This window comes from Cricetulus griseus, chromosome X, assembly GCF_003668045.3.
Source record: "Cricetulus griseus strain 17A/GY chromosome X, alternate assembly CriGri-PICRH-1.0, whole genome shotgun sequence".
Classification (NCBI taxonomy): domain Eukaryota; kingdom Metazoa; phylum Chordata; class Mammalia; order Rodentia; family Cricetidae; genus Cricetulus; species Cricetulus griseus.
The window spans coordinates 30,229,348-30,335,521 of NC_048604.1; the positions used below are offsets into that span (position 1 = coordinate 30,229,348).

General features: G+C 41.8%; 2 protein-coding genes across 2 annotated transcripts; both read right to left on the bottom strand.

The window, feature by feature from the left end:
• Positions 1-12,092: 12,092 nt before the first annotated feature.
• On the bottom strand, positions 12,093-13,298 carry Zcchc12 (zinc finger CCHC-type containing 12). Its single transcript, XM_035449838.1, has one exon. It carries the CDS (start codon positions 13,296-13,298, stop codon positions 12,093-12,095), a length of 1,206 nt encoding a protein of 401 aa, XP_035305729.1.
• Positions 13,299-37,100: 23,802 nt separating this feature from the next.
• Positions 37,101-103,800, bottom strand: Il13ra1 (interleukin 13 receptor subunit alpha 1). The gene is made up of 11 exons (XM_027431966.2): positions 103,463-103,800; positions 87,944-88,083; positions 83,958-84,096; positions 81,369-81,489; positions 71,760-71,944; positions 69,086-69,237; positions 62,875-62,922; positions 62,445-62,577; positions 59,073-59,169; positions 55,644-55,728; positions 37,101-39,614 (listed from the first exon to the last, which is right to left on the bottom strand). Exons 1-11 carry the CDS (start codon positions 103,539-103,541, stop codon positions 39,522-39,524), a joined length of 1,272 nt encoding a protein of 423 aa, XP_027287767.1. The 5' UTR covers positions 103,542-103,800; the 3' UTR covers positions 37,101-39,521.
• Positions 103,801-106,174: the final 2,374 nt, after the last annotated feature.

Consider the following 106,174-nt stretch of genomic DNA (forward strand, 5'->3'; position numbering starts at 1 on the left):
TTCCAGGGGATCCTCTGACATTCAAGGACACATTCACAAATTTTAAAATGCGTTGGCACACTCCTTTAATTCCAGCAATTGGGAAGCAGAGTTGGGTAGATCTCTGTGAGTTTGAAGCCAGCCTGGTCTACAGAGTAAGTTCCAGGCCAGCTAGGGCTACACAGAAATACTCTGCCTAAAAACAAACAAACAAACAAACAAATAAATAGAAAAATCACCCAGGGTATTATGGGTTCATCCTAGAATTTATTGTGTTGACCCATCATCTCTTACATCTCTTATCTCCATGTTACAAGTAATAAAAGTAATATATAGCAGTGCTTTCCATTGTTCCTTTCATTCTATTAAGTAAAAGTCTGTAAATCTTCCTGTGAAGGCCAGACAGTGTTTTAGCACTTAGAGACCAAAGGCAGAAGTACTGACATATGGGGATACTGACATACTGACATAATATGGGGATCCAGACATTGGGAAAAAAAACATTTCCATAGATTTTAAATCAAAATCCAAACATATTTTGGGTGTATTGCATAATATAAAGCAGTATGGGAAAGCTACATAGAATTTCAAATAATTTCTCGAAGGTTTCACAATTTAGAAGGTCTACTATAGAAACCAATGCAATCAGTTCAATATACTGTTACACTGCAATTGAAAGCTGCTGTTCCCTATAAGCAAAATGGCAGTAAAACAAGCCTTTGGGAAAAAAAGAAAAACACTCTTTGCTCATACTTTACAGCATGTTAATTTCTGTACTATACCATACTGCTTTTGTGACCCTGTTTCCGCTCTAGAAGTTTGGCTGAAAATAACATTCTTCTTAGTGAACATTTGCATTTTGGTATGCTGATTTCCTGAAGCTACGTGGCATCACAGTACCTGTGAAAAAATAGTCCCTCAGCACATCCGTTCAAATACACCCTGCATTATTTCAGGTACTTGCTACATAGCTGCTGTGTAGGGCTCATTTCAGCTGCCAGAAGGTAAACTGCATTGTGACAAGGAATTTTTATCAGTAATTATGATTATATTCAATGGAGCCAACCAATCTAAAAATCAGTGCATGTGAAAGTGGAGATTAGCAGCTGGAGAGCTGGCTCAGAGGTAAAGCTCACTGTCTGCTCTTACAGAGCACCAGGGTTCAGTTCCTAGTACCTACATGGTCTTTAACTCCAGTTCCAGAAAATCTTCTGCCCTCCTGTGGCCCCTTCAGGCACTGCATGCGCATAGTGCCCAGACACATGCAGGCAAAACAACCAGACACGAAAAATAAAAAAAGAAAATGGAAATTAGCCCATGCCAGGGTTCAGTTTTTCACGTCCCAAATAAAAATTTGAAATTTAAATATCGAAGGGTAAACATTCAAAGAGTTAAGAGTAGAAAGTGGCACAGATAACAGGTAGAGAATCATTCTCAAAAAAACAAAAAACAAAAAACAAAAAATCCTGAATGGTTTAATTAAACCTACCATCAAGTAATTTTACACATGTGTGTCATTACATGTTGCTTTATTTGTCTCTCTCCTTCACTACCCTACTCCAACCACCTTTTCACCCCCATTCCTTGGTGCAAATAGTCCTCCTATCTTTCTGTCGCTCATACTCTATTACTCTCTTTTTCCTTCTCCTTCATCCCTTGAGATTTTCCCCCTCCTATTTCATCCCCTTTCTAGTTTCAACATACACACACACACACATCGTCTTCATCCACCTGCTGATTGGCATCTAGGCAGGTTTTGTCTCCTGGCTTCCTGGCTACTGTGACTAGTACAACAATAAATGTAGACATGCGTGTGCACATTCCTGTTGAGAATGTAGTTACTATGAAGGTCACTGTAGATGTTCAAGAGAATAAAATTTAAAAGTACCATAAGAGATTCTTGCAAATTAACAAAAGGCAAATGTCATAGAACTATTGAACTTAGTATGTATGGCTGTACCTCATATCGTGCTCTGGAGGCTGGGTCAGAAAGATCACAAGTTTAGGTAGTACTAGCCTGGGGTACATAGTAAGACCCTGTCTCAAAAGAGGTAGTTTGAATATTTGAATACTTTTGATTAAAATAAATTTTAAAAATCAGAGTCAGATTAAGACCCTTTCTGGAAAAGGTTTGCTCTTCCCTATGGCCTTTCCAAGCTGGATTGTGTGTCTGCTCCCCACAGTATCTCTGCTTAGCTCTATCGGAGCACTTACCAAAATACTGTCCTTGTCTCTGTCTCCCTGGTGCAACCATGTATTCCTTGCAACCCGGGCAATTTCAGCTCCTAATTTATATAACATTGAAAAGGGCATTCATGAAAATGGAGTGCAACTAGACAAACCAAATGACCAAAAATATTTAGTCTAGGCAAATAAATATCCCAATGAAATATCAAACAAAGAACAGGCAAAATGTGTTGGTGAGGATGAAGAGAAATTGGAATGCATATCCATTTACTCATGAGAACAGAAAACAGTGGAGTCACATGGGTAAATAGTCTAGAAGTTCTCTAAGAGCTTAACATATAGCTCCTGTGTGAGACAGCAATCCCATTCCTAGGTGCATGCCCACGAGAGCTAAAACATATTATATTCAAACAAAAACTTCTACATCAATGTTCACATATTCCATAATAACCAAAAAGTGGCAAAATTCAGATGTTTTTCAACTGATGAATGGAAAAAAAATTTCATTATGTTCCACATAGTGGAATATAAGTCTGCCAGAAAAAGGAACAGACAATTGATGATGCTATAATATCAATGAAACTTGATAATACCATGGTAGGTGACAGAATCCCATCACAAAAGACTACATATTTGATCAGTTTGCTCATATGAAATATCAGAAAAATCACCTATATAGAAACAGGAGGCTGGCCAGGTGATGGGGAGATTAACTGCAAATAATCTTAAGAAAACTTCAGAGTCGATGTGACATTAATGTCTTAAAAACTAGACAGTGTTGATAAATGCATTTACTTAAAATAACTATAATATTCATATACATATATATGTATATATGCAAGTTTATAATATGTTGTGATGTGAAGACTAGGGAAGCATGTCTCAATTCAGTTCACTACTTGGTTTATCTCTAACGTTTCTCCCCATGAAGACTTCCCCCATGATGGGGTGTGGTGAACTCAGTCTCTGCAGCATTTTTTGTTGGAAGGGACTTGGAAGTTGTACTTAGAAAATGGCAAAGTCACCATTTTTCTCTATGAAATTGTCTGATGTCTTCAGGTATACAATTTAGGTGTTTCCATTTGGTGTGCCCCAGTGTGTGTGGTCAGTATTATTTCCTGGTCTCCCTGCCAGTGCTTGTCTGCAGCGGCCAAAGCCCCCATCCAGGCAATTAGTTTTGGAAACCCTCAAGCTCTGTTCAGAACTAGGTATCTCGTTCTATTGTGGCATGTCCTTGGAAATGTTGAGATGCTCACACTGCCAGATCAGCCAACAGATAAAAACCCACACCTTAACACCTATTCCCTTCGAGTCTTCCATAGAGGAAAGCCCTGCACTTTGAGAGCTATTGGGGGAGGGGGCGCTGAAAAAAGCAAGCACAGCTCTCTGACCTAGGGGAGAGAGAGAGAGAGAGAGAGAGAGAGAGAGAGAGGAGGGAGGGAAGGGAGGGAGGGAGGGGGGGAGGGAGGGAGGGAGGGAGGGAGGGAGGGAGGGAAGGAGGGAGGGGGGAGGAGGGAGGGAGAGGGAGGAGGGAGGGAGGGAGGACTTTGTCTTACAGGAAGGATAAAAGTTGCCACAACCTCTAGGGTGGGTGTCTCCTTCCCGGTGCCCGGAAACTCACGCAGTCACTCTTAGGATTTTTGTCGCTTTTCCTATGGCAATGTTACACTCCAGCCATCACATAGTTTTACAACGACCTACAATGGAGGACAAAAAGCCGCCTGAGTCAGCTGGACGGTACCTGGCCACTCTCTCATCACAGCTCTCGATGCTCGCAAATCTTATTCCATGATCCTCAGCGTGATACACTGGTCACGTGTCATTACCACAGCCAAGCAGATGGGGCTGAGCTGAGCACACCGATCCTAGCCTAGACTAGCCCATAATGGCCGAGTCCAATCCAGTACAACAGAGCCTTTCCGAACGCAGCCGAACCAAGATAAGGCAAACCGCGTCAAGCCCCACCGTGCTTTGCCCGGCATAACTTAACCTATCCATCCCAGCCTTGTCGAATGCAGCAGCCTAGGCAACACAATCCAGCCGAGCAAAGCCAAACCCAACCGAGTCGCTCAGCCGAACCAAGTGGAACTTTGCTGAGCATGACCGAACCTAACCTAGTCTAGCTGAACGCAGCCCAGCCAAGCCAAATCCAGCTGAGTCCAAAGTAGGCTAGCTGAGCTTTGCCGAGACCAGCCAAACATGTCCCAGACAAGCTGAGTCAAGGCCAGCCGAATTTTGCCAAGCCTAGCTGAGCCAAGCCGAATCTAGCCAAACAGAAGAGCTTTCCTTCAAAACAAGCTGAGTCATAAAGGAGCCCAGCCAAATCCTACCAAATCTAACCTAGTCCTACTGATTCCTGGTGAGCTCAGCCCAGCCCAGGGAAGCCTTCCTGAGTCTAGCCTGAGCTTAGCAGAACTAGGGGAGCAGCTGAACCCCACAGAGTCCAGCCAATCACAGTAGAGCCATTTTGAACCTGGATCCCAGCTCCTTTCTGGGGAGAAAAAAGAATTCGGTTGGATTTGTTGTTGTTGTTGTTGTTGTTGTTGTTGTTGTTGTTGTTGTTGTTGTTGTTGTTAGTAGTGACGTTCCTGAAAACATGTGCGCTCTGAACCTCGGTCTCCTGTCAGGCCTGTTGCCCTTCCTACTTGGGGATCTCTCCCACAGAGGCAGTATGTGTGTTTCGTTGTGGTTTGAGCTCAGATCTCTTTCTTGCAACTCCCAGTTGCTAAGGACAGTAGCAACTATGCTATAGCCCACATATGGAAATTGAGACTCCCTAGTTTCCAGACCTCTGTGTTCCACTTGTCCCAGTGGCTCACCTGCTCCAGGGCTCCAAGCATGCTTGCTTCATTCCCTTAGCTACTGCATACAATGGCAAGCCTAATGAGGTAAAGGATTCCCAAACTGTCATTGTGAGATGGCTAGTGCCCTGGAGATTCCATAGTGATGTTATCCTCTCTCTTCTGGCTGGCTACCACACACACAGCTTCCAATTAAGCTGTTTTTTTTTTCTACCCGTAGCAATCATCTGTGTACATTTCAAAAGGTTTTTTTTTTCATTTTCTTTTCCCGAGTCATTCAGATTTGGTCTTAATGTCCCTTATTCTTGTACTTTTAGATGTGTTTCTACCAGTTGTCTTGCTTTTTCTAAGAAAACAAAAATATAATTTGTGAACAGTGTGTGCCTACAAATAAGTTTATTTCTTGCAGTTTTTGTTGATATGCTTCAATATTTCCCCGAATGTTAACCTTGTCCTTCTTTTTGACAAATTATCTTTTCATTTTGTTCTAAAAATCATTACAACATAAGTTGGTCACCTGCTGTCCCCCATCCTCACCAGGGTGACACCAAGGTGAGCTCTCCTGCACTGCTCTGGCTAGTTCACCCCTTGCAACACTGAGCAAGGGGCAAGTCCCACCCCTTCGGATGACATGCAAGGTACAGTTCATTTGTTCTGTAACCAAAGTTTTCAATAAAACAGAAAATGAGAACACTGGCCTACTATAAACACCTAGCATGCTGTAACCCACAAGGACACCATCATTCCCAGGTGGCTGTTTATAAATTCAAACAGTACCATAACTCTCACAGTGTGCAGATGCCTGCTTTCCTACTCTCCTCTACTCTGTGATGTTTCCTTAGTTAAGGCCTAAAGGAGAAGTACTCTTTGCATTTCTTCAAGCCATACATGCCTGCAAAATATTTTAGCCCTAGCTAGCTAGGATTCTGCACCTTCTTATCCTATCACTGTGATCCCTGGTTGTGACAGCACATACTTAAATGGATAGGAAGGACTCCTCAGACATCAATCATGCCTCCTTCTGTCACGCGCTGGGGAAGGAAGTTCTGTGTCCCTCTAAGATCATTATCCCCATCACACATTGCTGAGGATAATGGCTTCCATGGCTCAGAGTAGTCTTTAGACTTTTTAAAGTCATGGGAAGCCTTTAACATGTAAGAAAAGGAGAAATCCCCTCACCCCCACCTGGGATGCCAAAGCCACACCCCCTGCCATGCATGGAGTAGGGGAGGGAGTGTTGGTCTGGCCCTGGAAATCTGCTGTAGCATCAAATAAATGCTATCTTAGACTCCTATCACTGTCGACAAACCTGAGGCACTCCTGAACAGACTATTATGACTGCCAGGGGTCAAGCTCAGTGTAGCCCAAGAAGCCTGACTGTTACATCCTTGGATGAACACTAAGTAAGCACAGAGTGCAGAGTAGGGACATTTCATTTCTTCTATCCTTCCTTTCATTGTGGATTAAGCAATACATTTTAACCCAGCAGTTGTCATTTCTCAAGAGCCTACAATGGGTTAGACTAGCCCCATATTAATTTCATATCCAAAGCACATCTAACAGCAGGCCTTAAGGACTTAAAGCCTTCATTTCCTTGTTGGTGAAAAGGCACACCACATGCCAGGGTGCTATGAACCCATGAGTCAGGGAAGTTGTTCAGGCTTTGGAGTCAGTCATTCTAGAGCAGTGGTTCATGTCTTGGTTAGGGTTTCTATTGCTGTGACGAAACACTATGTCTAAAAGGCAAGTTGGGGAGGAAAGGGTTTATTAGGTTTACACTTCAGCACTGCTGTTCATCACTGAAGGAAGTCAGGACAGGAACTCAAACAGGGCAGGAACTGGAGGCAGGAGCTGATGCAGTGGCTGTGGAGGGGTGCTGCTTACTGGCTTGCTTCCCATGGATTGCTCAACCTGGTTTCTTATAGAACCCAGGGCAAGCATCCCAGGGATGGCACCACCAATCATGGGCTGGGCCCTCCCCCATTGATAACTAATTGAGAAAATGCCTTTCAACTGGATCTCATGGAGGTAGTTCCTCAACTGAGACTCCTTCCTCTGATGACTCTAGCTTGTATCAAGTTGACATGAAAACTAGCCAGTGCAGTTCTCAACCTTCCTAATGCTACAACTGTTTCAGTTCCTCATATTGTGGTGACCTCCACCAATAAAATAATTTTCATTGCAGCCAGGCATTGGTGGCACACGCCTTTAATCCCAGCACTCAGGCGGCAGAGGCAGGTGGATCTCTGTGAGTTCGTGACCAGCCTAGTCTACAAGAGTTAGTTCCAGGACAGCCCCCAAAGCCACAGAGAAACCCTGTCTCAAAAAAACCAAAAAAATCATTTTCATTGCTACTTCATAACTGTAATTTTGCTACTATTATGAATTGTAATGTAAATATCTATGTTTTCCAATGGTCTTAGATGATCCATGTGAAAGGGTCACTTGACCCCCAAGTTGCCCAGCTTCCAGGCTCACAATTCCAGATGAGTTTCAAAGATATTCAGTCTGTTTCTTCATTAGAGAAATGAGATCATGGTCTTGCCTATTTTAAAAGATTGTTGAGCTTAAAACTGCTTTGCCTTGGCAAACAACTCTTAAAAATCTCAGTGGTAATATTTATTCAATTTTATTATGATTATACAAAGGCCAGGAAGAGGAAAAATGTGCAAAAGAAACAGAGAAGAGAATATCAAAAAGACCAGAGAGGAGGGAGACATAATGAGAAAGGTGTCATGGAAACCAAGGGCCACTTAGAGGCCAAGTACTTCCGACAAAACAAAACGCCATTTTCAGCCCATAGTAAGCAGAGAAGGTGGAGGCAGAAGAGAGACAATAAGCCCATAGCTTGAAAGGAAGAGTATTATAGCTCAAACACCCTCCCTGGTCAGCTTTGTTTAGCAGTCTCAGAGGTCTCATCTGAACACCCAAGTACCCAATCTGAGAAAAATGGATTTATTTTGCATAATGACAAGGATACTGTCTCATAAAATGAAGTAAAGGAGAGAGAAAAGAAGGGAGGAAGAAAAGAGGAAAGAAAGGAAGGAAGGGAGAAAGGAAGAAAGAAAGGAAGGAAGGAAGGAAGGAAGGAAGGAAGGATTTCAGACTAGCAAAATAAAAAAATACAGTTTTGAATGTGCACAACAGAGGCTGGGGAGGGGCATGAGAAAGGCCAAAGGATCCTAGAATGGATTTTCTAAGCATTGCTCTAGCTCCAGTGAGGTGGGTCATGAACAGCCAGCACTTGTTTCTTTTCATTTCTGTTTCTACCCTTCCTGGGGCCAGAAAACAATGCTGACAACATAATCTGTGTCTTTGGACCAATCATTCGACAAGTATTTGAAGGGTGGAGTTGAACAAACTTGATCTGGAACATGGAGCTTTTTCTTTTTTAACTGTGCCAGATAGACATTGGGGTCAGGTATTCAGCAAGGGATGACATGATGCTTTGTCTTCATTGTCAACCAGACTGGATTTAGAATCACCAATGGAAACACATTTCTAGGGATGTCTCAGATTGGGTTTCCAGAAAAGTTCATCTGCAGAGGGGAGACCCATCCTGCACCATCCCTCCCACTGGCTAAAAAGTCCCACCTTAAAAAGGAGAAAACAGGAGCATCAACATGGCCTCTCTCTGCTTCCTGACTGAAAGCGCAGTGTGACCAACTGCCTCGCGCTCCTGCTGCAATGCATTCTGTTCTCCACCATGAGGGACTGCACTGCCAAACTGTGAGGCAAAACAAGCCCTTCCTTTGGTCAAGCACCTTGTCACAGCATTGAGGAAAGTAACTAATACAGCAAGTGTCCAAAGGGGCAGGTGGGAAAAAAAAGTTGCAACTTGTGCAGACTGGATGATATTGGAAGCTGCAGTGGCTTAAGGAGCATGAGAAGCCACAGGGGAGTGGCTTCCTCCTAAGAGCACAGGAAGTCACCTCGCTGCCTCTGGAGAGTGCAGTGACTGCCAGGGGCTCATGGATACTTTGGAGGGATGCCAAGGCTGGCCCTTCTCTGTCTTTGTTCAGGAATGAACAAAGTCAAGGATCAGAAGCAGCAGGGATCCCATCCAGTTTCTCTCTGGCCATGAGTGTCTGGAGGCTGAATTTTATATTTATTTATTTATTTATTTATTTATTTATTTATTTATTGGTTTTTCTTCTTTTCTTTTTTTATGGTGATGCCTCCAGAAGTTCCTTTATTGTACAAGGTTATCCTGGGTCTTTTGTTTTTCCATATAAAGTTGAGAATTGTTCTTTTAAGGTCTGTGAAGAACTGTGTTGGGATTTTGATGGGGATTGCATTGACTCTGTAGATTGCTTTTGGCAAGATTGCCATTTTTACTATGTTGATCCTGCCTATCCTAGAGAATGGGAGATCTTTCCATTTTCTGGTATCTTCTTTAATTTCTTTCTTTAAAGTCTCAAAGTTCTTGCTCTATAGGTCTTTTACTTGTTTGCTTAGTGTTACCCCAAGATATTTTTTTCATTTATTGATTTTTCCAGACAGGGTTTCTCTGTGACTTTTGGAGGCTTTCCTGGAACTCGCTCTTGTAGACCAGGCTGGTCTAGAACTCACAGAGATCCACCTGCCTCTGCCTCCCGAGTGCTGGGATTAAAGGCCTGCACCTTTAAAAAAGGAATGCTGGGGAATGTGGCCCCAGGGGACAGAGGTGGAGGCGTTATAAAGACAGATAGTGGGGTCATGGAATGGAGCAAGAATAAGAAACTAGAAGGAGCTGAGGTGGCTGTTCTAGAAAAAGGAACTACTTGAGATCAGGTTCTGGACAAAACCTCTTGTAGGTAGCCTTGGTGCCTGCTGCCTCCTCCAGGTCTCAGCCTGGGGTCTCTTGCCACTTCTACGTGGATCATCAAATGCTAGCAAAATGACACTTCTAATACTACCTCAGAGGCAAATCTGGGTCACTCAGCAAAGGCCAGGTTTCTGTGTGGAACCCTATGTCTGCTATTCCTACCAGGATTTCTGTCCCTGCCAGTCACCATGTGAGTCTTCCTAGCCCTCCTTCCCTCATCCCTGTCCCCTGACCTATAAGGCACTGTGCTCCCACTTGCCACACACTCTTACTCTCTCAGTTCTGTGGGGTCCTATTTCCTACATGATGAACTTCTCAGGGTCTCACCTGTGTGAACCCATTTCACTCTTTCCACACTGCCTTGCCCTGACAAGCAGATTGCTGTCCTTTGCCTCTGTATGAATGGATTGAATTGGAAAGGATCTTATGCTGAACTGGGGTTTGGGGTCCTTGGGCTCCTATGTCCTGTAGTTTACAGGATGAGGATTGGGCCAGTTTCAGAAGCAGAGCCTACTGATGCTAAGCTAACAGCAAATGCTCTCTTCTTGCCTTAATCAGGGAGGCAGCAGAGGGTAGCATCAGCCCAGAGAAGAGAGCAGGATGCCTGGCAGCAGCCGCCGCCACCACTCCAGCAGCAGAAATATAAAGATGCTACCCAAAGGAGGAAACGTGCTTCCCAGCATGAGCAGGAATTGAATCACTGCAATTCCCATGTTAGGCTCCTACCTCAACACTGGACTTCTCCTCCAGCAGAGAAGACAGCAATGGAGATCTGTCAGTCATTCTAGGCCATAATTTGGCTCTACAGGGCAGAGGAGCAGTCAGCTTCGGCAAAGGGATCCTTTGCTTTGGGAGATTTATTCAGCCTATTTCTTTTTCTTTGTCTGCATGTGTGTGTGTGGGGGGGGGGTGAGAGAGAGCTAGACGGGGATTAAGTCTAGAGCCTTATGTGTGCTAAACAAGTGCTCTCTGTATTTATTTATTTTTCTATCCGTGTGTGTGTGTGTGTGTGTGTGTGTGTGTGTGTGTGTGTGTGTGAGAGAGAGAGAGACAGAGAGAGACAGAGAGACAGAGAGACAGACAGAGACAGAGAGAGACAGAGAGAGAGGTGAGAGAGATAGACGGGGATTAAGTCTAGAGCTTTATGTGTGCTAAACAAGTGCTGTCTGTATTATTTTTCTTTCTGTGTGTGTGTGTGTGTGTGTGTGTGTGTGTGTGTGTGTGTGTGTGTGAGAGAGAGAGAGAGAGAGAGAGAGAGAGAGAGAGGTGATTAAGTCTAGAGCGTTATGTGTGCTAAACAATTGTTTTCTCTATTTTTCCTGTCTGTGTGTGAGTGTGTGTGTCTGTGTGCATGTGTGTGACTATATTGTGTGTATGTGTGTGGGCGTGTGTGGGGGCGTGCGCCCGGCGCGCGCATGCGCTTGCATGCCGCGAGCGTGCACGTTTGGGGATTGAGCCTGCAGCTTTATGCACGTTCAACAAGTGCTCTGTCATTGAGCTACAGCCCCAATTCCTTTCTTTTAATTGTAAGCTGGATCTAAGTAACTTTCCCAGTCTGGCTTTGAGCTCACTCTGTTGCTCAAGCAGACCTTAAACCGAAGATCCTCCTGCTTCCGTCTCCCAGGTATGTGGGATTATAGAACTAGCCCACCAGGTCTGACTTTTTTTTCCTCACCTGCAATTTAAAAGTTTATTAAAAACAAAACACTTCAGAATGTAATCCCACCCCTTTATACCTCCTCACCATATTTTTCTTTTCCTTTTGCTTCCTCAAATAATAGCCCAGAGACATTAAAGTAGATGCTGACACATATGTATTTATTTATTGACAAAGAAGGCCACAACATACACTTTGGTGAAAAAATACAGCATATAGAACACCACTTATAGTTCATCACTTTTGTCTATACACATATCTATTTAGGAACACAGGCTACAGAGAAATATTTAGAGGGAGGGTCACCAAAGGGCTGACAATTATTACACGGGGTAGAGAGTTCTGGGTAAGTTTTACTTTTTAAAATCATTTTCTTCCCGACTTGAAGATTGAACAATGAACAATACCACTTTCACGAAGAGAATACAGACACCAAGGAGATAGGTGCACACGGAAAGTAGAATCAGGCAGTGGGGAAGGGGCGCAAGGCCATAGGTCAGGCCATTTCTCTCTGCTGTACTGGTGTTCAAGACCCTTTCTCCACCCCAAAGAGAGTCACTTTGTGGATTCGTTCATGCAATTAGAAGTCTGTCCCCCCAACTTTTCCACCATTGAACTCTGAATACAGGGAAGGGTTAATTCGGGGCTGGAGGATAGCATCTTACTGGAGCTCAGAGAAGTCAAGGGGTTCTCCAAAGAACTCTCTTGCCCTCTCCTCCTCTGTGTGTGTCAGCTCCTGCAGGGTGATGATCAGATTCTCAAAAACCTGAGATTTGTCATTCTCATTGTCACAGGTTTCCTTGGAATGCCCTTCCTCACCACAATGGACACAGTGGACTGCGTGCCTTCGCTTCCTGGGTCTACGCACCTCCACAACAGGATTGCTCTTACGCCGAGTGCCACTGCTGGTGGAAGGAACCTGAATGTCAGGAATGTTCGGGGACTCGATGACCAGCACTTGGTCCTCAGATATAGCCCTGCCTAGGAAGGGAGGGGCACTTGAGGACGGCAGTGGTGGGTCCTCAGCCTCCACCAAGATCACGTCCTCGTCTGAATCATCATCTGGAGAGTCATCTATCTCTATCACGTTGCAGTCAGCACTGCTGATCAAAATTGGTGGGGAGCCCTGAAATGCCATAGGACTGAGTGCCCGCTCCATCACTGACTCAGATCGGGGCCGCTTCCGCCTAATAAAAGTGTCATCCCAGTCCTCCTCCTCCCTTATCATCCTGATTAGCTCCAGGAAATCGGGAAGGTGCTCTGGCTCATTTGCATACACCCTGAGAAGCCCCTTAAGCCTGAATCGAAGGTCTCTGCTGAGCTCAGCCCCCACAAGGAGCTGGTGCAGGCGAGCCTTGTTTGCCTCTCTCTCAGCAAACACCCCTGCCTGGATAGCATTCTGCAGCTGCACCTCTAAACGGATCACATACAGGGATGGTTTCTCTCCATGTGTCTGCACAGTGTTAAAAAATTTGCTATGGGCTGTCACACTGCTTTCAGTCTCCCCAAAGACCAGTTTCATTGCCCGCAAAAAATCTGCCACATTTAGGCTGGGATTGGCAGCATGGAGCAAACGCATGACCTCCCGGGCAGGGCCCCTAAGGGTTTTCATTAGGCGTCTGACCTTTTCCTCCTCAGGCATATGCCATTCAGGCAGGACCCCAGTGACTTGGCTCAGCCAGTTTTCAAAGGTTTCTTCCCCGGGGGCTGGCTCTGCCCTCCCAGAGAACAACCTCATGTTTCTATCTGCCATGTTGGCCATTAAAGGACCGAGACTCCTCCCCAGGGACCTCAGCATGGAATGAGCCCAAGGTGGCAAGGGGTTCTGCCCCCGGCTGTTACCCATGCGTGCAAGGATGCTAGCCATGCCTAACAATGGCGATAGGATATATTAATACAAGATGGTCAGGGCGTTTCAGAAGAAAACGCTTTATCTTCAGTCACGCAGCAGTCTCCAATCTCAGTAGGGGCTGCAAAAAATAAAACAGGAGGGGGGATTAATAAAGGAACCGCCACGGTTGTAATTATCTTAGCTCAATAGCCCATATATCTGTCCACTGTCCTAAAAGAACTGGGAAGGAGACCAATTGCAGCCTCCTGGAGCTAGCTGATGTCTCTGCTAACAGTGCTTTTTACAACCACGTCATCCATGTCCTCCCTCCAGAGCTGTGAGGGGGGAGGGGCAACTGTTGCTTCGTGGAACTGAGGTCGGGCTCTCAAAATAAAGCAGGGGTTAAAAAGAGATCTCACGATCTCTGGTCTCAACCTCACTGGCCCTCTCAAAGCTCCCAGACCACCACCCTTGCCCTCCACCCTGTGATTTCTCAGATTCTTACACTAGCGAGGAAACTGGAGTGGTTCTTTATTTCCAGCCTCTGCAACCTGTATCCTCCGGTGAGAAAGCTCGCCTCCAGGGTATAGTAGATCTCGGCGATCCACAGGGGGTCACAGATCCTGGTGTTCAGGATTTCAAGACTGCGCCACATCAGAGGGAAGGGAAGGGTCAGAAACAGACTCCATCGTCATCGTCATTCCGACACTCCCTCCCCCACTCCCTCTCTTCTCCCGCCCCCTTCTGCTGTCACCAGGCAGAAAATTCCCTCTCCCACCTTCTGAATACAATCCAAACGATACCCCCCCCCAGTCATGCACTGCACCCCGAGACCATCAGCCTACCCAGCTCTAACAATCAGCTGCACCGAATTCAAGTTCAGATTTCTGCTTTGATGGGCTGCTACTGAGAAAGGGAATATGAATTGGACACACCCACCCCCACAGTGCCCAGGGAAATTAGAGGAGATGCATAGGGGGTTCGAGGTAAACATAATTCCTTCTCCCTTGTCCTCCGGGTAGCCTCTTCCCCAACCCCTTCCCTGGACAGGCAAATCCTACCAAACGTCATCTTCCAGGTGAATTCCAATGCAGTCAGGCCATGCAAAAGCTTCTTCCCCAGCTTCGTAATTGCTGATTCTCCCAGGCAGGAGCTGCCTAGTACCTGCGGGCTTCCCCCTCCCCCCACTTTTCCCCTCTCTCTGCACCAAGGAATCGCCTCCCCTCCCCCCTCCGTTTTTTTAACCTGCGATCCTCTGATAGCCAGGAGCTGTTGAGACGTCTTCAGCTACAGATTCCGCCTTTCAGTCCAGTGGCCCTGCAGGAGAAAAGGGCTGGCGCCTCCGGGGCCGCTAGGCGACCCGAAGCTGCCAGAAAAGGCTGCTTCACCCAGCCACCTACCCAGAGGTAACTGGATTGAAGTAGCGCAGTTCCCAGAGCAGCCGCAGTGCTTTTATAAGCTGCCCTGCCCACACAAAAGAGTGTGACAGGCACACCAGCAGAGCCAATCAGTGGAGTGCGGGGGCGGCTCCAAGCCCAAACTGGGAGGGCGGGGCGGAGCAGGGAGGGAAGAAGGGGGAAAGACGCAACAGGCCCCTGTAGCCAATGCTGCTGGACTTCTTCAGAGAGCTAATTTGCATTATGCCCCCAGGGTCTGTGACTTCCTCCACTATTCCCTTCTGCCTCTCCTTTTGTCCCTTTTGTGTTTTAAGGCTAGATGCGTTTTATCACAAAGTGGAGCCCAAATCAGGTAAAACAGAAAAAGAGGATCGCCATTAGGCTCCTTAGATGGCTGCCTCAGAATTGATTGGGGAATTGGGCAGGGTGAGGCACATCTGTAGTCCAGCTCTCTTTCTTCTCCCGCCCCCTTCTGCTGTCACCAGGCAGAAAATTCCCTCTCCCACCTTCTGAATACAATCCAAACGATGCCCTCCCCAGTCACGCACTGCACCCCGAGACCATCAGCCTATCCAGCTCTAACAATCAGCTGCAGCGAATTCAAGTTCAGATTTCTGCTTTGATGGGCGGCTACCGAGAAAGGGAATATGACAGCAGAAGGGGGCGGGAGGTAGAGGCAAGCGGCTCAGAAATTCCAGCCCAATCTGAGTTATATAAGACCCTGGTCAAAAGAGCTATTTTGAAGCTACCTGTGGTGGCCTGTGCCTGTAATCACTTGGGAGGGGTGGCTACGAGGATAGGGAACTTAGAATCAGCTTTAGCTACATAGGGAATTCTAGACCAACCTGGAATGTGCATGAGACTCTGGTTGAATATATGTGAAAATAACAAAACAAAACATTTTGGGGATCTTGTTAGGAATGCAGGCAAGCAGATTCTTGAATCCTATCTCTGGGGGATTCTGGCTTACTTAGGAGCGTAGGGCATGAATTTGTGTTTTATAATTTTAACTGAGGATGTAGTTGATTCTAAGGTGTAAATAATCAGAAAGGCCCAACTCTTCCTAAGGGCACATGGTTAGGGGTTAGTTATTGTTTAATTTTTATGTTGTTTGTTTGCTTTGTTGTTATTGTTGTTTTGAGACACAGTCTCACACTATATCCCAGGCTGACCTGGAGCTAGTGACAATCCTCCTGTCTCAGCCTCCCAACTCTTGTTATTACAGGCATGAATCACCAAGTCCAGTTTAAACATTATTGAACATTACTATGGAGAATGTTAATTTGTTTGATCTTTATTATAAGCATCCTTTAAAGTTTGCTTTTTGTTGTTTTCTGGGGATGAGCAAACTGCTGGGGGGGGGCACCATCAGTCCCCTGGGATGGACAGTTGTCAGATCCTTCCCTTATACCTGTCTGCCTTGAAGTGGTCCCTTTGACAACAGCCAGACTACACTGAAGGCAGTCCATCTACTTTGAACAGCCATATCCCTCCAAGGAAACCCCACTCCAGCTGCAGAGGACCCTGCAAGCATAGGTACTTTGGGGAAAGTCACTACTCCTGGTTCAGGGGACTTTGCTCTCTGATGACAACTTCTCCAGGCACTTGATGGCATTTGGAAGACTCCTTGCCTCCTCAGTGCAAGAATACTTTACCCTGTGGTTGTTTAACTCAGTGCGAGGAATCCCCTGTGATTGGAATAACATGAAGTTTTCAATGGGTTCCTAAACAAATCATGACTGGTAGAACTGAGAACTTTACATATGCAAGACTGTGGTTGGTGGATTATAATTCCAGCATGATTGTGTCATGTGCCTTTTCCTCCGATATCACCAGGCATTTTCTCAGTTTTGTCAGCTTAACCCTGGAGGTTTCTCTGGTGTACTTTCCCTGGTTTTGCAGCATCAAGTGTAATAAATGTTTTCTCCAGATGGTCTTTTATTGCCTACTTGTGGCCTTTATCACATATGGCAGGCTGAGCTGGTAACACCAGGACTTCTAGGCCCAGACATCCAGCTGCTACTGCAGCTATAGCAGCCAGAGAGTGGTTGCTGATGCTATAAGCCAAGAAATCCTGGAGCTATGAGCCCTTGTCTCACTCAGAAGCCAAGAGGTGACTGGAGAGCTCTAGAGAATGGCCAAGAGCCAGAGGCCACAGAGACTATGAAGGACTATAAAAACATTACTATAGGCTGCATATTTTTTTCTTCTGAGACATAAATTTTTAATTGGTCTTGGTCACTAGTTCTTAGAAAACATTCCTGTACTGTATCTTCCTGCATCTCTTCCTCCTTCATGTGTGTGAAATAAACCCAGTCTAGGTCAGGCAGGACCAAACATGCCTGCAATCCCACTTGAGAGGTATAGTCAAGAATATCAGAAGTTCAAGATCATCTTCGTCTTCAGAGTCAGTTCAGGCTTCCCCTGTCTTAAAAATGGAACAGACCACAATGGGACTGGACTACCCAATGACAGACAGTGCTAGAACTCTGCCACTCACGGAACTCTTGGGTTTCAGTTCAGTTGCTGTGTTGTTCTTCTCTGACTCTAACATGACTTTTCTTCTGAAATTGACTTCACTGGCCCGAGAGAAGGAGCAGTTCCATGTTGGAGGCACAGAGAAGATGGTTGCATGGTGGTTTGAATGAGAATGGCCTCCATAGGCTTGTATATTTGAATGCTTGGTCCCTGCTAGAACACTTTTGGGAAGGATTAGGAGGTGTGGTCTTGCCAGAGGAGGTTTGTCACTGGGGTCAGGTTTTGAGGTTTCAAAAGTCCCCTCCATGCTCAGTGTTGCTTTCTCTGCCTGCTGCTTATGAATCAGATGTAAGCTCTCAGCTACTGCCCCAGCGCCATGCTTGCTAGCCTGCTGCCTCGCTCCCCTTCATGCTGGTGATGGATGCACTTTCTGAAGTGGTAAGTAAGCTCCCAATTAAATGGTTTCTTTTACAGTTTGCCTTGATCATTGTGGTGGTCTCAATAAGAATGCCCCCCACAGACTCATATATTTGAATGCTTGGCCATCAGCAGGCGGTGCTACTTGAGAAGGATTAGGAGATGTGACCTTCTTGGAGGAAGTGTGTCACTTGGAGTGGGCTTTGAGGTTTCAAAAGCCCATGCCAGACAAAGTCTCTGTCTCTGTCTCTGTCTCTGTCTCTGTCTCTGTCTCTCTCTCTCTCTCACCTCTACAACTCAGAATGTAGCTCTTAACTACTTCTCTACACCATGTCTGCCTTCATGCTGTCATGCTCTTCACCATGGTGATAATGAACTAAACCTATGAAACTGTAAGCAAGCCCCAATTAAATACTTTCTTTTTATAAGAGTTGCCTTAGGGGCTGGAGAGATGGTTCAGAGGTAAAGAGCACTGGCTGCTCTTCCAGAAGCCCTGAGTTCAATTCCCAGCAACCACATGGTGGCTCAGAACTGTCTGTAATGAGATCTGGTGCCCTCTTTTGGTGTGCAGGCCAAAATGGAGGCAGAATACTGTGTACATAATAAATAAATAAATCTATATTTTTTTAAAAGGGGGAAAAAGAGTCGTCTTGGTCAGGGTGTCTCTCAGAGCAATAAGAACAGTAATCAAGACAGCCATGGCACCTCTTCCCAGCAGTAGAACAGTAACTTAGACAAGTTGTTTACCTGACACAATTGGGGTGAGGCTTGCAGCAGCTTGTGGAATTTTGTCAGGCTTTTGTTTCTGTGTCCCAGGACTATGACTCCTGAATCTGGCCCCTAAGCAGAATCTTCTTCTGCCTTTGAAATAGCTTCCTTACCAGATGAGGTGCTCTGCAGTGCTCTGAGACACTGAGTTAAAAAAAATGCTGGTCATATACAGATTGCCAGGTTAGATCACAGGAAGAACACCAGGGCCTCTTCATGTGAGGCTGGGAGGAACAGTTGCTAAAGTGACTTAAAGTTTAGTGTAGATTGCCAACAAGGAGCTAAAGGAAGGAGGGCTTTCCAATTATAAGAGCTCCAAGGACTCTAAAAAAGGCCATATATTGTTTCCAACTGTAGAAATTAAGCCTTCATTGCCAGGCAGTAGTGGAGCATGCCTTTAATTTCAGCACTCATTGGGGAGGGGGCAGAGACAGGTGGATCTCTGTGAGTTCTAGGCCAGCCTGATCTACAAAGCAAGTTCCAGGATAGCCAGAACTGTTACACAGAGAAACCCTGTCTCAAAAAACCAAACAAACCAGCAAAAATCTTCTTGAAAGTTAAGAGAGGAAGTGTTCACTGGAGATAATAATTACCTTTGGCTACCTTTGCACTCCGAGTCTTGGTTTTTCCATCTGCTGTCTCTTTCTAAGGATTTCAGCAACTCTACTGAGATAGGCATCATGAGCACACGAAACAAACTGAATTCTGATGGGCACTTAGTATCTGATGTCAAAATCAGCATAGGGATACCTATAGGAGCCCCGCCCTTGGTAATCTGATGCCCTTAGGTCAATGTCGGTCACAGTAATACTCAGAAAAATCAATATATATTTAGAAAATAAAAGCAGAGAGGTTTTAGCCAGTATGTCACATTGGTGGAAATTCTGAAGATGTTCTCAAAAGGGAGGGTATGACCTCAAGATAATGAAATATGCAAAGGAATGAAAAGCAAGGAAAGTGATAGAATTAGGGCAACATGAGCAAGCACTGATAAAAGCCAATGTGGCATCCAAGTACATAGATAAAACCTCTATTGTGATTTATATGGAGATGTTAAAAGCATTATTGTGCATGCCCCATCTGTGTGGGCACATGGACACAGTGCAGGTGTCCGCAAAAGCTAGGCATGATGGACACCCCTGGAGCTGGAGGCACAGGCAGTTGTGGTTGCTAGAAATTGAACTCAGGTCCTCTGAGACAGCAGGAAAGCATTCCCTAACCACTGAGCTTTGACTCTCAGCCCTCTGTAATCTGATTTTTAAGAAGTAAACTATTATACAATGAGGAAGTCATCAGGAAGGACAGAAAGGGAATTCAAGTTTTCTAAGAACTGTGTATTGCCTCAGAAGTGACTTTGGTATTTATAGGCGCTACAGTCTGATAAGGTAACAATGAATGGAATATGACTGTTAATATAACAGCAAAAGGATGTAAATTTCCAAACAAGTAGAGAGGGGAAATTTTTGAAAAATTACCGACAAATTCTGCCAATCCTTAGGCCATTCCCTAAGGCTACTTATTTAGTTTATTTTAGTTTACTTTAGTGCTAGTGATTGAACCCAAAGCCTCACACACGCACAAGCTAAGCATGCAAGCGACTGCTTAACTACATCTACAGTTCAGTTTCCTTTCTGGTTGGGATAGAAAAGGTGAGAGGAATATGGATGGGATGAATAAAAGCAGGGATACTGATACTTTGAACTGTGTGACTCATAACTTAAGCTAGTAACTAATATACAGAACACTGCAACCAACTTGTATAGCACACACACAACATTTACAAAACTTGACCATTTATGAAGTCAAAAAGGAAGGCTCAACAAATGTTGAATACTTGAGTTGTAATCATAATGTAAATAAATTTCAAATTAATAACAGAAAGTTAGCTGGAAAACCTTGGTATTGTTGGAAACCAAGACACATTCAGAAATAAATGATGAGTCAAAGAATAACAGTAGAATTATAAATATTTTAACTGAACAATAATCAAAACTTGGGGAAGGCAGTTAAACTGCAGTTTAGATGAAGAAAATCTTTAACTATGATGCCAGGTCAGAAGTTGAAGTGTCAAGCATTCTTCTCAGTATGTAAAAAGAGGAAAGGGAAAGGAAGAAAAGAAAAGGGGAAACCTAACCTAATAGAAAGTGATAAAATACAAAGGAATGAAAACGAGAATGCCCTCCTGTTGGGCAATGAAGACGAGAGGAAAGAAGTATGCTGATTCATGCTATAACGAAGGTGAACCTCCTGGCAACAAGGAAACAAAAAGAGGGGGAGGAGCATGGTCCCAAAAGCCTAATTTCTGTCCACTAGGCCTCATCTACTAAATGTTCCACCACCTCCCAATAATGCCATAGGTAAAGGACCAGCTTTTCATTCCTGGGCTTTGGAGGGCATTCAAACCCAAAGTACAACATTTTGTGACTTAATGCGAAGAAGTACCTCCCCAAACGCATGCACTTGGTATCCAGGGAGATTTGGATAGTGAGAATGTGTCATTGAAAAGCAAACCTAAATCTCCTGTGTTCCTGGAACTTACTAAGGTTATGGTCTTCTAGCAGGTTTTAAAAATCTGGCCAAACTCTGGAAATGCAATGGTACAGTCTCCGGGTAGGGGTTAGAGAAATGTCTCAGTGGTTAAACGTGTGTACCGCATAGGACCTGAATTTGGATCCCAGGAGCCACATTGGCTGTCTTAGAGCTGCTTGTAATTCCAACTTCAGTGAATCGGATGCCCTCTTCTGGCCGACATGGGCACTGCACTCACACACAGTGCACAAACCCGTGCAGCAAAACAGAACATAAGAAAAATGTTTCTTAAAATTTACAAAGGAATTTCCAGGTCAGAGGAAGTGTATTCCTCAGCAGAGAATACAAACAACCATATCTCCTTAGGAGCATGCTTACCACAACTGTTTCTTCACCAGTTCCATGTGCCCTAGGTCTTTGAATACCAGAGTGCAGAGTAGAGGAGGACCAGGTAAAGTCCAACTAAATCTTCATGGTTAACACTTCAGAAAAGCAGACTAGGCCTCTTTCTTGGCTGACCTGGATAGACTGAGATGACAGAAGCCTAAGTAACCCTTTTAGATTTATCGTGAAATCACAGAGCCAGATACTTCAAAAATTGCCATTCATGGTGCCAGAGAGAGGTGTTCAGATAACTAGACCCCATCAGAAAGCCAGACAGTGGTGGCAGCAACATGTAATGCCAGCACTAAAAGACAGAGGTGGGCTCTCTGGGCAAACTGGCTAACTAAACTAGCAGAACCAGCAAAATCTGGGTTCCGCAAGAGACTGCCCCAAACAAAACATAGTGGGAAGTGATGCAAGAAGACACAGAATGTCAACTTTGACCCAACTTTGACCTCCATGTGCACATGTTCACACAACCTCTCAAATGTGAAATCACACACATGTGAACACATATCACTATAAACACAAAAAACTCCACCCATAGATCTGGATATACCAGTTCCCTCATCTATAAAACAGACATTAACAACAGCAGATATTTCATTGGACTATCGTTAGCGTCAAAAGAGATCGTAGAGATGAAAACACTTTGAAAAACTTCATAGTAATCAGAGCTATGAGGCTATGAACGAATAAGTAAAATGCATATACTACATTTTAGTATTGACTATTTAAAATACTAGGTGATTGAAATTAGCAAACCTCTGAGGTAGGCAAAAAACAACAACAAAAAACCCCAATACTTATAGCCTTCCATTTTGAGTCCTGTGCCTGACCATGATAATGCCCTGAAGAAAAATTATCCAATATCCTCACACATACTACATGTTTTCCTCACCTAGTGCACTTGTATATGATGACAAGAACAATAAGCAATATGTTGAAGGCTTATTGCATTTTAGGCACTAGGGCCCAGAAGTTCATGTTAGTGACTCGGCTCTTCAACTTTTATAATCTAGACTGTAAGGCAAATCCTCCTGTAGAAACTGGCACGATTGTTGTTGGAGTTTCTGCTCTCGGGACTGCAATAGCACGGGGTTGCCATGAATATGTCAGTGCATATAGCTAGGGCAGATGGAGGGTAAGTGTTGCAACAGGATAGGAACTGGGGCCTTGGCTCTGAGGCATTGGCTAGACTTCTGATGATTGATCCCAGCCTCCCCCTTGGCACCAAGTTTATTCATTCTTCTGTCACAATTATTTCTCTGGGACACAGCACCTGTCATCCAAATCCAGGCCATCTCTTTCCAGTGCTCTGTGACATTGAAGGGAGAAGAGAGAAACTTGTCAAATGCTTGCGCAGACTTCCATGTCCTTCGTCTCCGCTGACAGATTTTTCATAAGGGAGTGTTCACCTCTTTGGCTCCCTGCCTTCTGTGTGCTTATAACTGTAGATTGTGGGGCCATTTGTCAGGTCCGGAAATGTCAGCTATGCACTCTCAAGTCACATCCCCTCACTCCCATTCTTCCTCCAAAGTCATCCCATTCATTAGAATGAACCACCTTTGAATAGTTAGATTGTCCACAAGTACCTCCAAGTGACAAAGAATTGCCTTTCTTCTGGGCCCTATCCACTGTGCTCAGCTCTGGCTCTGGCACTGTCAGCCAATATTGGTTAGGAAATGAAAGAGTCAATGAGAGACATAGAACAGAGTAAATGTGACAAAGTATTCTCAACCTACGGCGCGCGCGGGGGGGGGGGTCTTTATAACTTTTGGTTTCAAATTAATTTCAAAATTACTGATGAGCTTCAAGATAAAAACAAGGAAACCTCCATGTGTCGGCCCAGACCTTACCAATTTTGTGTAAGCTGACAGATTTATAACTCCATCTCTCCACTTACATATCGAGATTTTATTCAGAGAGAGTTGCAGGCAAGTTTCATATATCATGCCACTTTAGTCCTCAGTGTATCTGTGTGTTTCCCAGGAAAAAGGGATAGGTTTATAGGTGACTCCAGTATGGTGATCAAATCCAGGAAATTTAGCAGTGATGAGATCTCGCAATCTCCAGTCCTTCCTCTAGTTTCAGCTGTCATGGGCAGGGGGTGTTCTGTTTGCTTCTCCAGGGCAGGAGGAAGATTAATGGGCAAATATATGAGGAATATGATAGATTGATCAAAAAAATTAAAGCTGTCTATTACTGCATACATTGGCTTTTATTTAAAAATAGGGGACACTTTTCTACTGAGGCAGAGACTGGATGATTTCCTGTTTGTGGTGGCACAAACCTGAAATCCCAGCACTGAGGAGGCTTGGGCAAAAGGATTGGGAATTTGAGTTCAGCCTTGTCTAGATAGCAAGGCCCTAGAGATGAGGGGATTTCTTATATGTATGGGTTATAGAGACGGTTACTTTCTGTGTGTGTGTGTGTGTGTGTGTGTGTGTGTGTGTGTGTGTGTGTGTGTGTGTACTCTACAAACCAGTTGCTTTGTAAGGTATCTGTGGAACATGATTCTTTTATTCCTTGTTTAGCTAACCATTTCTAATGCCAGTGTGGCTCTTGAGCATCTGAAGTACTACCTTAGAATGGCACTGTATTGAAACAACCTTGGTGTTCTATCAGCCTGACAATATTTTTCCCAGCTCCTTCTCTAAGAAGGTAAGAAGAGCGCCGTGTATTATATGCTTTGTGTACACTAGACTAAGTAAAGTGCTTTTCAAGTGGAAACTCAAAATACTCTGCAAAGATGGGCTACATCCCCAGCCTCTGTGTCTGATCTTCTCAGCTCAGTGAGGAATCAGAAATCTTGATTTTTATCTACACTTATGTGTTAGAATACTTAAGGCGCTGTTTAAATGAGTGTGTAGGACAACAATCAACTGGTCCACTTCAGAACAAACATAGTTGTACAAGCTTGTACAGACAGGGGGATCATGAGTTTGAGGCCAGGTTAGGCTATAAGGTGAAATTTCTTTTTGAAAAATAAAAAAAGTGAAAACGGTTTTTGATTCTTTAAAATAATAAATGAACTAAAACATAGTGTTTTGAGTATATCGGATTTTTTATTTGTATTTATTCCTTTTTAAACAGGAAGTCTAATTTGTAGATATGTCTTTTGATTTGTTTGTTTGTATTTATTCCTTTTTAAACGGGAAGTATAATTTATAGATATAAGGTATCTTTTTAGGAGGTGGATGTCTCTTATCTCTAGGTTTCCTAGTTTCCTGATTGCTGTGGTAGTTGTAATTGTTACCTTTATTTGATTTATTTTTGTGTTATCTTTATTTGAGAGGTGTGCTTTTTATTTTAGTTTACAGGACAATTCAGAAGTGAAGATCCTCCGAGGAACTGCCCTTTGTCAGGGAAGTCAATCTCTTCAGTGCCTTGTGTCTTAAAAAGCAGGAGACTCAGAAAGATGGGTCCTTCTTTTCCCTGACTTGTGGTCTTTGTATTTTGCAGAACAGTTGGTCTCTGCCTAATTCCCACCAGTACTTCCCATTTTAGTTTAAGAACTGCCTCTCAGAAACCTTTCTGCTCTCCTCCAAAGCCACCGAGGCTCCCCATTACCTATTCTCGCTGCATCATCTAATTTTCCCTAATGGCAGTTTCTGCACTAACATGACTGGAGGCTGGTGACATGCTCAGTGGTAGAGCATTTGTCTACCAGGTACAAGGCCCTACCTCCAGCACACACCTTTCCAGTTACCCTGAAATACAGTTTGTCAGAGGAATGCATCTGTTTTCTGCTCATTAATGGATCCCTGGAATTCAGCACACTATAGCTACTGAATGAATGTTTATTGAATGAATAAATGAATGAGTGAACAAAGACCCAGTTCTCCTTCACAACAGGATGTTAGCAAAGGAAGCATAACTGAGACACGAAATCCTTCTAGTGTTTGAAGAGCCAAAAGTAAGAGTCAAGAGTACCATAAAAGGCTCTTGAGAAGAGGGGTCATGGCCTCTCAAATAATGTCGTTTCCAAATGGTTTTTCATAAAACTGCCATTGCAGTTTATAGGCACAGCCCCCAGGTGGCAGCAGTGCGTTACTCCTGAGCACCAAGTGCCTGCTAAGCACCTCACTGTCCCATTTCCCACCCCAGATTCTACAGCAAGCTTGGGCTTAGGGTTTCCTAGCCCTGAGCTAGAAGACATGCAAAGTGAATTCTGGTAGTGACCTCCTTGGTCTTTCTCTGGGAAATAGCTCCCATGACCCTCTCTTTTTTTTTCAATGTTATATTTACTGATTAATCCTGGGAAGGGTCAGGTGCCATGGCGTGAGTTGGTTCTTTCCTTCCACCAAGGGGATCCTGGAGACTGAACTCAAGTTGTCCAGCTTGGCAACAAGTGTCTTTACTCAACAGCCACACACACACACACACACACACACACACACACACACTTTTATCTGCATGCAAAGGAATAGAGTACATTATGACATTTCACATATGTGTATATTTGAATCATATAAAATAGTTACATTTGTTCCCACACTTCTCTCCACCCCTTGCAATTAGTCCTGTTCCTCTCAAGCAGCCACTCCCCTTTCTGCTTTCATATCACATGCATGCTATCTCTCTCTTGTTCTCTTCTCCTTCCCTCTAGGCTTCTTCCTGACCTCTCTTGTTATAGTCTGCCTTCCACACATTCACAGTTAAATCTAGATTCCATATGCCAGAGAAAACTTGGGCTACTCGACCCTGGCTTTTGAATCTGCTCCTCTCACAGCTATCCTTGAGTGCGTGAACAGCACTGGGAATCATGGCCTGATGGTTCTCTCTAGGACCCCACAACCCACATGTCCAAAATAGAAGTCATAGTTCTCATCCACTCCCCAACTCAAGTCAATGTTTTTTATATCTGCACTTTTTTAGATAGAGTCTCAGTATGTAGCCCAGATTGACTTGTAACATTTATCCCTCCTGCCTCATCCTCCAGAAAGCTGGAATCCCAGGTGTGTGCCTCCAGATCCTGTTCCATCATTTTGAACACCTACCTCCTGTGAATTATGAAGAACCCTTCTTTTTTGTTTTTGTTTTAGTTTTTTTTGCAGATTTTTATTTGAATTAGAAACAAGATTGTTTTACATGACAATCCTAGTTCCCTCTCCCACCCCTCCTCCCCTACCACCCCCCCAACTAAAACCCTGCCTATCACATATCCTTTCTGCTCCCCCGGACGGTGAGGCCTTCCGTGGGGTGTCATCAGAGTCTATCATACCCTTTGGGAAGGGCCTAGGCCCACCCCCGTGTGTCTAGGCTCAGGGAGTATCCCTCTATGTGGAATGGGCTCCTAAAGTCCACACCTATGCTAGGAATAAGTACTGATTTACTACAGGAGGTCCCGTAGATTTCCGAGGTCTCCTCACTGAAACCCATGTTCCTGGGATCTGGATCAGTCCCATGCTGGCTTCCCAGCTATCAGTCTGGGGACCAAGAGTTCCCCGATGTTCAGGTCAGCTGTTTCTGTGGGTTTCACCAGCCTGGTCTGGACCCCTTTGTTCATCACTGCTCCTTCTCTGCAACTGGATTCCAGTTCAGTTCAGTGATTAGCTGAGGGTGTCTGCTTCTGCTTCCACCAGCTGCTGGACGAGGGCTATCGGGTGGCATATAAGTCAGTCATCAATCGCATTATCAGGGGAGGGCATTTAAGGTAGCCTCTCCCCTGTTGCTTAGATTGTGAAGAATCCTTCTTACTGAATAGTTTTAATGTCAACTTGACACAAGTTGAGAGTCATTTTGGAAGAGAGAACCTCAGCTGAGAAAATGGCCCCACCAGATTGGCCTATGGATAAGCCTGTGTTACAGCCTCTTAATTACGGATTGGTGTAGGAGGCCCAATGTGGGTGGTACGTACTGTGGGTGGTACCATCCTTGGGCTGGTGACCCTGGGTGCTATGAGGAAAGCAGGCTGATAATGAGGAGCAAGCGAATAAGGAGCACCCTCCATGGCCACTGCATCAGCTCTTGTATCCAGGTTCCTGCCCTGACCTCATTTCACGATGGACTGTGATGGGAATATGGAAGCTAAAATAAACCCCCTCCTCCCAAGTTGCTTTTTGTCAGAGTGTTCTATCACAGCCCTAGAAGTCAAAGATATCTCAGACCTGCGCCTCCTCCTCTATGCCAGGCTCACGGTAGATCTATACCACATCTTTTCTTTTTTTTTTTTTCTATTTTCTTTTTTCAGATTTTTTATTTGAATTAGAAACAAGATTGTTTACATGACAAACCCAGTTCCCTTCTCCCTCGCCTCCTCCTGTGACACCACAACTGAAACCCTACCTATCACATATCCTTTCTGCTACCCAGGGATCACACGACATCAGTTCTAGCGCCCTATTTTATCTGCATATTGTCTTCCCTTCACAGCATATACTGCTCACAGGGCTTTTGCACAAACTACTCCTTTCAAAAACAGCAATGTCCTCCTTTCATTTATCTGTTCAAATGATTCCAGTACATCATGGTGCATATTAACTAGCTCCTCCCTGAAGACCACTTTCTAGGTCTTTTTTTCTGGTCCCAACAGCCCAGCCACATCATTCTTTGTACTACAGCACTTACTTTGGCTCGCTTTTCATAGTTTTAACTCTTAACTCATAATATTATCTCTGTAGTTTTTCTCATATATATATATATATATATATATATATATATATATATCCATCCCTAGGTAGCAATGAAATGGCACAACACCTCAGTTCCCCGTGTTTCTAGTATCCACACAAAAACACATCATTTATACATCTTAGCTGGATTTCTACTGAGCCTATGCATGCTCTCAAAATCCTTCTCAAAAAAAAAATATTCCGGGAAGAACTAGTCCATTACTCAAAATAGATGTCATCCTACCTTGGACTTGAAATAACTATAGTACAGGAAATATGCCCTATAACTTGGGCTCTACCAGAATAATTTGTGTCCAGTCTATACTCAATTAAATGTTTCTCTAATGAATTGCTAAAAAGCAAAGTGGGTCAGAGCAGACTTTGGCGGCAAGGATGTGATTCCCAGACTCCAACATTCAACTAGACTGGATGCTTTCTCACTGGCATATCTGCATGCCTTGCTGATTATAGTCACGGGGTTTTGATTAGTATTTCTCAGTTGCATTCAAGGCAACAACTTACTGCAAACTTCACTATCAAGTGTAAATGCAGCAGATTTAAGATGCACTCATATAACTGTATGTCATTCTTGCCAACCTAATAGTCCATTTCAGAAATCTCTTTTTCCACTTTGTTTCAAGTTTGTCATGCACTTCAAAGTATTTGTGAAAAGGATGCAACTCTTTGGTCTTAATTAATTCATACAGAAGTGCTGTCCTCCACTGTCACATGTCCAACATACTTATGTTGATCCTTACCCTATGGTGGGTGGTGATAAAAAACAGATGTGTTCTCTGATTCCATTTGCCAAAACACTCCCTGGACATACTAAAGTTGGCATTTGTGTGTATGGGTGGACATTTGTGTGGATGAGTCATTTTGTCTTGGTTTTCGTTTTGATGCTGAGGGGTTAGAACCCAGGGTCTCACACACACTAAACACATGCTCCAGAGATATGCCCACAGCCAAGTTTGTTTGTTTTAAGACTGCATCTTTAGTGTGTGAAAATTTCAAAATTTCCAAGCCAGACTCATGGTTTTCACTTCTTTCCCATGTCCACAGATGTCTTACTGTGTTTGTGAAGAATTCCTGAAATTAAACAATTTGGAAAGGCAAAAGGGAGTGACTTCTTGGTGAGAGGGTCATATTCATTACTAGATGCTGACATAGTATGGTTTTTAAAGCCAAATAATTACTTTCCTCAAATTCTTGCCTTTGCAAACCATTAAGTATTAGTATTGTTTAAGCCAGAATCAGCTTTGTTGGATCGTGATTTAAGAAAATTGTAGGAAAAACATTCATGACCCAATTGGAGAAATGTGAACATTAACATGATATTTGTCAATGTTATGCCTTTTTATTTTAAAAACTGTTATAATGGTACTGAAGGTATACATATGGTTATTCACTTTAGTATATTTAAAAAAAACCCTATGTTGCCCAGGCTGGTCCCTAACTCCTGGGCTCAAACAATCCTCCCCCTTCAGCCTGCCAAGTATCTGAGGCTACAGGTGGAACAAACTGTTCCAAGTTTATATGTTTTTCTTTACTAGAAATACTACTTTGTAAAGACATGCATCATAGTATTTGCAAATGACAGCATATGGTGGCTGGGATTTGTCTCAAAGTATTGTCAAAGAATAGACAACAGATGAAGGTAAAGGTGATATAAGATAAAATGTATTGATAATTATTGGCACTGGGTGATGAGTACAGTTCATGTTTTATAATAAAGTCTCTACATATATTTTTCCATTTTCCCCAAAGAAAAGATGCTTAAACATCCCCCATGAAAGTGGTAGCAGAATTTGGGGGCGGCTGCTTACAAGATGAATCGTATTCCGAAATGGTAACCCACAATTTTCTTCTGTCTTTTTTTGATACAAGAATGAACTGAGCTTATACATTATGGGGAGGCAAATGCTGAAAGAACAGGAAACGAGGCAGTTAGGGAAAGTGTAGAATATAAACGCTAGCAAGAGTTACCAATCCATTATCAGCCAATCAACAAGAGGCTTTGGTGTGGCAGCAGCTGGAGAGAGGATGCTAAAAGGCAGTAGTGCACAACAAAGAGGGCAGGTGTGTGTATATGGACACTGGTGGAGGCATCACTGGAGTGCGGCTTGGATGTGTCCCTTATTCTACCTTATCTGTGTGTATGCTCACGTGTGACATGAAACATAGGAGTTGCACATGCACATGGGGTCCAAAGAATGACCCTGAATATCGATTCTTTGGCAGTTGCCTATGTTGTTATTAAGACAGTCTCTCACTGCACTAGGCCCTCGGCATGTGGGAGACAGTTGAGAAACTTGGTCTATCTGAGGGGCCCCTGGCAGTAGGACCAGGATCTATTCCTGGTGCATGAGCTGGCTTGTCAGAGCCCATTGCCTATGGTGGGATGCCTTGCTCAGCCTTAATGCAGAGAAGAGGAGAACGGTCTAGCCTCAACTTAATGTGCCAGGTTTTGTTGACTCCCCATGGGAATCCTTACCCTTTGGGAGGAGTGGATGGGGAATGGGCTGAGGGGGAAGGTGAGGTGGGGTGGGAGGAGGGGTGGGAAGGAGAACTGTGATTGGAATGTAAAATGAAATTAAAATAAATTTTAAACATTAAAGAAAACACAACAATATACATAGAAATTATGCCCAGCATCATGCAGCACCTAGCAGAGATTCGGCACCTAATAGGCAATAGGGATTGAACCTAAGAATGTATAAACACAAGGCAGGTGCTTGATCACTGGGATATATCCACACCCCAGCAAACAGCTGCTACATCCAAGACAGAAATATGCATTCCAATGAATTGGAATTGGAATTCAATCTGATTTGTTGGTGCCCACGTCATTCAACTGAATAATGTAGTAAGTAGCAAGACTAAATTTTGCACTTTCTTTTTCTCTGATTTTAATTCTTATCTTTATGGGCCCTTGTACAGGCAGGACCACGTTTGTACCAAACCTAGGTCTCCTCTGAGTCTTGAGGTTTGTGAGCTCCTTGTCAGCCTCTTTGGTACCCCAGGTACTGGCTATATGACAGAGTACATGTCAACTTTCACATATTAAAGTTTTCCACTGTCTTCTCATCCTGAGAAACTGGTTCATTTGCACTCCAAACTACTCATTTTTTTAAATCAAAGAGCATTTGTTTTCCAGTTTACATCTATACATCAGGGGTGAGAGAAAGTGGAAAGAAAGACAAGAAAAGAATAGACAAAATAAAAGCTTTTGATTTCAAGAGTTTTTAGAAACAGAGTTAATAATGGTAACTTGATTTATGCTATACAATTTTTCTAAAAGCAGTGCAATTGAAAACAGTCATTAGAAATTCAGTACCAAGCTAGGTGGTGGTGGTGCATGCCTTTAATCCCAGAAGAGGCAGGCGGATCTCTGTGAGTTCGAGGCCAGCCTGGTCTACAGAGGTATTTCCAGGACAGCTTCCAAAGCAATACAGAGAAACCCTGTCTCAAAAAAGAAAAGGAAGGAAAAGAAAAGAAGAGAAAAGAAAAAAGAAAAGAAATTCAGTACCATAAAGGAAGAAAATACTATAGTATGATGGTGTGAGAGCAAGATACGGTTTCCACTCAGATTGTCATGTTCATGTGCTGAGTGACAAGTGGTTAGGAGGACTTGGCTCCTAAGCACTGCAGATGGCAGTTCACCTACTAAGCACTCTCTCTGTGTCATTTCAAAGCCAACAAAAATCCTAGGATGTGGGTCATTCTGTCAAATTCTACCAATAAGAATTGAGACTCAAACCACAGTAAGGTAATTTCTCAGAAACTAAAATCAAAAGTCAAAAGTAAATGGAAAATGTGGGGGAAAATGTGGAAATTAGGAAATCAGTCCAGGACATGTGATAGTTAACTAATTGGAGTTCTCGAAACACAGACAATAGAAGCAGAGATACAGGTGAGAAATAACACGATGTACAGCAAATGAAGAGCTAGTTCTTACACTGAACGATGCTGACAAAAATCCCAGCTTACTAGATGTAAGATCTGCACTGAGCCCTATCATTAGATTATAAGACACTATGGACCAAGAGACAGTCTTGAAGAAAAAACAATTACATACCAGAAGTTGGAAATAAAGAGGACTGATTCTATTTTAGAAGCAAGAGCACATTGGAATATGCACAATTTGGAGAATTCTTTCCACATCCCCAGAGGAGATTGTTTCCAGTGGAGACTTACCTAGCAGAAACTTAATCACGTGTGAGGATATATTCAGAGACAGAAAGGTTTTATTAAAATCACCTCGGGAAGGGTACATGGTTAGAAAAATAACCAAATAAAAATCACCTCTGATAATGACACCTTTCTAAGGAAGTCAGCAAAGGGTGTGGTCTAGCAAGGCTTAGGGTAAACCAAAAAACCCTGGGGTATCCAGAATGGATGCTAATTCAGGAGAGTAGTTCCCAGGATGACAGCTTGGTGGCAAGCCTAGAAAATAATCATTCCAGAATGAATCAGAAGGGAGCAAACTCCAAGAGAGCATTCTCCAAGAAAAAAAAAAAGGAACTCATGAATTACTTAATATGTTTGACCATACTATGTAAAATTTTATGGGTTTTTTTTTTCAGAAAATTGATGGTAACAGAGAAAAATATTTTTTAAAAAAAAAACAAGTGGTTTGGCCGGGCAGTGGTGGCACACGCCTTTAATCCCAGCACTCGGGAGGTAGAGGCAGGCGGATCTCTGTGAGTTTGAGACCAGCCTGGTCTACAAGAGCTAGTTCCAGGACAGCCTCCAAAGCCACAGAGAAACCCTGTCTCAAAAAACCAAATAAATAAATAAATAAATAAATAAATAAATAAATAAATAAATAACAGGTGGTTTGGGAGGACCAAAATAGAAATATAATGAATTGCACTTTATGAGGCCAGCCTGGTCTACAGAGTTCCAGGACAGCCAGGGCTACAGAGAGAAACCCTGTCTTGAAACAACTTTAAAAAAAAATACATACATGATATAATGCAGATACTGAATGTTGTCATTAAAATTTTGAATTTGTGGAAGTGTGTTGTGCATGTGTGTGAGAAACACACACACACACACACACAGAGAGAGAGAGAGAGAGAGAGAGAGAGAGAGAGAGAGAGAGAGAGAGAGAGAACCAGTGAGTTAGCATTTAGCCATGGGTTCAATCTCTAGCATTCAAGAAAAAATGCAAATTTTATATAACAGAAATTTATAATAAATCTCTAAATTTAAAAATAAGAAATAGAATTAGTTCCTGGCTTATCCCATGGTATTTATACCATATACCGTAAGAAGGAACTAAAAATGTTTTTAAAGCTATTTAAAACAACATAAATTTATGAGCTCACACTCTTGTTAGTCAGAAATCCAGCATTGTGTGGATGAATTCTCTGTCTAGAGCCCTAAAAGATACAAACCATGGTATCCGCTAGGCTTTGTCTATTTATGTGGGTTCTTGGGGAGAAGCTGCTTCCCGGCTTACTCAAGTTATTGGCGGTAATCTGTTCCATTCCACCCTCTCTATATGATCCCTTACATACCCAAGCTGGCCACAGTATTTTGAACCTTTTTTACTTTGACTCGCTCTTGTGCTTCTGTTTCCAGGAAAGTGAATTCTCACTTTTGAGGGCTCAAGATTGGATCCCCATATTTTTTTTCTAGTACTGGGGATTAAACCAAACTCATGTATACAAGATAAGCACTTATATCAGCTGGCTAAACTCATTAATGTAGCCCAGGAAATCCTCTCTATTCTAAAGCCTGTGGCCTTAATGACATCCACAAATGTCTTTCATGTAAACTTACACATTCACCAGTTCCAGGAATTAGGGTATGGACATCTGCTCTGAAACAGGTGGGACAGAGGAATGGCTCTTTCTACATTGTGAGCCTGTGTTAGGCTTTGTGTTAGTCAGTTTTCTGTTATTATAAAAATGCCTAAGATAACTTATAAAGAGAAAAAGCTTATTTGGGCTCTTAGAAATTTCAGTTCATGAACAGCTGGCCCTATTACACAGCTGAGAAAAGGAGGAAGGGGCTGGGGTCCTATTTATTGATCCCTTTGTGATACCCTAAAGTAGCCCTCAATAACCCAATGGCTTCCAAGTAGGAAGGTCCCAGCTCTGAAAAGGTTTCCATCACATCCTGATGACACTATGGTGGGGATCAAGCCACATGTACCTTTGAGGCACACAAACAATACAGACCACAACAAGCCCTATTAACTCCTTGAGTTGAAAAGTTTTGTGCATGCATGCATTATTTTGTGCAAATAAAAGTTTTTTTTAAAGCTGGCTGGAGATGTAGCCTAGTGGTAGAGCCCTTGCCTCGCATGTATGAAGCCATCGCTTCAATTCCCGACATTGTCCAAAGAGATCAAAAACTTGAGCTCAACTACCAAATTTTCTATTACTGAATTCAAATGGACTCTATTTTAGATAATATGTCAAATAAAGTCATTATGCAAGCATTGTGCATTATACATAGTCCATTTTTGTGCTTTGAAGAAATATGCTAAATATTCTAAAATATGCTAAATATTCTACAATCTTCTGAATACTTTAAGAAATAGTTGTTCGTCACAACTTTGACTGGGCCCCAGTGAAAAATCTTGACTTGGGTGAACAACAGAGCTCCACCAAGGTATCAATTCCTTTGTTCTTTGCATTTCATTAAAGGGCCTGTTCCTCTTGTTACTTTTGGAATTTACACTTGCAGCAAGCTAGAGTAAATGATGATAAACATGTTTTCTTGATTTATTAAGGCAAACATTCTATTAGTCCCTATTGTGTGCCAGAGTTAATATAGTAAATGCAGTCCAACTCCGTAATTTAAAGATGAAAACATTGGCCCCTCAGTAAAGGAAGCAGATCCAGACAGGGAGGGGGACCTTCCCAGCATCCTTTGGAACTCCAAAATATTAATTCAGCTTATTTTATCTTATAAAATATAGCCTCCCCTTGACTAATCAACTATGGACTACAGAGCCAGAGCCAAACATTATTCACTTCCAAATTCCTCTTATTTAGCACACCCTACCTGGCACACTGATAAATGATTGCACAATGAATCTCAAGATGTTGCAAATTATCACTTTACAATGGAATGACTTCAATTCTCAAAGTCGTACAGTTAATAAGAAATTTGGCAATAAAGTATCTCTTCTTTTAGTGGCTGCTTTTTAGGGACAAATAAATGCACCATTGGCTGTGTCATACAAGCACAAAAGGCAGGTGGACTTGTTTTCTACTTCTGCCTCATTACTCCATAGCTGTATGGTTTTACAGAACTCCATCAGCCAGTATCTCAAATTTCTGCATTTGTAAAATGCATGTGATGCAGCATATCTCGAGAGAATGGTATAGGGAATCGGGGAACTAGCACATGTGTTAGTAACTTGGAACAAGTTACAAACTGTTGATTTTCCCTTTTCATTTACTAGTCTACCTACCAAATGGTGAAAACTGGCACTAAGATAGTTTTCCTGTTGCTGAAGATGCAACCATTGGGAAAGATGGTTAGAGGTAGGAAAAGCTTCAGGAAAAAAATCTTAAGGGTTGATATAAAAAAATAATCTAGCATATCAGCATCAATGAAATGTCTCCCTTAATGAAACCAAAAGCATTCCAAGATTTTAGTTGTTATATACACATCAACTATATATATATATATATATATTGTATATATATGCAGACATATATATATACACATGTGTGTGATATGTATATGGATATGCATACTACAACATGTGTTTGGCAGTCAGAGAGCAATTTTATGGAGTCAGTTTTCTCCTTCCACCTTTGACTGGGTTCTGAGGACAGAACTCAGATCTTCAGGTCCCTAAACACATTTATTTTGCATGCTGAGCTGTCTCTCCAAGCCAAATAAAAGTGTTCGTTTCCTTACTTTCTTCTCAAAGCGATAATACTTTGCTAGTGAGTCTGTTATGGTGGTGCATATCAGTAATCCCAGCACTTGGGTGGCTGAGACACTTGGGTGGTTGTGAGCTCTAGACAAGGCTGGTCTATACAGCAATTTTGAGCAACCCTGGGTTATATAACAGGACCCCATATCATAAAAACCAACCCAAACCATAAAAAATAAAAGCAGCACACAAAGCAAAATGAAACCCAAAGCATGACGCTGCACTTTTCAAAGAGCAGTTCATGGTAATGATGAAACGGCAAACAACCTGAAGAGCAAACATACACAGATCGTTCTGGCTTCTCGCTTCCCCAGATGTCGTGAGTATGTTTGTTGCCACAGGAATTTGTTTTCCACAGATCTCATAGAGATTAACAATCTCAACTTCAAATCACTAGCCCTCATGTTAAAAAGCTGGGAAGAGTGGTGTCACACACCTCTAAGCCCAGCAATGTGGAGGCAGAGACACGAGGATCTCTGCAGTTCATTGGCTACTTAGTCTTGCCCAATTGGTGAGTTCCACATTCAATGAGAGACCTTGTCTCAACAACTAAGGAGGAGATGAGTAGAGGAAGACCCCCCAATGCTGACCTTTTGCCTCCATATACATGTGCACACAAAGGCACCCCCAAGCATGCAGATATATGCGAGCATGTATACACACATGTACAACACACAAACAAAAGTTTAAAAAAGGAATTATGAAGCTCTAGGGAGCTAGATAGATCTTAAGGGGACAGCTATTGAAAAGAAGTTTTCTTAGTCTCAAATATAAGCTCATATTAGTAACATAATGAATGAGAGGTCTCCCATGACAAGGGCAATAATACCTGTGTATAATATCATGTGCACAGTACGTCTGTGACGACGTAAGTGCACTGTGTCTTATTTCTTGCTTGATATCACAAAACATCAGATCATTAACCTTTAAATAGCTTTTTATTTGTGTATGAGTGCATGTATGTAGCTGTATTGTGGTGCAGTGTATTACAGAGGTAAGAGCATAACTCAAGGGAATTGCTTCTGTCCTACCATGTGGGTCTTGGGGATAAAACTCAGGTCATCAGGCTTGGCAGCAAGCATCTCTACCTGGTGGGACAACTTGCTGGACCACCATTTATTTTAGTAATCACAGTTTATCAAATACTTCAATTTCTTTAGATGATGCCTGGAAAGGCTTCCCTAACAAGAAACTAATTTTATATGTACATCCTCTTCAGAAAACTGACACAACCTAACAACAGGGAAACGTGTAATAAATGTTTGTTAAGATAAAGTAGCTTCTTTGGAATTATTTTTATAACTTTTATTGTTTCAACTATAATTTTTCTCTACCATATGCTCCCCCCCAACACTTTCCAAAAAAGAAAGTCAAAAGAAAGCATTTAGGTGACATACAAAAAGACAATATTTATTTTACTTTCTTATAAGAAATTAAACAGAAAGACTCCTAGTTGAAGACATTACCAAAAACATTAACATTATTTCATGTATTCCTTCAGTGCCCAGATTCAGAAAAAGGTTATCTGAATGAAAGAAAAGGACTGGTCCTGCTTACACTGGGTTTACTTACATATGTAGGGGAAAACAATCCACATACCTCTGTCAATATATGAAGATACCAGTTTCTGAGAAAAAAAAAATGTGCTGATGTCTTTGAGAGTTCTTAAGTCCTAGAGATTCCCTTTGTCCATTAAAACAAAGGTATTCTTATAATTTGCTCCCTTTTCCCCTCTGCCACTGTATTGCTGAAAGAGGAGAATGGAAGCAAAATATGATGTCCTTGTTCCAATGCTGCATGACTATCAGCATGGGTGGTCTCCAGGACATTTCAAAGCATCCTCTTCATCACCATCCAAATAGACCAGCAGTAAAAGTGGTCCAGTGCAAGGGCATTTAGGTGCTTTCCTTCCCAGCACTAGGGATACCTGGCTAAGGAGTGACCTCACTCTTCTGCTAAAAGCCAAGTCTTTCTAGGGGATAGTAGGAGAAACTGGAACACCTACGATGCCTGTAGCCCAGCTGCAATCTGACACCCAAAATAAAGTACCTGGAGGACACACCCATGCATCAATCACACCATGCACCCCCATTTCCTGAAATGTCAGGGCACAGTGCTTCTCTACTACCATTTACTACCATGGAAGCAAAGTTCCCCTTTGTCCCAAACATGGGGAGTAGGGGGTCTCTTATCTTCCCTGCTTAAGAACAAGATATGCAAGTAGCCTCATTTTATTGGTATGAATTGGTAAATGCCTGAAGAATTTGTTATATAAAGCTCTTCAGTCCTTGCTAGTGATCAGTAGGTATGAGAAAGAGAAGTGGGCCACTTGTCACTGTTTTTGAATTTGCAGGAAGTAGTCAGAATAGGAGGAATACACATATGCATATATTGTGGAAATGGCACAGAATAGAAGACTGGGATATGCAAAATTTGAGTCCGTGCTGGAGGCCCACTTGGCTCCCTCTCAATAACGCACAAAATGGACAGAACCATTTACAATATGCTAAACAGCCATCCTAAGGGCTATCTTGCAAACAAAAAAACAGACACAAATCTTTTTTTTTTTTTTTCTCCTCAAGCAAATAGGGCTAAATTCTAAGCGAGGAAAAGACATCATCTCTATTTAGAAAACACACAAAGAAACACCAATCACTCAAAAACCTCAAATAATTGAAGGCTCATGGGAAAGTGGCAAAAACTGTATGAATTAGTCATTGTTGTTCAGAATACTCATCTTTTACCTGAGATGCAAATTATTCCCTGCTCCACTAGAGAGTCTAAGCAAATTTGTATCCTCAATTGCACTGTAAGTCAAAAGGCTATACTTAAGAGGATGGGGGGTAGGTGTAGCAGGGACTAAGCATTGGAGATGGGAAGTTCAGAAGTCTCGGAAATGGCTATCTGGAGATAAAGAAAGTGCTAAGAAATGAGGAGTCCCAAATTGATGCAAACCCAGGAGTGGGTCCTATCCCTCACAACTTGAGGGCTTAGCACAAGCTAGATACATAGTAAATACTTGATTTGAGCAGCAGAAATTAACGGGGGCACACATCTTTACATACTCCTTGATTCCAACTCTAATACCAGGTCATTCTGCCTCCATTATCCTAAAAAATACAAAATCCTGCCATGACATAAAAGAGCCTTGTTGGAGAAGTTGCCTCTGCTTTTTTTTTAACGTGTCATCACCAAGATGATTTTTGGGAATTTCAAAGCAGAGGAAATGCTATTGAAGTGGATAATGATAGCACATTTTAATAGCCACAAACATTACTCAGGGGCTTCCCAAACAATAGGCAGCAGATTGTATCGGTTTTGTTTGCTAGATGTTCTCTGGGAATCAAGTTCAGCATTAGTGTACACACCCCAAGTGAATTTCCTCATAAGTCTAATTTCTTGATGTTATTCCACACACAAAAAATACAGAACCAGCAGAGATTCTTTAGGAAGTCGTCACAACTCCTGATAAGATGAATCCACGGTCATTGTCCCCTTTCCTTTGTCCTCTAGTTTGGAGACTTGACAAAGAATGCCTGCTTTTAAGACTCAACAAGAACGAGAAGGACTCTGCTTTCTTCTTTAAGAGCTCCATTAGTTTGGATTTTTTCAGTGCAAGACTGACATCTTAGGAGCTGTCTGTTTTTCAAGGTCCAGTAGTTTCAGTTTCTATTTAACAAGTCCTCGGATAACAAATGGAGAATGCAATGAATCTTCACAGGGTCACATTGAAGGAAAAAAAAAGAAATCAATTATCCCATCACTGAGGCACTTTCTTCAGGTTTTCTATCAGCACTACAGAATCCGTTTCTTCTTTGGATTGCTTCTCATAGATGTCATACTTCTTCCAGTGCTGCAAGGAAAGACAAAGGCACACACAGTGACTTTTCTCAACAATATGCTTCCCCTGGGTACTTTGAGTCAGTGCTTATTTTTAAGTTTGCATGAACAAGACCCGTAAGTACAATGTTTGCCTGGTTTAGGTTTTTTTTTTTTTCTTTTTAATCCAAGAGTACTCCTCTAGTTGGACAATTAACAAAGCCAAACAATCAGGAATTAACATTAAAGACGGGAAATGCACATGATTGTTACATAATGGTTAATGGCCATCTGAAGAGATAAACAAATTCAGATATTTTCAAAACTAGAAAGAATCTTTTGGAGATCAACAAAACGGTGGCGCCTACTTTTCTGTTTTACTTGGGATTTGATTTTCTTACCACTCAAATGTGACCACTGTTCCAGAAACATCACAGGCTCACAAAAGCCAATTAACAACTAGTGAACAAGACACTGGATGATGTCCTACTCTTAAAACCTATGCTCTATACTAACACCTTTATTTAACATCATTTGCCAGATTGGCCTTATTTGCTAGACATTATGGATAATGCACTCATTATACAGAGCTTCACCTGAATGGGATTCAAACATGTCTTTCATAGTAAAAACCAACATTCTAGTCCTATGGCCATCTTTATTTGTCAGTCTGGGTAAAGGTGAAACCTAAACTCAGTACTGTCATCTGTAAAATTAAGCTGCTAGAGAAAACTAAAGGTGGGCAAACTATGTGGCATGGACCAATCCAGCTAACTGCCTGTTTCAGGAAGCCAAGCTTTATTGAAATGTAACCATTTGTTTCTGTATTGCCTATGACTGTTTTCATGCTGCAAGATTTAAATTGTTGCAGAGAGGGAATAATTTATAAAACAAGAAATCCCTGCACAGGAATATGTCTGGGCTGCCTTTCTCTTTTGGTGTTTCATAATTCATTAAGCTTATGGGAAGAAATGGAAGTCAGAGAAACAGAAACAAAGACAGATTTTTTTTAGCTGTGGCAGGCTGTGGCATGGAGGAAATTAGGACCACCCAGTATTAGTGTATGGAGCTAAAAGCTGGGAGATGCTGCTTAAAATAGTCATTTCTTCACATCCTCTCCAGCATAAACTGTCCTTGGTGTTTTTGATTTTAGCCATTCTGACAGAAGTAAGAAGATGGTATCTCAGAGATATTTTGATTTGCATTTTCCTGATGGCTAAGGAAGTTGAGCACTTTCTTAAGTGTCTATCAGCTATTTTAGACTCCTCTACTGAGCATTCTCTATTTAGTTATGTACCCTACTTCTTAACTGGATTATTTGTTGTTTTGGAGACTAGCTTCTTGAGTTCTTTCTATATTTTGGAAATCAGCCCTCTGTCAGATATGGTGTTGAATATCTTTTCCCATTCTGTGGGCTGCCGCTTTGTCTTGCTGACTGTGTCCTTTGCCTTACAGAAAGAGGAACACTTCTCCACTGCTGGTGGGAGTACCAACTCATACACCCACTTTGGAAATCAGTATGGAGATTCCTCAGGAAAAATGGGAATCAGTCTACCACAAGATCCAGCAATTACACTCTTAGGCATATACCCAAAAGCAGCACATTCATACAACAAGGACATATGTTCAGCTATGTGCATAGCAGCATTATTTGTAACATACAGAACCTGGAAGCAACCTAGATATCCCTCAACTGAAGAATGGATAAAGAAAATGTGGTACATTTACACAATGCAGTACTAATTGGAAGAAAAAAAACCAATGGAATATTGAAATTTGCAGGCAAATGGATGGAACTAGAAGAAACCATTCTGAGCGAGGTAACACAGTCACAAAAAGACAAACATGATATGTACTCACTCATATATGGATTTTAGACATAGAGCAAAGGATTACCAGTCTACAATCCACACTGCCAGAGAAGCTAGGAAACAAGTAGGACCCTAAGAGAGACATATGTGATCCCCTGGAGAAGGGGAAAGGGACAAGATCTCCTGAGCAAATTGGGAGCATGGGGGAGGGGAGAGGGCACTAGAAGGAAAGAGAAGGGGAGAAGAGTAGGGGAGAAGAGGACATGAGGGAGCAGGAAAGTTGAGTTGGGAGAAGAATTGAGGAGAGCAAGATAAGAGATACCATAATAGAGGGAGCCATTTTAGGTTTAAAGAGAAATCTGGCACTAGGGAAATGTCCAGAGATCCACAAGGATAACCCCAACTAAGAATCTAAGCAATAGTGGAGAGGCTACCTTAAATGCCCTCCCCTGATAATGAGATTGATGACTAACTTATATGCCATCCTAGAGCCTTCATCCAGTAGCTGATGGAAGCAGAAGCAGAGACCCACAAGTAAACACTGATTTGAATTCCTGGAATCCATTTGCAGAGAGGGAGGAGTGATGAGCAAAGGGATCAAGACCAGGCTGGTGAAACCCACAGAAACAGCTGACCTGAACAAGGGAGAGCTCATGGATCCCAGACTGATAGCTGGGAAACCAGCATAGGACTGATCCAGAACCCCTGAATGTGGGTGTCAGTGAGGAGGTCTCAGCAATCTATGGGGCCTCTGGTATAAATACTGGATCAGTATTTATCCCTAGTACACGAATGGACTTTGGGAGCACATTCCACACAGAGGGATAGTCTGTCAGCCTAGTCTGTCAGCCTAGACACACAGGGGAGGGCCTAGGCCCTGCTCCAAATGATGTGACAGACATTGAAGATCCCCCATGGAATGCCTCACCCTCCCTGGGAAGCAGAAAGGGGATGGGATAGGGGGTAGTCGGGGGCAGGGGAGGAGGGTAGGGAGCAGGAACTGTGATTGACATGTAAAACAAACTTGTTTCTAATTTAAATAAAAATAGAAAAACGTCATTTCTTTCTAAATAAGATATTTAACATATCAAACAGAGTTGCTAAGGTTAAAAATATTGACAAGTGCAAGTGCTGGTGAGGATGCATAGTAATTGGATCTTTCAAATATTTTCAGTAGGAATGTAAAATAGTAGTCACTACAAGAAACAACCTTGTAGTTTTGTATAAACCTAAACATACACTTAGCACATGACCCAGAAGTCCTGCCCCTTTGTATTATTCAGAAGAAGCAAAAATATGTCCATACAGAGACTTCGATGTATCTTAGGTTTCCATTTATATGACACTATGGATGGTCTAGACAGTGGTTCTCACCCTTCCTAATGCTGTGACCCTTTAATACAGTTCCTCATGTTGATGGTCTAGACAGTGGTTCTCACCCTTCCTAATGCTGTGACCCTTTAATACAGTTCCTCCTGTGGATGGTCTAGACAGTGATTCTCACCCTTCCTAATGCTGTGACCCTTTAATACAGTTCCTCGTGTTGATGGTCTAGACAGTGGTTCTCACCATTCCTAATGCTGTGACCCTTTCATACAGTTCCTCATGTTGATGGTCTAGACAGTGGTTCTCACCCTTCCTAATGCTGTGACCCTTTAATACAGTTCCTCATGTTGATGGTCTAGACAGTGGTTCTCACCCTTCCTAATGCTGTGACCCTTTAATACAGTTCCTCATGTTGATGGTCTAGACAGTGGTTCTCACCCTTCCTAATGCTGTGACCCTTTAATACAGTTCCTCATGTGGATGGTCTACACAGTGGTTCTCACCCTTCCTAATGCTGTGACCCTTTAATACAGTTCCTCATGTTGATGGTCTAGACAGTGGTTCTCACCCTTCCTAATGCTGTGACCCTTTAATACAGTTCCTCATGTGGATGGTCTAGACAGTGGTTCTCACCCTTCCTAATGCTGTGACCCTTTAATACAGTTCCTCATGTTGATGGTCTAGACAGTGGACAGTGGTTCCTCATGTTGATGGTCTAGACAGTGGTTCTCACCCTTCCTAATGCTGTGACCCTTTAATACAGTTCCTCATGTTGTGGTGAGCCCCAACCATAAAATTATTTCACTGCTACATTATAACTAATTCTGCTACTGTTATAAATTGTAATGTAAATATCTAATATATAGGCTATCTGATAATGTGAAACCTGTGAAAGGGTTGTTCCATTCCCAAAATGGCCAAGACCCACAGTTTGAGAACCACCAGTCTAGACTGAGGGATGTGCTGACTCCAAAGGGGCACATCAGGAAATGACAGGAATGTTCTATATTTCTACTGGAGTGGTGATTATAAAATTGCATCTATTTGCTAGAATTCTTCTATGTGAACACTTGAAAAGAATACACTTTGTTATTTGTAAGTTGTACTTCAAAAATTATATATTTTCAAAAATGTGAAATGTGCAGACTTCTAATAAAAACAATCTGAAAACCAGATAACCTTAAAATAATGGTTTACTCAATAAACGGAACTATGCCAACTGACTAAGCATTTGAAAAACAAAGTTAAACCCTCCCTCATAGACTCTACCAATAAAGCCTTGATGAATTAAAGGCCTAAATGTAAAACACAAAGTCAACTAAATACATAGGGGAACAACTATGTAAGTTGCCCATGAGATAGGCTTCCTGCACATAAAAGATGATTTTTTGAAAGGTGGTTTTACTGCAGAAAAGAGGAAAATCATTTGTATATAATTAATCACCATGACTACAAAAATGGCAACAACAGCTGACAAGTCAAAGGTGTGGTGATATATTATTTATGATTGAATAAAGATTGCCTGAAGTATCAGAAAGCAAAGCCAGCCACACTAGTTAGCTGTAGAAACTAGGCAGTGGTATCACACACCTGTAATTCCAGGACTCAGGAGACAGGCAGATGGATCTCTCTGAGTTCACAGCCACCCTGGCCTACACAAGAGTGAAGAGTAACAGAGCTCATACCTTTGATCTCAGCACTTGGGATCACATGCCTTTAATTCCAGCACTAGGATGGTGGAGACAGGAGTGATATGGCTGGGCGGAGAAAGTAATAGAAGGAGGAGGAGACAGGAATTCAGAGTCTTTTCCTCTGAGGATTTGTGGAGACAGGATTGCCATTTCATCTGGGTAGAGGTGTGAACTACTGGTGTGGCTGTATTCTGTGTGATGGAGAAGAAGCTTCAAACTGAGGTGATATCTTCACTGACAGGAGAGTATACACCACTCATTTCTGCTACTCTTTTAATACCCTCTTCCAAAACACTTAGTTCCTCTGGAACTGTTCCAATTTCTAGAAACTATGCTGGAACCATTATAGAAATCACTAACATATGGTCCAATGGACTCAACTGAGTTGTATCGTGTAAACTTGGACAGACTTCCTGAAATTCATTTGAGATAGGAGACATCCTTGCAGAACATAACACTGCTCTAAGTCTTCAAAGTGAGCAGTGAGTAACTGTCATCTTGATGCTAATGTGCTGATATATCAAGGTTGCTTCTTTGCCTGAGAAGGCCAACTGAAACCTGAAGCTTGTCGGTACAGCATGAGACTCTTAATTTCAGGGTCATGGTTTTGATCCCCATGTTTGGTGCCATTTGTAACATGAATAATAAAAACCCAGAGACAGATACTAGGCTTCAAGCTTCAAGCTGAAGCCCTGAGAAGCAAAGCAGCCACACCAGTAGATCTTGCCTCTTCCCAGCTGAAATGGCAATCCCGTCTCCACCAATCCTCAGAGGCAAAAGCTCTCAGGTCCTGTCTCCTCCTCCTTATATTCGTTTCTCCACCCAGCCATATCACTCCTGTCTCCACCCCCCTAGTGCTGGGATCAAAGGCATGAGCTCTGTTACTCTTCACTCTTGTGTTGGCCAGGGTGGCCTTGAACTCAGGCCTTGTCTCCTGAGTCCTGGAATTACAGGTGTGTGATACCACTGCCTAGCTTCTAAAGCTAACTAGTGTGGCTAGCTTTGCTTTCTGATACTTCAGGCAATCTTTATTATATCATAAATAATACATCACCATAGAAAGGAATAATACTTAATATGTGAGGCTAGAGAAATTGTTTAGTTTTTTAGAATGCTTGCCTTGCATGAATCAGGCCCGGGGTCCCATCCTCAACAATGAAAAAAAAAAACCAACCAAACAAACAAAAAACAACAACTTGTATATAAAGAACCTTGTAAATTACCAAGTAAAAGAGAAATACTGTAGAGGATAAAAGGGAAAGGAACAAGAACTTTACAGAATAACTGGCTCAAGCCAATACACTGACAAAACATACAAAATCTGTTGTATAAAATTTTCTCACCTATCAAAAACACACATTGATTTTTTATAACATTATTTAACAACACATTGGAAAAAGTGTGTCCAAACAGGTATTTAAACCCTGCTACTGGTAAATCTAGAAAGTTGTATACCTTAGTTTTAATATATACTTCTTGTGAATATAATTGATGAGTTCTCATGTTTTGCTTAAGAAATATGGATGTTTCATTTAGCAACATATGGTATAAATTCTCAGAAATTGGAAAAATATAGCTATTTCATTTTCTTTAACCTCTGAAAACAATTTTACTCATGAATGCACCAGGACTTTTATTCAAGCCATACAATCTCCCTGGATAATAATTTGTCATTTTAAATCTGCAAATTTACAAACTAAGAGCCACTGGGGGAGTAGTTCAGTAGTGGAGAACTTATCTAGCATGTGCAAGGTTCCATCCCGAGCACTGAGACAGACAGACAGACAGACAGACAGACAGACAGACAGACACACACACACACACACACACACACACACACACACACACACACACACACGCAGAGAGAGAGAGAGAGAGAGAGAGAGAAATCCAAAATATATATTTTAAATCAAAGACTATAAAAAAACAAGTGGTAGCTGGCAAGATTTGGCTCATAGTGATGTCAGGAAGGTGGTTTGTGGCAGCATGGCATGGCATTTGTCTCTCTCCAAATGCAATCATTTAAATAGGTAGGAAAAGCAAGCAGGGTGAATAGGAAAGAATAAATAAATGAATGAATGAATGAATAAATAAATAAATAATAAATAAAATCCACTAACAGATTTTACATCTAAACTAGATGAAAAAATGATTCCTCATGAACCCAAATAAGGGTTGATGGGGACAAACAAGTGATAATTATGACATAAAAATGATAAACACCTGTGGAAGAGTATACAGAAAGAATCAACATGGTATCCAAGAGATTTGAGAAGTTGGTGAGAACCCAAACATCAGTGAGCTTATTTCTGAACATATTCATAGAATGGAAAGGGTCTTCTAACTCACAAAAGTTCATGGACTAGACACAAGGTGTCAAAGCTGAGTCTGCGCAGTACAGGATGAAGCTGCACTCTGAGAAGAGACTATTGGAAAGTGACTGCAAGTGGTTGGCAGGGTAGGGAATCTCAGCCCTTGGGAAGCAGAGGGAGAAGGAGAACTGCATGCTCAAGGGAAGCCAGGGCTACAGAGTAAGTTGAAGGCCTGTCAGGGGTGCATAGTGTCTCAGTTCTGACTCTTACCACGAAAGAGAAATAAAAGGGAGGAGATGGAAAGGGGGCAAGACTTTTAAAAGTCATTCATAATAATTTTCAAAATTTCTCAAAGCAATAGAAGATGGGACTGTATTGTCAAGAAATTAGTAAAATGGACCTATGTGAAGCCTCTTTCTTAAAGTTTAGGAAACTGATTTCACATCAAAAATGAACAACAGAATATCTTCAGAATTAAAAGTTGCCAGAAATATGCCCATGAAAACTATACCCAACTACTTCAAAATTTTATGGGATGGGAAATTATAAATCCCATGAAGCAATGTATAAAAATTCAGAACAGGAGAGGATTTAGAAATTAGAACAGAAAATTCATCAAAGAATTACAAATAAAGGAAAATAATAATTTCATTTCAGAAATGAAGACTAACCTAGAAGGAACATGGGTAAGTAAACACAACAAATCATTAGATAATGTTTTCAGAGAAATAGAGGGTGAAATGGGAGCTTTCTAAAATTATCAAGGAGGGTGTGATGAATACAGAAGAAAGGCAAAGAAAACAAAAGAGTAGAATAGGTTAGAGATTCCTCACACAAAATGCTTGAGAGTAAAAGTGTTTGAGGTTTGGGGTTTGGGAAAGCTTTTCAAAATTGGGACACACACACACACACACACACACACACACACACACACACACACAATTTAAAAATGTTTCAATAAAGTGATACTGGATTAGAAACAATCTGTGAGGATAATCTTTTCAATTGACCTTTTTTCATTCAAAAAACCCTTGGATTGCTCGTTTTAAAATTGTTTAGATTCATTTTGTTTTTATGTTTATGTTTTGATTGCACATATGTTGCATGCACCATATGTGTCTGGTGCCTGTGGAAGCTCATCCAATCACCTGGGACTGGAGGCCATGTGGGTGCTGGGAACCAAATCCAGGTCCTCTGCAAGAGCAAACAGTGCTCTTAACCTTTGTGCCTTCTCTCTCGCCCCCGAACTCTTAAAATTTCTATTGACTAATTTTATTCTTCGACAATTTCAAATATGCATATATGAAGGACAGACTCAGGAGTTCTTATCCCCCACTGCTTCCTATTTCCTATTGACAGATTCAAGGAGAGGGGAGAGTCAGTGATTTTAAATGGACACTCACCCACTGACCCTATCATGCTCCAATGAACAGTTCCAATCCAGTGGTCACACAGATGGCCCTGTCACAAATGGGTCACAAAACAAACCTAAAACCCATGAATCCAGGAAAGGGAATGGTGGAGAAAGGAGGGAGTGGAGATGATTGAGATGGGAAGGAATATGACAGGTTGTAGGGGGCCAATCGTAATACAGAATACATGGGGTAACTATAAAACAGAATACATTATATACTCTCTCTTTTTAACCCTTTATCGGCCCCATGGCCTTTCTCTCAGCACAGCACAGAATATGCCCACATAAAGGAGAAAGAATGAATACAACGGATTTGATCAAGGATTCAATTTTATGAATTTTATGCCAACCTAATTTTAAAATCCATAAAATTACCAGTCCACAATTCAATCCCGAATCTGTCATTTAAAATAAAAGAAGCAGGTCATCAACAATAGACTAGTGGCCAAAAAGGAAAAAACATCACAGGTTTTTATATTGCAAAGCAATACATTCAAGAGCACTATGGAACATCACATCTCCATTTAACACTATTTTCAAGTTTGATTACATTATTTCCCACAGTGTCTACTGAAGTGAAGTGAGTTTCGTGCATCTAAGCACCATGCAAAAACACCGGTCTTTTGGACAGAAATGAACCTATTTCATGCCCAGTCTTCTTCAGAGCAATAGTAAAAAACAAAAGGCTGAACATTACCAATTGCAGATCCCCACATCTAAGAGCACTGTTGAATGTAACATGAAAGGGACTAATTTGAAACCATTGTGGTAGCTTTTAACCCAACTCCTCATTTTATAAACCAATAAACGAAAAACAAACAATAAGCATGCATTCCCCCCTTTTAGCAGGAATTGAATTTCAGAACAGCCAAAGAGCCTAGCTGACAAGCAAGAAGCAATGCTTTACAGAAAGGTGCAGATTTATACACGTAGCTGAAAGGACAAAACAAGAAAACTGTCCTTTAACAACACCTAAAGGCTGAATAAAGCAACAGTATCAACTGGTGTAAAAAATATAAGCTAAAGGTTTGGCAGGGTACCCAACAGAGGATCCCCAATGGCACCGGTCAGGGGTGGGAGGAGGATGCAGATAACCTGAGGAAATACGCTGCTGTCGGCTTAAATACAGTGCTCATTCTTAGCCTCACTAATGGTGGCACAAATGGATGGTATCTATCTCTAAACAACTGGAAAAACTCGAGCAGGGCCTGAGCCTTAGATCCTATTAGGGATTCTTAATCTTTAAAGCACGGTGATGGTGTCTTAGCTGCAGAGGAAAGCATCCTTTGGTTTTTAAAAGATATGTACTGAAGTCAAAACAATTAAATATTTGGAAGTTTAAAAGCTACTTTGTGATTGAGCATGTGAAACCGGCACATCACGGTTGCCTGCTGGCAAGTGTGGGAAGAAGAGTGTGATTTTTCTTTTTAATGGATGCAAGAAAAGCAGATACAGAAGACAAGCAATTCCCTCTGCAATCCCCTCCCCCACCCTGAATATGGCCAGCAGCCCAATTAGTCACATGGAAAAGGCAAATAGCAAAGCAACAGGAAGAAATGCTGTTGGCCAAATTGTTACTATGGTGATGAACAAAACAACATCAAAACACTAGAAACCTTAAGGAAAACTACACTGAAGATTTATTTGCGGCCACATTGAAATACGTTTTTAAAGCAGCATTATCCATGGCATTGGTGTGGAAGTAAAGGGTATTTAAAAATCATATGGCTTCTTTCTTCAGGTTAGGAGTTGAGATCTTTGGGGTACTTGGGTCTAGTGCAGGTTTTATAGTCACTTCTCTACCTTTGGAGACTTTTCAGTGGCCCCCAGAGTCGCCACCTCTAAAGAGAAGATGTTAGGACAGAATCTAAGATTTGTCAAATTTGTAACTGAAGGCAAGAATTAGGCACATAAACGTGTCTCATCAGACAGCAGCATCTAAGATCATGTTTGTTCTGTGACTAAATGATTCTAGAAGGAATAGCTGACTTTCTTTTGCATGTAAATCACTTTGTGAGGACTACTTCTGTATAAACAGAGCAAATTACTAGACCTATGACATGAGTTCACGGGATGCTGGCTCTTGCTACTCAAACCCAGAGACCTGAGTTCAACCCCCTAGAACCCATATAATACTAAAAGGAGAGAACTAACTCCCCAAAGTTGTCCAACTGCCACATACACATCCTCCCCCAACACACATAGAACATTTTTTAAAGAAAAGCAGGTTACTCATTTGCTTAAAAGCAGACAGAAAATTGTTCCCTGGCCCTTGCCCATGTGTGGCATTATTTTATTATACCTTTAGTTAGAAAGACCTGATTTTGTTTAATGGTCTGCAGCCATCATGGGCGAAAATGTTCCATGCTTTCAGTGGTCCATCTTGTCAATATATCCAGCTCACGAAATTATAGAATTATCTGACTCATAGGGACAAAAACAACATATTATCCTCTAGACAGCAAATTGAAAAATCTCCCGCAATTTTCCTGTCTCTGAGAAAGATAATTGATTTGATTTTTGCCGTCAGTGTTGCCATCATTCACTCTATCACCCAGAACTCAAAACTTACAATTATTTTCTATTTTCCCTACCTTTCATCACCCACACAGAGTCACCAAGTCAGAGTGCATTCCTCTAATAATGTGTCTTATTATCAGTCTCCTCTGCCACCATATAAGCCCAAGTCTCCATTATCTCCCAGGCCTAGATGACTACAATAGTCTTCCTCCTCGTTAATGATTTGTACATGGTTTCTTTCATTATAAAAGTAATACATGGTTATTATGGGCAATTTGGAAATTTCAGGGAGACAGACAGAGTATCAGCTACCCATAATCTCCTTGACCCACTTCTTTCTATTCATTGTTCTATGTGTATCTAATATAGTCCTCTAAAAATTGGGATAGTGATTTATTAGATATTTATAATTTGTTTTGTACTCTTATAAGTGGGGTTTTCTTTCTTCTTTTTTGAGATACTATTCTTTGAAACCTAACTTTTTAAAAAAATCAATTTAAGATGTTATTCCGTATCTAAGTGCTGTGGATAGAAAGTCTAACTGCAGCCATCCTATTTTATAAGGAAATTGTTTTCTGTCTGAAAGCTGTTAACTTTTCACTGTCCTTAGATATGATGCACCCCCAGTTCACTTTATATGTTTTACCAAACTTTTCTGGTACTTGGACAGCAATATATGAGATGCAAATATTTCATCTGCTCATAAAAAGTTCTATTATTCCATTCATTTTGGTTCTCATTTATCTGTTAATTTTTCTTTTTGTTTTTCGAAACAGGGTTTCTCTGTGTAGCTTTGGAGCCTATCCTGGCACTCACTCTGGAGACCAGGCTGGCCTCGAACTCACAGAGATCTGCCTGCCCCTGCCTCCTGAGTGCTGGGATTAAAGGCGTGTGCCACCAACACCCTGCCATCTGTTGATTTTTTAATGGCATTATTTATATGTTAAGTTCACTTGATTTATATGTTCATTCTCTTACTTTTTGCTCAGTATATTTTTGTTTTAGAAAACAAAATCAATTTTGAATTGTTGGTAACTCATTGGTTTGTAGGTTTTCATATTAGAACAATGATGCATGGGTCATTCATGTGTCACTGTTTGGTTATTCCCTAAACATGATTTTCCAAGAGTATAATTTACATGAGCAAAGATTTGCATTATATTGTTGTTCTCAAGAAAAGACATACAGGTTAAACACCCCTGATTCCAATAAAAAAAGTTCTGAAATGCACCAATATCTGAAACCATTTTCACAGTGGCATGATGCTTTAGAAGTTCTGGACTTTGTCTGGGTATGCTACTATATGCCTTTAATCCTAACACTAAGGAGGCAGGGCAGATGGAGCACCCCGAGTTCAAGGCCAGCCTGGTGTACCTAGTGAGTACCAAGCTAGGTAAGGCTACGTAGTGAGATCCTGTAAAATAAATTTCTGAAGTTTGGATTTCTAATTTTCAGATCAAACAGTAAAGTCTATATAATATTCCAAAGTCTGAAAAAAATCATTTTGTTCTCAAGCATTTTAGACAAGGGACACTCAACCTATATGTAGGGCCACTAGCACTGCTTGACAAGTGCCACTTTCTTGCCTACTTGTTAAGAACTAGATATTGTTTCTTTTTAGAAATGCATTAGGCTAGCAGTTTAGATCTTGTCTTAGTTGCTTTTCTATTGCCACAAAGAGACACCATGACCAAGGCAACTTACAGAAGAGTTTCAAGGAAGCTTCCAGTTCCAGAGGGTTAGGGTCATTGACCATCATGTGGGGAGCACAGACCCAGATATAGGCAGTCATGGCACTGGAGAAGTAACTAAGAGCTCATAGCTCATCCGAAAGCATGAGGCAGAGAGTTAACTGAGCCTGCTGTGGCTTAGGAAACCAAATACAACCTCCCCCAACATGGCCACACCTCCCAATCCTTCCCAAACACTTCCACCATCTGGGGACTGAGTATTCAAACATAGGAGCCTATAAGGGAGCATTTTCATTCAAACCACCACATGACTACTCATCAGTGCTTTGGTTGGCATGTGCTGTGCATTTGGTGTTTGTCCACAGACACTGCACATCTGCACTGTGCATAGTCTCCATCCTGCTGAGCAGAGGAGCAAAGTTAAATGTCTTCCCATGGCCTGCCATTGAAGCCACAGTGACAGCACAGTGGAGCTGGAAATGGCAGAGTGGGGGTGAATGGGAGAGTGTATGCTCTGTTACTATTCCAAACGGGAAGATTTTAAGTCCGTCACACTGGACAAACAAAAACATATACTGTTGCAAACTAGGTCTACTTCCAGTCTGAGGCCATGCATGAACCTCCTTCTCTAATCCATACCGCTAGAGTAAGAATGATATTCTTCATGCCTTCTCACTGCATGCAATCCATAATACAATCCCAAGTCTTTTTCTCCTAACTCGTATATCCTAACCCTCTCTTGTCAAGCCAGCCTTGTAGAAGACAACAAGGTACTTGAGGACAAGCATTCTATCGTCTAAGAAGTAACGAAGCACAGGGGACAAAGCAAGGGAACTCTAGAATCTCACAACCAGCTGTGTGACTATGGCCAGGTTTCTAGACCTCACTGAGTCTCTATTTCCTCATCTGGAAAAAATGACACTAACAGTACTGTCTCAATTGCTTTCTCACTGCCATGATAAAATGCTCCAGACAAAAGCAACTTAATGGAGAATTTTTTTTAACTCACAGCTCATAGCAGAGAAATCAAGGCATTAGAAGATTGAAGCAGCTGATCGCCTCACATCCACAAACAGAAAACAGATGAATGCATGCTAGCGCTCGCCTTGCTTTCTCTACCCAGGATCCATTCCCAGGAAATGGTCTCATCCACAATTAAAATGAGCCTTCTCGAATCAATTAACATAATCAAGATAATCCCCTGAGGCATGTGCCAAAACCTATCTCCCAGGCGATTATAGAGTCCATCAGGTTGATAGCACCAACCTTCACAACCACCTACACTGTTGGGTGGTTTTGAGGATTCAATAAGTTAACTTAGGCCAGGTACTCACTGCCCTCCCTGACACACACTAGATGCTCAATAACTGCTTCCAGCATCTATTAGAGTAGTTGTTGAAATAAGAACATGTTATACAGGTTGTTTTACCAGGACAAGAATCACCTATGGCCTCTTTTTAAATATGCAGATTTGTAGAATTCATTCCCAACTTGCTGCCAGAATTTCTGGAGACAGAGCCTAGGAACCTGTACTTCTTGTAAGAATTCTAGCAGACTATGACTCAAGTGGAGTTAAAGGACCACTAGTTATCACACTAACCTTACCTGTGTTATACAATCTCTCTTGTAGACAACTGGACCTACCTGCCCAGGGGTACCTTGTCCTGGGCATCACCACTCTCTACAAAAGCAATTTACTTTTAAAAATTAAAGTGCTCCATAAGAATCCTTCTCTGACAACCTGTCAGCCTCCCTGCTCCCTGTCCTTAGCCAAATAGCATCATTGCCAGTATGAGCAATCTGTTATTATGAGAGTCAACAATAAATGAATATTATTTTCAAAAGCACTACTCATTGCTAACATGCAGTAAGCAATGTCTAAACTGTGAGGCATGCTAACTAGTTTTTTATTGTTATTATGCTCTGTATGAATTTTAATCTATATGAGGCAGGTGCTACTCTTACTACCACTTTGGAAATGGGAACAGCAGTTACAGAAAGGCTAAGCAAGTGACCCAAGGTCAAAAAGACAGTAAATGACACAGTGGCTATCGGAATCCAGACATTGTGACTCCAGAACCCAGGCTATTATCTAGTACACTCCATTGCTTCGCTAAATGAACTGCCCTATGCCTATTACTACTAATTTAAGCAATCTACAGTGCTATTAATATTTATTTCTTACATCTTCTTCATTATCTCATTAGAGTGAATGTATTTATCACAGAAACCTCAAACTCTTGTGTTCCCATGTCTTAAATCTCCAGCCCCAGGGTCTAGCATGAGAGTCTGCAGGAAACTAAGAGTTGAAGTGGGTCTGTTCTCTTTCTGTGTGCTTAGGCCCAGCTTTCTAATGAAGCTGTATGAACAAAGTGCATCTTAACCGTGAATCCTATCTATATTTACCCCATCAACATTTAAAAAGTATCTAAAAGTTGAAACTGTCCATTAGTTTAGTTTCCCAAATGAGACTCTTCCTCCTATGTGTTTAGACAAAATATCTCATTCCTCAGAAAGAGGACGGGGTCCAGTGACCCGAGACAGGCAGGGTGTTTTGAGAATTTCTTAGCTAGCATGCCTGACTAGATATCCAACTTTTTAAATCAACTCTTTCATCTTTTAGATCAAGTGGAGTCTAAAATAACCAATTTTGGCCTGGGGAGGTGACTCATTTGCTGTGTAAACATGAGGATCTGAGTTTGAAATATCAGCATCCATTTAAAAAGTTGGGCATGGCTGTTGATATGTGTAACCCCACACATCAGCAGGGTTGCCTGTGGAGGGCAGGGACAGTGGCATCGCCTGCTTCCCACCAGCCTCCTTCAGGGAGGAAGCCTCCCACAACATCATCCTCTGGCCTCAACGTGTGTAACCCTCCCAACACATGCATACACACACACACTATAAGCAATCTGAAGAATGTTGATACATGGTACAATATGATAAACCCTGAAAACATGATGCTAAATAAAATCACCCAAACTCAATGAGACCAACATTGCATGATTCCATATATATGAAATAGCCTAGAGCAGAACATAGAATAGTGGATGGCAGGAGGAAGGGATAAGAGATCAAGAAGTTAGGGTTTGGTGAGGCACATTTTTCACTGAGGATGATGAATGAACAAGTTCTAGATGTAGATACTGACGGTGCTTGTAAAACATGAAAATGTATTGTAGGGTACTGAACTATATACTTAAAATAGCTGGAATAGTCAATTTCATGTTATGTGTATTTTGCCATAAGTTTTCTAAACTTCATACCCTATTTCAATCCCTATGGAGGCAGTGCTTACCAGGGTATCATCATTCTGGTCTCCAAACATTTCTTTAAAAATCTTGCCAGGATCAGGAATTGGAGGAAATATAATGATCTTGAGCCTTTAATAAAACAGAGATTTTTTTTTGGATCAAACCTTCCAGTGCAGAGGAGTCTCTCACATAAAGACAGCAATATTAAAAATAGGCATGCAAAAGTCACATTACACAAGTCACTTTTAGTAAGTCACCTTTAGTAATGAGGGAATTTTGAAAAACATGTTTAAATGGATAGAGGAAATAAGGTACCAAATTAAATTACTCATATCACTTAAAGAATAATGAGGGCTGGACATGGTGATACAGAGCTTTAATCCCAGCAGTCAGGAGGCAGAGGTGGGTGAATCCCTGTGAGCTCAAGGCCAGCCATGGTTACATTGTGAGTCCCTGTCTCAAAAATAAAATAATGGAGCATAATCTCAGCAGATAAGAAAGAAGCTTTTTTTTATAATTTTGAGAACACACACACACACAATCTTAGTCTAACGGCACATAAGTATAATCTCAGCTACTCAGGAGCTTAAGCCAGGAGGGTTGCAAGTTCAAAGCTGTCTGAGCTATAGAGTAAGTTTAAGACCAGCCTAAGTAACTTAGAGCCTGTCTTAAACAGTAAGAAATGGGTTGGGGATATGGCATAGTGGTTATAGTGCTTGCCTATAGCATGTGCAAGAGCTTAGGTTCAATGCTCAGCACTGTCACCCCCAAACCTTTTTATTCGTATTACTTTTATTTGTTAGGTTGGTTGGTTTTTGCGTCTAAACAGCATCACATGTTGCTCAAACTGTCCACAAACTCGATATACAGCTAAGGATAGCCTTGAACTCCTGGTTTTTTTTTTTTTTTTTTTTTTTTTTTTTTGCTTCTACCTCTCAAGTCCTAGGATTACATGCATGCACCACTTCACACAGCCAAAATCTGATCATTTATTCCTTTCTTATTACTGCTATCACATTTTTCAATCTGAATGATGCACATGCCAGACAAGTTAGCTGCTACCTAGCCACTCCTCAGCCCCCTCCTGTCCTCTCTTTCTTGTGGGCCTGCCACACCTTTCAGGGTATGTCTCCAGGTGTACCCCATGATTCAGTCTTATGTCCTCCTGTATCTCCATCTAAGTGCTTGCTTTAATCATTTTAAACCTATTCCACAACATGACTCTCCAAATGTTATCTCGATCTTAGAACACTTCCTTAAACTCAAGGTCCATGTATATACAGTTGTCTACTGTACAAATTTCCTTGGATACTTACTAGGCATCTTAACAATGGATTAACAACTGAAATCCTCCCCTTTCTCTCAAAGGGAGCTCTCCTTAGTTTTTTTTTTTTTTTTCCATCTCAGGAAATGCCACGGACACTCAGCTGTTTAAGGTCAAACTCTGGAATGTTCAGTTTCCCTCATGCCTTCCTAACTTATTAGCCATCATCAAGTCTTGTTAATGTGGGCTTTTAAAATATATCCCACATTTATCTAACTATTTCTTCCTTCCTCTGTGCCCAACCCTCTAGTACAGATTGTTTTCAATAGGTTTGGTATTAAATGTTGTTAATCCCAGAACACAGAGGCAGAGACAAATGGATCTCTGTGAGTTTGAGGCTGGCCTGGTCTACATAAAAAATTCCAGGTCTGCCAAGGCAACATAGTGAGATCCTGTCTCGAAATAAAAAAAAAAAGAACAAATTAAAAAAAACCGAACCAGCTGGGCGTTGGTGGCACACACCTTTAATCCCAGCACTCGGGAGGCAGAGGCAGGAGGATCTCTGTGAGTTCGAGGCCAGCCTGGTCTCCAGAGCGAGTGCTAGGATAGGCTCCAAAGCTACACAGAGAAACCCTGTCTCAAAAAACTAAAAAAAAAAAAACCCAACCAAAAAATACAGACTGCTCTTTCATGCTTCCTTCTAAAACTCAATGCCTTGTAACACACCTGCTTTCTATTCTTGCCCAAAAGTCTTTAATAGTGACATGATCGTACATGTAAGAGAACAACAGACCACACAAATCATCTGCTTAGGGTACTCCAAGGCATCTTACCATGCCCTACCTGATCCCATATGCCAGCTTCTCCAGCCTCATCTCTAGCCACTCTCACTCACCCCATCTCTTCCAGCCACACAAGACAGGCTCATTTCAGCCTCGAACCTTGCTCCTTGATTTTCTGTTGGTCTGGACAAGCATTTGAATGGCCCGTGCCTTTATTTTATGAGTTTCTCATTAAATGATCATCTTCTTGGAGAGGACTTCCCTGACCACCTTATGTGAAATCAGTCTCCTATCATTGTCTACCTCTACCTCTGCCAACCTGACTTCCTACTATATATGTGTACTATCCCCTCTACAAATATAGATAGGGCCTGTGTTCTATTCACTGCCATAAGCCTGGAACTTTGAATAGTAACTAGCATACAAATAGATATGTAACATATTAATGATGAACTAATGCTAAAGCATTGGTTCTAGGCCCAGATCAATACTTCCATTCCAATCATGAGTATTTAAGAGCAGCAACCATCTCTATACTGGTAAAGGGAAATAAAACATCCTTTCTCTTTTTTCACACACGGTCTCATGGAGCTGAAGGTGGCCTTGAGTTCAGTGTATAACTGAGAATAGTTAAACTCCTGCTTCTCTTTCCCCCCCACCTCCCATGTGTTGGGATTACAGGTGTGCACCACCATGCTCAGCAATGAAACCACTATTAAGGAATTAGTAGCATATATTAATGACAATCTGCCAGAGTTCTCTTTCCTGTGGCATCGAGTAGCAGCCTGCTTTGCATTAACATTAGGTAAGTCATTTTATTAGCAAGAGAATTCATTTATTTTCTTTTTCTTTGTTGGTGCTGGAAATTAAACTAGCCTCAAACATGCTAACCTGGTGTCCTAGCACAGAGCTCCACTCCCAGACCCAATTTCTTTTTTTTTTTAATTGTGTATGAGCTTTGGGGGGGGAGCACAAATGTTCACACATGGGTGAACATGCCACTGTGCACATACAAAGGTCAGAGGACAACACAACACTGTGGAAATGGTTCTTTCCTTAAACATTTACATAGGTTCTAGGGATTAAACTTACATCATCAAGATTATTTGGCAAATGCCTTTACCCAATGAGATGTGTTGCTAGCCCCCTTAATCCCCTATTCTAAAAGCTCTTTCCAAGAGTTGCCAACTAGCTGTAGATAAATCAGGCATGAAAAGTGTTAATGAACACAGCGCAGGGTCTATTTAGCAATGTTAAACATTTAGACAAGGAACCATGCCAGAGCAGTGCTGTGGGAAATTCACTTGATGCTTCTTTTACCACAAAACAGGCACAATGATTTTCCTGTAATCGTACCAACATGAGGGGTAATAAGCATAGCATCCAGGCTAACAGGAAGTATAAATCTGCCTAGACCGGTGGCTTACCTTTTCAGGTAAAGAAGAAGGACAATGATTGCACCTGCGACAATGACTGGAATGATGAGTAGCATGGTTATGTAGAATGTGGAATTCGGCTCCTTACCTATAGAATAGAAAGCAAGCATGAGGACATGAGAACTACCAATTCTTTTTTTGTAATGAACCAGGCCACAATTCTATTTGCTAGTGAGATCACAGATATTTCTTTCCTATGCCTCAATCCATTTTCCCCAAATTCTTCAATTACCTTATAATAGTTTGAAATATTATCCTGCTCTGGTGCCTGAGCTTTCTAAATGAGTAAATACCTTAAGGATTGTTTGTAATAAGGGAATCTTAACTTGTTTTAGACAGTATTAAAGACTCCATATCTATTAACAACTTTCCTGGAACTCACTCTGTAGACCAGGCTGGCCTCAAACTCATTGAGATCCACTGGCCTGTGCCTTCCAAGTGTTGGGATTAGAGGCATGCACCACCACCGGCCGGTGGTTCTCAACCTTTCTAATGCTGCAACTCTTTAGTAAAGTTCCTCATGTTGTGGTGACTCTCAACCATAATATTTTTTTGTTGTTTTTCCAGACAGAGTTTCTCTGTGTAACAGCTTTGGCTGTCCTGGCACTCACTCTGTAGACCAGGCTGGCCTCAAACTCACAGAGATCTGCCTGCCTCTGCCTCCCAGTACTGAGATTAAAGGTGTGCACCACCACCCACCAGCTTGACTATCCATCCTTTCTTACTGTTTACTGAAAGACTTACTATCATACTTTCTTAATGTCCACTATAAAATACTAAAATCCTAACAATGGCCACCATCATGATTCTTAGAGTGCCTCCCCTATAAGTCTGGTACCATATCAGGTGCTCTGACATGCTTGTCTCTGAGCTTTTCCATCTGGTAGACAATATTCTTTCAGATCTATGTAGGAGACAAGGCCCAGGCAGGCCTCAAATATAGATCTGTCCAATTGCAAACTCTGTTTTTCTACACCTAACACATGGAAGGCTATTTATCTATTTCTATGTTCATCTTTCACATGGGCAAGAAGATCCAGAAAGCATTACCAGGACCTAATGTCCTTCTTTTAGGGAATTTCTAAAATGACCCCCAAGGAATTCCTGCCTCCCAATGATCATACCTTTGTATAATCCCCCTTCTTGACACGGGCTGCACTAATTGACTTGCTTCTAAGTAACAGAACAGCACCAGTGCTGGCCTCTTATTTCCAAGAACAGTGATGGTGGACCACTGTTTTCACAGGGCTGTTCTCTTACATATCCTTTCTTGCTAGGATTGGTCACTTGGGAAGCTGATTTCTATGCCAGAATGTCAGAAGGGAGCCCAGTAGAGAGGCATAAGGGGACAGGGAACTTTAAAAAATGTATTTCTATTAGCTTCCCACTGTAGCAGATTATGGCAAGAAAAGCCACAACTTTTCTCTCACAGTCCTGGAGGTAAAACAGTTCAAAATCAAGATACTGGCAAGGCCATGCGCTTTCTGAAGGCTCTGGAAAAAAATCTCTCACTTTTTTTCCAGCTTCTGGCAGCTCCCACAATCTTTGGAGTTTCTTGGTTGTGGCTACCTTACTCCAGTATCTTCCTCCATCTTCTCATGATTTTCCCTCTAGAGTTTCTCTGTGCTAGCTCTACTTTCCTTTTCCCCTTCCGTGTGCCTAGAAGTGGACACCCCAGCCTCTGTCAAGCCTTTGGATGAGATCACAGTCCTGCTTGTAGTCCTAATGTAATATTGCCAAACCTCTAGCAAAACTACACTAATCTCCTGACCTATAGAAACCGGGATGTGGTAGGTGCCTACTATTATAAGCTATTAAATTTTGGTGTCATTTGTTTTGTTTTCCTGAATGTTTTATTCTTGAGATAGAGTGTCACACTGTAGCTCAGGCTGATTTATAATTCACCATGCAGCCATGGCTGGCCTCAAACTTATGCCAATCTTCTTGCCTCAACCTCCTGAGTACTGGAACTATAGGTATTAGCTACCATTCCTAATTAATATCAGTGTACTTTGTTTTGCAAAAACAGGTAACATGTCTGACACACAGCTGTTCAGTCTCTCGATGAACATAGAATGACATTCTTCAAAAACCCATTTCTCTAACTCTTAGGCGCTGTTTAAAAAGTCTAGGGAGGGGGAACTGGGGTTATTATGTAAAATAAAAATAAATAAATAGTCTCATGTTGGTTCTATATTGCCCCTAGTGGCCACCAAAAGAAAAGCCAATTGCCTCTTCTCATCAGTGCTTTAAATATTAAGGATTCAACAGTTATGCCTTCTCAAGGTTACTTCTTACACAGTTCCTCATCAACTTTTAACTTCTCCAGCATCCTCATTACCATTTGAATGATAGATTCCAGTCAGTCATTGCATCTCCTACAATGTGATGCTCTGCACACAGATTGGGAAACGTGCTGCCACATACTCTCTCTCTCTCTCTCTCTCTCTCTCTCTCTCTCTCTGTGTGTGTGTGTGTGTGTGTGTGTGTGTGTGTGTTTGCGTGTCAAGTGAAAATGTTTGAGTAAATAGGAACCAGAGTTAATGTCAGGTGTCTTCTTCTATTTCTTTCTATATTATTTTTAAATTCGGAGTCCCTCACTAAACCAGGAGCTCATCAATTCAGCTAGATTAGCTGACCAGTAAGCCCAAGAGATCCTCCTGTCCCTACTCCCTGAGTACTGGGATTACAAGTGTATACCGCCATGCTAAGCTTTTTGTAAGTGGGTGCTAGGGACTAAACTTAGGTCCTCATGCTTACACAGCAAGCACTTTACCAAATGAGCTGTGTCCTCAGCTCTGCTTTGCACTTCTGAAGGGGATGGACCACTGAGGCCTCACCCTGCAGCAGTATCTTGACCTGTGAGCTGCACCAGCCTGCTATCCAAGACAGTGCATGCATTTTCTCTGGCACCCAACTCCACAATTCAAAGAGGTCTTTCTCATCCTTTATCTGAGCATGGCCTGCTCAACGTAACCACTAACATGATTTGTCTCTATTAAATACCACCAAGCTCATTGTTACCTTCCCGAGTCCATCAACTAGCATACAGGACAGTCCTCTGGCATGGTAAAGCCTGAAGATTTGATGGTGCCTGCCTTCTGTGTTTTTGTTCAGGTTGCTCATAAAGATGGAGATGGGGCACAGGTGAGGATAATACCCCATGGATTGTGGTCTTCCAAAGAACTTATGTTGTCCATTAACCCTGGGTGATTTGATAGCCATTAAATGGAAAAGAAATGTGTATTTTAAGTGTTCTCTGACATCAAGAAAGAATGGCAGCCCCTTCCCAATCTATTTTGGGCTTCCCCTTAGTTTCTTGCCATCAGTGTTTTATACTGTAATGACATTGTGCCCTCTTACCTATACTCTGCGCTTCGCTCCAATGACTCCACAGGTGATTGTCGTCAAAGCATAACCTGTTTGTTTTGACTCTTACTCTGACTGTGTAGACAGTGTCAGAAAGAACACCAGGGAGCTCGAAACAAGTTGTACCCTTCAATGTAAAGTAGAAATGCACAAAAATATTATCAGTTTATTCCCTTTAGCTCTGCTGTTGGATTATAATATAAGGATTTGCCAAATTCTGTTTGTGGTTAAGACTTGGATTACAATTAAGATTATCTGACTTTGACTCCTGAAAAACACTGACCATAACCCACAGAACAAAACAGTTTGCTTTTCACTAAGTGTTTCAAATTTACATTCTGCCTGCCCTGCCCCACCCCCACCCCCACCCTCACCCCAGTTACTCCGTGTCTAAGCCCAAGTAACAAAAGCTGAATTTACTAACCTCCATGTTTCTATCAGATTCTGAAATCTGGCATTTGTCCTCTTCAACCTTGAAAAAATGAGTTTCAAAATTAAAAAAAATGTTTTGTGTCTTTTACCCACTTCTAACATACTTTCCTTGCATCCTATTAAAAGAACATGTGAGATGGAGAAATGTCTCAGCAGCTAAGAGCACTTGCTGCTCTTCCAGAGGACCAAAGTTTGACTCAGCAACCACATTAGGCAAGTCACAACAGCCTGTAAGTCCAGTTCTAGGAAATCTAACACCTCTGGCTTCCTCTGGCACCTTCATTTATACAGAGACACACATACCACACATAAATAAAAATGATACAAAAGTTAAAGAAAGTCAGGTGGTGGTGGCACATGCCTTTAATCCCTGAACTTGGGAGGCAGAGGCAGGCAGTTCTCTGTGAGTTCGAGGCCAGCCTGGTCTACAGAGTGAGTGCCAGGATAGGCTCCATATGCTGCTCTTTTTATTAAGTGGTACTGTGTATATTAAATATCCTTGGGAATAAAAAATTCTTTCCCTCTACCTCGCACTATTCATAAGACCAATTTCAAGTGTGCTGCACATATAAATATAGAAAGTAAAATAAATGAACAAAGGGACTGAGCAGATTGCTCAATGGTTAAGTGTTTGCCATGCAAACATAGGGCCTAGAGTTCAAATCAGTAGAGCACATGTAACACTGGGCGGGTGGGTCTGGCATCCACCTATAATTCCAGCTCTAAAAAGATGGAGACAAGAGGATTTCCCTTAGCAATCTGGAGACTAGCTTTATCAGTGAGCCAGAAGATTACCCATACAAACCTGGAGACTAGCTATATCAGTGAGCTCTGGGTTTGAGTGAGAGATCATATATTTTTCAATTAATAAAGTGGATGAATGATAAAAGATGATTTCCAATGTCAACCTCAGGCCTCCACACACGCAAACACACACCCACACCACACATAAGTGAATGGAAAAAGTGAACAGATATAAACATATAAATATAGCAAGCCATCAGATGAACCATCTACATAACTCTGAAAGAGGAAAAGATGTGTTAAGCAGCACCCATGAACCATAAATAAACATTTTCTAAAGTGTTAAAACTTAAAAGCACAACCTATTAAGGGGACAAACAGTCAATGTAGAGAAGAAAACATTATGTAATCTCCAACAAAGGCTGTGAATAAATTTATCTTCTACATATTTTTGAATGACAGCTCAATCATAGAATTGGAATATGATCTGAAGAGGCAATTCATAAGAAGATATGCACATGGACAATAAATATGAAAAAGTTCTTAACTTCACTGGTCATCACAGAAGTGTAAATGAAATAGAAATAACAATATACACACCTACCAGACAATATCAAGTTTTGATGGCTCATGAGGTGCCTAAAACTTTCAATTGCTGTTAAGTGTGTAAATTGGCACAAACATTTAGAAAAATTGTCATTTTCTAGTAGGGACAACCATATATAACTCGTTGGTATCTGCCCCCCCCTAAACAGAGGCTTGCCCACAAAGAGTTATGTGCTTATGCACCAGGAGACAGATGTGCAAATGTTTGTAAAAGTCTATTCATAATAGCTTAAACTGGAAACTTGCCAAGTCAGTGAGAAAATCCATTAGTTGAAAGTGATACAATCACACAATGGGATGCACATAATGAAAATTAACCATCTACAACTACTGAAAAAATCGTTTAAAATTTATGTTGAATGAAAGCAAACAAACACAAAAATATGTTCTGGTATTGGTGGTATAACGATGAGCATTGCTACTGTCCAAACATGTTCTCTATAATTCTATTTATAGAAAGAATTTATTGATCGAGAGAGACAAAGAAACATGCAGCGACAGAAACTTGCTCCATTGCCTAGGTTGATCTCAACTCCCTGGGCAAGCTAGTCTCCTCTTAGCCCTCTGAGTAGCTGGAGATATAGACATGGCTAGCATACCTGAGAAAGTTTAAATGGTAGCAACAAACAAATCTACAAGATTAGAAGTCTTGATAATAGTTTTCTTTTAGGAATATAGCACCTAGAAGAGATAATGAGGGGGCTTCTATGGTGCTGGCTATAGAGGTGAAAGGTGATTTGTAAAATTCATTTCTGAAACTGTTTGTAGAAGAATATGCCAACAATTACAGCACTTGGAAGGTAGAGGCAGGAGAGCCAGGGGTTCAAGGCCAGCTTAAGCTACATAGTGAGCTTCAAACCATCTATATGACACTGTGTTTCCTAAAAGCAAAAACATCCAAATAAGTAAAAATAGCTTATGAAAAATTATTGACATGTACATCATGACTTATCTACTTTTTTCTAGAGTGAATTACATTCAATTAACAAGTTTTTAAAGTTGTTTATTTAATGTGTTTGTCCGAGTATACATACATGTACCATGTATGGGCAAGAGCCAGCAGAAGTCAGAAGAGACTGTTGAAATGTCTTCTAGAGAATTTGACAATTCTGATCCCTACCATGTAGGTGCTGGGAATTGAACACAGGTCCTCTACAAGAGCAGTAGGTGGGCTTAACCACTGACCCATTTCTTTAGCCCTCCATTACAATTTTTAAGAGAGACTAGTTTCCCTTCTTGAGAGCCTAAGATATAAATTTGATGTTTATTAAAAAGTCAAAATATCAAGCATGAAAATCTGTTGCTTAGTCTTAATAGTGAAACTTCTATCAAAACTAAAAATTTTAATTTAGTTTTATTTTATATGCATTGGTGTTTTGCTTGCATGTGTGTCTATGAGGATGTTGGATCTCCTGGAACTGGAGTTAGAGACACTTGCATGCTGTGGGTTCTTGGAATGGAACCTCATTCTTCTGGAAGAGCATCCAGTACTCTTAACCACCGAGCGATCTCTCGAGTCCCTGTCAAAGAAACTTTTAAACATGAAGCAAAGACCACAACATACCACTATTAATTTTGACACTTGATGCCATTGACTACACAGTCCATAGCAACCTTTCTGAAGAGCTAAAAGGCCAGTCAAATGAAGCAAGACTATCATTTTAGTAGTTCATACACAGGCAGATAAAAAGCAGGTGGCCTCCGTGTCCTATTTCTGGAACCACTGGCCTTCTGAGAAATCACAAGTGTCAAGTGCCACTTAAGAGATCAAGCTGTAGACTGGTATCACTTCTTTCCTGGACCATTTCCCAAACATACGAAAGCCAAAGTTAGCAAATCACTATGTAGATTAAGTCTAGGCCCTTGTAACACTGTAAATCCTCATGTATGGGTGAGCAGATGCTGATACCTCTGAGAGCAGGAAAATAAGGGCACAAAGCACTAAGTAGACCGTTTTCAGGGAAGGAGTGGGTATAAGAAAATAATTCCTATCTTATCTCTGAATATAAACCCCCATATGATGGTAGGAGTTCATGATCCAGTTTACCCATTCTGTCGACCTGCAAATCCAACAAACAACTCCTCAAATAGTCTTTCAGAAAGAGAAAGAAGGGTGTAATCAGCAAGGCTCAAAATTAGCACACAAAGAGCTGATGGCATTTTAGGCAGGAAGCAGCTGGTGAACATCGGCTTGAAGAAAGCATTAAACTCAAGCACATAAACAGAGGAATTGCAAATAGACTACAGTCCGGTTGAGTGTATATAACAGCCATGGTGTACCTGTTTTCCTTAGTTCAGAAAGTAAAATACATGTATTAATATATATTAACTCAACAATACTTTAATTAGTGATTTTTAAGCACTAGTGATTGAACCTAGGGCCTCAAGCATGCTAGGCAAGGGTTCTACCACTGAGCTACAGACTTAGTCCTTATTTAATAATGGCTTATACACAGAATTGTGTCAAGTAATCTTGGTCCAAGTTGAAGACAGAGACTGGCCTCTGAGGTCACACTGACTTATAATCTGTGTGAAAGTTACTTAATCTTTCTTCAGCCTTAGTTTCTCAAAACAGTGGGTTCCAGTAACACTAATTTCATGGGTTATTATGAGTTCAACATGGGTTATTATGAGCCCTTAGGCGAGTATCTTTGTAGCATATTCCAGACAGTTGATAAATGGCAGTTATTACTGTTAAGTACTGAGGTGGTATCCAGTGGTTAAAGACATAACCTTGGGATTAAGACTCTGGCTTCAAGCTTTTTCAGTTTTTATTTTACTCATGAGCATTTTGCCTGCATGTAGGCTACATGGTGCCCACGGAAGCCAGAAGGTGGCATCAAATCCCTGGAACTGGAATTAGAGCCAGTCTTGAGCCACCCTGTGGGTACTGAGAATCAAACCCAAGTCTTCCAGAAAAGCGGCCAGTGCTCTTAGCCACTGAGCCATCTCTCTAGCCCCTTTTTGCTTAAAGTGTGATTCTATCTTTTACTAGAAATATGGCCTTAGGTGTAACTAAACTTTCCCAGTGTAAAACAGGGATCAGGTAACAGGACATATGTCCCTAGGTTTAGTGTGATTTCAAATGAGAGAATTAAGAGAAAGCACTTACTAATACACCTACTAAATAGTCACCGTTGGGTACATGTAAGTTGTTGTTAGTACCAAGACCAGAACAAAGTTCTCACTACTGGATGCCTGCTGCATACTTTCAGCGGAGAGAAGAGGCATAAGGTGATGAGGCTGTAAATAGCAGGGCATAAGTGAGAGGCTAAATGAGTCAGGAACAGCAGGACATGTCTGTGTACTTCCCACAGGAGCACCAGGGGAGAGTAAAGGCTGGAGTGACCAAAATACTCACTTTGCTGTCAATCTAAATATCCTCCCTTCCCCCACAGGGAAATCATTTCTTTTTGCATGGGGACACCATGCTTTCTAACACTACCAATGACTGTATATCACTAAACAGTTGCATCTGCAAACAGCCTGAAGGCCTCTGTTCTGTTGTGGAGTTAGAGAATGGCAACCCTGACTTCCTTTAGTAAGCATTTGGGAGAGTTCCATAATGAGCTAAAAACAACCGAACCCAGAAATTTTATCCATGTGCAAGATACCAGGCTCCTTTAAAAAGCCAATGTAACACATTTTAATATAGAACTTCTAAAATACAAATGCACAAAGGACCCAGACAGGTAGCAAACAAGAGAGTGAATGGTCTTGAGGCGCCACCTTATGGAAATCCACACCTAGAATGGTCTGATTTTAAATCTGGATGCCCCACAAAAAAAAGGTTTTGTAGCTGTCACATTTAGTGTGTGCCCGTGCATTTGTGCACGTGTGCGTGTAGGTATATGACTGCTATGGCACACATATGGAGGTCAGAGGAAAACTTTGCAGTAGTTGGTTCCCACCCGTGTGGGTCCCAAAGACTGAACACAGGACACCGGGCTTAGAGGCAAACCACTAAGCTATCACACCAGCCTCCCCCTCCAATTAAAATTTAATAAGCAAAGCAACAAAATCCACAAGAATTTATAAAACTTTAAATCAAACAATGGGAACGGTGCCCTAAGGTTACACCATATTCTGGTGAAGGCCCCACAGAGACTTTTAATTTGCATGTCTTACATTGGTTTTTGGACAGCAGACATATGTGTAATCCAGCAAACACTGACTATTCCAATTGGATTATATTCCTGCCGAAAACTCCAAGAAAAAAGAACTTCCCTTCCAAAGCGTCTACACACCTGCATGATTTCATCCCTGCCCATTGTTTAGACATCTTTCTTTTCCTATTTTGGCCACACCCGCTCCCTCTGTTTTTAAACCACATCAATCTCATTCCTGACTGCATTAAAAAACAAAAACAAAAACAATACTGCTGTCCCTTCCAACCCCAATTCCTCATATAGCTAGCTCCTGCTAAATATTCTACTCTCATCTCAGATGTCACTATTTTATGTGACTTCCCCACCTAATATTTCCTCAGGCCCCTCTGGTTATTCTAACTATTAGCTCATTTCTTTTTCTTCAGAATCCTCACACTGTGAAATTAGTTTACTAATTCACATACTTATTTTCCAAGCAGCAATCTCCGTGAAGAAAAAAAGAGACATGTTTGTCAGCTGTCACTTTCACTGCATTATAGCTGTAGCAAGCAAAAGTGTCTGGTACATGGCAGCCAGTAGCAATCTTTCAAGCAACTTAAACCCTGGATCCAATACTACTAATGCCTTATTTTTTAAATTTTTATTATCATCCTTATTCTGCGGATGAATGTTAAGAGCTACATTTCGTTATTATTCTAATAAAAGAAAGTATTCCAAGAAAAACTACAATCTAAGAAAACTTACAGAGAAAGTCCCATGACGTTCAGTTTGACTGCTACTGACTTCTACTTCAGAAGATAAACATCTGCTACTAAAATTCTGTGGATTCTTCCACTGTACAACTAAGGCATCATTTTTGAAGAAAAGACGTTTAATATGTGGAGGACCCGGTTTCACTGAAAGAGAGAAGAAAGAAAATTAGTTTCTCCAACTTTATTTAATTATATGTATATAAGATGTGATTATATATGTAAACTGGATAATGAAGGTTCACAAAGTGCAATCAAAATAGGGCTGATGGCTTTTAATGGCTTCACATGATCTCATATAGAGTTTGAGAATTTCTCATTAGCCACAATTAGCAGAGGAAGTGTATTTAAAACTGCCCAGTAAAATGGATTTAAGGAGAGCCTTTGGGGTTATCTGGTAAATGACATGAACTCTGATCTGAGTCTAGTCAGAAAATGGTCAAGGTAGAATCAGGACACACAGAATAAAGAAAAGGAGTTCTTAGATACAGATGTGCTTCCACCACATGGGTAAGAAAATCCTGGATACAAGAGGCTTCTCTATCTCTCCCTCACTGATGCCAATCCAAGACCACAATTTAAAAAATAGCCTGCTCTCCATTACGGGCTGTAACGTGGCTGCACGTAGAGAACATTTTGTTAAGCGAAACAAGCCAATCTTAAAAAAAAAAAAAGACAAGTGCTGTGATTCTACTCATGTGAAATGCTAAAGTAGCTATAGTCAATGAAATGGAAAGCAGAATGTTGCTGCCAAGAGCTGTGGGGAAGCAGAATTAATATTTAATAGGTATAATTTCACTTTTGCATAATGAAAAACATATAGATGCTGGGCAGTGGTGGCACACGCCTTTAATCCCAGCACTCGGGAGGCAGAGGCAGGTGGATCTCTGTGAGTTCGAGGCCAGCCTGGTCTCAAGAGCGAGTGCCAGGACAGGCTCCAAAGCTACAAAGAGAAACCCTGTCTCAAAATGAAAAAGAAAGAAAAGAAAAAAATCTCTTGTAGTGATCTGTTGTACAAAAATATGAATACATTTAACACTACTGTGCTTGTAAGATGATGATGGCAAACTCAGCATTGTATGATTATAGTCCCAATTAAGAATAAGATATTTTAAAAGCATTAGCCAGGTCAGATTACTTTTGCAGGAGTGAGCTATACTTAAGAACAAGGAACCCAAAATACAGAGGCCAACTTCTTGTCAAGAGAATTACTCTTTATGTCACCATTAATTCCAGAAAGAACAGTAAAATAAACCTCAAAACCCTACCTAAAACAGTCTGCCAAACAAGCAAGGAAAAGGGAGGGCTTTGCTTCAGCCAACCCTATGTGATAAATTATCCTGACCTCACTCTCTTGGCCTACAAACTAAGCTGCCTTTGGTCCCCTGCTACAGTTGACTTCCAAGACTCTCTGGAGGAGTGGTAAATAGTGTTCTGCTTACAGATTTAGATAAGCTTTTATCAAATGATGCCTCTTTGTTCTATTAATCATCCACTTCTCATTTAGCCAGAATCAGAGCTCCCTGATAGGTTACTGCAATGAGCAAACCAATATACAGCATTGTTTTACTTTGGAGATTTGCAAAATGCTTTAAGATGCCTCATGTCCTTTGGCTCTTACACTAATTCTTTGAGGTCCAAGGGAACTATATATTCCATTTTACAAATAAGGAAACACTCAAAACGGGTCTATATGCCTTTACAAGAAGAGGTGCTAGGCACTCAACCAAATATTTGTTGTTCAAGCCTTGTATTGGTTAATTTTGTCAAGCTGAAACAAACTGGAGTCACACAGAAAGAGGGACTCTCAGCTAAGGAACTGTCTCTATCAGACAGACATGAAGGCATGGTGATTGATGACTGATGTGGCAGGACCTAGCTCTCTGTGAGCAGTCCCACCTCTGTGTAGGCTGAGCAAGCCAAACAGAGCAAGCCAGTAATCAGCCTCTATCCATGGTCTCTGCTTCAGTTCCTTCCTCCAGTTTCCTGCCTTGAGCTCCTGCCTCAGCTTCCTTCAATGGTGGTCTGTGACATGGAAATGTAAGACCCTTTCCTCCTCAAGTTGGTTTTTCACCAGTGTTTTATTAAAGTAAAAGAGAAGCAAACTAATACTGGCCTCTAACAAGTCAACACTTAGCCATTACCGTCCAATATGGGTGTCCTGGATGTTATGACTGATCGATACATGTGCCATATGGAGTTAGATATTGTGAATATGGTGGTGAGTGAATAGGGCAGTGGTGGAGTATTGCTTAGCATTCGCAAATTCCTGAACTCAACCCCTAGGCTATTGTATCCCATCAAAGCTTTTGTAGCCCAAAGATTATTCAGGGATTATATGATCAGATAAGCATCTCCTCCAGGGTATCAAAGTGAAAGAAGATCTTTGAGTCAGACATCCCAGGTCCCAGTCTTGGCTGTACAACTTATTTCCCTAAGTCTCTGTTTCTAGGTCAACAAGAAGAAGGTATGTGGTACTCATGTTTCAGAAGTACCATTTCCAATTTGCTTCTGAAACCATCTGTCAAAGAAAAGTGCAGGCAAATGCAGTCTCTTGCTTGAGGAAGATCTTCAGACTGAAAATTATCATCCTCAATTATGTATTTTAACTATTCAAAAGATGGCACAACCGTTCATCCACGCTTTCCAAGATGGCTTCGAAAACTTACCACAGGAAGTTAAAGGCACTATTTTGAAGGATGGCCGAATTTTCCCAGCATTATCCTTGACCATTATTTGAATGCTGTGCTGTTCAAAACTAGAATCTACTTTAGTCAGTTTAAAGGAACAGCCAATGCGTTGACCTTCTCTATAGATGTTTTCACACTGAAGAATTTTTCCCAGGCTGCTGTACCTACAAGATAAAATGAGACACTGCTCAGTGTTATTTTGAACAAAGTCAAGAGACAAGGGTAGTCATTTAAAAAAAAAACAAAGAAATGTCCGTGAAAAGCAATGTATGCAATAAGGCATGATAGATTTTAAAAACCAGTTTTCTAATGTGGCTTATTTCATATTCTAGAAGAAAAGATTGTCCTTTGATGATGGGCATTGACATTCACAATAGCCATGGGCACTGGAATCCTGACCTTCCTCTTGGCTATGACAGAAGAAGCTCTGAAGCCAAAATGAGAAGTTTTACCCCCTCTGAAAATGCATGTATAACTGAACCCCAGTCGTTCCCCTCTGTTCCACTTGGCCTCTTCCTTGCTTGCTTTCTTCGATTGTACCCCTCCTTCTTCCCTTCTCCCAGAGGTGAGGAGTCATCATGATATTTTTCTCTGTTCCTGTTTTATGTGTGCATGTATGTACCCATGTGTGTGCATACATACGCACGTGGAGGCAAGAGGGCACTGCTGAGTGTTTTCCTCCATTGCTGTCCACTTTGTATCTTGAGACGGGGTCTCTCACTGAACCAGGAGTTTTGGTTACATTCACTCATCAGCAAGGACCAGGGATCCTTCCATCTTCTCTACCTCAGTACTAGGATTAAAAGCATACACCACCACACCCAGTTTTTTTTTTTAATGTTAGTTCTAAGGATGTGAATGCGGCCCCTCATGCTTATAAGGTAAGCAGTATAATGAAAAATTCATCTCCTCAGCCCTTCTGCTTCTCTGCTTCCAATCTCCTTATCCACTCATTCTGTTTGTTACCCCCATCCTTCTATATAATGAATATTCTGGGGAATTCCTAAACCCAACCATTCACCTCAGAATTCTGCCAAGATTCTGTGATTTTTTTTGTTATTGTTGTTGTTTGTTTGTTTATTCCAGACAGGGTCTTGCTGTGTAGGTCAGGGTGCCCTGCAATTCATCAGGCTTGCCTGGAAATCAAAGAGATCCACTAGCCTCGGTCTCTTGAGTGCTGGGATTAAAGGTCTGTGTCACCAACTCTGCTCCTCCCAGACTTTAATCATTCTATCTGAGTGTTTCATTCTTCCCTCTTGCCTCAGAATAATTGTCTGAAGACACCATGTGTACCCTCTCCCCCATCAAACTGCCATTTTTGCCAGTCTTTCCATTTCTACCACTCCAAGTTCATTTTCTCTATGCTCCTTAGATACTTTGAAATGACCTTTTTTTCCTGTTTCTCTACAGCCTATCAACAAATTCTGTTTGCCAATTTTCTTGGAGTCTCATTTTCTGTGATATTCCCACTGGCCACCCCCTAATTCATGATCTCACTGTTTCAGACTTCATATTTGGTCTCCACAACCTTCATTATTAATGCCCTCCCATTACTGCCAGATCAGCATTCGAGCACACAGTGACTTTCTAAGTGTCCATCTACCATCTGTCTTTCATAAGTGATACTGCTGACATCTTAAATCCCATTTCCTCTCTACATATGCCTTCCCAAGTAAACATGGATAGAATGTACTCATTATGTTCTCTTCCTGCCCTATCTCTTGTATCAGCTATCAGAGAACTCTATTTTTTCAGAACTGGTACAAGACAGGGTCAAGTCTTACAATTGGGGTTGTGCAAAGGTTTTGTAGAAAAGGAAGATCATAATTTTAAAATGAGCAAAGAACCGAGAGTCTCAAACCCTTGACTTGTAACCTCAAAATTACCTGCAGTTTTTCCTGAGTTTGGGAATCAGAGGGCTGACAGAAATGCAAATCCTGCTGCAAATCAGGTTTTTTATGAAAATGTAATATATTTACTCCTACAAACACTACAAAAGAAATGTTTTGTTACAGAATATGTCTTTCATCTCTTCATGTTGCTATTGTTGTTCAGACAGAGGGTCATGAAGGCCAGACTGGCCTCAAACTCACTATGTAGTCAAAGATAACATTCAACTCCTAGGGTCCTCTAGCCTCCTCCTCCAAAGTACTGAAATTATAAGTATGTGTCACCATGATCATCTAAAAGCACAGAATCTTTCTCTTAGTTGTAAATCTCTATGGATTATAAAAGAAAACATGCAAAAATTAAGTTGTGGTCATGAGTAGTTTTGGGATTTAGAAAGTCCTGGAATGTTTTCCAACCAAAACAGAAACTAAAGCTACTAATGACATTTTTCTTACATAACAAAAGCTAGTGATAAATGTGACTTTTAAAATACAATGAAAGGAACTCTTGTAATGCACAGTCTTTTAGGTTCATATCTCATTTTGTCCCCCCAATAGTTCACAGATACATGTGGACTCTGATGGTAATTAATGTAGGGGAAAATATCCCTGAAATTCATCAAGCTGGCTAGACTGGAGTTGTTCAGATCAGGCTCCTTCCAGTACCAAACTGGGACACAAATTACTGCTCTGGATTTGCAAAAAAAAATTATAAATTCAAAAGACAAAGTCCCCATTTTCTGACTGAGGATTAGCAGAAACAGACTGGTCATTTGTGATGTGATCTACACGGGTACTGAATCCATTGCTCATGTTGGCTAATCAATAACATATCTGAGCTCCCTTGCCTTTGGGATTTTGATTGAAAACGTACAATCTGAGGGAATGGAGGGGAGGAGGAAGCATAGGCTTGCTGCCAGTTCCAGTGGTGGAAGAAGAGAGCAGCAGTGAGTGTGGACTGTACCTGCAAGGGAATGCAAATCACCAACAAACACCAATATCTACATCCCTCACAAACTGATGGCCATGCTGACCATCAGTCACTGTTCCAAGCATTTTTCATATAACATCCCCAACAATGTTTAGAAGTGGTTATTATCACTATCCCCATTTTACAGATGATAAAACCAAGGCTCAGAGATAAGAAAGGCTCGTTGCAAGTAAGGATTTGAACACATAATAATGTGGCACTAGAATGATAAAGTTGTGGGATAGTGAGAGCAGAAGACATGGGACAACACTGTACAACAAAATGCATCATTCAACACAGCAGTCACTTGTGACCTTGGGAACTAACTAGTGAGATTGAGTCACTGAGGATTTAATTTCATTTGAATTAAATTGTAAACAGTCTGTGATGGTTTGAATGAGAATGGTCCCCATAGGATTATATATTTGAATGCTTGGTCCCCAGTTGGTGGAACAGTTTGGGAAGGATTAGGATGTGTGGCCTTGTTGGAGGAGGTGTGTCACTGAGGGTGGATTTTGAGGTTTTGAAAACTCATGCCGTTCCAAGTTGGCTTTCTTTCTGTCTTGTAATTGAGGATCAAAATGTGAGCTCTCAGTTTCTGTTCCAGCACCATGTCTGGCTGGCCGCTGTCATGGACTCTAACCTCTGGAACTGTTAGCCCCAAATTAAACACTTCATTTTATAAGTTGTCTTGGTCATGGAGTCTTAGCACAACAACAGAAAAATAACTAAGACATGGTCATACATAGCTAGCATCTCCTGTATTGAGCAGCCCAAGTACACACTACGTATACTATGGAAAGAGCCGGTGCCAAATTCCCAGCTCTAGAAATACACTGACAAGAGCTAGTATCTTTGATACCTTACCATTGGAGTGTCAGTGAACCACCACTTTCCAGATCACTTCTTGAGCCATGTCCAGTTATAGGTTGTGCCCTGCCAAGAGGAATCAACTTGGGGCTGAATGCCAACAGAAACAGTATCTGCAGTCAACCTTGACAAGAGCCTGCATCATTCCAGGAAGAAGAATCCTTTTCCAAACTAATCACAAGGAGACTGTCTTGGTTACAGCTTCCATTGCCGTGAAGACACACCATAACCACAGCAACTTTTATAAAGGATTACATTCATCTGAGGCTAGCTTACAGTTCAGAGGTTTAGTTCATTATCATCATGGCAGGACCTGGTGACATGCAGGCAGACATGGTGCTGGGAAAGGAGCTGAGAGTCCTACATCGTGATCAGCTGGCAGCAGAAGCAACTGTGTGTCAAACTGAGTGTAGCTTGAGCAAAGGAGACCTCAAAGACCACCTCCACAGTGACACACTTCCTCCAACAAGGCTGCACCTACTTCAACAAAGCCACACCTCCTAATAGTGACACGCCCTATTTGGGGGGCATTTTCTTTCAAACCGTCCTAGGGACATTGTATAACTTGCACTGAGTCTTGGTTTTTGCTAGCATATCTCCAGGACATGAGCACCTCCCTAATTTTCTCTCAGTAGATCCTCAAGGACCAGTTCACCCTTACTGTGATAGCTGGATTGCTTTCCTTCACTTTGTCATGTACTGAGATCATTTTAAGACTCCCCCAAACTCTCTTTCTAATCCCATCCTATAGACACACACTTCTAAAGGATTTTCCCATGGTTCCAATCATGATAACTCTGGGGTTAACACAGGGATACTCCCAGTTCCTGAGGTGTCTTTAAAGCCTTCAGTAACAGCTCTCTGTGGATTTCACTGCAGCACAGAGCCAAGTGCCTCCTAAAGGCCTAATTCTGCTTGTTTCCCTGCTAGCAAGCTTTGGGGAGCCAGATGTACTCAATCCTTTTTCACTCCTGGACTACAGAGATCCTGCATTGCTTATGCTGCTAAGTCCTCACCCTATTCCTGAATGTTCTCTACCATTGGATCCTACCAAGAATTTCATAACTGATTCATGAAACACCTACACCATGTGTCAAGTACTGGAGAAAACACAACACAGCCCCTGCTCTCAAAGAAGATTGCAGCCTGGAGAAGGGAACTGCCACTAAGTAAACAGGAAATGACGATACACTGTGCAGAGCACTATGACATGCAAAAGTACTATTGGGGATATGTCTCCAGACTTGAGAGGTCAAGGAAGACTTTCTGAAGAGGAAATTGCATCTTAGCTGAGCTGAGGACAAACAGGAGGCATTAGGTCAAAGGGGAAGGTGTAGACTGTGAGAGAAGGTAGAAACTTCCCACTATTTGGTGTAAATATCCCTGTTTGAATACCACTATTCTCTGTATTGAAGAGTCAGTGTAAAGAATGGAAATAATTGTATCTATGAGAAATTGTGTTCTGAAGATCGAAGGGGTCTGTACCAGGTTGGAGAAACCCACAGAAACAGTTGGCCTGAACAAGGGAGAGCACATCGACCCCAGATGCTGTCTGGGAGGCCAGTACAAGACTGATCCAGACCCCTGAACATGGATGTCAATAAGGAGGCCTCTGCACTCCAGGGAGCCTCTGGTAGTGGATTAGTATTTTTCCCTGGTGCAAGAAGGGACTTTGAGAGCCCATCCCACGTGAAGGGATACACTCTGGCCCTGGACACATGGGGAAGGGCCCAGGCCCAGCACAGGAAGATTTGGTGGACTTTGCAGAGCCCCTGTTGAGGGCCCTACCCTGCCTGGGGAGTGGTGGGTGGATGGGGTGGGGGGTAGGTTGGGGTGGGGGAGGGGGATGGGGATGGGGGAGGGAGAGGGAGAAGGGACTTACATGTGAAACAAGCTTGTTCCCTAACTTGAACTAATAAAAAAAATTTTAAAAGAGAAAGAAAATACCTTTATCTCAAACTTGCCTACAATTTCAGTAGTCTTCCAAACTTGGGTAGATGAAGAATTCCCTTAAGTTCTGATGTCTTTTCTATAGTCAGGGGAAAAAAGACCTGGCTTTGTGACAGGAAATGTATGTATCTAAATAATATCAATGTACTATAACAGATTTTTAAAAAGTTAAGAGTGAAAAAAGTTTTAAATCCTCAGCACTTCTACCAGACACAATGCATATGTTTTGGTTAGATTTTGAAGATACATAATGATTTAACAGGTTTTGTGGAGATACAAAATAAAGATTAGATATTTTATCGCAAAAAAAGAATGGAAATAAATTCAATGTAGGCTGTAAGAGGGACAGAGGTCCAAGGAGGGGGATGAGACAGACTAGTCAGGCTGACAGTAGCCAGGTGATAAAAGGCTTTGTCTGTCATGTTGAAGAGTATGGACTTTACCATAAAGGTACAAGAAAGGCACACACGTCTTAAGAAAGGTGATTCAATAAGTACCAAAAATGAGCAAGTGAAACTGCAAAACCTCTAATTGAGAACTTTTACATGGAGATGGGGGTTTAGGGAAAACAAACATACAGAATGGACCATGTGATCTTTGTACCACTTGGCTTTACCTGTGGTGTGTCTCAACCTTATCAGGCTGACCCTCCCAATCAATGAGGAAGAGAATGACTGCAACTCACCAGGACATTTAGGGAGGCTGACATGCTGAGCCTGGTTTTTACAGATATATATCAATCACATGGTAGCCCATAAATATGCATAATTTTTTGTATCATTTAAAAATAAATCTAAATGAAAATACCATATGGGGTTTTTGCACTGTTTCATGATCTACCCATGAGTGTTTTAATATAGTACAAATATTTTCCATGATGTAATCAGGCAAATGGTCACTCCAAGATGATTTTGTTTTCTTTTCCTAAGGTTTCATGCATGTTGGACAAATGCTCTGAGACACAGCCACAATCTTGTAGCATGAATAATAAAACCCAGAGACAGATATTGGAGTTCAAGCTGAAGATCAGTAAAGCAACATGGCCAGCCACTTGAGAGCTCTCACCTGTACCAATGCTCAGACTGAAAGGGTGATCCACCCAACCTCAGATTGCATCTCCAGACCAAATCTCAGACTTCTCTCTGAGACTGCACTGAGCTCCGTATATTCTCTCTAGTGCTGGGATTAAAGATGTGAGCTCTATTTCTCTTTTAGACTGATTCACTCTCATGTAGCCCTAGGTGGCCTTGAACTTACAGAGATCCATCTGCTTCTGTCTCCTGAGTCCTGTGATTAAAGGTGTGTGCCATCACTGCTCATCTTCTACAGCTGTAGCTAGCTTTGCATTCTGATAAACAATATATCACCACACAATCTGACATTCCAGGACACATATCACCAGAAGTCCTAGGACAGGGTCCCACTCATGCATTTCTCCCAGAGCTGTTTTATCAAACAAGTAAGGAGAGCAAGGCCATGTAGAAGACAGAATCCCAAGGCTAGACTCCTTTTTCCATCCAGCTGTCACAGTACCTCAATATCCTTGCCCTGGTTAGATTTTGTTTTTGTCAACTTTACATAAACCTAGACGTCTGGAAAGAGGGAATCTCAACTGAATTCTTCCAATAGATTAATCTGTGGGCAAGGCTGTGAAGCATTTTCTTCATTAATGACTGGTGTGAGTGGTACCACACCTGGGCAGATGGCCCTGGCCTGTGTAAGAAAACAAACTGAGTATGTCAGGGGGAGCAAGCAAGTAAGCAGCACTCCTCCATCATCTCTACTTCAGTTCCTGCCTCTAGGTTCCTATTTGAGTTCCATCCCTGACTTCCATCCTAGATGGACTATAAACTGTAGGTTAAAATAAACCCTTTCATCCCCCAGCTGCTTTTCATCATTTTTTTTCAAAAATAGAAATCCAACTAATGCAATCCTCACAAGAGATAAAGAGATAGAAGAGGGTGGGCAGTAGGCACAGTAAGGAGGTAAGGAGTAGGTCCAATGTTCTATAGCCAGCAGGGCTGTTAAAGCCCATAACAGCTAGTTATACATTTCAAAGCTAGGAAATGAATTTTAAAGCTTTCAGCATACAGAAATAACAATATTTGAGGAGAGAGACATGGTAATTAGTATGACTCAATCACTGCATATAGTATAAATAAACCATATTATAATACAATATTCCACAAATACATACAAATATCAAATCAATGAAACCTTCTAGGCCTTTGTAAATAATGAATAAACCTGCTTTTAAGAATCCCCCAAATTCGAAGGGCCTAGGCCTGGCCCAGGATGATGTGGTAGACTTTGGGGAGCCCCTTTTGAGGGCCTTACCCTGCCTGGGGAGTGGAGGGGGGATGGCTAGGGGCAGGTGGGATGTTGGAGGAGGGGAGGGAGAGGGAGAGGGAGAAGGGATTGACATCTGAAGCAAGCTTGTTCCTAATTTAAACTAATAAAATAAAATAAAAATAAAAATAAAAAATGTTTTTAACCACTAAAAAAAAAAGAATCCCCCAAATTCAGTCAGGTATGATGACACAGGAGTATTGCCACAGTTTGAGACCAGCCTGGGATACACAGCAAGCTCCAGGTCAGTCTAAACTACAGTGTGAGAACCTATATCAAAAACAAAGAAAGGAATGTAATATACACATATATGTATGTATTATGTATGTATACATATGTATGTGTGCATATGCACTCTATGGCTCTCAAGGGAATTGTATTGCTTTATTAAAAGCCCATTTTATATGATATGTGCTATAGAATTTCATTCCAGTGACACATTTTTGAAATAAAATTATTTAAATGGAGGACAGAGTAGTGTTGTCAGAGGTCAGAAACTTGGAAGAAGGGAATGAAAAGGAATATGAGATGAAGGAGATGGGGAACTTTAGTGGTGGAACCATGTGATAAATCTGCATAGAACTCTACACACAAGTACATATGAAACTGGTGTCATGTGATAAGACTGGAGACTGTGCTAGTATCGAATTTCTGGTTTGGATATTGCTTTAGAGTTTACTACTGAGAGAAAAGGAGTGAAAGGAATACTTGGGTCTTTCCATATACATTCTGCAATACTGTGTTAATGGGCATTTTAAACTATTAAGTCTTTTTAGTAGATGTATTTTCTATTCAAGTTATTCAACTGTCTATTCTTGTGGTGTTTATGGTAGGGTTTTTTGTTTCTCGTTGTTTTAAATCTCCTATTATATTTATTTATAGGTAATTTTTTATTTAGTGGGAGGTACACATCGGGGAGTATGTGAGGAAGTCAAAGAACAACTTACAGGACTTACCATGTGGGTTCCAGAGATCAAATTCAGGTCCCCAGACTTTGCAGCAAGTGCCTTTTACCTGCTGGGTCATCTCAATGGCCCTTTCCTATTTTTCAGATTAGTTTTTATGAATTATCCACCTACTGCCTTCATATAAAATAATAGGCCCAGCAGGCAATGACATTTGCAAGACCCTGGTGCCTTTTTGTTTGTTTGTTTGTTTGTTTGTTTGTTTGGTTGGTTGGTTGGTTGGTTTTGTTTGGCTGTTTTTGAAACAGGGTTTCTCTGTGTGGTCCTGGCTCTCCTGGAACTCACCACCACTGCCCAGCCAAGCCCTGAGATTTATCCCTGCCACCACATATAAAAAATAGACTATTCTTATTTTTGTTTGTTTTGTTGTTGTGGGTTTTTTTTTGAGACAGTGCTTCTCTGTGTAGCTTTGGAACCTATCCTTGCACTCACTCTGTAGACCAGGCTGGCCGCGAACTCACAGAGATCAGCCTGCCTCTGCCTCCTGAGTGCTGGGTAGGCTATTCTTTTTTAAAATAAGGTTGACTCCAAAGGCTCTCAACACAACTACAATCAGTGTTCAGGTTAATGTGCTGTACCTGCAATACATACTCACCAGTAGTAAAGAGTATAGTTTGTGTCAGGGCTTGTATTCCTTCCAGGGAGCCAGGAACACTTCATATAGCTCAGGTTGTGCCAAATGCACTGGAGCTCTGTCACAGCAGACTCAGGGTCACCTAAAACATCCAGGCAAGAGTCCTTGTCATGGAAAGTCATTACCCGCCTAATCTCTAATCTCACACCCATTTTATCAGAAATCACTCAGGACAGTAAAAATACAAATGGAATTCATTCACAGCTTTGTTTCTCACCTCTTTACACACACACACACACACACACACACACACACACACACACACACAAAGCTTTGTATCTCTAAAGGAACTGTACTCTTCTTCTAACTAAAGAAATTAGTTTAAAAGTCAAATGACATTTCAACCACAATACAGTGACTACAGAAGAACTAAATGGATATAAAAATACAAAAGTCCCTATATTGTATCACTTTTTAATATTTGTTTTCATTAAAATATAATTTATCACTTCCCCCTTCCTTTTCCTTCCACCAACACCCCCATATCCCCCCTGCTCCCCCTCAAATTGATGGCCTCTTTTTCTTTTATTATAAGCTGGCATATGTATTGTAAATATATAAATACAACCAGCTGAGTCTGCTTTTCTTGCTTGTGTGTATGTGATTTCAGGGCTGACCAGTTGGTACTGTGTGTCTGCATATGGGTATGTGCATGTGAGAGCAGGTGCAGAAGTCAGAAGCATCCAATACCCTGGAGCGGGAGTTAGAGATGGCTCCAAGCAACCTGACCTGGATGCTCAGAACCTAAACTAGGGTCCTCTGGGAGAGGCAAGCCTTTTATAAAGACACAATTTACCTACATTTCTTCTCATCAGTACTCACATCTAGGGAAGTTCTAGGGAAATACAAGCATAATCTAATCTTTAATAGTTGCTTGCTATATGTTGTGGTTTTGGGTGTTCTCTTCACGGTTTTCTAAGTAGCCTAGGATGACCTGAACTTGTCATGGAGCACAGACTGGCTCTGAACTTGTAATCTTCCTGCCTCAACCCCCTGAGTACTGGGATTAGAAGTGTGTATCACCAAGATGGCGGTCTTTATATTTTGTTATTCTTTATTTTGTTATTCTTTGTTACTCTGGCTGGTTTTTAAGAAACTGGCTCAATCTTGTGGTTCCAAACAATCCTTCCCATCTCAGCCTCACAAGTAATGGGACTACAGGCACATGCCACCACACCTGGCCTGAAATCATCCTGATGTGACATCTGTCTTGATAAAGAGATTTCACTTATCATGTCTCTACATTAATTCAATGCCTATGTTTAAAATGGCAACTTTTAACTCTCATGCTCCTTGACTGAATACTCTACTGAGCCATCATGAACTATTTTATGTCACAACATACTTTTCAAATTATTAAAATCCTAATATAGTAGGCCAAGCTGGTTTTGCTTTTGTTTTCTGAGACAGGGTTTCTCTGTACAGCCATGGCTGTCCTGGAACTCAATCTGTAGACCAGGCTGCCCTAGAACTCAGAGGTCCACCTGTCTCTGCTTCCCAAGTGCTGGCATTAAAGGCATGGGCCACCAGTGCCTAACATGGCCAAGCTGGTTTAAATCATGATCTCAGTTACCTGGCAGTTCTAGACTTTATACCTTTAAAAACAGTGCCTCATATGTTCTTTGATCAATGCAAATCAAAGAGTATCTTAAACAGCAAGCCATGTAGTGGTAACATTTGGAAGCTGGAGATGGGGCCTAGCCCTGTCTAACAAAGGACCAGGATAAAATGAAAAGACAAACTGTACAAAGAATCTATTGTAACCCTCTCAATAATTATAGATGGTAGGTGCTCCCATCTTATAGATGAGGAATATACATGGGGGCAATAATCTAACCAAGGTCACACAATTAGTAACTGGCAGAGCTGGGATTTAGACATCAGTAGCTGGTGTCTGGTAGCCTTTCTTTTAAATGCAGGCTCCTCCCTGTATATAATATAAGAGGCAGAAGGGTAAAATGTGACTAGGGGACAATGATCCTCACCACCCAAGAGCTTTTTCATTGACTACTCATGTACTGAATCTAGGCCAGCATAGTTACTTTCTTTTAGCACTTTCCCCTATATTTAGTCTGCATAGCAAACTAGTTTCCATGTGTCATGAAAAAGACAGTACTATAGGTTCCCTGAAAACGCTGAACCCGAAGACCTAGAGCAATTTACTGCATCCTCTTCTCCATTGTGAACACATCAGGATAACAATGCATGCTTTATTTGCTTCAGATAAGTTTGTAAAGCACATCTTAGGGAGGAAGGGAGGGGAGAGGGAGTGTGTGGGAGTGGAAATGTGTGTGTGCATGTGTGTGTGTGTTCATTTTTCAAATTATAAAAACATTCTAACCATGTAGACATTATTACTATTATTAAAACTGTCTGAGCTCCGCAAAGCAGCGACATCCTCAAACTTATAAGCTTCTAGTACAGGGCCTGACACTTCTTTGATTTCAGCAAAACTTTGAGAACGAAATGAACCCATCACCAATGAACAGGAGCATACTGAGCAATTGGGTATGCTCTTAAATCCCAAGGGAGAACATTCTTCTCTGTTACCTTCAGGGGGTGAGATGCACTTTCTCCTCAAAGCACTGGGCTTCTCACTTTCATTGGTACTACATTGGGAAGCTACTTGCAGACAGACCTCTTCATTTAGGGGTACTTCCTTTGAACGATGGGTTTCTGGAGCAATTATCTGAGATTAGAAAGTTTAAAAAAAAAGTAACTTCTACAGCAAACACATAAAAAGACACTTAAATAACAAATTCTTAGCAAAGCCAAGTGTATAAGAAAAACAGTAAGTTCTTAAATGGTGCGGCAAGTGATTGTGAAGGAGTTATTCTGCTCTTCTGCCATGCCTGTAGACATTCAGTGGTGTCTCAGTCCTGCTTTTGTTGTCATCACTTTCAAGCAAAGAAGCAAGACACTACTGACATTTAATAGATAGAGGCCAAGAATGGTACCTGACATCCTATAATGAACAGGTTAGCCCACCATCCTCCTACAATAAATAATAAGCCTGCATCAAGTACTAGTACAACCACCCACCACTAAAAAACTCTAGTGTAGATACAGACTGATTCCCACGTTTAAAAGTATAATTATAAAATTTACTTAGAAGTCTACTGTACTAGCTAGCATCAGCTCTCTACAAGCAAATTAAAAGGAAGCAATTATCAAAATTCCATCAAGATCAAGGTTCAAATCTGCCACATCCATGCCGGGCACTGGTGGCACACGCCTTTAATCCCAGCACTTGGGAGACAGAGGCAGGCGGATTTCTGTGGGTTCGAGGCTAGCCTGGTCTACAGAAAGAGTACCAGGATAGGCTCCAAAGCAATACAGAGAAAGCCTGTCTCGAAAAACAAAAACAAACAAAAACAAAAAAACAAAAAAAAGAAAGAAAGAAAAAGAAAAAAGAAAGAAAAAGAAAAAAAACCTGCCACATCCAAATTCTAGTCATTGTGATGATCTCTGGGGATTAAGGACCAAAGATATATTTTCCATTAAACACCTTTTTTGTGGTATCTGAGCAAGTTTGGAGCATTGCTATATGCACTTACCTGCTTCATCTGGAACACAGATAAAGATAAATAAGCTTGTGGAACCACAGAGGCCCCAGACACTGAAGAAATCTAAGACTAAATCACAAATCTGCTTATTATGACTTGAACAATGTTATTAAAAGGCTCTCTAGGAAATTAACATTTCCAGAGGTGAGAGGAATAACTAAAATGAAGCTGACTCTAATCAATGTTCCAAAGACAGCACTTCCTGTTTTGCAATAGTTTCTGACTCTAGTTTCCCATAGTATTTCCTTTCATAATTTCCTGATAGCCATGAAGAGGGGGAACTCGGTCACGTCGCTTAATCTACTGTCTCAAACAGCTAGTGTGACATTTTGCATGCCTGCTCCTGGCTGGGCATGAGGGAAATTCCAGTCTCCTCTGAAACAAGGACATGAGGGTACTCTCAGGATATCGCCAACAAACCAATTGATGAATATACCAGAGCAAAGATATGCATATAGAGACAGAATAGTTCTTAAGGATAATTAAGACAGTACTCTGAATGAGTGGGGGCCATTAGGTCAGAAAAATAGATCTCTTCTAGTAAAATACTGGCTCAGAGAAAGGAGGTAGTGACTTAACAACATGGACATGGAGACTCCAGAAAAATTATGGTTATCCGCAGTGGGGCCTCCGGCTATTCATAGCCAGGGACATTTTTCACAAGGAATTCTTGATTCCTTGCCAAGAAACCTCCTTATCATTTGGCTTCCCATGTAGGCTCTGCCTACCAGGATGAAAAGTACAGGGCCGACAGAAGTCTTCCTGGAATGCCTCATCATTTTAGGATTGTCCCTTTAGAAAGGAATGCAAGTTGAAGAAGAGAGGTCTCTGACTGAGCCCATGAAACTCAAGTGCATCCCTGAGAGGGTGATCATGGTGGCGGCAAGGCTTCCAATGTAAGTCTCATCAGCTTCACGACCTCAGTAATTACAAGTTGCTGAATGAGCCTTGCCAACCCAAGGATCCTTCCTAATTCTCATCTGGGAGATGCAGTCGGTCACTCTCTGAAGACACCAAGGGAGAATGCACAGGCAAACATCCTAAATCAGTGCTGGGAGTGTAGCTCAGCAGGACAGTACTTATGTCAAAAGTGTGGTACCTGGGTACAGTCCCCATTGTCACAGCTTTTGATACTTTTTCAGTTAGAATAACTTTTTTATTTTAAAAATAATTTTTCGACATCATAAATTAGGATCATGGTGGGGGTCTGAGTTCCCTCATTATATTAGATAGTGATCCAGCTAGAGAGCTAAAGAGTTTCATTATGCTGAAGTATTTAAATTTTTAAAAAATGCTTCCTAACATAGATTTGAATCTTATCTCCTAGGCATATGAATACTAAAACAAATATTTAAAGATAATAGTTTTCAGGTCTCGTTCCATGATGGTGCATGCCTATAATCCCAGCACTTGGGATGTAAAGGCAGAGGAATCTGGAGCCCGAGGCTAGACTCTGCTACATAATGAGACAAAGACCAGCCTGATATACAAGAGACCCTGCTTCCAAGAGAAAACCTCCAATTTCAAGGTGTGTAATATTAAATTGGTACGAATAAAACAGGAAGCCTAAATAGTAATGACCACAAAGTCAAACATGCCTCCCTGTATCAGATAAGAAACCAAATTCCTCCCAGCAGATCCTGATGAGGTATGTGTGAGTTTCAGATTTGGTGAACTGTTGCACTGGTAGCTGGTATTCTCCACCCCTCTGGGACTCTGTAAAATGTATCCAAGCTCAAAACTGTAGTGCGGAATTTGTCCATCTCCCTGACAATGGACGCCCACTTGGCTCCATCACACCTTTCCCGACTAAAACGTTCTTTCCCAACAGGAAAGGGAGCCAGCCTCAGCTTATGCCTCTGTGCATTCCTGGACTGAAGGGCCTTTGATTTATTTACCCAGTGGGACTTCCCTATCTCTTGGTGATGAAAGATAACCTAAAATGCATTGCCAGATCTGCCTTCTACTTGCCAGACTAGAGAATTGGTGGACATGGATAAAACAATGGTAGAGGGATACCAGTGATAACAATCTTTTCTTTAAAAAAAAAATGCTACCGATCACTTATACCTTGGAAAGCTTCTCTTCGAAGACAGTTAACATTCTGCGGACTTGATCTCACTTAGCAACTTGGGAGCACTGAGCTTCTGCCTAAGCTACCTTAGGCCTAGGGGTTAGGAACAACCCTAGACTGAGGTTGCATCCAAAGGACAGGAAGAGGAGTATTGCTCTTGCCACTCATTTGCAGCCTCACAGTGGTAAATCCCAGAAGGATTAGACAGTCCTGCCTCCTCAAAATTCTGGGTAAGTCCAACCCCAAGCACCTCTCTCACCATACACAATGAAAGAAGTTAGAGACTCACAAAACAATTGAATGGATGTATCATGAAGAACCTAATTATCCAATCCTGCCATCAAAAATTTATTTAAATCAGCTGACTAATTCTAACAGGCAATGCTTACATTTTTGCCCTGTTATTTTATTCAGGCACCAGGAACTAGAAACCTGCCCACCACTAACATCTCAACTTTCCATTTCCCCATGGCATTTACTTTTAGACCGAAAGTTCTTGCATATCTATCTGAATACACGAGTGGTGAGATGCTAAATGTGAAAATGCTATGAAACATGGTGTCATATAAATACAAGAAGATAGACCCCCAGCCAAGAACATGAGAACAAGCTTAGCAATAACAGAACTGATTACTTATTGGGTGCCAGATACGTAATGATATCTAGTAATTTCTATCAGAACAATCAATTATATTCAATCATCAATAATTAACAAATTTTTTCAAATGTTTCAAAGTTTTGTTGGTAGCTGTTTCTAGAGTTCTCCCCAGTGGAAATTTGGGAACAATCTAAAATAAAATTCCCACTTTGAAGATGAGAAGTCGACTCATACTTTGCTTTGCTCATAGTGTTTGTTCACTTTAACCCAGCAATGGCACATGTTCTAGCAAACTTACCTTGTCCTGTTTGTCATCAAAGTGACTAAGATATCTGAGACTACAATTTGGGTTGACTCCCTCAGGAGGACTCCATGTCCATATTATTGTGCAGAGGTTTTCGACAGAGACACTCAAATTCGTCACAGGTGGCTGAACTTCTGTTCAAATTAAACATAAGATAAACATTTATCAAAGTCAGGCAGAATCTTTAATGGTTCATTTAATCCATTCTCCTACATTCTAGAGACCAATACCAAGACCAATAACAAGCTGAATTAACAACATCTAACATTTTCTGGGACAGACAAGGTTACACTTTACACATAGTAATGAAAATCTTCACAGACAATTTTGAAATAGGGACTACTGTTGGCTTCATTTTAAAGATGCAGTGACTAGTTGGGTGTGGTAGCTCACATCTGCAACCCCAGCTATTGGGCGCCTGAGGCAAGATGATTGCCCTGAGTTTAAGGCCAGCATGGTAAGTTCAAGGCCAACATGAGCTACAGACTGAAGCTGTGTCAAAAAAAGGAAAGAAAGAAAAGGAAAAGAAAGAAAGGAAGGAAGGAAGGAGAAAGGAAAGGAAAATCAGGCTGTCAAGGTAACCCAGTGGGTAAAGTCACCTGCACACAACCCTGGTAACCTCAGGTTCAATCCTCAGGGTCTACATGGTGGAAGGAGAGAACAGATCTTTGAAGGTGTCTTTTGACTCCCACATACATGCAGTGGCATGTATGTGCAAGCAACCATATACACCTAAATTTTTTCTGCAGATTTTTTTTATTCGAATTAGAAACAAGATTGTTTTACATGATAATTCCAGTTCCTTCTCCCTCCCCTCCTCCCCTATTACCCCTCTCCCCCAACTAATACGCTCCCCCGGGGTGGTGAGGCCTTCCATGGGGTGTCATCAGAGTCTATGGTGTCCTTTGGGATAGGGCCTAGGCCCACCCCCGTGTGTCTTGGCTCAGGGAGTATCCCTCTATATGGAATGGGCTCCCAAAATCCACACCTATGCTAGGGATAAGCACTGATCTACTACAGGAGGTCCTGTAGATTTCCGAGGGCTCCTCACTGACACCCAGGTTCCTGGGGTCTGATCAGTCCCATGCTGGTATCCCAGCTATCAGTCTGGGGACCAAGAGTTCCCCGATGTTCAGGACAGCTGTTTCTGTGGGTTTCACCAGCCTGGTCTGGACCCCTTTGCCCATCACTCATCCTTCTCTGCAACTGGGTTCCAGTTCAGTTCAGTGACTAGTTGTGGGTGTCTGCTTCTACTTCCACCAGCTGCTGGATGAGGGCTATCGGGTGGCATATAAATCAGTCATCAATCTCATTATCAGGGGAGGGCATTTAAGGTAGCCTCTGCTCTGTTGCTTATATTGTTACACCTAAATTTTTTTATCTATCTCTACCTTGTCTTTTTTTATTTGAATTACAAATAAGATTGAATTACATGACAATCCCAGTTCCCTTCTCCCTCCCTTCCTCCCCTACCACCCCCCAACTAAAACCCTACCTATCACATATCCTTTCTTCTAATCTACACCTGACTCAACCTTTCTGCTCCCTCATGACCTCTGCATCCTTCCTCTTCTTCCCTTCTCATTCTCGTAGCTCCCTCCCCCCTCTTCCCATGTTCTCAATTTGCTCAGGGGGTCGTGACCCTTTCCCCTTCTCCAGGAGACAAAGTTTGTCTCTTTTAATTACACCTAAATTTGTTAACTTAAAAAGAATAATAACAGCAAAATTAACTGAGGCACAAGGAAGTTAGTCACTTTATCTCATACCCCAATGAACAGTGACAAAGCTGGGATTGCAATTTGGATAATGTGGCTTCAAGGTCACATTCTTTTTTGAGATCGTTTCAGCTAAGATTGGCCCCAAACTTACTATCTAACCTGGCCTTCCACTGTTGATCTACCTCCACGTCTCAATACTGGTATAGTTACAGGTATGCACCAGTACAGCCCATGTCTTCTCTTTGTAGGGATAGAACATAGGGTCTTGAGCATAGGAAGTATCTATCACTGATCTACATTTTCAGCTCCAAGGCCTTACACTTAATTAAATATAATTAATATTTCAACATATTCTTTCCTTCTATTTCAGAACCCCATGTGAATAACAAAATTTGCAAAGGCTCCTTGTAGGATTAGCATATAATCCATGTACATCCTTCCATATACTTTAATGGTACATAGATCAATGTTACGCTGTATTGTTTGGAAAATAATGACAAGGAAAACTAAATTATAACATGTTCAACACAGATGTAATATTTTTAGATTTTTCTTTTCTTTCTTTTCTAATCTACAGGCAATTGACCGGCAAACATAGTCCATGAATGAGAAACCTGTGGACTTTTTTTTTTAAGACAGAAACTCACGTTTTACCCTTGGCTGGCCTGGAACTTGCTTTGGCTATGTGGACCAGGCTGGTCTTGAACTCACAGAGACCCATTTGTCTCTGCTCCCAGTGCTGAGGTTAAAAGCCAGCATCATCATGTCAGAACTATGGACTCTTAAATACTAGCATGCCCAAGATTCTAGTTCCCAGAGATTGGCGTTCCCCATGCTCAATACAGTGTACTCCGCTGTTTTGTGAGTTTGCAATTGTGCTCTCTTCAGTTGTGCTCCATAACATGTTCTCCTCCTTGGTGTTCTTTTTTTTGTTTGTCTGTTTTTATAGCTTTTCCAAAGAAGTACCGAGAGAGAGAGAGAGAGAGAGAGAGAGAGAGAGAGAGAGAGAGAGAGAGAGAGAGAGATTTAGCACCCCTGATTCTCCCTGGGATCTGACGCTTCGCTGGAGCTGGAAAGGGAAGGGTAAGTAGAGAACCCAAAACAGTGTGTCAAACTTTCTTGAGCACTTGTCAGCCCAGGGTTAGCAAAGTCCAACACTAGAAGTTGGGTGGGGGTGTAGAGGAATTCTCTGCCCTTCTTTACAATGCTGCAAACACTGCAAAACAAAGTTTATTAAAGCCATATTAAAAATACAGCCAGAAGCTGGGTAGTGGTGGCACAGGCCTTTAATCCCAGTACTTGGGAGAAAGAGGCAAGTGGGTCTCTGTGAGTTCCAGGCCAGCCTGGTCTACACAGTGAGTTCCAGAACAGCCAGGAATGTTACACAGAGAAACCCTATTTCAAAAAAAAAAATAAATGGATGGATGGATGGATGGATGGATGGATGAATGGACGGATAGACAGACAGGCAGACAGACAAAAGTCCAGCCAGATTTGGTAGACCTACATGCAATCCTAGCACTGGGGATGTGGAGGCAGAAGGATCTTTAATTGACATTAGCCTGCACTACATATGGAGACCTCCATGTCAAAACAAGACCAAGGCCAACAAAAATAACAAACTAAAGCAAAAAATAGCCCTCAAGGAGCTAAGGGTATAGCTCTGTGGTAGAACACTTGAATAAAACTTGCCAAGCTCTAGGTTCTAATTTAGCACTGTATATAATAATAACTAATATTATTAAAATGGTTTAAGAACTATACCTATAGTGTTTTACCATACTATCACAAAAACTCCATGAGTCCCAAACATCAGCCCCATGGGCACTATGTAGTTGAGGCTTTCCTAATAGCCAATTTAATACATAGCCACTAGTTGGGCAACAGCCTATAAAAGCCCTTTAATATTAATATTCCCTCAGTCTCCTGACACAGCCACTGATAAGCTTTTACCATGGCCCAATTTGGGGAAGGTGCAGCCTGAGAATGCCAAGGCCTTTAGAAACGGGGAATTCCTAGCCCAATGTCTTAAACTAAGCTAGTAGCTGGCTATGGCAGATTATAGATGCAATTCCAGCACTCAGAAGGATCGCTGGTGATTTGAACTCAGTCTGACCTGCACATTAAGTTCCATCACTTAGGATTTTAGAGACCACAATATATTTTACAACTATCTCCCTTATTCTGAAGTTTCCATAAAAAATATTAGCAGAAATCATGGATTCCTAACTTAGCAGTTCCTGACACTCTAGCTATCCAACTACCGTCCCCACAAAAGTTAAAGTCCTGATAATAAAAACAAAACTATTATTTATTGTTCCTTCTGTTGGATTCTAACATGTAAGGTAATTTAAGACTTTTAAATTCCACGCTTTCTTGCTGCATTTTCTGTTTGTTTTTTGAGATAGTGTCTCACTTCATCTCAGGCGCCTGAACTCACTTATATAGCCCAGGTTTACCTAAAAGTCACACCAACCCGTCTACCTCAGCCTCTTATTTATACTTGAAATCAATCAAAAGCCTTCCATAGTTCTAACCTCTCAAATAAGATTCAATTCCCCCATCTGTTTGAAAATGCTATGTAGTCAGATCTAACTGCTTTGCATTGTAAGCTACTTGGGGCTATCCGGCATCTTTCCTCTTCTATTAGTTTGTTGTTATTGTTGTTGTTGTTGCTGTTGTTCTCCCTAGTGGATGCTTCCTAACTGTTGAGATTTTCCTGCTTCCTACAGTTTAAAAACTATACATGGATGCTGGCTGGGTGGGGGGTGCGGATTAGGAAGCATCCTACCTAGATAAAAACTGTACTGAATTTGCTGAACTATAATCCCAGCACTCAGCTAAGGCAAGAAAACTGCCATGATGGTCGAGTTGGGGGAGGGCAAAGAGGGAGAGTGATGAAAGAGACATCTAGATAGAGGGAGCCACTATGGGGTTAGGGAGAAACCTGGTGCTAGGGAAATTCCCAGGATTCCACATGATGACCCCAGCAATAGTGGAGAGGGTGCCTGAACTGGCCTTTCCATATAATCAGATTAGTGACTGCCCTAATTGCCATCATAGAACCTTCATCCAGTAACTGATGGAAGCAGATACAGAGATCCACAGCTAACCACTCTGGCCAAGCTCCTGGAGTTCAGCTGAAGAGAGAGGAGAGATTATATGAGCAAGGGGTCAAGATCATGATGGGGAAACTCACAGAGACAGCTGACCCAAGCGACTGGGAGCTCGTGGACTCTGGACTGACTGCTGGGGATCCTGCATGGGATCTAACTAGGCCCTCTGAATGTGGGTGACAGTTGTGTAGCATGGTCTGCTTGTGGGACCCCTGGCAGTGGGACCAGCACTTATCCCTGGTGCATGAACTGGCTTTTTGGAGTCCATTCCCTATGGTGAGATACCTTACTCAGCCTTGATGCAGGAGGGAGGGCCTTGGTCCTGCCTCTATTTAATGTGCTAATGATTTTGAGGCCAGTCTGGGCTAAGAGCGGGATCCTGTCCACACACACACCATCATGTTCACAGCATGCTGAATGGCAGATACCAGGCAACATGAAGACACAGCCTAACTAGCCATGGTGGTTCATGTACACACTTGAGAAGCTGAGGTATGGGATTATGGGATGCATATTTCTCCAAAAGAAAGAAAAGAAAAAATGAGAGGAGAGGGGGAGGGGGAAAGGAGGAGAGGAAAAGAAAAAGAATCTGTTTGGTATGACTATTTAGAGACCCTAGAGAAAGCTAAAAGTTTCATAATTCCCAGATAAAGAAATGGGCCAGAAAAGCTACAGTTAATTTCAATTAAGTTTTGACCAGTTTTAACTTTTCACCCTATGGTTACTGAAAGCTGACCCTGGGCAGGCAAACATGAATGTGTTCCTGGGACAGCTGACATAAAGCTTGCCAGACTAGGCAAAGAGAACCCTGCCCTCCAAATATCCGGGACCTGTTTTCTGTTCACTGCCTGCTACTTTGGACAAAAGAGGCAAAGACATAAACGCTGCAGCCAAGTTGTTGCATTGACTCTGTCATTGCAAGTCCTTCCTCTTCTAGCAGAAGTGGCTTTCAGGAAATTTAAATTACTGGCACCCTTCTTCTCTTCCTCATTTTCCTCCCATTTTTTTCTTTGTGGAAGCTAGACATTAAAGAATCAAGACATTAAAAAATAACCGCATACATGAGGACTATTAAAGAGAAATCTCCCAAAATACCTAAGAAAACCTCGAGTTAGAGACAGTCTCAAAAATAAAAATAAACAGACACAGATTATCAAAACAGAAATCCCTGAGCGAATACAAGAAAAGAGTGTCCTCAGGACACAAGAAGGCAGCCGCACATATGAAGTCGAAGTGGTTGGTACCACATGCACAAGTCCCATGCAAGCTCAAACTAGACCATATTGAAGCATGGAGAGTGTAGGTGGACATGAAGTCCCACCCCTAGCTGGGGAACTATTGGCGGCTGATGCTAGTTTCTGGCACAGGGAACAGTCAGTTGTCTTTAAGAGTGTTGCCCTGGTATGTTGATCACATTCTAGTGGAGGCCAAACGTCCATGAATACATGGGCAGCAGAAATTTGACTTGATGGGTGAAAAAAAAAAAACAAAAAGTTAGACGGTTAGGGAAGGGAGCATGGACCTTGAAGGAGTTGGGGGGAGTTGTGAAGATGATCAAAACTCATTGTATAAAACTCTCAAAGGACTAATAAAAAGGTGGGCAGACAAAAAATCCCATAGCCAGGAAATAATCTGCTTTCTGGAATTACTACATTACTTCATTCAAATACTCTATTTTTGACAAAAAGCCAACCACAATCATAAAAAGAAATTGTAAAGTATGGGTATTCATTTTTTTTTTTTTTTTTTGGTCTTGGCAGTGCTGAGGACGGAACCCAGAGTCTTGTACATGCGAGGCAAGTGCTCTATCACTAAGCAACATCCCATCGAGTCTGAGCCAGTCAAAGGAAAAACAATCAGGATAAACTGTCCCCGAAAAGGGTAAGTATGCTAGACAAAGACCATAAAACAAAATGTCTTAAAGATGGTTAAAGAACTACAGAGAGAGAAACAAAACAGAAACAGCAACAACCTAAAAAGAAACTAAAACCAAATTCTGGAGATGCAAAATAAAATAACTGAGCCAGACATGGTGGTTCTCACCCTAAATCCTGGTGTGCAGAAGTCAGAGGCAATAGAATCATGAGGAATTTGAGGTAGTCTGAGTTACAGAGTGGATTCTAGGGCAGTCAGAGCTACATGAGTGAAAGCTCGTATCCAAAACCCAAAACACAAAGCACAAGTAAACAACTGAAATGAGGTATTTAAAAATAGATTGGATCAACCAAATGGAATAATCAGCAAACTCGAATATAACACAATGACATTACTGAGTCTGAGTAACAGAAAGATAAGTCTAAAGAAATATGGATCCTAGCTTGGAACTTGTAGATCTGTGTTTGATTTGGAGTGTCTACAGAGAACAGGAATCCAGAAAGGAGAGGGGAAGAGTTCTTAAGGTGTGTGGGGGGATTGTAGAACATATATGGTACAAAAAGAACTTGGGCAGGGGAATACTGGGGATTAAAGGCTTAAGCAGGCATGGGAGTGAAGAGGGTAGAATTAACAAAAACTTGGGGTGTATGAAAACAACACTACTGAAACCAACCCACTATTTTGTAAGCCTGGGTGGGGGTGTTTTAAAGGAAAAGGGACAGCATGATAGCTCACCAGGTTAAGGTACTTGCTGTCAAACCTGGCAACCTAAGTAGATAGCTGGTAAGACACAACATATTTTGGTTGCATCACACATGACACAGAGAAATCAAGATGGAACTCATTTAGATACTTCCTCTGTGATGATGGCCAGCTTTCAAAGCGCTGAAAGGTATTACGTACGTTGCTGGGGGAGAAATTTCATTAACTATCTTATACAGTACTGGACTCTGCATGTTGTAGTACCAACCTGTCAGGTAAGATGTTCCTACTGGTGCAATAATAGTATTAGCATTATTGGGGTAACCAACTCTTCTCTGATGGGATTTGAAGCTGCTCCATGGGATGGGATTCATACATAACACTGTAAAACTGATTCAAAGTTCACAACTAGGAAGTTTTATGCCCTCAGAATAATGTACTCCTGTTGTTTTGCTAGACACGTTGTAGAACTGCCTTTTAAGTATTTATGTTTATACCTATAGATTAGTCCTACTCTCAATCTTTTCCATAGATACTTCTTTTTGCAGCACTCCACAGTCAACACAGAAGAGTCGTAATTGGTCAAAGTGCTGAGAATGACTCTTAAGTGTTCAGCCCTAAATGAGACATCTGTATCAACCCTGTCAAGTCTCAGGGAATAAGGAGCAAGGGGATGGAAAGAATGCAAAAGATGGAGGATGGGGAGGAGAGCTGTGAAACACTTCTAGACAGAGCACAGGCATTACACTCATGAACTCACTGTAGCTATGGTTACCAGTAGGGAGCAGAAAAAGCCCTGAGTATGTGACATCCTGAGTGAATGTGTGTTGTTGGCATGGGCACAGCCATGTCAAAGGCCCTAGCCTCAGACCCAGAGAGAAATGGCAAAGCCTTCCTTTCTTGTCCATGTGTAGATGTTGACAGTATGCAGAAATGTTCTCCATAGCTCTCTCCTGCCAGATATTCATAGCCTGTAGACTGCTCCCCTACAGAGACTGCTCCTACTGAGATCAGCTAAACCTGTCTTCTTGATCCAGTTGCATACCATAAACCTGTCTCCCTGGTGGCCTATATACAATAACCTCACCTCCTTGTTTAATCTGTAGGTAATAACTCTGCCTCCTTCATCTGTGTGTAATAACTCCACCTTCCTCTTCAACTCCATATAATAAACAGCTTCGGGGGTACTTTGGCTTCTTCATTAGAGAGCCCAGACCACTGATTCCTACCTTTCTGTCCATGTGTCTGTCTGTCTTCATTCCATTGAAGCCCCAATCAGGTTTGTCCCTGGGGCTGCACACATAAGTTACCTGCACAATATCAAGCCAGTCAATATTTGCAACTCGGGTGGTGGAGGGGCACCTGGGGACCCACCCTTGGCCATTTGTGGCTGCTAGTGGAGAGACAGCTATTTTTCTTTAGTGGTATGACTTCTGGTAGGTTGCTCATGTTCCTGTACGCAACACTAACAGGACTTAGTGGGATGTTTTTTAAGGCTAAATAAGAATAAACAGACCCTCAGGAACCTGTGAGACACCATCACTGGACTAGTAATTGCACTGTGGGAGGGGTTAAAGAAGGACAGAAAAGGGAAGAAGGAGAAATTTAAGAAATAATGAGGGGCCGGGGAAACGGTTCAGATGGCAAGGCAAACATGATTGTAATCCTGGCACTGAGGAAGTGGAGATAAGCAGATCCCTGGGGTTCACTGGTCAGCCAATCTAGCCTACTTGGTAAGCTATCGGCAAGTAAGAGACCCACAAAAACAAATGGACAGTACCTGACAACCAACTCCCTAAGGCTGAGTAAATGAAGGGGGAGAAAAAGGAGAGAGACAAAGGGGACACCAGGCCTGGTGCACAGCTGTAATCCGAGTACCCGGAAAGTAGAAGCAGTTAGATTAGGAGTTCAAGGTTCTTCAGCTATGTTCCTCAGTTCAAGTTCCTCAGCTACATTACATAACAAGCTTGAAAACAACCTGAGCTACACAACACCCTATTTGAAAACCAAACTCAAACAAATGAAGTAATAACTGAAAACATCCCAAATTTATGAAAGATGTGATTACAAACAACCGAATGCAACCTATCTTTACAACTTGCAGGACTATATAAAGAACAGGACAGATCCAAAGTTAGAAAAATGAAGAAAATCACGAAGAAGATTAGCATAGAGATAAATGAAATAAGAAGCAGAAAAGTAAAGCAGTATCAATAAAACAAGGGACTTTTTAAGGGCAACAATTTCTAAATCTGTATGTAGATAAAGAAAGAACTGTAATTACTAAAATCAGAAATGAAAATGGGTATATTACTACTGATTCTAAGATATAAAAAAGATTATAAGAAGTATGAACAACTCAATACTAACAAATTTGATGCTTTAGATGAAATGCACAAATTCCTGGAAATACAAAATTACTAAAACTAAATCACAAAGAAATATATAATCTGAATAGAGCTGTAAGCAATAAGGATATTAAATCAGTAATCAAATTTATCTCCTTACCAAAAAAAAAATCCAAACTTGATGGCACTGTGGGAAAATTGTACCATGTATCTAAAAAGCCAATAATGTACATTTCCAAACATTTTTCAAAGTCCTTAAGCAGAAAGAATACTTCCTGGTTTGTTCTATGAGGCCTGCAGTACCTGTTCCTAAATCATAACAGACAAGTAATCCTCAATAAAATGCTGACGCAGTGACTTCGGTAACATAGCAAAAGGGTTGTGAACCATGACCGAGTGGGATTTATTCCTGGAAGGATGACTCAACATAGGAAAATTAATCAATATAATATACCACATTAACACAATGAAAGGAGATAAAAACCATGACATTATCCCAAGTGATACAGAAAAAAACACCTGACAAACTCAGCAACTGGAGCTAGGGGTCTAGCACGTACAAGGCACTGGATTCAATACTCAACAGGTGTTGCCATCCAAATAAACGCCTTTTCATAATACAGACATTCAGATTTGGGCATGGTGGCACATGCCTCCAATCTTATCTACTCAGAAGACTGAGGCAGGAGGACTGAATGTCAGAGGCCAGGTTGGGTAACATGGCAAATTTCAGGCTAGCCTGGGAAACTAAGCAAGATGATGTCTCATCATAAATAAATAAATAAATAAATAAATAAATAAATAAATAAATCAGTCGGAAATACGGTGATAGAAGAATTACCTTACACATATGAGGTCCTGGGTACAATCCTTAGCTTTTGAAAGAAGACACTGCTGAGAAAGCTTTTTTTGTTGTTGTTTGTGTTTTGGCTTTGTTTGTTTGTTTTTTGAGACAGGGTTTCTCAGTGTAACTTTGGAGCCTGTCCTGGAACTCGCTCTGTAGACCAGGCTGGCCTCAAACTAACAGAGATCCACCTGCCTCTGCCTCCCAAGTGCTGGGATCAAAGGCATGCACCACCAATGCCCGGCCAAGCATGAGTTTTTTTTGAGATGAGACACGTTGACTAGTTTATTATATGGCCCGGCAGAGTAGGGAGACTAAGAGAGAAGAGGAACAGGAGTAATGGCTGACCGCCATGGCCGGTCGCCATAGAGAGGCAGAGAGAGCACGTAGGTGAGAGACAGAGTAGAGAGCCAAGCATGATTTTTATAAAAGGGAAAAAGGCATTTCATAACCTAACTGACTGGACACCGAGTCTGAAGCATGTTCAGAGACCATACATTAGCACGCAGTCTAACTCAAAGCCTGTTTTTCAGAATTCCTAGGGTTCCTGAGGCCCTGGGTTCAACCCCAAACACAGCAAAGTGCATATGCTCTCTAAAAGATAAGATATAATCTCCAGATTGTAAGCACATATTAATACATATGAATTCTGTAATGCACATTGTAAGGCATATGCACAAATAAGCTGTGACTGTAAGTCTCTAGGGGCTCTGGGTGACTGATTTCACTACAGTGGAGTGATTAAGAACATTAGCTGCAGAGCCTAACTCACATCCCAGCTCTGCAACTACTATGTGACAAGTGACTTAACTTCCCTGGACCTCCTCAGCTTGCTCATCCATAATGTAAGGATAAGAATCATACCCTATCGCAAAGGGTGATTATAAGTACTAAACAAGTTAAGATAGGTAATGTGTCACACCTGCAATCCCAGCACTAAAGAGGCGGGGAGAGGAAGGCTGCCCAGAGTTTGGAGCCAAACTGGGCCAAGTAACAAATACCAGGCCAATGGGGGATATGTAAAAGACTTTGTCTCAAAAAATAGGGAAAGTGCAGTAACAGTTCCTGCACAGAGCAAGTAATAATAGAACTGTTAACTAGCTGCTTTCTTAAGAGAGAAAATGGACAGTTGCATTAGTTTTCTGTGAAAATGTGGCCCTATGGGCTCTGAGGTGTAAGGCACATTGCGTCTGCCTTCCTTCCACATTTACTGGGACATGATCATTGCCTTTAGACAGGGGAGTCGTAGAAGAGGGCAAGACCCAAGTATCTCTTTTAGTTAAAAGAGTGTGTCTGTTTATTCTCTATGCCCACATTCTATGTGAACTGGGAGGTGGCACCATCAGAAATCGCTTTACTGTAAGGTGCTTCATTTAACTGATTGCTTTTGCTTTCTCTTGTTCAATCTCAGGAGTTGGCAGAGGCATGCAGATTTCGGGAAAAGTGAAGGAAATCGTAAGAGTCATACGTGAGTCATCTGTCTTTTTTCTTCACATGCAGTCATCAACTCCTGCCCTTTTTTTCTTTGCCACATCTTTCGTAATCATCCCCAATCACACCAATACGCTCTCCCAAACCCAACAAGGAGCAAGTCATGCTCCTACATAGCAGATATAGACATACTGCACATCTTTCTAACAGAGACTCGCATCTGTCACCTTCCAGTCCAATGAGCTTCACACTCCAATAGCTCCCTCTACCCAGACAAGTCTCCTTGCTTGCTTTTCTTCAGACTGTGCCCTGATCAGGACGTTAAAGAGCAAATAATTTTTTTTTTTTTTTTTTTTGCACAGATTGACTTTGCCAGTTTCTCTTCTGACCAAGCTAGGCTCTTGACTGGCCACTTCCTCATCGCTGCTCCTGCTCAACCTCCATTACACACTTTCTCTATTCAAATTCTCCCCTTTCTGAAGGTCTAGCTCAAGTTTTTCCTATTCTCTGAAATTGAAAGCCTTCGGTTTCCTCTCTTCTGAATGCCGATTGTTTGGACTACATGGTCCAGCCATTATGAAGTCAGTCTCCGATACATGCCTAGTCTACATTGACTTTCATAGAGACCAACTAGTTCCTATGCTGGTACCCTGGGTTGTACCTAACTAGCTCTTCTACATGCCAAGGGCCCCTCTTACTTCTTTTGAAAGAGGTTCTGAGCACAGTAATAGTGGTTAATGGCATAGCGTCTGGAGTTGGGTTGCTAGGCTTGGAAGCTTAACTCCTCCAATTTATTTAGGTTAGAATCTCAGCCTCAGTGTACCTCAGCTTCCTTGTATACAAAAGTGACACAACAATAAGACCTGAAGTTTAGGCTGCTTGTAAAGGTTAAATGAAATAGAAGTGAAACACTTAAAATTGGGCATGACAGCACACACCTACAGTCAGAGCATGGAGGAGGCTGAAACAGGAGGATTCCAGGGAGTTCATTCAAGGCTAGCCTGGGCTACAGAGCAAAACTCCAATTATGTCAGTCTCCAATTAAGCCAGTCTCCAATATACTATTCTCTCTATAATGACTGGTGTGTATATACTTCATGGATCCCAACTAGTCCTTTACTGGTACCCTAGGAGGGAGGTTACCTACCTCTTCTGCATGCCGGGAGTTCAAGGGTAGTTGTTATTAAGCCATGTCACAATGTGGGTTATCGAGCTAAACAGACTGAACTAAAGTACTAACTAAACTTGTCACCTCCTACCCTGTCTTGTTTCTCTCCGTAGTATTTTAGTAGTATTGGACATACTATATTTACTTAGCACAAAGAAACACACACCTTCTGCCAATAGCATAAACTAGCTTCATTGGACAGAGACTTGTCAAAATACCACCTTAAATAAAAAGAAGTAAAACACTTAGAAACTGCCAGGCAGACAGCAGACATGGAAAAGCTAGCTGTTGTTAACCAACGCCGTGGTTTAGCTGCTGCGCTAAACAGACTGAACAAAACCAGTAACCTAATTTTAAAAAAAAATATTAGCAGGATCAAAACGAGAGAAGCTCTTAAGATGTATGGAGTTCTCAACACCCAAACACAGAAATAACAATTAAAACAGTTGTTTAAAACATACACAGCTCAATCTCTTCATTTCATCCATGAGAAAACTGTCACAAAGGGAGGGCATAATGACCAACTCCGAGTCTCCCAGCCAGTCAATGTTAAAGTCATAAAAACTTCAACCTCGAAGTTTTGTTGTTTTTTTTTTTTTTTACACCAGACCACAAATGCAATTCTCTTGATATTTCTAAAGGGAGAAACGTTTCGATGGTCTAAGGTACCAACAAACTACTGTGAGAAAAGTAAGTCAGTAAGTCAAGAGCTGACAGTTCGGTCTAGAGGGCCAGCTGTTGTTTCAGGTGTGTGTGGGAAGGAACCTGTAGGATGAAGTGTGTTGGGATGACACTGAAAATCAAGACACTAATGAGATAGGTGACCTTAGGTAAGTCTGGGAACTTCAGTTTTCCTGTATACCTACAGAAACCTGATGTCCTCAACTGAAGTAGAGAGATTTCACAGACTAAGATTATTTGTATACGCTAAGATTCTAAGTTAACCTTCAGAAAAGCCTGGCCCAGCATAAAACAAACAAGGCCAACACTTGAATAATTACCAAAGGCTGGAGGTGTGACTCAGCCCTACCTAGAGCACTTAACCTAGCCTGCATGAAGCCCTAGGAGGTATCCTCTCCAGGAACCCAGGGGGAAAAGGACAATTATTGTCTGACAAACTGAAGGGTACCTTGGCTCTCACTCAAATGCCATTTGTCAGGAAACTCTTTCTACTCCGTGCCATTTACAACTATAAGACCCTACCCTGTGTTGTTTCTCTCCATAGTACTTTATTAGGATCTGACATACCACATTTTACTTAATACACAGAAACACACACCCTCTGCCAATGATGTAACTAGCTTCGTGTCTGGGGACTTGATCCGTTTTGCTCACTGTGATATCCTCAGCCCCTAGAAACGCTGCTTGTCACAGATACTACATATATTTTGTCGAAGGAGCATGGGAGTTTCCTAATTAACATTTCAACTTTCCTTTCAAAGCACAGCACACTTGGTAAACATTCGTTAAGCAAATTAGTTTTTGTATTTGTGGCTGTGATAATAAACCCTATTTTAAAAGGCCCAGATCTCCATGCTTGCCAGGCCCAGTACAGGAGGAAACCATTCACCTTCGATTTTTTTCACAGTAACTCTGCAAAGTTCATTAGTTAAAAGTTGCTCACAAGCGCAAGGGCAATGGAGCAACTTCCCCAACAATGTACAACTTTTCCATAAATTTAAGATTTTTCCCACCATATACGGTTTATTAAAGGTGGGACGCATCGGATGTTGGTCAGTCCTTCTCAATGGAGTTCTTAACGCAAGAGGAGGTCTTGACTTTTTTGTCTTTTTGCTACTGGGACTAAGATCTATCTTCAGAGGCTCCCTTTAACTTCCCCTGCCAAAGCCACACGTCCAAACAGTGCTTCTGTGAGGCTCCAGGCAAGGAGCCCTGGGAAGTTCCCAGCTCACTAGGACTTGGTCGCCACCCCAGGGGGTCCTGATCCCCCCCCCTCATAGGCAACTCCATTTGTACAGGTCATTTCGGCAAAATTAGGTTCCCCTCAGTCTCCTTCCTCCAGACGTCAGCCTCCTTGGCTCTTCCCTAGTGCGCAAGGGAAGTGAGATGGCCAGTCCGGCTCCCCCGCCACCGCGCCTGGGAAATCCCCAGCACCCAGGTCCCCAAATCCAGCAGGATCCGGGAGACTCAAACACGGGAAGCTAAGGCTGGCGTCCAAGAGGCAACCACCTCAGTGCTCACCCTGACCGCGACGGTCCTACCCCCCACCCCCAGGCACCCTGCCCGCCGGTCCACATCCCTGCCAGCTAAGTTCCCCGGGTGACTGTCACCAACCCGGGGCCACACTCACCTGTGGCCGCGGCTCCCGGGCTCACGGCGACGCACAGCAGCAGTGCCCACAGCCCACACAGCCGCGCTGGCCGCGCCATGCAGCCCCTCGGCTCGGAGCGCGGCCGGGCTCGAGCCGCCGCAGTCTCCGCCTCCTCGCTTCTCGCTCCCACTTCCCGGCCGCGGCGCGCTGGAGGCCAGAGCCGGCGTAGACGGGAAGGGCCGCCCCGCCCACGGCCGCAGGTAACCCGAGCGCGCGGGGGCGCCAGGGCGCGGGCGGCGGACGGGGCGGGGCACGCGCGCCCCAGCTCCCACCGACTGACACCTGGCCTCCCTCCGCGCCACCACCTGTCACGGCTAGAGAGGAGTCCCGACTAGGACCCAAGGTGACTTCCTCTGGAGCTTTGTGGCAAGGCTCCAGCCGCTGGCCTCTCCCCACTCCCACTTCTATCAGGATACGTGGTTGTCCCAGGTGCCAAAGGCTGCGCCCTGCGAGACACTAGGGGCAGGGTCATGTAGGGAAAGAACCTTGGCCTGGAAGTCTGGAAACCTGGCTTCCAGCCTTAGGTCTCTGAGCCCTTGTTTCCTAAGCTCTGACTCCTAGATTAGTAAGACCTTATTTATTTCTGTGGGTGGACCTGCTAGTCTAAATAGGGGACTAATGCTTTGTAGAAGGGGACAACGACGGTATATTTGAAAGCTGGTAATACATTGGATGGGTTTTTTTAAGTGAACCCCCCCCCGAACAATGGACCGTGCCACCATCCTATGTACCCGTATTGTTAAAACAGTCTACTATAGGTTTAGTTTTCAAGATACATATTGTTGACAGAGATGGTGTTTCACAGCTGAGCACAGCGTCCTAGACTGAACAAGTGCTTAACAATTCAAGTCTGGCACTGAAGTAGAAGTACTGCCACCAATTCCACGCCAGGTCTGGCTGCAGTGTAGCACCATGTCTCAAATGATGGACACAATGAACAGGGAAAGAGAGCAGGAGAAAGAGAGAGGAAGGGGGAAGAGAGAGAGAGAGAGAGAGAGAGAGAGAGAGAGAGAGAGAGAGAGAGAGAGAGAGAGAGAGAGAGAGGAGAGAGACAGACAGAGAGACAGGCAGACAGAGAGAGAGAGAGAGACAGACAGAGAGACAGACAGAGAGACAGGCAGACACAGAGACAGAGAGACACAGAGACAGAGAAACTCAGTGAGTAAAGATGATTAGTCTGAAGCCAGTCAACCTGAGTTCAATACCCAAAACCCACATGGAAAAAGAAGAAAACTGACTCCTGCAAGTTGACCTCTGACCTCCACATAGGCATCATGGCATGTGCACACACACCTACACAAATGTAATGAAAAATGTAAAGAATACACATTGCGAAGATCTCAAATTGTTAAAAGGCTGTACTTTGGATATGTGGTTGTGGATGCTAATAAGGGTGCCTGAGACTGGAAAAGGAGAGAAATGAGCTTTTTTTTTTTTTTAAGTTTTGTGGTGCAGCTGTGAAAATCACCACAAATTTGGTGACTTAACACGTTTTCTTCTAATACATTTCTGGAAATCAGAAGTCTCACTGAGCTGGACCTAATTGGGGACAGAGCTACTGTCCTCTTGGAGATTCTAGCACATGAACTGTTTCCTTGACTTTTCCAGCTGTGAGGCAGCTGTAAGACACTGCCCACGTTGCTTGGTTTGTTGCTGTAACACTCAACCCTCTGTTCCCATGGTCAAAATACATATCTTTCTCTCACTCTGGCCAAGCCATTTCCATTTTCTTCTTTTAAAGACCTGTGTGATTAGAGCAATAGTCCACAATAATCCACACATTTCAAAGGACTTGATTTAGGGACGAGGGAGAAGGCTCAGGGGATAAAGTGCTTGCCACACAAGCATGAGGACCTGAGTTCAGATCCCCAGCAGCCATGTAAAAAGCCAGGTACAGAAGAATGTACCTGTAATTCCAGCCCTGGGGAAGCTTTTCAGACTGGCCAATCTGCCAGTCTAGCTAAATAGGTGAGCTCCAGGTCCAGTGAAATACTCTGCCTGGAGAGCAATTGGGAAAGACAGCGATAACTGATCTCTGACCTCCGCGAGCACACACACACACACACACACACACACACACACACACACACACAGAGAGAGAGAGAGAGAGAGAGAGAGAGAGAGAGAGAGAGAGAGAGAGAGAAAGAGAGAGAGACAGACAGAGAGACAGAGACAGAGACAGAGACAGAGACCAAACTATTGTTTAAACCTTGATTTAATCACACCTGCAAAGTCATTTTTATTTTGTAAGGCAGTATAAACACAAGTGCTAAGCATTAGCTTGTGACTGGAAAAAAATCCTCGTAGTTTTGTCCTGATAAAGGGTCATGTCTGAGTGGATGGTGAGACCCACTGAGATGCATTTTGGTCAGATTAAGTCAATATAGATACCTGAATGTAGGTATAAAAAATTATCAATAACCTATACCTAGCTATACTATATCTAGTCTCGACCTCGCCCAGAGGCCATCAGAATGTTTGGTCTAGCTAAACAAAGACTCCACTCTGGAATGAAGGCTCTTGAGTTCAGTAAATATTTGTGAAGTCCAAGAACTGTGGAAGAGAATCATTAAAGGCAGACCTTGGCTGGAGGTGTCTGGCTCTGTGGTTAAATACATGTTTAGCATGAACAATACTCTGAGTTCTGTCCTCAGCACCAAGCAAAGAACATTTTATTTTTAAGTAGAAAAG

What these genes read in the sequence shown, in the direction of transcription:
- Zcchc12 (XM_035449838.1), bottom strand. Translation starts at nt 13,298, where the DNA reads ATGGCTAGCATCCTTGCACGCATGGGTAACAGCCGGGGGCAGAACCCC.
- Il13ra1 (XM_027431966.2), bottom strand. Translation starts at nt 103,541, where the DNA reads ATGGCGCGGCCAGCGCGGCTGTGTGGGCTGTGGGCACTGCTGCTGTGC. An exon ending in AGTGCCTTTAACTTCCTGTG is followed by an intron (nt 69,238 to 71,759) that starts GTAAGTTTTCGA and finishes TCTCTCTTTCAG; the next exon opens with TGAAACCGGGTCCTCCACAT. An exon ending in ACCAGAATGATGATACCCTG is followed by an intron (nt 39,615 to 55,643) that starts GTAAGCACTGCC and finishes CTTTCCTTGCAG; the next exon opens with CACTGGAAGAAGTATGACAT.